Here is a 119,266-nt window from a genome sequence, read left to right on the forward strand (position 1 = left end):
CCCTCCCTGCCACCCCCTCAGCCCTGTCCCTCCCCTCTAGGTCAGTCACAAAGCACCGAGTTGAGCTTCCTATGCTATCCAGCAGCTTCCCACTAGCTATCTATTTTGCTGCTAATTTAAATCTATTTTGAGGGTTCCTATTCTGACTTAGTACCTCCCTAGTTTTTCAAACATCCCCCTCTTTCTTAAAACTCAAGAGCATGTGGGCACTTGCAAAGATGTCTTGAGGGAACTTGTCCAAGAAAGATGATGCCAAATAGGGAATTCCACTGCAAAATAGGACTGAGTCTGAAAAAACATTACGATAAGTTTGCTGTAAACTACACCACTTGCCTTAGGGATCAACTGGTGTGGAGGTGGGGGGGGCGGGGGGGGGCGGGGGTCAAAATTAACTTTCCAGAAAATTCTCTGGCAGTCCAGTGGTTGGGACTCCAAAGATTTCAATGCAGGGGACATAGATTTGATCCCTGGTTGGGGAATGGAGATCCCAAGCACTGCATGCTGCGGCCAAATAAATAAACAAGAAGAATCTTCTAATAACTGAGGAGACAGCGTTTAGACTCATGCCCTTCCCTGGTGGCTCAGACGGTAAAAGCGTCTGCCTATAATGCGAGAGACCTGGGTTCAATCCCTGAATCAGGAAGATCCCCTGGAGAAGGAAACAGTAACCCTCTCCAGTACTCTTGCCTGGAAATCCCATGGACGGAGCAGGTGGTAGGCTAAAGCCCATGGGGTCGCAAAGAGCCGGACACAACTGCGTGACTTCACTTTCTTTCACTTCATGAAATCTTAACATTTAGCCAGTATGAGCCAAAGAAGAAAGAGCCCCAGCTAAAGAAAACGGGTTCTCCTTTTCCCTCTAACCCCCATTTTCGTTGCTTAGACCCTGAACTAACCATAAGTGGGGGTTTTAGGCACGTGAAGGAACAATTACTACTAGTCTTTGAGCCCCAGATCTGGCTGGACTATGAGGAGAGGAAACAATGATTAAGACTCCAAGCTTCCAACACAGGAGGCATGAATTTGATCCCTGGTCAGGGAACTAAGATCCCACATACTGCACCACGCAGCCAAAAAACAAACAAACAAACAAACAAAAAAATTCAATTTAAAAACGAGAAAAAAAAAAAGAAGGAGAAACTTTGAATTGGGTATGAGATTAAAACGTCAATGTAATCTGGGTTGGATATATTTTTAGTATTAATATTTTACTTAGTATATATATTGTTAGTATACTACTTTGAAAAAAAGAAAATCCTCAAAGCTGAAATTTACTAAAGGTTATAGGATCTTCCCTCCTAGCTCAGTTGGTAAAGAATCTGCCTGCAATGATGAAGACCCAGGTTCGATTCCTGGGTCTGAGTAGATCCCCTGGAGAAGGAAATGGCAACCCACTCCAGTATTCTTGCCTAGAAAATCCCATGGACAGAGGAACCTGGTGGGCTACAGTCCATGGGGTCACAAGAGTCAGACACGATTTAATGACTAAACCATCACAGGATCTTCCAGAGCTGTCATCCAGGGGCAGCGAGATGTGTGGTGGAGCATTTTTGAAACTGGGGGAATGTGGGGAGGAGGGTAGAGGATAGTTGTTTCTTACTTTGTACACCTCTAAGCCCAGGCCATTTAGCAAACAGGTTACAGTTAGAATAAACCTTCAATCACTACTGTAAACTGTTTCTTCATCCTGTGAAAGAGCCCAAACAAAACAATTTAGGTATTTTCATTTATACTGTCAATTGTGAAATAAATAAGGACACATATATCTTGTTATAGCTTATCTTCCTTTTTTTAAACATCAAATTCTAAAGCAGTGAAAGATTATTATTGTTATTACATTTTTTGGAGGTGAGGCAGACAAAATAAATTCTAATTTTATTTTTTAAATGATAGAAAGCAATAAGTATAAAAACAGTAAGTAAAAAAACCACAGGTATTCTTAGAGCTCATATATTCCTTATTCAGAAGCTTATCAGAGAACAGGTTTGTGTGCTTTCTATAAATAAGCACTTACTTCACAGTAAACAAATACTTTTGTGTTAATTTATCTAGATGAAAGTGTGACTTGACAAAAAAGTTTTTGTTAAGGAAATTTGTTTACTAAAATTACACATATTTTCAGTAACTTGAACTGAATTTTTAGTTCTTGTCTTCCATAGCCAACGGAAAAAATTATTTCCTGCACCAACATCAGGCTGTGTCTCATCATGTATTATCAAGGGGATGAAATCTACAGTCTATATACTCAGACATGCAAGTGTATGATTTTCTGTATTTTAAATTACTTACCTCATCTTGGCTCTCGAGCTGCCTCTCCAACTTTGCCAACTAAATGTACCCTGGTGGTTTTATTTGAAAATTGTCTATTTAGAGTAATTACTCATTTCCAGATTTGTGCTTTTCCTGGAAGAGATTTCCAGATTTCTTCTCAACACAGTCTCTAGGCAAGAGGAGAAGGGGATGACAGAGGATAAGATGGTTGGATGGCATCACCGACTCGATGGAGATGAGTTTGGGTAAACACCAGGAGCTGGTGATGGACGGGGAAGCCTGGCGTACTGCAGTGCATGGGGTCGCAGAGAGTCGGACACAACTGAGCTACTAAACAGAGGTATAAGAGAAACTTAAATTTCCAGTCAGCAAAGGGTAGGACATGTCTCGTCCTTATGATTTTCTCTGACTGGACAACTCATCCCATTTGGTGAAAGCACTGACCCCTGTTCTCACTGTATCTGTTAAGATATAACTGGTCTGTCTGGTCACTGCTTACCCTAACTTAGCATCCACAGGGATGTAGTTGCTCCCACTTGATCTGTTTAGAATTAGGCTCATGTGCTGCTGAGAAAACCATAGAACTTTGCCTTGCCTCCTGAAACGCCACATACTCTATGGCCTCGTTATCCCAACATCAGGCTTCTTATGACTGATTCTCTCAACACTCCTTTCCCATCCTCAGCCTCTATTTCAATATGCAAGGTTCCTTGTTGTAAACAACAGAAGTAGATTTTCCCTGAATAGGGCAGTGTAGGTGAAGGAGAACAGCTAAAGAATATTTTGCATGACTTGAAGAAACACTGAAATGATTATAAGCCAGACTTGAATCTGGGCTTCTAGAAACAGAATCCAAACCATGCCATAGAACTTCTACTTCTGAGGAGAATATACTAGGGATGCAGCAGGTCAACATTCCCATTGAGGCAGCTGAAAAAATAAATAAATGAATGAACAAGAATTATACTCTTAGGGGGGCGGTCCTAAGATGGCAGAGGAATAGGACGGGGAGACCACTTTCTCCACTACAAATTCATCAAAAGAACTTTTGAACGCTGAGTAAATGCCACAAAACAACTTCTGAATGCTGGCAGAGGACATCAAGCACCCAGAAAAGCAGCCCATTGTCTTCAAAAGGAGGTAGGAAAATATATAAAAGATAAAAAGAGAGACAAAAGAGGTAGGGATGGAGATCCATCCTGGGAAGGGAGTCTTTAAAAAGAGAGAAGTTTCCAAACACCAGGAAACATTCTCACTGGTGAGTCTGTGGCGAGCCTTGGAACCTCAGAGGGCAACACAACTGGGAGGAAAAATAAATAAATAATTAAAGCCCACAGATTACGTGCCCAATGGTAACTCCCAGCAGAGAAGCAGCGCAGACGCCCGCATCTGCCACTAGCAAGCGGGGGCCAGGCAGGGAGGCACGGGCTGCATTGCTTACAGTAAGGACCAGGCCTAAATGCCACGAGGGCAATCTGAGGGAACTAACTTGAGATAGCAAACCAGACTGGGATAGCTATCCCACAAAAAGCCATAACCTAAGGACTCTTGCAAGTCCCTTGGACTGCAAAGAGATCCAACCAGTCCATCCTAAAGGGGACCAGTCCTGGGTGTTCATTGGAAGGACTGATGCTGAGGCTGAAACTCCAGTACTTTGGCCACCTCATGCGAAGAGTTGACTCATTGGAAAAGACTTTAATGCTGGGAGGGATTAGGGGCAGGAGGAGAAGGGGATGACAGAGGATGAGATGGCTGGATGGCATCACTGACTCGATGAACGTGAGTCTGAGTGAATTCTGGGAGTTGGTGATGGACAGGGAGGCCTGGTGTGCTGCGATTCATGGGGCTGCAAAGAGTCGTACACGATGGAGCGACTGAACTGAACTGACTGAAGACACTGCCAGGTCTGCTCACAGAACAAAGGACTGAGCAGAGCTAGCCGGCTGCAGACCAGCCCATCCCCTGCCAGAGACAGGCAGTCAAGGGCAGCCAGAGCCGGAAGGGAGCAACCGCGGCCCCAAAGAGGCATCATCTACAAAACTGCAAGCAGGCTTCATTGCTAACCAAGACTTCTTGGGATTCTGGATGGTCGACATCCATCGGGAAGGTCACAGCCAGAGATCAGCTCCCCAGAAGAGACACATGGCACACCTGAGAAGGTGCGCCAGTTATATACCCAGAAAACCGAGTGGCAGGAATGGGGGAGGCAATAAGTCGCAGCGACTGCGCTCACCAAGCACCTAGTCACCTGAGCTGCTCAGACCTGGGAAGGGCACAAAACGCAGACCCAACCGTGTCTGTGCCTTTGTGGAGTACCCGAGTACCTGAACCTGAACGGCTTAGACCTGGGAAGTGCATACAACCCAGGGCCGGACTCAGACAGTTCCCGGCAGAGCAACATAGAGACTAAGCAGTGTATACAGGGAAAGCACACACACCATGAGCAGGGGCAAACCCAGTGTGGCCAAGACACTGCGAGCACATGCCAGTGTTATTGGTTTGCAGTGTTTCTCACTTCCCACAGCACGACTGAACAAGTGAGCCTAAAAAAAAGTGTCCACCACCACGCCCTTGTGTCAGGGTGGAAATTAGACACTGAAGAGACCAGCAAACAGAAGAAGCTGCAAACAACAGAGGGAACCACCTTGGAAGTGACAGGTGCAATAGATTAAAACCCTGTAGTTAGTACCAACTACATAGGAAGGGGCCTATAGATCTTGAAAAGTATAAGCCAGATCAAGGAACTATCTGAAAACGAACTGACCCCACATTGTCCACAACAGTACCAGAGAAAGTCCTAGATATATTTTTACTATTATTATTTTTTAAATTGTTTAAAAAAAATTTTTTAAGTCTTCTATTACTCCTTTAATTTTCATTTTTATAACCTACTATTCAGGCCAGGAAGCAACATTAGAACTGGACATGGAACAACAGACTGGTTCCAAATAGGAAAAGGAGTACGTCAAGGCTGTATATTGTCACCCTCCTTATTTAACTTATATGCAGACTACATAATGAGAAATGCTGGACTGGAAGAAACACAAGCTGGAATCAAGATTGCCGGGAGATATATCAATAACCTCAGATATCCAGATGACACCACCCTTACGGCAGAAAGTGAAGAAGAACTAAAAAGCCTCTTGATGAAAGTAAAAGAGGAGAGTGAAAAAGTTGGCTTAAAGCTCAACATTCAGAAAACGAAGATCATGGCATCTGGTCCCATCACTCCATGGGAAATAGATGGGGAAACAGTAGAAACAGTGTCAGACTTTATATTTTTGGGCTCCAAAATCACTGCAGATGGTGATTGCAGCCATGAAATTAAAAGACGCTTACTCCTTGGAAGAAAAGTTATGACCAACCTAGACAGCATATTCAAAAGCAGAGACATTACTTTGCCGACTAAGGTCCGTCTAGTCAAGGCTATGGTTTTTCCAGTAGTCAGGTATGGATGTGAGAGTTGGGCTGTGTAGAAGGCTGAGCACTGAAGAATTGATGCTTTTGAACTGTGGTGTTGGAAAAGACTCTTGAGAGTCCCTTGGACTGCAAGGAGATCCAACCAGTCCATTCTGAAGGAGATCAACCCTGGGATTTCTTTGGAATGAATGATGCTAAAGCTGAAACTCCAGTACTTTGGCCACCTCATGCGAAGAGTTGACTTGTTGGAAAAGACTCTGATGCTGGGAGGGATTGGGGGCAGGAGAAGGGGATGACAGAGGATGAGATGGCTGGATGGCATCATGGACTCGATGGACGTGAGTGAACTCCGGGAGTCGGTGATGGACAGGGAGGCCTGGCATGCTGCCATTCATGGGGCTGCAAAGAGTCGGACACGACTGAGTGACTGAACTGAACTGATCACTGTGCCAAAAAAAATCCTATTTTTTAAAGCAAACCTCATATATATATATATATATATATATTATAATTTTTGTTACTTTGTTTTTTTCTTTAATATTGTATTTTTGAGAATCCAACTTCTACTCTAGATTTTTAATCTTTGCTTTTTGGTATTTGTTATCAATTTTGTACCTTTAAGAACCCAATCTTCAGTCCCCATTTTTACCTGGGAGTGAGATTACTGACTTGACTCCTCTCTCCCCCTTTGGACTCTCCTTTTTCTCCACCAGGTCGCCTCTATCTCCTCCCACCCCCTTCTCTTCTCTACCCAACTCTGTGAATCTCTTTGTGTTTTCCAGGCTGTGGAGAACACATAGGGAACTGATTACTGGCTGGATCTGTCTCTCTCCTTTTTATTCCCCGCTTTATCCTCCTGGCCACCTCTGTCTCCTTCTTCCCTCTTCTCTTCTCTGTGTAACTCTGTGAACATCTGTGAGTGGTCCAGACTGTGGAGCGCACATAAGGAAGTGATTACTGGCTAGCTTGCTCTCTCCTCTTTTGATTCCCCCTCTTCTCCTACTGGTCACCTCTAGCTCCCTCCTCCCTCTTCTCTTCTCCATGTAACTCTGTGAACCTCTCTGGGTGTACCTCACTGTGGAGAAACTTTTCATCTTTAACCTAGATGTTTTATCATCAGTGCTGTATAGATGGAGAAGACTTGAGGCTACTGTAAGAATAAGACTGAAAGCCAGAGACAGGAGGCTTAAGTCCAAATCCTGAGTACATCAGGGAACTCATTACTACAGGGAACATTAATCGATAGGAGCTCATCAAACACCTCCATACCTACACTGAAACCAAGCACCACCCAAGGGCCAACAAGTTCCAGAGCAAGACATACCACACAAATTTTCCAGCAACACAGGAATATAGCCCTGAGCTTCAATATACAGGGTGCCCAAAGTCACACCAAACCCATTGACATCTCATAACTCATTACTGGACACTTCATTGCACTCCAGAGAGAAGAAATCCAGCTCCACCCATGAGAGCACCAACACAAGCTTCCCTAACCAGGAAACCTCGACAAGCCACCTGTCCAACCCCACCCAGTGAGGAAACTGGAAACTCCACAATAAAGAGAACTCCACAAACTGCCAGAATACGGAAAGGCCACCCCAAACACAGCAATATAAACAAGATGAAAAGGCAGAGAAATATCCAGCAGGTAAAGGAACAGGATAAATGCCCATCAAACTGAACAAAAGAGGAAGAGATAGGGACTCTACCTGATAAAGAATTCTGAATAATGATAGTGAAAATGATCCAAAATCTTGAAAACAAAATGGAATTACAGATAAATAGCCTGGAGACAAGGATTGAGAAGATGCAAGAAAGGTTTAACAAGGACCTAGAAGAAATAAAAAAAGAGTCAATATATAATGAATAATGCAATAAATGAGATCAAAAACACTCTGGAGGGAACCAACAGTAGAATAGTGGAGGCAGAAGATAGGATAAGTGAGGTAGAAGATAGAATGGTAGAAATAAATGAAACAGAGAGGGAAAAAGAAAAACAAACTAAAAGAAATGAGGACAATCTCAGAGACCTCTGGGACAATGTTAAATGCCCCAACATTCAAATCATAGGAGTCCCAGAAGAAGAACACAAAAAGAAAGACCATGATAAAATACTTTGAGGAGATAATAGTTGAAAACTTCCCTAAAATGGGGAAGGAAATAATCACCTAAGTCCAAGAAACCCAGAGAATCCCAGACAAGATAAACCCAAGCTAAACACCCCAAGACACATATTAATCAAATTAACAAAGATCAAACACAAAGAACAAATATTAAAAGCAGCAAGGGAAAAACAACAAATAACACACAAGGGAATTCCCATAAAAATAACAGCTGATCTTTCAATAGAAACTCTTCAGGCCAGGAGGGAATGGCAGGACATACCTAAAGTGATGAAAGAAAATAATCTAAGGCCCAGATTACTGTACCCAGCAAGGATCTCATTCAAATATGAAGGAGAAATCAAAAGCTTTACAGAAAAGCAAAAGCTGAGAGAATTCAGCACCACCAAACTAGCTCTCCAACAAATGCTAAAGGATCTTCTCTAGACAGGAAACACAGAAAGGGTGTATAAACCCGAACCCAAAACAATAAAGTAAATGGCAACGGGAGCATACTTATCAATAATTACCTTAAATGTAAATGGGTTGAATGAAAAAGACTGGCTGAATAGATACAAAAACAAGACTCATATATATTGTCTACAAAAGACTCACCTCAAAACAAAGGACACATACAGACTGAAAGTGAAGGGCTGGAAAAAAATATACCACGCAAATGGAGACCAAAAGAAAGCAGGAATAGCAATACTCATATCAGATAAAATAGACTTTAAAACAAAGGCTGTGAAAAGAGGAAAAGAAGGACGCTACATAATGATTAAAGGATAAATCCAAGAAGAAGATATAATAATTATAAATATATATACACCCAACATAGGAACACCACAATATGTAAGACAAATGCTAACAAGTATGAAAGGGGAAATTAACAATAACACAATAATAGTGGGAAACTTTAATACCCCACTCACATGGATAGATCAACTAAATAGAAAATTAACAAGGAAACATAAAATTTAAGTAATACAATAGACCAGTTAGACCTAATTGATATCTATAGAACATTTCACCCCCAAAACAACGAATTTCACCTTTTTCTCAAGTGCACACGGAATCTTCTCCAGGATAGATCACATCCTGTGCCATAAATCTAGCCTTGGTACATTCAAAAAAAATTGAAATCATTTCAAGCATCTTTTCTGACCACAATGCAGTAAGATTAGATCTCAATTACAGGAAAAAAACTATTAAAAATTCCAACATATGGAGGCTGAACAACACACTGAACAACAACAATAACCAACAAATCACAGAAGAAATCAAAAAAGAAATCAAAATATGCATAAAAATGAATGAAAATGAAAACACAACAACCCAAAACCTGTGAGACACTGTCAAAGCAGTGCTAAGGGGAAGGTTCATAGCAATACAGGCATACCTCAAGAAACAAGAAAAAAGTCAAATAAATAACCTAACTCTACACCTAAAGCAACTAGAAAAGGAAGAAATGAAGAACCCCGGGGTTACTAGAAGGAAAAAAATCTTAAAAATTAGGGCAGAAATAAATGCACAAGAAACAAAAGAGACCATAGCAAAAATCAACAAAGCCAAAAGCTGGTTCTTTGAAAGGATAAATAAAATTGACAAACCATTAGCCAGACTCATCAAGAAACAAAGGGAGGAAAATCAAATCAATAAAATTAGAAATAAAAATGGAGAGATCACAACAGACAACATAGAAATACAAAGCATCATAAGAGACTACTATCAGCAATTATATGCCAATAAAATGGACAACGTGGAAGAAATGGACAAATTCTTAGAAAAGGATATCTTTCCAAAACTGAACCAGGAAGAAATAGAAAATCTTCACAGACCCATCACAAGCATGGAAATTGAAACTGTAATCAGAAATCTTCCAGCAAACAAAAGCCCAGGACCAGATGGCTTCACAGGTAAATTCTACCAAAAATTTAGAGAAGAGCTAACACTTATCCTACTCAGAAAATTGCAGAGGAAGGTAAACTTCCAAACTCATTCTATGAGGCCACCATCACCCTAATACCAAAACCTGACAAAGATGCCACAAAAAAAGAAAACTAAAGGCCAATATCACTGATGAACATAGATGCAAAAAGCCTTAACAAAATTCTAGCAAACAGAATCCAAAAACACATTAAAAAGATCATACATCATGACCAAGTGGGCTTTATCCCTGGGATGCAAGGATTCTTCAATATCCACAAATCAATCAGTGTAATACACGACAGTAACAAATTGAAAAATAAAAACCATATGATTATTTCAATAGATGCAGAGAAAGCCTTTGACAGAATTCAACATCCATTTGAGATAAAAACCCTCCAGAAAGCAGGAATAGAAGGAACATATCTCAACATAATAAAAGCTATATAAGACAAACTCACAGCAAACATTATTCTCAATGGTGAAAAATTCAAAGCATTTCCCCTAAAGTCAGAAACAAGACAAGGGTGCCCACTCTCATCACTACTATTCAACATGGTTTTGGAAGTTTTTACCACAGCAATCAGAGCAGAAAAAGAAATAAAAAGAATCCAAATTGGAAAAGAAGAAGTAAAACTCTCACTGTTTGCAGATGACATGATCCTCTACCTAGAAAACCCTAAAGACTCCACCAGAAAATTACTAGAGCTAATCAATGAATATAGTAAATTTGCAGGATATAAAATCAACACACAGAAATCCCTTGCATTCCTAATAATGAGAAAATAGAGAAATTAAGGAAACAATTCCATTCACCATTGCAATGAAAAGAATAAAACACTTAGGAATATATCTTTTGCCTTCTCTGAAAGAAACAAAAGACCTATACATAGAAAACTATAAAACACTGGTGAAAGAAATCAAAGAGGACACTAATCAGTTCAGGTCAGGTCAGTTCAGTCGCTCAGTAGTGTCCGACTCTTTGCGACTCCATGAACCGCAGCACGCCAGGCCTCCCTGTCCATCACCAGCTCCCGGAGTTCACTCAGACTCACGACCATCGAGTCAGTGATGCCATCCAGCCATCTCATCCTCGGTCGTCCCCTTCTTCTCCTGCCCCCAATCCCTCCCAGCATCAAAGTCTTTTCCAATGAGTCAGCTCTTCTCATGAGGTGGCCAAAGTACTGGAGTTCCAGCTTTAGCATCATTCCTTCCAAAGAAATCCCAGGGTTGATCTCCTTTAATAGATGGAGAAATATACCATGTTCATGGGTTGGAAGAATCAATATAGTGAAAACGAGTATGCAACCCAAAGCAATCTATAGATTCAATGCAATCCCTATCAAGCTACCAATGGTGTTTTTCACAGAGCTAGAACAAATAATTTCACAATTTGTATGGAAACACAAAAAAACCTCGAAAAGCCAAAGCAATCTTGAGAAATAAGAATGGAACTGGAGCAATCAACCTGCCTGACTTCAGGCTCTACTACAAAGCCACAGTCATCAAGACAGTATGGTACTGACACAAAGACAGAAATATAGATCAATGGAACAAAATAGAAAGCCCAGAGATAAGTCCATGCACCTATGGACACCTTATCTTTGACAAAGGAGGCAAGAATAAACAATGGATTAAAGACAATCTCTTTAACAAGTGGTGCTGGGAAAACTGGTCAACCACTTGTAAAAGAATGAAACGAACACTTTCTAACACCATACACAAAAATATACTAAAAATGGATTAAAGATCTAAACGTGAGACCAGAAACTATACAACTCCTAAAGGAGAACATAGGCAAAATACTCTCCGACATAAATCACAGCAGGAATCTCTATGATCCACCTCCCAGAATACTGGGAATAAAAGCAAAAATAAACAAATGGGATCTAATTAAAATTAAAAGCTTCTGCACAACAAAGGAAAATATAAGCAAGGTGAAAAGACAGCCTTCAGAATGGGAGAAAATAATAGCAAATGAACCAACTGACAAACAACTAATCTCAAAAATATACAAGCAACTCCTAGAGCTCAATTCCAGAAAAATAAATGACCCAATCAAAAAATGGGCCAAAGAACTAAATAGATATTTCTCCAAAGAAGACATACAGATGGCTAACAAACACATGAAAAGATGCTCAACATCACTCATTATTAGAGAAATGCAAATCAAAAAACCACAATGAGGTACCATTTCATACCAGTCAGAATGGCTGCAATCCAAAAGTCTACAAGCAATAAATGCTGGAGTAGGTGTGGAGAAAAGGGAACCTTCTTACACTGTTGATGGGAATGCAAACTAGTCCAGCCACTATGGAGAACAGTGTGGATATTCCTTAAAAAACTGGAAATAGAACTGCCATACGACCCAGCAATCCCACTTCTGGGCATACACACCAAGGAAACCAGAATTGAAAGAGACACGTGTACCCCAGTGTTCATCACAGCTCTGTTCACAATATCCAGGACATGGAAGCAACCTAGATGTCCATCAGCAGATTAATGGATAAGAAAGCTGTGGTACATATACACAATGGAGTATTACTCAGCCATTAAAAAAAATACATTTGTATCAGTTCTAATGAGGTGGGTGAAACTGGAGCCTATTATACAGAGTGAAGTAAGCCAGAAAGAAAAACCCCAATACAGTATGCTGCTGCTGCTGCTGCTAAGTTGCTTCAGTCACGTCCAACTCTGTGCGACCCCATAGACAGCAGCCCACCAGGCTCCCCTGTCCCTGGGATTGTCCAGGCAAGAATACTGGAGTAGGTTGCCATTTTCTTCTCCAATGCATGAAAGTGAAAAGTGAAAGTGAAATTGCTCAGTCATGTCCGACTCTTTGCTATCCCAAGGACTGCAGCCTACCAGGCTTCTCTGTCCATGGGATTTTCCAGGCAAGAGTACTGGAGTGGGGTGCCACCGCCTTCTCCGCCAATACAGTATAATAACACATATTATGGAATTTAGAAAGATGGTAATGATAACCCTGTATGTGAGACAGCAAAAGAGACACAGATGTACAGAACAGTCTTTTGGACTCTGTGGGAGAGGGTGAGGGTGGGATGATTTGGGGAAATGGAATTGAAACATGTATATTATCATATGTGAAACGAATCGCCAGTCCAGGTTCGATGCATGATACAGGATGCTCAGGGCTGGTGCACTGGGATGACCCAGAGAGATGGGATGGGGAGGGAGGTGGGTGGGGGGTTCAGGATGGGGAACACATGTACACACGTGGCAGATTCATGTCAATGTATGGCAAAACCAATACAATATTGTAAAGTAGCCGCTTATTAAAATAAATAAATTTATATTAAAAAAAAAGAATTATACTCTTAAAAACATTGTAGAGGTATGAAAACAAAGAGCACTAGAAGGACTAAAAGTCTAGTCCTTCCCAACTGAGCTGATAATCATTTTGTCCCTGGAGGAATCTGTTGATTTTTAAAAACAGTCCTGAGGATCCAGCTTGGATGAGGTAGAGGTATTCTACTGTGGAAAAGAAATATACTAAGCCTTTGAAGTTCACATGGACTAGGATGATATAACAGACGACTAGAGTTGAAATCATGATCTGTTTCACCCCAAAGGATAATTCTTGAGTTCTGGAGTAGCAAAAAAGCCAGACATTCTAGACTGGAAACAAAATATAAGTCTACTAGAGAAAGAAAGCCTGCCTCAAACACTCCACTGGTCTCCCCCTCAGGATCTTTGCCTGATTTTGAAACTTGTGATAGGAAATCAAAGAATCAGGCTCAAAAAAATCTGAAAGGCACAACTTAATCTCTAAGTTTCTCAGGGCTGAAAATATAGAGATTTTCCAGATTCTCAGTCACAAACTTTGAGGGCAATGCCCAAGGAAGAAGGTCAAAACAAATTGGATAGGTCTTCCTAAAACTGCAACCCAAACCAACCAACTGCAATCCTGGGCTGGATTGATATAATGGTTTATCCTATTATCTGCCTAACAGAGTAAAGGAGATACTATCTCTGGAAGAAATAACATCACTGAATGGACATTCTGGATCTAAAATATATCATATCAGAAATTAAGATCTAGTGAGAAGTGCTTAACAGCAAAGTAGACACAGCAAAAGGTAGGATTACTGAACTCAAAGGTAGGTCAATAGAAAATATGCAATTTGAGAGACAGAGTGAGAGACCAAAAACCAAAACAAACAAATCTAAAGGGCATAAGAAACATGTAAGACACTCAAAACCTCTAATGTACATGTAAACTGAAGTTTAAAAATAGAGGGATTGGATAAATTGAGTCAGAAGTAATATTTAAGAAGTAATAGCCAAAACTTCTGCAAAATGCATAAAAGATAGCCACAGAAAGATCTAAGAAGCCAGCAAGCCTACAGCAAAATAAGCACAAACACTTCATGGCTCAAAACAAACTGCTGAAATTCCAAGGCAGAAAAAAACTTAAAAGCAAGCAGAGAAAGAAAAAACACACACACACACACATTATTTCCCAAAGAGCAACAGCGAGACTAACAGCTAACTTTCCAATGACACTATGGAATCTAGAAGATAATGAAGTGGCATTTTGTAAATGATGGAAGATTTAAAAAAAGAAAAAAAAGGCTAATTTACAATTCAGTATCCAGCAGAAATATCCTCAAAAAATGAAAACCAAAATACAGATATTTTCTATAAAAAATAAGAGAATTTTTCACCAAAAGACCCACCCTAAAAAGAAATACTATTATTAAAATAACCTTTTTTTCACTTTGCAGTTTGCTAGGAAATCTTTACATTTTTGAATTTATGTTACAAAAGCAGGATCTGAGTTTTATTTTGCCATCAAATACTTCATAGGTTCACAGGATAATTTCCCTTCTTGGGTCACTATCACATCTTTCGACAAAGATATTGAGTAAATGCTACTTTAAAAAAAAAAAAAAGCTGATATAATGACAACAATTAATTTTGTACTTTGTGTACTGTTGTTCTTGTTTAGCCACTAAGTCATTTCCATCTTTTTTGAGATTCCATAGGCTATAGCCCATCAGGCTCCTCTGTCCTGGGAGTTCCCAGGCAAGAATACTGTGATGGGTTGCCATTTCCTTCTCCAGGGGGTCTTCCCAACCCAGGGATCAAACCCATGTCTCCGACATTATAGGCAGATTCTTTACCGCTGAGGCACTGGGGAAGCCCCTAGTAGGCATGCAATAAATAAATACAGAAATGTATGAGAATTTCTTAGTTTTCAGCCCAGAGGCATTGAAGCAGAAATTAAAGAAAATGCCAAGATCTATTTTTAATTGCTTTTTGAGTGAGTGAAGTTGCTCAGTCATTTCCGACTCTTTGTGACCCCATGGACTGTAGCCTACCAGGCTCCTCTGCCCATGGGATTTTCCAGGCAATAGTACTGGAGTGGATTGCCATTTCCTTCTCCAGGGGATCTTCCTGACCCAGGGGTCGAACCCAGGTCTCCCACATTGTAGACAGACGCTTTACCATCTGAGCCACCAGGGAAGTCCTTAGAGTTTAAAAATAATTTTCACATACATGATGTATTTAATGCTTACAAACTTCTAGATAAATTAAGAGTATTCAAATATTATATATAAGAAAAGTGCATCTCCAATGAGTTAAACAACATGTTGAGTAAAAGTGCATCTTTTCTCAAGCTGGGTGGCAGAAAGTTTGAGAAGAACAAAATAAAGCTAAGCCTCAAAGAGATGAAGTACTCAGCTTTCTTTAACTAAAATAATCAGTTCTGTCTACTATATGAAGCTGCTGCTGCTGCTGCTAAGTCGCTTCAGTCGTGTCTGACTCTGTGCAACCCCACAAACGGTAGCCCACCAGGCTCCCCCGGCCCTGGGATTCTCTAGGCAAGACCACTGGAGTAGGTTGCTATTTCCTTCTCCAATGCATGAAAGTGAAAAGTGGAAGTGAAATTGCTCAGTCGTGTCCGACCCTCAGCTACCCCATGGACTGCAGCCTTCCAGGCTCCTCCATCCATGGGATTTTCCAGGCAAGAGTACTGGAGTGGGGTGCCATTGCCTTCTCCGAAGCAAACAACATATATATGCATATATGATATGTATATCAGTATATGTATTTTTAAACATAAAAATATAAATATTTATATTCTAAAATCACTATGTATTTAACAAATGCAATCTTTCAATTAGAGAATAGATAAAAGCAAAACCATAAGAATAAAATTTTAACTGTCTAGACGGAGAAGGCAATGGCACCCCACTCCAGTACTGTTCCCTGGAGAATCCCATGGACAGAGGATCCTGGTGGGCTACAATCCATGGGGTCTCTAAGAGTCAGGCACGGCTAAGCTACTTCACTTTCACTTTTCACTTTCATGCATTGGAGAAGGAAATGGCAACCCACTCCAGTGTTCTTGCCTGGAGAATCCCAGGGACAGGGGAACCTGGTGGGCTGCCGTCTATGGGGTCACACAGAGTCGGACACAACTGAAGTGACTAGCAGCAGCAGCAGCAGGAATAGACAGACATTTGAGTTATTTTAATAATGAAGCTAATGCTTCTCCATTAATTTAAAGTACCTAGGAGATCAACCCTGGGATTTCTTTGGAAGGAATGATGCTGAAGCTGAAACTCCAGTACTTTGGCCACCCCATGCGAAGAGTTGAGTCATTGGAAAAGACTCTGATGCTGGGAGGGATTGGGGGCAGTAGGAGAAGGGGACGACCGAGGATGCAATGGCTGGATGGCATCACGGACTCGATGGACATGAGTCTGAGTGAACTCCAGGAGATGGTGATGGACAGGGAGGCCTGGTGTGCTGCGATTCATGGGGTCGCAAAGAGTCGGACACGACTGAGCGAATGAACTGAACTGAACTGAAAGCAAATTTTTCCTCAATTTCAAATTTGAGGTATTTGAAATAGAAAAGTAACACAACAGACATCTGTGTACCCACAATCAAGTTTAAACAGATATTAAAGTTTTATCATTTCTCTTATTTCTTTTTATTTTAAAGAAAAAATAATTCCCCCATGACTCTCATTTCCTCCCCTAAATTAGCCAATATTCTGAAGTTGATATATTTTATACATTGACTGTATATACATGGATCTATGAACAACTAATCCTAGTGTTTTTAAACTTTATATAAAAATAAGCTTTGTGACATATTTAAAACACAGTATGTTCGGTATTTATCCATGTTGCCGGCATGTGAAAGTGAAAGTCACTCAGTCATGTACTCCTCTTTATGACCCCATGGACTATACAGTCCATGGAATTCTCCAGGCCAGAATACTGAAGTGGATAGCCTTTCCCTTCTCCAGGGAATCTTCCCAACCAAGGGATTGAACCAGGTATCTCGCATTGCAGGCCGATTCTTTACCACAAGCTGAGCCACAAGGGAAGGCCATGTAGATTTTGTTTCAGTTTCAGTTCAGTCGCTCAGTCTTGTCCGACTCTTTGCGACCCCATGAATCGCAGCACGCCAGGCCTCCCTGTCCATCACCAACTCCCGGAGTTCACTCACACTCACGTCCATTCAGTCAGTGATGCCATCCAGCCATCCCATCCTCGGTCGTCCCCTTCTCCTCCTGTCCCCAATCCCTCTTAGCAGCAGGGTCTTTTCCAATGAGTCAACTCTTTGCATGAGGTGGCCAAAGTACTGGAGTTTCAGCTTTAGATCTTGTTTACTAGCTTCATTTTTTGTGTCGTGTTCCACTATAATAATAAACTACAATTTACTTAGTTCTTAGACTGATGAACAATTAGATTATTTCCATCTTCTGCTATTGCAAAAGCCTTGTATGAATATTTTTGGCATGTCTCTTTTTGCCACATTTGAGAGTTCTCCAGGGTAGATATACCTGGGGAGATGCCCTTGCTGAATGGAAGGTATGTTCATCTTTAATTTTATTAGATATTGATTAATGGCTCTCCAATTGTGTTATATTAATCCATACTCTCAGTTGTAATGTTAACCAAGCCCCTTTCTTACATCCTCAACAACTCCTAGGGTTACCTGACAATATAATATTTACCATTCTGTGTGCATGCTAAGTCATTTCAGTTTTGCCTGACTCTTTGTGACCCTTTGGACTGTAGCCCACCAGGCTCTTCTGTCCATCAGATTCTCCGGGTAAGAATACTGGAATGGGTAGCCATGCCCTCCTCCAGGGCATCTTCCCAACCCAGGTATTGTACCCGGGTCTCTTATTCTTCTGCATTGGCAGGCAGGTTCTTTACCACTAGCACCACCCCCAGGAAGCCATTTACCATTCTAGAGGATGTGAAAGATAATCTCACTCTTCTTACAGTTTTAATAGATTTGTTTGTGTCTCCTTGTCTGTAAATTGTCCCTATATGCCCTTAGGTCATTTTTCCTTTAGGTTGTTGGCCTTTTCTTTATTGATACGTAGAAATTCTTCTAGAGAATTAATCTATAATTAATCTAGAAAATGGTCCTTTTTATTTGTACTATGAACATTTTCTCCCAATCAGAATAAATAAATAATATGCTACAGGTCTGGGCCAATGAGAAAAACTTTACCTTCCACTAAGCAATAGATCCTACAATTTTCACTGCTCTAATTTCTGTGCCAGGAATACAGCTGTATTCCACGTGCTAATATGACCAGCACCCTCATATTAGAAATTTAACCTGAGAATCATTCCTAATGTCTCTTTTGAGAAAAAGAAAGAGTTACTCCTCTCTTTGCCCTCTACATCCCTTGGTGTAGCCATCCTTTGATGGCTTTTGTGTCGTGATGAAGCTACAAAATAAACTGAATATCTAGCATTTTCAGCTTTTTCTAGGCAAGATCATCTTTATTCCACTCAAAAAGAGAAGGCTCTCCCAAGCAGAAAATAGTTTAGATGCTGTATGGACTAAACAAGTAACAAAGTTCCACTTCATTGTCCTTTATTAGCATTAATACTTAAAAGTATCCTACAAGCAAGTGAAACCGATTCTAGCCCTGCTTTCTTGGAGTTTTTGATCTAGAATAATTATTCTTTTTATTGCAGCAAAGATAAATAAAATAATTTTCTATGTTTACAATGAATCTTCCAAAGAGAAGAGATAAGGTCTTCATATTCCACTAAGATGAGCTATAGATCATCCATAAACTTATAACTACAATAAATTTCTCAGAGTACACTAAGGACCAAACACAGCACAGAGTTAACCATTCTTTACATAAATAAGACACACTGATAGATTCCCTCTTAGCATCGACCGTCTACTAATCATATCCTTGTATTTCTGACTCACAAAGCCCAATAAAGAAGGAAATAGAACTTCTAAAAATAAGAAACATTGATTAAACACAAACCTCAGTTTAAATCTCACTTAATTTTTATTGGCTCTGACTCTGGAAAAAATGGTTTAATCACTCCAATCTTTCATTCTTTATATTAAAATAAGATTATGAATGTGTACATTGCAGTGTATTTTAAAGATTCAAAATTACACATCCTAAGATGCCAATTATATTTTTTTAAAAAGCTTTTAAAATGCAACATTAAGGAGCTAAAATATCTTCAATGAAATTTAGAAAGCTACATTTTTTTTCCTTGGAGAGTGGAAGGAAATACAGGTTAATAAATTCCATCATGGAATTATGCATACCTAGAAAAAAACACAAAGAGATGTTTCTTTCTTCTCAGTAATTCCACAGACAATTTGAAAACACGTTAAGAATACTAACGCATATATATGGAATTTAGAAATGTGGTAACGATAACCCTGTATGCAAGACAGCAAAAGAGACACAGATGTATAGAACAGTCTTTTGGATTCTGTGGGAGAGGGAGAGGGTGGGATGACTTGGGAGAATGTCATTGAAACATGTATAATATCATATAAGAAATGAATCGCCAGTCTAGGTTCGATGCAGGATACAGGATGCTTGGGGCTGGTGCACTGGGATGACCCAGAGGGATGGTAAGGGGAGGGAGGAGGGAGGGGGGTTCAGGATAGGGAACACGTGTACACCCGCGGCAGATTCATGTTGATGTATGGCAAAACAAATACAATATTGTAAAGTAATTAGCCTCCAATTAAAATAAATTTACTTTAAAAAAAAGAATCTAATGAATTCAACTTTTAGAACAAGAAACTAAACAAAAAGAAAATAAATGACTTGTTTGATTTCTTATAGTTAGACAATAAAGACTAGATCTTAGAAATATTTCTTTCATGTTTGTATAAAATGTATTTGGGATTCATTAAAAAATATTCTCTACCCCTCTGCCTCTGCCCAAGCCTGCCCTGGCCCAGCCCCAGGATGCCTCACGCCCGAGCAGTCCCCAGGCGACCACCCCCAACCCTGTCCCCAGCAGCACCGAGGCCCAGGGGGTGTCTGGTCCAGCAGCTGAGATCCCAGGGATTGGTGGCCATGGGACCAAGAGCAAGGACAGTGGTGAGCTCAGCTCCTTCCCGCTGGGCCTGGCAGCACTGGACACCCGGCCGCTGCAGTCCTCTGCCCTGTTGGACAGCAGCAGCAGCAGCAACAGTAGTTCATCTGGACCCAACCCTTCTACCTCCTTTGAGTCCATCACAGCAGACCCCACTGGTGTTTTGGAACTTCCCAAAGAGCTGTCGAAGAATTGATGCTTTTGAACTGTGGTGTTGGAGAAGACTCTTGAGAGTTCCTTGGACTGCAAGGAGATCCAACCAGTTCATCCTAAAGGAGATCAGTCCTGAGTGTTCATTGGAAGGACTGATGTTGAAGCTGTAACTCCAATACTTTGGCCAATTCATGCGAAGAGTTGACTCCTTGAAAAAGACTCTGATGCTGGGAGGGATTGGGGGCAGGAGGAGAAGGGGATGACAGAGGATGAGATGGCTGGATGGCATCTCCGACTCGATGGACGTGAGTCTGAGTGAACTCTGGGAGTTGGTGATGGACAGGGAGGCCTGGCGTGCTGCAAGTCCATGGGGTCACAAAGAGTTGGACACGACTGAGCGACTGAACTGAACTGAACTGAAAGAGCTGTCAGAAATCTTTGATCCCCCTCAAGAATGCATGAGCTCAGAGCTCTTGGAGGAGCTGATGTCCTCAGAAGTGTTTGCACCCCTCTGCTGCCTTTCTCCACCCCCTGGAGACCACGATTACATCTACAACCTGGTCGAGAATGAAGGTGTCTGTAGCCTCTTAGAAGCACCTGTTCTCAACCTCTGACTGACAGGGGCATGCCTTTCTGGCTGGGACACAGACTCTCTGACCTGGGGGCTGTCTAGGGACCTCTCCCCGCCCCACTCCCCCATAGCTTGAGAGCCGCAGAACCCTGGCTTCCCCCAGCCTTTCCTCACTGCACACTTCTGGCCGCAAGTCCCGCTTTTGCACCAATACCTGTTCTTACTGGGAGAGCCAGGGAAAGAGGTGTAGCCCCCTCTACCATGGAGCCAAGTGTTTGCCTCTCCTTTTGGGGGGGGCCTTACCCTACCTCCTCGAGCCCTCCCAGAGTGCAGGTTCAGCTGCCACCCAGTGGCACAGAAACAAGGACCCTCCATCACCCTCACAGGGCCATTTGTCCAGCCCCATTCCCCTGTACCTGCCAGCCCCTCTCCCTTCCAGGAGGAAGTCTAGGGTGGGGATGGGCCCATGCCAGCACCACCTGTGGCCTCCTTAACTTCTCCCCATGCCCGATCACACACCTTCTCTTGTGTGCCCCCTCTTCTGCTGGGCCCTTGGCCCTGGGAACGTGTTGAGGCGGGGGTGCTAACAGGAAGGAATGGAGATTTCTAGCTAAGAATCTGGGCTGCTGAGTCCCTAAGGATTGCCCCAGCCTCCCTCTGCCCCATAGCCCCCCTCCTATTTATTCATTTACCCTCATTTAGAGCCATTTGCAGATTTCAAAAGATTTGCAGTAACGGATGGATTACTATATAAATATTACTTTTATACTTTTTGCAACAAAAGGAAAATTGTAATATTTATACAGTGTCCAAATGAATAAAGATCATGCCTAAGGCTAATATATATATATATATATATATATATATATATATATATATATATATTCAAGTATCTTCAGGAATCAATAGAGTCCACTCTAAAAACCATATTTTCTGGGAAAAAAAGTGGCCTGATTAAGAGCAATTATTTTTAATGTGAAAACAGCTTCCATGTCCCTATCTGTTTCAGGTACTTCCCAGTTGAAGACAATTGACTGAGCAACGTAGCACACACACACACAGATTTGAATCTCACCTGTAACATTACAACATGTAGGCAACTGAAAACATTTTAAGAAATTGACTTCACCAGGAAGCCATGATTTGTAAGTACAGTTAAGTATGAGACAGACACATCTGACTACTTTATGTGTTCACAGAGGCCAAAATACACTTCAATTTCTTTATTCTTAAGCATCACGAAGCAAGAGTAAAATGTGTCTTTCCTGTAGATAACATTATGAGGCATTTGGTCAGTAAGAAATGAAAAAAATTCAAAAAGCAAAATGGAAAAGTATGTAAATATAAAATTTCAAAGTGCCTAAGCTTTCTACCTTCTACATTTGTACACGTATATATTTATAAACTATACTAGCAAGAAAACAAGAAGCAGCAGTTGAAGGACTTGAGGAACTGTCTAGTTTTCTAAGACACATTTTTCTTTTTGCTTCAGCAATATGAGTCATATTCAAGTGTTCCCTTAAATCCCTAGAAACAGGAAATTATTTTACAGTATCAATTAAACTTTTTATACTATTAAAAACTTCTGGGAAATACTTTCTACACACACATTGAAATTTCTTTAACATAGAACATATACTTAAAACTCTCGAAAAAAATTTACCACTTTTATAACAAAGGTGATTGTACCCAAAAATTGACTAAAACAGAACTTTAAAAAATACATTTTTCCCTCTAGTTCTTTATGGAGTATTTTGCCATCACAAATCCAGAAAGAATGGAATTGGTTACTTAAGCTATTAAGGAATATTTTTCATCTATCATCTAATTAACCAATGGGAAAATGAAAGGATGAGTGACCTGATCAGGACTGAGTGGCAGAAATGAACCCAAGTTAGAAGCTGATAGCCTCCTGGCATCAGCTGGCAGCCTGACGCTGTTACATCTACGAAACACTCCCTCCCAGTGGCTGGAAAAGTGGCAAGGAACAGCTGCATACTTTCATATGTCATGATTCCCAGTCAGCAGCAGAATGATACACTAGATTTTGGTAATAAGTCTCACGTTCATTTATTCAAAGGTATTTTCAATATCTTCCCTATGCCAGGTACTATGATAGGCATTGCATATATATATTACATATAATAGTTGTCATCATTACTCAGTCACCAAGTCGTGTTCAATTCTTTTGCAACCCCATGGATTGTAGTCTGCCAAGTTTCCATTCCCCACGCCCTTTCCCACTCAGATTGTTTACCAGGTCCTCTGCCTGGAGTGCTTTTGCTTTCTCTGCCTTTCTCTTTTCTATTGGGCTTCCCTGGTGGCTCAGGGGTTAAAGCGTCTGCCCGCAATGCAGGAGACCTGGGTTCGATCCCTGGGTCAGGGAAGATCCCCTGGAGAAGGAAATGGCAACCCACTCCAACATTCTTGCTTGGAGAATCCCATGGACGGAGAATCCAATGGACAGAGGAGCCACTATTTTCATCTCTATAGTATCCAATAAGTATCTCCTAGCCATCACCTCTGGGCTTCCCAGGTGCCTCAGTGATAAAGAATCTGCCTGCCAATACAGGAGATACATCCCTGGATCCCTGGATTGGGAAGATCTCCTGGAGGAGGAAAAGGCAACTCACTCCTGTGTTCTTGCCTAGAGAATCTCATGGACAAAGGAGCCTGGCAAGCTACAGTCCACAGGCTCGCAAAGACTCGGGCACAACTGAGCAACGAAGCATGCATTCAGGCACGCACAACCATCATTTGTATGATGTCTCACAATCATTTCTGTGCAAGCCAGGGTCCTTCCTTCTATGTTCTGTTCTTACAGCCCCAGGAAACAGCACATTTTAACTCATAGGGAATGTTTAATGTTTGTTGAATAAATAGATGAGTGAATGGATGTTATATAAGTCCAGCTCTGATGGTTCTGATTTGTTGCTTGTGTTCCTAAAATTCAAGGAAAGTATTCAGGGGCATCTGCTTTTACATTAATGATTTAACAGAGCCAGATGTAAGATATGAAATAGACCTTTTTCCTCTAAATTCAATTATTCCTGTAAATGGCCAAAGCAAACTTCGCCCACAGCAGGCATAGCGCTGTACAGAGCTGCAAAGTCAAGTTTCCACTGCCTGTTTATCAACTTCACTCAGTCCCTCCGAAACTGGACTTGTGTTCCTCTGTCTGAGAGGAAGAAAATGGCAAGGGCAATGTGATCCATGCCTCTAAAGACTCAGTGAGCCCCCAGGGTTTCTCCTAGAAAGGAGGTTCTCCCCACACATGACCTGTGTTCCTGATAGGGGCCCTGCCCCGGCAGGCCACAAAGTTAGTTCTGACACATCATCAGTCTCACCACTACACAGCCGTATGGACATGTTATTAAAAGGCAAAAGCAGAATCACAGCAAAGACAGTTTCTGCCATAAGAAAAGGGCTTTTTCAGACTAAAGTGCCTGTCATCTTGCTGACGCTTCAGAGCACATCTCCCAGCAAGTGGTTCGTCTTTTAATAATTTTATCTATTTACTTATTTTTGGCTGCGCTGTGTCTTGGTTGCTGCATGGGCTTTTCTCTAGTCGCAGAGAGCAGGGCTGCTCTCTAGTTGCAGTGAGCAGGCTTCTCTTGCTGTGAAGCACAGGCTCTAGGGCACATGGGCTCAGTGGTTGCGCTTCCCAGGCTCTGAAGCACAAGCTCAATAGTTACAGCGCATCAGCTTAGTTGTTACACGCAGGTGGAATCTTCCCAACCTGGAATAGAACCCATGTCTCCTTCACTGGATTCCTTTCACTGAGCCTCCAGGGAAGCCACGTTATCTTTTACACCGTCTCTACTTCCATGCTGGGATGGGAGGGTGGAAGTGGGAGATCAACTCAGTCAACAAAATGCAAACATGGCATATAAAAGGAACTTCAAAATATGCCTAAAGATTGATTTTCTCCAGTGCTCTGACTGGGTATAAATACCTATTGACTTATGTATTCACCTTTAATTCAGTCATATTGTTGTTTTTCTGTTTTCTGAGGCTTCACTTGTCACAAAAGTAGAAGGCACTATAATGTGGTGCCCATCCCCTCACTGGAGGGAGAGATGGATCTACCAACTTCTTTGGGAGGAGACTGCAAAGTTATTTCCTAAATATCACCATCACACTATTGTTCACTTACACTGGATACAAACAGAAGTTAACGGTAATAGTCGACTGAATGACCTGCAGCTGCCCCAATGTGGCCCTGACTCCACGAAGCAGCAGTGCCTCCATCCCCAGTCTTGGGTTGTCCCTCCCATTCCCTCCCACTCCTAGTCTGTTTGATCATCATGAGTTGAAAGAGGCTGTATTGGGGAAGTATAAGAGTTTGGACCCATAAACCCACCCATAAACCTCTGATATCTGAGCCACATTTGGGAGGGGCGGGGGCATGAGGAATTGCTGTGAGTTCTGAAATTCAAGTCTCATTTCAGTTCAGTGGGTCCTGTTGAGACCTAACAGGATCAGGTGGTCAGATTCAACAGGAATCTGCTTTTACGCACTCCTCCTGCCCCGGCATCCTCAAAACATCTAGTGAAAGAACCACGCGTAAGTCAAGAAGAGCACAACAGAAGTTAGAACTATTAATATTTTCATCTTGTGCATTCGTTACAAGCTGACGGAAAGTTAAGCATGTGCATTAATTCACCCTTCCTGATTCCCGCTTTCTCCCATGCAACATTATTTTCTCCTTCATGTAGGTTCTTGGAGCTCTTTGTCTTCATTCCAATATTTACTGATCACATCCAAGTGAGGTTGGTTGTACATGACTTTCTTTCTAGCTAGATTATGATTCTTTGAAAGACAAGAAATAAGTATTGTTTTTCTTGGTATTCTCAAGGCAAATCCCAGGTTAGCATGCAGTAAATAGACTACGAATGGGTTCAGAATGGATGCGGAAATCAATTCTTTCAGCCCAGGAGCAACTTGGTAAATTATTAAAGCCAATAATTTGGACCAGAGAGCTGACATCAGACATTACTTTAATTTCTCCCTTGATTCCACTATTTGCACAGATCAGCCAGATCCCTGGTCTGACATTTAGGTATCCATGAGATATCAGAGTTCTAATCAGTCAAATAGGCATTCTTTATATCAAAGTACCCAAGTTCAATCCCTGGGTCAGAAAGATCCCATGGAGAAGGGCATGGCAACACACTCCAGTATTCTTGTCTGGAGAACTCCATGGACAGAGGAGCCTAGAGGGCTACAGCCAATGGGGTTGCAAAGAGTCAGACATGAATAAGTGACTGACACTTTCACTTTCACTTCAGTTACAAATGCCTACTTGATTATCAATGTTGGTGAAAAAGCCTGGACTGTGTAAAAATCTCAAGGCTAACCCTCCTGGTACTCTCTTACAACCCAGGCCAATCCAGGCTGTAGGAGGCATTTTTATGCAAAGCAGCAAATACCTATCGAGGGTCTTCTATTAGCTCTCAGGCTCATCCTGACCCTTACCCTCTTTTCTCAACCTCAAGTCCTTCAGTTCTCCAAAGATGTAGGCCTTTCTCAAGCAAAGATATTTCTGGTCCTAAATTTTACCCTCAGGAAAAGAAATAAAAAAATAAATAAGAGAATAACTTCTGTTTCACCTTTACATTTCTCTCACTGTAACCATTTACTCCTATCACTGGACATTCCTGGTGGTTCAGATGGTAAAGAATCTGCCTGCAATGCAGGAGACTTGGGTTTAATCCCTGGATCAGGAAGATCCCCTGGAGAAGAGATTGTCTACCCACTCCAGTATTCTTGCCTGGACAAGAATCCATGGACAGAGGAACCTGGAGAGCTACAGTCCATGGGGTTGCAAAGAGTCAAACACGACTGAGCAACTCTCTCTCACACACACACACACACACACACACACACACACACACACACTCCTAACACTAAGGCTCTATTGCTGGGCCTGAGAATTGCAATAATGATTTCTCTTTGACATGACCTTCTCTTACTTGGGGTGGAATGAAGGACTTAAATTATAGATCCAAATAAAATCAGAAGCAAATACCATAGTGATGTTTTAGAAATGAACTAAATACTTTAAGTTTTATAATGATATCACTTATAATGATACTTTAATTCCTATAAATTTTTCATGCACTTTTTAGGAATACTGAGCACTTACTGTATGTCTGGCACTGTTCAAACAATGGAGGATACAGCAATGAACAAGAGTCTACTGATTTCATGTCCACAGTCTAGTAGCCAGTGACCGAAAAGATAATCAAATTTTATAAGAAAAGATACTTTATAAAAATGTGACTAATTATTGTGGACTCTGAGGTGGCAATTTAAAACAATACATAAGATTTAACTGAACATTGCAGCTTGGCCATACCACATTGCACTAGAAATTCTTAAAAGAAATGTCTGTATTACTTTTGATTCTTATGGTAAAATATAAAGCTTATTTTCAATGTTTTTGTTATAGGAAAGACTGGAATCATGGGTTGGAATGAATTTCTATTTCTGGCTCATTATTCCAATAAAAGCATATGGTTTTATACAGAATAAGAAGAGGACCCTTGCTGTTTGAAAACTAATTGATGACAGGATTATAAAAAGTTTTGTCTGAGAATGGTTTTCAGTAATTTGGTGAGGAATTTCCTGTAAAGTCTGGAGTAGAAAGACTGGGATGATACCCTGGTCTTCACAGGCAAGGTATCCTTTTGCTATTACTAAAAAATACTCCTGCTTTATATAAACAGTGTATAATGTTCCTATTATAATATGTTTTATTATATATATAAGTATTTAAGTAGTCTATGCAAATAGGAATTAATAGCTAGGTATCAGAGGCAGAGATTTACATTAGTGTATCAATGAATCTTTGTGTTGTCAGCCCAACATCTATACTCTAAACACAGCAATCACTCTTGTGACCTCAGTTAACATGTCCATACAGTGATCTCCCATGAGTCATGCTTGTACACTGACCACTGTTGGTTAGAGCTGGCTTGTCCACCTGATCCAATCTGGGACAATTAGTTAAGATAGGGGCTGAGAGAAAGAAGCTAGCCCTTCTTGTAACTGGACCACAAACAAGAGAAGCTTGGGTTCTGTGGTTTGGCATCTTCTACATTGCTCAAGCAAAGCACGAAATCCATTCTTCAAAGAGAGAGAAAGGACAAAGGAACAAATCAAAATTGATTCTAGGCTGTTGCTCATCCAGTGTCACATTCCTTCTGTGTGGTCTGGTCCAATCTATAGAAAACACGTGGCTAAATAGAGATGCATGATGTCTCTTTCCTCTGTATCTTCTGAGCATTCTCTCTCCATTCTATGCCTCATGAATTTTAAGGTCTCTTCTGTAAAACTTTACTTAGGTTTCTAGCTGCCACTATAACTCATGACGGCACTTCCCCAATGGCTCAAGTGGTATAGAATCTGCCTGCAATGCAGGAGACCCAGGAGACACGGGTTTGATCCTGTATCGGGAAGATTGCCAGGAGAAGAAAATGGCAACCCACTCCAGTATTCTTGCCTGGAAAATCCCATGGGGAGATGAGCCTGGCAGGATACAGTCCATGGGGTCACAAAGAGTCAGACATGACTGAGCATGCATGCACATGCACGTAGCTCATGACAGGTACATTTCTTTGTAACACCAGCAAAGGACTTGATACACTGTACAATGCAGTCTGTACAGACCTCTTCCTGGTCTTTATAGAAGCCCCTAGAGGCCAAAGACAATACATTATGTTCAGATCTCTAATGTCTAGAAATATCTCTTCAAATACTAAATACATTCTTACTACTAAATCAAATTATTAAGTAGTCAGTCTGCAAGTTAAAAAATGTCACTTCTATTTACCATGACTTCCATGGAAATAGTTCCATTTTTAAAGTAACAAGCCAACAAAGTCACTTATTCATCCATTCACTCAATAAATGATTCATTCTACTCCTCAAACACATCTTATTTTGTAATTCAGTTGTGCAGAAGTATCTTCAAAGTCCTTAATATAATGATTTTTATTTAAATACTGAACAAAAGTTCCAGAGTTGGCAGTAGTCGACAGTCCTAGGCAAATATTCCTATTCAAATTGATATTGCAGTATAATAAGCAAAATAACAATTCTGATAGTTTTTAAATAGTTGCATTTTATTTTAAAATACACAGATTTCATAAACAAACCAGAAATTAAATGTCCGATACATTTAAAATCCAAAAAAGTATTAGCCTATTACAGAGCATAAAATGCAAACATAAATTTATTTTAAAATGCTTATTATTAGATAAAATTTTTAAATTCTTACTCAAAATATGATAAGCACTACATTAAGATAAAGAAAAATCAATCATAAAATTTTTGCTATCAAGTAGTCTAAAAAGTTATAATATTCGTATTATAAACAAATGATACAGCATAGTCTAGAAAAAATCAAAACAGTGAAAAAGGCTAATTCCAAAATAATTCTCTTTTCTAAAGAGAGGGGTGCAAGACTGAGGGGAAAACCTAAGACAATAGATTTTATACCCAAATGATTTTCCACTTGGAGAAATTTCACCTGCTCCAATTTTGTGATTTGTTGTGTTCTTCCAGTTGCCTCGTAGGTCCAAGCTGTCTGGAATAATATTCTGAATGTTAGCACTTGTATGAAGTTAGTGTAGCTTTAATGTTTCTGCCAAATGTCATTACCTCATTTCTCAAACTGAACTGTGGAAATAACTGGAATCATCTCATACAGACCTTTGATGAGTTGAAATGAAAAAATGAGAAAAGCAAGGACACAATAGCTAGTGAAACTCTTCTATGCTTTGTGATTCAAATTGCATCAATATGACTTACCAACTCTACCAATATTTTCTTAATTTGAGATGTAAGGCTAGACCACAGAAAAGTAAATGATTAGATGTTTATATGATTCAGATTCTGTGCCTGTTAGCCAATGGATTGATTCATTTTGATCCACAAAAAGTCAACCAGCCACATAGACAAGGTCAAGAACATAAGCCAAAGATCTAAAAACAATCAAAGAATCTCGCTAGCTTCCAATTTAGGACAGAGTGAAAAAAGGTCAGAGACAATGTCTGGTACCTTACTGATACCCCCTTTCCCCTCAGTTCTGCCCCTCCAAGAATGGCATATGATTGTATGTGTGGGTATGTGTGCAATTATATTCTCATACATTCAAATCTCACTCTTCACAGGTTCCATAATTGTGAATTCAGCTACTTTCTAAAATTTATAATCCCCAAATCAGTATCACACTAAAAATCACTTTTGTGATAATTCATGAACATGCTCAGAGCAGGGGGAAAAAAATTGAGCTATCCAAAGTATTCGTTTCCAGCTGCGGTTAGGCAAGGAGACGCTCTGGTTTCTTGCTTCACTGTAACACAGACACGACCAGAGGATGGAGATCACGGGCGCAGTGGTGAAGCGCCAGCAATGGGGTCAGCGGGTTTGAATTCTAACTCTGCCACCTATTAGTGCGGCAGCCCCAAGCAAATCACTTAACATTCCTGAACTTTATTTTCTCTTTTGTAAAATAAAGAGAATAGAATTTACTAGGGTGAGTTGTTTTTAGCATTGAAAATTATACACTACGTAAGATATGCGAACCCCCAGAAGCTGATCTGATGGTTACCACAACTTTATAGAACATGTAGCTTCTATGAATATCAAGAATCCACTGTATCTAGACACCAGTGATAAGATTCTGAGGCATCACAGAGACTTACATTTGCACTCTAAAATGCCTGGAAGATAGCATTCTTACCCCAGACCTTATGTTCCCTTATTTTTACATACACCTCAGTGTACTCTTGCCTGGAAAATCCCATGGACAAAGGAGCCTGGTAGGCTGCAATCCATGGGGTCTCGAAGAGTCGGACACGACTGAGCAACTTCACTTTTCACTTTTCACTTTCATGCATTGGAGAAGGAAATGGCAACCCACTCCAGTGTTCTTGCCTGGAGAATCCCAGGGATGGGGAAGCCTGGTGGGCTGCCGTCTGTGGGGTCGCACAGAGTCAGACATGACTGAAGCAACTTAGCAGCAGCAGCAGTGTTATTACATTGCTCACCAATTTAACTACAGGAATTTATGTGCTATCTAGCTTTCTACAATCAATCTTTGCTATATGAGACTGTATAGCAAATAAAAGGAGAGTGCTATTTTTAAGCTGGTAAATGACAGAAAACATGTTCTATTAACTAACGCACATGTGCTAAGTCACTTCAGTCATATTCAATTCCTTGTGACCCCATGGACTGTAGCCTGCCAGCCTCCTCTGTCAATGGGATTCTCCTGGTGAGAATACTGGAGTGGGTTGCCATGCCCTCCTCCAGGGGATTTTCCTGACCCAGGGATTGAATCCGTGTCTCTTATGTCTCCTGCATTGGCAGGCGGCTTCTTTACCATTAATATCACCTGAGAAGCTCCCTATTAACTAACGGCTAATACTTAAAGCAGTCTTATAAGGTATAGAATTGTGTGCTTATATTTAGCCTGAAATATCTTCCTAGGAGGTATTATGCTGCTTATCTTTTCAGTTACTAAATCAGTTCAGTTCAGTAGCTCAGTCATGTCCAACTCTTTGCGACCCCATGGACTGCAGCACGCCAGGCTTCCCTGTCTATCACCAACTCCTGGAGCTTACTCAAACTCATGTCCATTGAGTCAGTGATGCCATCCAACTATCTCATCCTCTGTTGTCCCCTTCTCCTCCCGCCTTCAGTCTTTCCCAGCGTCAGAGTCTTTTCCAATGAGTCAGTTCTTCGCATCAGGTGACCAAAGTATTGGAGTTTCAGCTTTAGCACCAGTCCTTGCAATGACAGGACTCATTTCCTTTAGGATGGACTGGTTGGATCTCCTTGCAGTCCAAGGGACTCTCAAGAGTCTCCTCCAACACCACAGTTCAAAAGCATCAATTCTTCAGTGCTCAGCTTTCTTTATAGTCCAACTCTCACATTCATACATGACTACTGGAAAAATCATAGCTTTGACTAGATTCACCTTTGTCAGCAAAGTAATATCTCTGCTTTTTAACATGCTGTCTATGTTGGTCATAGCTTTTCTTCCAAGGAGCAAGCGTCTTTTCATTTCATGGCTTCAGTTACCATCTGCAGTGATTTGGGAGCCCATAAAAATAAAGTCTCTCACTGTTTTCATTGTTTCCCCATCTATTTGCCATGAAGTGGTGGGACCAGATGCCATGATCTTAGTTTTCTGAATGTTGAGTTTTAAGTCAAATTTTTCACTCTCCTGTTTCATCAAGAGGCTTTTTAGTTCATCTTCACTTTCTGCCATAAGGGTGTTGTCATCTGCGTATCTGAGGTTATTGATATTTCTCCCAGCAGTCTTGATTTCATCTTGTGCTTCATCCAGCCTGGCATTTTGCATGATGTACTCTGCATAGAAGTTAAATAAGCAGGGTGACAACATACAGCTGTGACATACTCCTTTCCTGATTTGGAACCAGTCTGTTGTTCCATGTTCAACTGGCCAAGTGCAAAGTGTGTGGGGCTGTAACCTGGGCTTGCAACTTGCCTAGTGGTCCTTACCCTGCTTCTCCTTCCTAGATCCTTTTTTTTTTTTTTGTCACCCAGCAAGGCTTATGGGCTCTTAGTTCCCCGACCACAAATGGACTACAACCTTGTCTAACTCAATGAACTACGAACCATGCCATGTAGTGCCACCCCAGACAGATGGGTCATGGTGGAGAGTTCTGACAAAACATGGTCCACTGGAGAAGGGAATGGCAAACCACTTCAGTATTCTTGCCTTGTGAACCCCATGAACAGTTCCTAAATACCTAGTTTTATCAAACAGTGACCTGTAACTTCAGAGTACACTATCAGCCCACATCTTTCTTCCTCCTGGTCGTGATTCATTTATAAAGGCTTCTCTAACCTCCATCTCCACCTAAAACTCATCTTTCTATCCTCTGAAACCTTCCAGAAAAATTCAGAACACAGGAAAAACCAACTAGGATGGGATACAACACCTGAATTAATTACCTAAACACAAAAATAGAAAATCTTGAACCCCATGTGTAGGAAGACAGATTCCTCCTATTCTCCTCTGACAATGTGGTCCTCCATGGATCAGTATTACAGACCATATCGTATGCTTCTTAAAATGGCAGAGCAAAAAAACATTTACTGAAATCTACAAGGTGCCTGTGTTGTCATAGAAACTATAAAATGTAGTTGCCCATTTTGCCTGTTCTACCACAAAAATGGGAAAGAACTAAGAAACTCTCTTCAAGAACGGACCTACTAGATACCAAGACAAACATTTAACTTGTTATTAAAAACACTGCTGCTGCTGCTGCTGCTAAGTCACTTCAGTCGTGTCCGAATCTGTGCGACCCCATAGACGGCAGCCCACCAGGCTCCCCTGTCCCTGGGATTCTCCAGGCAAGAACACTGAAGTGGGTTGCCATTTCCTTTTCCAATGCATGAAAGTGAAAAGTGAAAGTGAAGTCGCTCACTTCGCTGAGAGTTGTATCTGACTCTTAGCGACCCCGTGGACTGCAGCCTACCAGGCTCCTCCGTCCGTGGGATTTTCCAGGCAAGAGTACTGGAGTGGGATGCCATTAAATCTAAACTTTCACAAGTTTAGGAACTCTTGATATCATTCTGAATTTAATTTTAGGAAATTCATGGCCCTCATAAGATCAGCAAACAATATGCATTTTCAAGGAGCCTCTGATTACAAGGGTTTAATTTGGCTAGGCTCAAGTTTAGAAGGGAAAAACTGAGTCACAATTTTTTTTCCTATAACTATATACTTCAACTAGACCACTCTTTCAATGGCCAAGTACAAGTTGCATTTGGAGTCACTCAAAGGGGGAAATACAGCCCTGCATGCGTCATTTGAGTTTGGTGCTTCTTCACCACCCTGCTGTGCGTCTGTATGCCTGCAACCATATCACCCCACAAACCTGACAGCTCTATTTGTCAGGGAGGTCTTGTTGCAGCAGCTTTTATGCTTGTAACATTTGGTTTCCATCCATTCTGTATGTGGTTTTAGGACTAATATTCCAGAGTCCCAATTAGTTAGGTAATAGAAAATGGTAACCACACTTGAAATAATTTAGCAAGAGTTACAAAAAAGCTAAAGCACTGGGTCCAGAGGTTTCATCAGACCACACTTTCAAGCGAGATTTCTGGAACTGTACCTCCTGTTTATTCCGAGTCAGAACTATTGGGAAGCTCTCCATTTTTGTGGTAACAGTACTTGAGATTCAATAGTAACTAAAAACCAGAAACTGTGACATAATCTGTGATCACTCTGAGTTGGGAGAAAGCTACTGTTTCTTTCCATTTCTTCCATTGAATTTCTGCATTTTTTAAAATAACAATCAGAAAATATATCTGACCCATTTAAATTATCTTACAGCTATTTCATTTAACTCTAAAACATGCAGAGAGTACAGTCTAGTACTCTGTGATAGTGTTACTTGCTCCTTCGTGTTCAACTCTTTGTGACCCTATGGACTGTAGCCCATCAAACTCCTCTGTCCATGGAATTCTCCAAGCAAGAATACTGGAGTGGGTTGCCCTTCTCTAGGGGATCCCCCCAACCCAGGAAGCGAACCCAGTCTCCTGCACTACAGGCAGATTCTTTACCATCTGAGCCACCAGAGAAATCCACAGTCTAGTAGTAGAAGAGACAATACATAAACATCAAAGTTCAAAATACCACCCAACATATCATATGACATATAAATAACAAAATACATTTTTAACTACAAATGTACTTAAGTGTAATTGGTAGCAGAGGACAAGGGTCACTCCTGAGTGAGGTAGAGGACAGGGTGCTTAAGAAAGTGTTCCAAGATGATCAGATGTTTTATGCTGAAGACCTTTGGTTAAATGGGGGAGGAGGGAACGCACGGCGGGGTTAAAGAAAACAATGTAAATAGGACTATGCAGACCAAAAATCCAGTGTATACATATGAGAATTATGAATAAGACAGATGAGCCATTACCCCGGTTTCATGTTAGATATTTGTGGAAGTTAAAAGAAGATGAAGGTCAGAGAGTTGAGTTAGTAAGAGAAAGCCAAGTTAATGAGTCTGAGCGTCACTCAGTCACTTGAACAAAAGGCATTCCAGTGTGTGATTAAGAGCCTAGGCACTGTTCTCTCTTCCCCACACGTCCAACCACATCCACATCTGGGGTTTGACTCTTGACCTTGGGTCTTGCAAGTTATCTGATCTTCCGTGAGCTGCTGAACTCTTTGAGCTGTTAAACAATAATACTAGTCATCTCAAAGGATTCTTGTGTCGATTAATTAAGTCTACCCACATAACTACTTAGAACTATGCCTACCACAAAGTGAACTCCCCAGTATTGCTATTATAATTGAGCTTAAAATATTATAAATCAAAGATTTAGGAAAGTGTCCAAATACTCTGGAGAAGCGTGACTCTAAGAAATGAGAGCAATGAAGAGAATACCACCAATTTCTTAAATATGTGGTGATTAAGGGCTAATAAGGTAGTAGCAGTGGGAAAATACAGAAGGTAAAAGATATCAGAAATATTCCAAAGGAAAATTTGTCAGGATTTAGAGACTGGTTATCTTTCAGTTCAGTTCAGTTCAGTTCAGTCGCTCAGTTGTGTCCGACTCTTTGCGACCCCATGAATCGCAGCACGCCAGGCCTCCCTGTCCATCACCATCTCCCGGAGTTCACTCAGACTCACGTCCATCGAGTCCATGATGCCATCCAGCCATCTCATTCTGGGTCGTCTCCTTCTCCTCATGCCCCCAATCTCTCCCAGCATCAGTCTTTTCCAATGAGTCAACTCTTCGCATGAAGTGTCCAAAGTACTGGAGTTTCAGCTTTAGCATCATTCCTTCCAAAGAAATCCCAGGGTTGATCTCCTTTAGAATGGACTGGTTGGATCTCCTTGCAGTCCAAGGGACCCTCAAGAGTCTTCTCCAACACCACAGTTTGGGAGGTGCTAAAAAGGAATGAATTGAGGAGGCTCCAAGATTTTGTTACTCTTCCTTTATAAAAATTAGGAAATAAATTAAGACAGTGAGAGAAAATTTGAATGAAAAGATCATGAATTCTGCCTTAATTATGATGAGTCTGAAGTGCTTATAAGACATCCAGGTGGAGATATCCGTGAGACCCCTGACCAAGTAGAACTAGAGTTTATGAGAGAGAGGTCCGGAGGGAAGTGAAAAACATCAGCTAAAGGTAATAAAATAGAATCTGGATGAAAAAGAAAAGAGAGGAACAAAGATATTACTTTGGAGAACACCAATTGCAGGGAGGAGAAAGAGTAACTAAGATTTTTAAAGAAGAAACAATCTGATATAAGAGATTATTACATCTGGAAGATGGCCCATTTTCAGAGGCCAAAGAATGAAGATTTCTAAAAAGTTTGAATTAGTTATCAAGGTGTAATGCTACGGAAGTAAAAGAAGTTCATTACTAACAAAAAGTTGTTACATTTATCCCCAGGAAGCTCATTAGTGATTCTTGAGAACAGATTCAAAAAATGGAGAAGAGGGAAGGCAGACTGCAAGGGCAAAAGAAATAAGTCATGGAGGCATCAAGTGTAGACCATACTTTGAAAACCAACTCTTTTGTGGTTGGACACAAAAGATATTGGACAGTAGTCTTAGAAATAAACAGAAAGTTCAAGAGGTGATTAATTTTTGTATGAATTTTTGATTATATGTTTTAAAAGAGGTAAAGGGGTAACATGCTAAGGTGCCTCCCAGTGGGAATAGAAGCTTCACCAATCAGAGGAGATGCTGGCTGGCAGGTCACACCAGTGCAGAAAAGTTGAATGAGTCCAGTTCTATAGGAGGAAGAGAAAGAGGCAGAGAGACGTTCACATCAGAGACAGAGGAGGTCATTCACTGATGAATATTATGGAAAGTGTTTAAAAACCGAGGCCTAAAGAGTACACGTGACAATCAAGCAATGGAAAAAGAAGAAAAGCATTTTCCCCTAAAGCAGAGAGTAAGAGAGGTGAAGATAAAGAGGCATTATGAGATTATCAGGAAAGAGTGACAATACAAACATCTGAGGTCAAGGGGAGTCAAGTTGCCGGGGGTCATCTGATGACACGTCCAAGAGGAGCAAGGGTCATCTCTTAGAGTAAGGGAGATGTCAGAGGATTGGAAGCTGAAACGTGTAGAAAATCGAAAACAGCTGCCGTGAGGAATGCAATAAGAATTTAACATGCATTCTTTATTGACAAGAAGCATTAAAAGCCCAAATGAGGTTACATAGCATGAATTTGCAGTGAACAAAGTCTGCACAGCTTCGTGACTTTCTGTAACATCAAACGGGTTACCTCATCTTATCGCCTCATCAGTTGTTCCTCAACGAATACTCTCCTTTTCAATTTTTCCAGTATACTTTTAAATGAACCCAGAAATGAGTTAAAAATCCACAATATTTGATGAAAATCTATATACCATAATACAAGAAAGACAAAGTTAGATTTAATACAGCAGCAGCAGCATGTTCAATTTGCCTTTAACTACAATTCTTATCCTCACAATATTATGTTAGTGAATGATTAAATATTCTTGCCTTAGTCACGTAATATTATACAAAATATGTTCTTATAATTACCACAGTAAATCAAAATTAATATCCAGTTGTTAATATTTTATTCCAAGGATTGGCAACTATAAACTGCAAGCTAAATCCAGCCCACCATCTGTTTTTGTACATCCTATGAGCTAAGAATGATTTTTACATTCATAAATGGTTGAAAAATTTAAAAAGAGTGTTTTATGATATGAAAAATGATATGTTATTAAAATTTCAGTGTTCATAAATAATTGCATTGGAACAGAGCCATGCTCATTATTTATATATTGTCTGTGGCTGCTTCCGCACAAGAGCAGCACTGAGTAGCTGCAACAGACTCCTGTGGCCCACAAAATCTAAGTCATTCACTATCTGGCCCTCCGCAGGAAAAGTTTGAGGATTCTCTTTCTATTCATATGTTTAAAACAATATTTATTGAGCACTTATTAAGTATTGGGCTTTGGTGGTGAAACAGTGGTAAAGAATCTGCCTGCCAATGCAGGAAGCAAGAGAGGCTTTTGATTCCTGCATCGGAAGGATGCCCTGGAGGAGGAAATGACAACCCACTCCAGTATTCTTGCCTGGGAAATCCCTTGGACAGAGGAACCTGGATGGCGTCCATCTGTGGGGTCTCAAGAGTTGGACACGACTAAGCACATACATATGGTGATAAATTAATGTTACCTGAATGGTGTTTGAAGGATATCAAGCCTGGTTAATGCTGCACACACTGGATCGCTGCACACTGCATCACCCCCATGTATTTTTCAGAAGAGAAAACTAGAGTTTCACATGCATAAGTGGCCTCATAAGTAATAAAGTGGAAGCCAGAGCTCAAGCCTTGTGATCTTCGCCCATTGCACCACCTCACATCCCTCATACCAGTGAAAATGGGGATGATTATTAAATCATAAGGTCTATGTGAGAACTGATTATGTGAATAAGCTTTTAAATGTGTTAACTTTTAAAGCTATCAAAACTATGCAAATGCTAGAAAGCATTATCATTACAAAGTAATGGGAAGAAGGATATATAAGCAATGAATAAAAGATAGAATGTGAAAAGTGTCACCACAGAATACAAATAAATTGCTACAGTGGTTCATTTCAGTAAATGCCAAGGTTCAATGAGGGTATCAAGGAAGACTTCATGAAGAGGACAGCACTTATGCTCTGCCCAGAGGTATGAGCTAGCAAGGCTTCAATCAAGGATAGGGCTTCTTCGGTGGCTCAGACAGTGAAGAATCTGCCTGCAATGCGGGAGATCCAGGTTCAATCCCTGGGTCAGGAAGATCTACTAGAGAAAGGAATGGCAATCCATGCCAGTATTCTTGCTTGGAGAATTCCATGGACAGAGGAGCCTGGCGGGGCTACACTCCATGGGGTTACAGAGTCAGACACCCTCAATAAGGGATAATGAAAATGATCAATATTGTGCTTACAATTTCATTTATCAAAATACTGCAGTTATTCATTCATCAAAATCATTCTCCTCACTCTGGTTGGTTGGGTTTACCTAAGAATCATACCAAAATTAAAATATGTGCACCTGCAGGCCATCTCTGTTAATACTGAGGGGTCAGAGGAAACAGGCTGACATTCTGTCCCCTGACACACAGTAGCCACTAATCACTTGATTCCAGTACTTTTTCCTACTGGCCTGGAAATCATTCTCCTCACAACTCTTTAAGCAGTACCACATAAGTTCAAACCTGTCTGAAATTAAGTGGTTAACACCATATTGGATTTCAGAAGATTTTGCTGAAAAAAAATTACTGAATTCAATTGCTCTGGGGAATGTACTAATTTGGTATATTTTGATCTATTTATAAGAGGTGGAATTATTTCCAACTGAATACATGTACTCCTAACTAGAAGTGAAACTTATAATTATTCAGATATTAAGGCATTATCTGAGAGCAACTTCATGTATATGCAGACTTGGAACATATTACATGATTATAACTACTCTGTATCTGAAGATAAATTTAGAGAACTGCTTATCATTCTTCTCTGAGACCATCCTTGGGCTTATTGCTCCTTTCCATGTCTTCATCAGTCATTGGTATTTTTAAAACTAATCAGGTTATTTTGACTCTTTTTGACTTGGATCCTATTGAAGTAGCACATTCCTTATTTGTCTAACCCTATGTGACTAAGTAGAGTAGGAGAAAGAGTCCAGATTTAGGAATGACTCATTATTACCAACCTAATAAAAATGAGAATGATGCTATGATCTAAAAGCTTAACAAGTTCAGGGACTCCCCTGGTGGTCCAGTGGCTAAGACTCCATGCTCCCAATAGAGGGGCTCCAGTTTGATCCCTGGTCAGGAAACCAGACCCCACATCCTGCAATTCAAGAACCCATGTGAGACAACTAAGACCTGGCAAAGCTCGTAAAATAAATATATAAATTTTTTTTTAAGAGTGGTAAACCATATTTTTCAAAAAAATTGTTTTTATAAGTTCAAATATTCCATAGACTCTTTCCTTTACCCCTAAAAAGAAGTAAATTCTAGTGACAGATCATACTTTCTTTAGCATCATGAAATATTTAATAAAATAACTGAAAATGAAGATTCAAGTTCAGTGCAAGTATATCTCTATTATCAATTTATAATCTAATTCGAGATTGCTGGTACTGGGTGTCAGAGTTACTTAATTGCTGAAGAAAATACCAGTCTTCTCAAGTCTTACCTTTTGCTGCACACACCTCATGTGCAGTGAACATTTTTTTTTAATTTTGTCACTAAATAAAATCTACACTTTTGCAAATAATAAAGATAAGTCTGTTTTCTCTCAAGTTCCAAAAGTTATATGACATGTTACCCAACAAACATTAAAATTCTTTTAGTAAGTTACTATGATACTTATTCTATTATCTGGAATACTCACCACATATCTACTCAAGTTTATTAAGTAATGGATAAGTCTACAGCAACATTCCTTCCTTTTAACACATTCTTCCTATGTTCTGTGCTCTTCTGGAATCAAAGCAGTGTGTGAGGTCCCTATTTGATTGCCTGGGATGTAAATGTATAATATAAAAGTTTAAATGCCAGTGGTATTGGAGAAGATTCTTGAGAGTCCCTCGGACTGCAAGGAGATCCAACCAGTCCATCCTAAAGGAGATCAGTCCTGAGTGTTCACTGGAAGGACTGATGTTGAAGCTGAAACTCCAGTACTTTGGCCACCTGATGCAAAGAGTTGACCCATTGGAAAAGACCCTGATGCTGGGAAAGATGGAAAGCAGGAGGAGAAGGGGATGACAGAGGATGAGACGGTTTAGATGGCATCACCGACTCAATGGAGATGAGTTTGGGTAAACTCCGGGAGATGGTGATGGACAGAAAGGCCTGGCGTGCTGCAGTCCATGGGGTCGTAAAGAGTCGGATACAACTGAGTGACTGAACTGAACTGAATCAATCAATATTAATAATAATGAGCAGAGATCCTGAGACTTGCTTTTTTAAAAGGGAAAGTGAGGCACTCGGACCACCTTAAGAAAAACGGAATTTATCATAAACATATATATGATCTAGAACTGCTGCTACTGCTAAGTCGCTTCAGTCGTGTCCGACTCTGTGCGACCCCATAAACTGACAAGCAGTTGGAACTGATAAATCTCTAGAAAGCAATATCTCTCTCTCTCAGGTTCTCTCTCCTCTGGCTTTCAGTTTGCTGAGTTCTCTCCCACTAGACCAATGGCTTATCCTTTCCTTCATTTTGTATTCTTTTTACTACTTCATAGGTCCATTTTTTTTTTCAACATCCCTGTCATTGTGATATCTTTGACCTTAAACCTCTCTGTATCTTATGGATGAATAGATGATGATGAAGGTGGTGGTGAAGAAGAGAAAGAGAAGGAAGCAATGAAGAGGAGGAGGAGAAGGAAGGAAAGGAAGAAGAAGGAAATGAGGAGAAGAAGGAAAAGAAGAAAGACATTTGATAATAGATACACACATAGACAGGTACATAGATACCTATCTAATTCTAGATAGATATCACAGATTTTCATTCATTTTTACATTTTCCATGTCCTTCAATTGAGTTTTAAGATTTTTCTTTTGTTCATTCTTTCTTAGGTTATTCCTACATAATATAGAATTGCTTTCTTTTCACAAATAACATTCTATTCTATTGTATTTCTTGTTGGTTTTTGTTAGTCTAGAAAGAGAATATTGACTTTTATAAGTTGAAGTGAATTTTTATTTCTGAGCTAATCCTTATTGTGTTCCCCTGGATAATTCCTCTTATAAGACATATTCTCTGTCTCCATTCTGTATTGTTTTGTTCCTCTTTTATTGCAGTCTTTATGCTAGTTCACTTTATATTATCATTTCTCTCTGAAAGTGGTCAGACACTGGAAAAAAGAAAAATAGAGAGGCTTCATTCGAGTTTTCTGCTAACCAAATATGCTTTTTGCTTAGCACAAATATTTGGTATTAAAAAGTTTTATGTGACTCGCAGGATTGTTGATAAGTCCCAACTCTGTGCTGTGATCCGCACCCTCTCTTTCCTTACTTGACCTCTGGAAATCTTACTCATCTAGGCAAAAGTATTGTAGATAATCCAAAATGTCATGTCATTGAACTTCTAGGCAAAATGGTTATCTAAACAGATACAATCTCCCTCCCAGCATCATCTGACAACTAGAAATCTGGAGTCAATGTGTTTTAATTCAAATTACATGCATCTTTTCTGATACAGTATTCTAATTTTACATCATAAGTGTGATTTTGTTTAGGAACAAAAACAGTGCCAAGAAATCAAATTTTTTCTTGTTAGGCTTATTGTTAGCCAGCTTCATATTACAGTTTGTAATTATTCTCTGTATATTGATCAAATAAAATATAAGTAATTATATAAGGTTTTAGGAACTGTCTTATTTTAAATTGTCCCAGAAGCAGGGCTTGAGACAGGAATTCAAGTGAGAGCCATTGTAAAGTGCAAGTAACACCAGTGATGAATGGGAAATTAATATGGGGAAAAGAAGAAATCCCATAATGGCTATGCTACTACACCACCTACAACAGTAAGCAACTAAAGTTTAATCCCCTAAGAGTTTTATAGTTTCTGGTCTTACGTTTAAAGCTTTAATCCATTTTGAGTTTATTTTTGTGTATGGTGTTAGAAAGTGTTCTAGTTTCATTCTTTTACAAGTGGTTGACCAGTTTTCCCAGCACCACTTGTTAAAGAGATTGTCTTTTCTCCATTGTATATTCTTGCCTCCTTTGGCAAAGATAAGGTGTCCATAGGTGCATGGATTTATCTCTGGGCTTTCTATTTTGTTCCATTGATCTATATTTCTGTCTTTGTGCCAGTACCATACTGTCTTGATGACTGTGGCTTTGTAGTAGAGCCTGAAGTCAGGCAGGTTGATTCCTCCAGTTCCATTCTTCTTTCTCAAGATTGCTTTGGCTTTTCAAGGTTTTTTTGTCTTTCCATACAAATTGTGAAATTATTTGTTCAGCTCTGTGAAAAATACCATTGGTAACTGGATAGGGATTGCATTGAATCTATAGATTGCTTTGGGTTGTATACTCATTTTCACTATATTGATTCTTCCAACCCATGAACATGGTATATTTCTCCATCTATTAGTGTCCTCTTTGATTTCTTTCACCAGTGTTTTATAGTTTTCTATATATAGGTCTTTTGTTTCTTTAGATAGATATATTCCTAAGTACTTTATTCTTTTCGTTGCAATGGTGAATGGAATTGTCTCCTTAATTTCTCTTTCTATTTTCTCATTATTAGTGTATAGGAATGCAAGGGATTTCTGTGTGTTGATTTTATATCCTGCAACTTTGCTATATTCATTGATTAGCTCTAGTAATTTTCTGGTGGAGTCTTTAGGGTTTTCTATGTAGAGGATCATGGCATCTGCAAACAGTGAGAGTTTTACTTAAAAATGTAAACATAAGACCAGAAACTATAAAACTCTTAGAGGAGAACATAGGCAAAACACTCTCTGACATAAATCACAGCAGGATCTTCTAAGGCCCATCTCCCAGAATATTCAAAATAAAAGCAAAAATAAACAAATGGGATCTAATTAAAATTAAAGCTTCTGCACAACAAAGGAAAATATAAGCAAGGTGAAAAGACAGCCTTCAGAATGGGAGAAAATAATAGCAAATGAACCAACTGACAAACAACTAATCTCAAAAATATACAAGCAACTCCTAGAGCTCAATTCCAGAAAAATAAATGACCCAATCAAAAAATGGGCCAAAGAACTAAACAGACATTTCTCCAAAGAAGACATACAGATGGCTAACAAACACAGGAAAAGATGCTCAACATCACTCATTATCAGAGAAATGCAAATCAAAACCACAATGAGGTACCATTTCACGCCAGTCAGAATGGCTGCAATCCAAAAGTCTATAAGCAATAAATGCTGGAGTAGGTGTGGAGAAAAGGGAACCTTCTTACACTGTTGGTGGGAATGCAAACTAGTCCAGCCACTATGGAGAACAGTGTGGATATTCCTTAAAAAACTGGAAATAGAACTGCCTTATGACCCAGCAATCCCACTTCTGGGCATACACACCGAGGAAACCAGAATTGAAAGAGACACGTGTACCCCAGTGTTCATCACAGTACTGTTTATAACAGCCAGGACATGGAAGCAACCTAGATGTCCATCAGCAGATTAATGGATAAGAAAGCTGTGGTACATATACACAATGGAGTATTACTCAGCCATTAAAAAGAATACAGTTGAATCAGTTCTACTGAGGTGGGTGAAACTGGAGCCTATTATACAGAGTGAAGTAAGCCAGAAAGAAAAACACCAATACAGTATACTAATGCATATATATGGAATTTAGAAAGATGGTAACAATAACCCTGTATGTGAGACAGCAAGAGAGACACAGATGTATTGAACAGTCTTTTGGACTCTATGGGAGATGGAGAGGATGGGACGATTTGGGGGAATGAAACATGGATATTATCATATAAGAAATTAATATATATCATATTATCATATAAGAAACATGTATATTATCATATAAGAAATGAATCGCCAGTCCAGGTTCAATAAAGGATGCTTGGGGTTGGTGCACTGGGATGACTCGGAGGGATGGTACAGAGAGGGAGGTGGGAGGGGGGTTCAGGATGGGGAACATGCATACGCCCATGGCAGATTCATGTTGATGAGTGGCAGAACCAATACAATATTGTAAAGTAAAAAAAATTAAAAATAAATAAATAAAGTTTAATCCCACAGAGGAATTTTGTGGATGCATGCAAAATATATATCTCAGAATTGTCCAACACCTGCTTACAAGAGTCATTGACTGAGGGTTGCCCTCCAGGGACTGTGGGTTCACTGGTATTTTCAGTCTGTCACGTGTACAGGCAGTTCTCCATAGTTGCAGGAAAAAGAGCCCTAGTCACAGATGCAGACACCAGCAGTTGTCAATGAGCAGGATTTCCCACAGTTATGAATAGGTAACTGACCGTATTCGCCAGTTTATCCCTTGCACCAGTTCTGTCACCATACTAACTTGTATCTTTTTTTTTTAATTGAGGTAAAACTGACATGCTTCCCTGGTGGCTTAGTAGTAAAGGCCAATGCAGGAGACGGGTTTGATCTCTGGTTTCAATCCATGGCTTACAGTCTATGGGGTCGCAAAAGAGTCAGACATGATTTAGTGACTAAACAAAAACAAATAATTAACATATAACATTATGTTAGTTTCAGGTGTACAGCATAATGCTGCAATATTTACATATATTGCAAAATGATCACCCTCATAAGTCTAGCTAACAGTCATCACCATACATATTAATATTATAGTTACAAAAGATTTTTTATGATAATTTCACTTCATCTAGTTACTGTTTCTGGTAGCCAGTCACAATTTTGATTAAAAAAGAAAACTGCTGCTGCTGCTAAGTCGCTTCAGTCATTTCCGACTCTGTGCGACCCCAGAGATGGCAGCCCACCAGGCTCCTCCATCCCTGGGATTCTCCAGGCAAGAATACTGGAGTGGGTTGCCATTTCCTTCTCCAATGCATCAAGTGAAAAGTGAAAGTGAAGTCGCTCAGTCATGTCTGACTCTTAGCGACCCCATGGACTGCAGCCTACCAGGCTCCTCTGTACATGGGATTTTCCAGGCAAGAGTACTGAAGTGGGTTGCCATTGCCTTCTCCAAAAAAAAGAAAACTACTTGGATATAATTACTTAATTGGTATAACTACTTAATATTAGTGTATAGTTACCCTGGCAAGCAGCCATATACCTCTTCAGGAAAAGATTGTGGACATTACTACTGCCTGTGCTTGCTGAGGCTGCAAAGTTCCTCTCGGGATGGCCCGTCTTTCTCTTGGATCAATTCTGGGTCTGAGAACTGCTTCAGATCTGGACACTGGATAAGGGATCATGATTTTTGTTTGTTGTTGTTGGCACCTGACTTCAATACCTGTTCTTGACCTTTGCACTTGCAGAGGTACAACAAAACTCTCACTAGGTGCCCCTCTACTTCTCTGTCTTTATAAAAACACTGGGAATTGAAGTGTTTTATTTCTTTGTTTTAAAAAAAATAATCCCTACTGGGCTTCCCTGGTGGCTCCGTGGTAAAGAATCTCAGCCTGCCAATGCAGAAGACAGGGATTCCATCCCTGATCCAGGAAGATCTCACCAAAAAAAAAGAAAAAGATTAAAAAAATAACCTATCAAGAATAGCTTGAACAGTGCTTGCCTTTATCTTTCTGTCTATAACTTAGGATACAAATCAAGGATCTTTTCATGCCTTGGCAAATTGTCATACAACGTTTGAATCTGCTTCCAGTATTTTATCCTTCCCACTTTCAGTGTGGTGAAATATCTCTGAGCATTCCATGAATGTGAAGTTTTTCACTGGCATCCCTTTCTCTGAGATATCTTCAACCTGTCACGACAATTTTTCTCATTTATGCTGATAAGACTGCCCTCACTGAGTTCCTCTGATCACATGTCTGGCATCTCTTAGAGGCAGTGTCCACATTTCCATGGTCAGCTATTTCTTCTTTAACCTCATTTATATTTGATCAGCTCTAGCATTGTCATTTTCTTTTCTCTAATTGATTTTTGATAGCCAATTCCTTCTTTCAATTATCCATTTCAGTAAAAGGTTACATGGCTTTGTCCCTGGGTGATAAACAGACAATGCAGCTCTACTCTTCCATCCGTGTGGGAACTGAGTAACAGATGTGCAGTGATCAATTACCCACCCACTTCGAAAAAAGTGACACAACTGGTCACTGATCATAATGTGCCTCTGTTATTCACATAGTAATTTCTGCATTGAAGAGCTAGCAGCAAAGGTTATGCTTTATGCAATTACTTATGCAGTTACTAAGATATAGTAACTGCAATTTGAACTATGTTGTTGGAGCACTGGTAGTTTTTAACTGAACTGCAGCAACTAAAACCCATGTATATCAGAACCATGCAAAGCAAGGACTGCAAATCTATTCTAACAGACTCACCTCTCTGAGCCTTTTGACTCCTTCAGTCTCTGCCATGGTAGTTTCAGCATCTCCACCATTCAAGCAGAATATTATAACTGAATCCTGGTGTCCTCATCAGGATACTAAATTCTGAGTCAAGTGAGAGTATTCCTATCAGTCAACTCTCCTTTACCTAGCCTTATTTTGTAATTTCTCATACAGCACTCTCAAAATTTATTTCTAGGCACATTTTTCTGGTTCCTGACAATACATTTTAGCCTGGTCCTGCAACTTATCTGGTGAATGATTCCTTTCCTCCCAAAGCAGAGATAGTACTTCCCCCAAGGTTATGCTGAGGTTGATCTTAGATGTCATAGGGGCAGTTGGAGCAAATCTAGAGGTAAGTATACTTGCAAGCGTTGTTGTTGCTGTTGTTTAGTCACTAAGTCATGTCTGACTCTTTTGTGACCCCATGGACTGTAGCCCACCAGGCTCCTCTGTGCATGGGATTTCCCAGGCAAGAATATCGGAGTGGGTTGCCATTTCCTTCTTCAGGGGATCTTCCCAGCTCAGGGATCAAACCTGAATCTCCTTGTCTCCTGCATTGGCAAGTGGATTCTTTACCATTGGGCCCACTTAGGAAGATACTTGTAAGCATGTTATCCAGCAACACATCTGTGTCAGGTAAGGACTGTCTCTCAGTGATGTCCAGGCAAAGAAGGACTGAGAAAGGTAAAGGACTAGGCAATTTCTGCAGGCCCAGGAATTTAAGGAGGTTTAGGGGGAATTCAGTAGGTTACCTTTATAAGTTCAAGAGTTCACAGAGCTCTTGAAAGAGTTTAAGATTCTCAAGTCAATCCATTCTAGATAGCAGGGTCCCACTCTTTTTAGTTCCCTAATTTTTAGAAGGAGACTTGCCAGAGCTGTTATTCAGCCTTTTTTGTAATTCTGCTACTCTCACAACCAGATACTGGACTTAATTTTCAACACAACCTGTCCTCCACCTTTAGAAGACTGGAGCTTCCTCAAATATTGTCAAAGTGATTGTCTGGCTTTCACACAGTTCCCATGGTTCATGACTGTCTAGTTTGAGCGTGTGGTTTTCTTCCTTTCTTCATGTTAAATGACATGCTAAGTGAAACAAGTCAGACAGAGAAAGTCAAATATCATATGATCTCATTTTTATATGGAATCTTAAAAAAAGAAAAAAACTCACAGATACAGAGAATAGAATGGGGGTTGCCAGAGCAAGGGGTGAGGTTTGGGTGAAAGGGTGAAGGTGGTCAAAAGTTACAAATAACTTCCAGTTATAAGAAAGTCTGGGGTTTAAATGTACAACATGGTGACAATAGTTAATGACACTGTAGTATACATTTAAAAGTTGCTAAGAGAGTAAATCTCAAAAGTTGTCATCACAAGAAAAAAAATTATGTTATATAACTGACACTAATATTATTTGTCAATTATATCTAATCAAAAATTTAAATAAAAATTTTAAAATAAAATGTATACATTAAAAGAAATTAGCACACAATAAGGAGAGAGAGAAAAATTTCAGAATGGCAAGAGAAAATACAGAAAAGTACAGGCAAGAGAAAGTACAGGAAGTTGGGAACTGGTTCAGAAATCACTCTCCAAACTATATATACCCCAGGACAGTTCTCTTCTGATGGTCTAACATGGTTTCCCCAGTCTGAGGAGGAACTTCAAAGAGTAAAGTCTTTACAGAAGGGATGGACTCTCAGTGAAGATAACTTCACCTACTTCATATCTTGCCCCAGGGCCTGTGTTAATCAATGAGTAATGTTCTAATTTTCACAAATTCTGTTATTCTAGGTCTTAAAGATAAACACCTAGAATTAGATTCCAAATTAAACTTATGAAGTACAAAAAGATTTATACATGCAAGTCACACACATATACACACACACAGAGCATACTGGAGTGGGTTGCCATTTTCTTCTCCAGGGAATTTTCCCGACCCAGAGATCGAACCCAGGTCTCCCGCATTGTAGACAGACACTTTACCATCTGAGCCACTAGGGAAGACCATATATGAGACTAAGAACCATTATATCAATCACCAATATATGTGTAGCGAATAGTCTTAAGAAAATAAAATTCTGGCCAGTACTATGAGTTATGATCACTTAGGATTTAGAAACAGAGTTATTTTTTCCATAGCATCTCTCTGTTTTTTCTAAAAATCTGAAGTATTATCTAAGCACAAATATGAAATGTCTGATGAAAAAAAAAAAGGCTTTGACTATTCAAAATGCCTTCTGGAGCACAGACTGATTTTTCTGATCCATCAAAGATTGAAACAGATGAACCTGCTGATAGTACTTTTCCTTTAATAACATGCTCCAAGGTTATATATGTTTTCCCAACTTGAGCTCTAAGCAAACATTCCTTTTCACAGTTACTCTTCCAAAAACAATCCATTCGAAACTTTTACATTATAAAGATCCAGTCTACATCTTAACTTTATAAATCATATTCATGCACACACATATTAAATTTTATCAACAGATAAATTATAATGGCAAAGGAAGAACTGTCATTATTTGGGATGAAAATTTAAAACTGAGGCTATCTATTACTTATATGGACATCAAGGGCCCCTGATGATTTTTTTAATAATAGATGTTTATTCTTATTTCTATTTATTGCCAGAATTTTTTGCAACTAACCATTAAACTAGGGGCCAGCTTATTTCCCCAGAGATATGATTACATTAGTCACTCAGTAAACCTTGAATCAATTTAGTTCCAAGGTTTTCTACGGAACTCATTAGGTAATCTCTGGATCTAGGGAAATTAGTCACAGGGCCTAAAGGAATTCACCTTCGCTGAACCAAAAGGAAAAAAAAATCAGTAGCAGCAAACATGCTGAGAAAATCTTACCCAAAAGGCTCCCCAATTCTTAACAAGTATGAGTTCATCATACATTGAGTATTTTTATTATAAAGTAAATAATCGAAACCTATATTTATAGCATCAAATGGTCTGTAAATGTCAAGATCTGGTGTAAAGTGGTGATTTAGTTGAGCTTCCCTGGTGGCTCAGAGGGTAAAGCGTCTGCCCTCAATGCAGGAGACCTGGGTTTGATCCCTGGGTCAGGAAGATCCCCTGGAGAGGAAAAAGGCAACCCACTCCAGTGATTTAGTTGCAGCAGCAGAGTTCTAGGTCTAGCAGCTGTTGGAGTGGTTCTTCAAAAAGGGACAGTTTAATAAATGCACAGACTTGAACTAATGTTCTGAGGTGTCACTGACAAATCTCTACGCTGCTGGAAATATCGTTTTTCAAGGACTGGATGGAATTGTAGTTCTCTCAGCAACACCCTGCATTCACCCTTTTCTCCCATTACGTTTGAATCACATTGAGGAGGTAAGTAGAGCCACGTTGTCAAATATTCAATTAGCTTCATCCCAGCCAGCCCTCTCAGTGGCACTCTCTCTAGATTACTTGCCCCAGAGAGCACACTGGCAGGAAAAGCAAATAAGCTATAATTAGACTCCAATCCACAGAAATACATTGTCCCTACCCACCCCCCTATTAGGTGTATGATGCTAGAAATTACATCTAGCATCATACATTGAGTAGCTCTAGAACCATTTCACTCACTGCATTTCCAGATCGATTTTCTATCACATAACTTTTCTTTCATAAAATTCCAAAACCGCCTTAAAAGGAAGGTACCAATTACTTCCTTCCTATAACTGCCTTGAAATAAACTCCAAACATCATAAAAACAAAACTTTGTTTCACAAATAAACAAGACTCATCCTGTCCACAGTTTTTATATTTATCTGCAGCAAGTTGAGAACAAAAGGTACCATGGGAAATTAAAGTGCTATTAAAGGCAAGTCAAAGCAAGTATCAAAAACTTCACTCTTAAGTCATGTTACTAATTAGCAGTAAAGAGTCAATGGAATTCAGAAAATCCTTGTAACTGTGGGCTCTTTTCATCACTGTGCTATGTAAGAGAAGGTTGCTTTTCACTGAGTTATGTCCTCACTAGAATTTAATTTCTTCCAGCAGTGGTAAGTGACAATCAAACTCTAAACCCTGCCTCTGAGGCTTCTTAATGGCCAGTTTTCACTGGAATATAATAATCTTATGAAATAAAGTGTATTACAGTGAATAAAGTGTATTCCAGCTGGCCTTGGTCACCTTAAAAACCAGAACAGCTGTGTGAACCCCTTCATAAATTTGCCCCTTCAGTGAAAGGAGAGGTTACAGGCTACAATAAACAATGGAGGGGTGCTGGGGTGGCCAGAGGAATTCTGCTCCATGCAGGAAACACCCAGGCCCAGATGCTCAGTTGCCCATAACCTGTAAGCTCTCACGTATTCCATTTTTACAAAGACTTTGCTGTTACAGTCTATATCCATCTTGAAAACAAACATATGAGAAAAAAAAAGAAGGATAAATGGAACGGGAAGAAGAAGGGAGGAGAAGGATCTTTTCAAGACTGATCCTTTTCAAGATTTGAGGGCTTGATAACTAAGGGCAATTTGCCCAAAGAGCAAAAACATCTTTGTATTTATGCTATGGAATAACATATTTAGATAATTAGGGAATGAATAAAATGCTAGGACCATAATTTTTTTTTCCGTGGAAAAATATAAAGTCTGTTTTTATAGCCCAACTGTTGCCCTTTCTCATATCTTTTCAAGCATTTTGCTTACAATGAGTTTTCCCCAAAGAATTACTTATCTAAGCAAAGCATCTGAATTCCGTGAGTCAGGCCGGCCCCAGCAAAGATCAGTTCTGATATCAGTGAGTTGCTATGAAGCAAAGGGAATAAAATTCACCATCACCCACCAAAACATAATATACATCCATTACATATTGTTTAAATTGAGCACTGCAAGAGAAGTTTAAAGAGTAACATTTTATGAGAAATATAGTCTGTTAGTCCACTTTTTAATCTTCTGAAGCATATATATTACAGGAGATTCAATGGAGAAATAAACAACTGACAAATAAAATTTCCATTCCTGGCATTTATAGATCTATAAATTAAAACTGGTTATCAAAAGTTTCTTTTTCAGTTCAGTTCAGTTCAGTCTCTCAGTCGTGTCCGACTCTTTGCAACCCCATGAATCGCAGCACGCCAGGCCTCCCTGTCCATCACCATCTCCCAGAGTTCACTCAGACTCACGTCCATCAACCTATGTAGAATTTATCTGTCTGATAATTTATGAACACTTGTTACTTGGATTTTAAGGTTCTTTCTGAATCAACAGCAGATTTACAACAACCAAATGCCTCTGTGAACTTTTTTTTCTCAATATTCTACACTAGATGTTCACAAATTTTGACCCCCCTCTCCAGCCCACTTTTATAAATAAAGTTTTATTGGAACACAGCCATGCTTATTCATTTACATATTTTTCTATGGCTGCTTTGGAGCAGAATTCAAAAGTTGAAGCAGAGAGTCTGTATGGTCCACAAAGCCTGAATTTTGTGGTATTCTAACAAAAATGGCATTGTATCAAAACATTTTCTGAACAGTGCTCATTACCTCCATCTGCCTATCTTTACTTTCCCAATTTTACTCTCTTTCCAACTGAAATACACATCTCTAATTCCTAATTTACTATAAACCTTAAGGATCATTCATCATACTTTCAGTATTTGGCTTGAAAAACACTTTTGGTAAAATGTAGTTCTTTCCAAGGAAATAAGAATTGCTGTCACCTTTCATAACATAAGCCCTACTCTTTATCCACTGCTTGTTCTACATTTACTGGCCGCACACTTACCAGGCAGGCCACATGCAGTTGTACAGGTTGCTCACTACACAAAAGAGCCCAGCAATGGGGATGAGCTGAGGCTGGACGCAACCCACACACCCCTTTTCTAGCCATAAACCTTGACACAATGCTATATCCTTCCAGAAGAAAGATCAGCTTTATTCTAAATTGCATGAAATTCTCTTCTGCTCATGAAGCTTTGCACCTATGTGGTTAATTATGCCAATGTGCACAAAGGCATCAACTGATCCAGCAGAACATATGTTCTCTTGTTCTTTTTTAGCAGATCTCTAACAGGACCATGGAAAATGCAGGTAAAATCCCTAAGTAACATTCTGAATGTCCCAATTTTTGCATAGCCTAGCTTTGGCATTATGCACAGATATTCAGCAATTTATAGTGATGAAGTAGAAACTGGAAGTTGAGAGAGAAAATAAAGGTAGGCTGATAAACAGCATGTATTTATCATTTATGTTGACGGAGTGAGAGGAAAGAGGCTTTACTTGTGTAAGTTACATCTTGGCCCAATTTCTGTGTGGAATTCATACATTTCTAGAGTTACGCAATTATTTCATTAAAAAAAAAAAACGAGAGAGAGAGGTGAAGAAAGAGATTACTTTGGCGGGGTGGGGGGGGAGGTGGGCAGTAGTGATGGAAAAAAAATGGTCTATGACAGAAGAGGTTGAAAAGTAGGTAAAGTAATGGTTAAAAGAAGGAAGCAAGATTCTCATGGAAAATTTGGATGAGGAAAGGTCAAGGATGAGAATTAAAAGGGAAAAGATGACTGGACATGAAGAGAAGGGTCTGAGTTTGGAGCGTGAGAAGAGGTTCTGAGATAAAGAATCTGAGTTACAGAGAGAAGAAAAAGAAGAACCACGGCTGCGACTCTAATCTTCTAGCTAATAAGTAATTTTAAAAGATCATTGATCTATTTTACCTTAATACAATATGCAATTATCCTAAAAATATAATGCATGATGGACTTCTCTGGTAGCTCAGAGGGTAAAGAATCTACCTGCAATGCAGGAGACCTGGGTTTGATCTCTGGATTACCAGCTACTTAGTTTCCCCTGGAGAAGGAAATGGCAACCCACTCCAGTATTCTTGCCTGGAGAATTCCATGGACAGAGGAGCCTGGCGGGCTACAGTCCATGGGGTCGCAAAGAGTCAGGCATGACTGAGTGACTAACACTTTCACTTTCATATAATGCATGATAGTAGAGCTGAAAAAGTTTCTGAAGAGATCAGTGTTAGAATTTCAAGGAATTAAATACTCAAACATTTTATACTAGGGAAAGAAGTAAAGAACAATGCATAACGTTAGATTTGCATTTTTATATTTTTCTCAAGAAGTTTCTAACTTCACACCTTTGGATTCTTTATTCAGTCTAACTCTCTTGAAATAAATATATTATAATTCTGATTATTCAAACTATTATATTGAACTTGTGAAAAGCTTCTGAAGATGATGTATGGCTTACCAGTTAGAAAGAGAATTATTTCTCAAAAAAAGCATTAGCCCTCAGCCACTCTAAACTGAAGATTACAGTGTGATCATCTGAGTCACATACTTGAGTTTGAAATATTATCAAATTCTGAACAAACAAATCAGATGACTATTCTAAACTCCATATTCATAGATAGATTGATGATAAAAAAATGGTGACCCAAATATACCTATACACCTTCAGAAAGTTTATGGGGAAAATACACTTTTAAACTTGTTCCTAGACTTTACAAGGATTGAAGTGGACCTCTCCAGAAGAAACCACCTTTCCATTTTGAGAGGTCTTCTTTCAGCTGCATCACCTCACCATTGAGATCTTACCTTTCTGTATGTGACCTGAATAGAGCAATGGCACCACAAGACCAATTTCAGCACAATATCACATCCAAAACAAACAAAGAAACAAAAATTGGATAAAAGTTGTTTTGTTTTCCTTTTTATCTTAGTTTCCTTTTCTCTGTTTGTTGCACAACAAAGTACCACAAATTTACCACAAAGTACCACAAAAAACAAAAATTCTAAATTCACTCACAATTCCGTAACTCTGACACCCAGCGTGGTATGACTGGGTCCTCAACTCAGCACATCATGAGGCAGAAATGAAGGTGTCAGCTGAGCTGAGTTTTCATCTGGAGGTTCTGAAAAAGAAAATCCACTTCTAAGCTCATTCTATTGTTGATATAATTTAGTTCCTGAAGGTTTTATGACTGAAATCCCTGTTTCCTTGTTGGCTACAGACCAGGGCGTCTGTAACTTGTAGAGGCCTCTCACTATTCCCTGGCAAGTGGCCCTTTCTGTAGCAAGGCACTGGTTTATTTAAGACCAGCAGAAGTATGTCTCTATTGCTTTGAAACTCTGTGTTCTGAAACCAGCTGGAGAAAACTCTCCGCTCTTAAAGGGCTTCCCTGATTAGTCCAGGCCCACCCAAGATCATCTTTCTTTTGCCATACGTATACTCACCTCATCATGTTCACAGGTGCACCCTTACCCCCAGGGGAGGGTATTACATATGGGTGAGGGTCATTGAGAATAATCTTAGAAATCTACCTGCCAGTTTTGTTTTAATTTTATTCACACTACAGAGTTGGTGATGCCGTCATAACACATGCACTGTCATATGGCCAAAAACTAGCCTCTCAGAAACTCCTCAACATAATAATCCTCTATCAAACATGGCAGTAATTGTCCTGAAAACACAGTAGCTGGCAAGACATCAGCTGGTAAAATCAGGATCTTACAAAAGAAAGGAGATTGGGGGAACTATGAAAAAGTCATTAAGTGTGTTAGGGTCAGTGTATTCTTTATTAAGGCATTTGCTTCCTAAACAAACTATGTTAGTTGACATTAAGGTGTTTGAATAAACAGTTGTTCTGACTCATCTTTGATTATTCAGGGAACAAGTCTGCATACATCATGATTTGCTAAGATCTGTAAACTTTTGTTGGTTTAATTTGCTTATAAAATTTTATGCTTTTATAAAGTTTTTAAAATCAACATTTGTAATCTTATAAATCTAGTACCTTTGGAACTTGCAGTTTCCTTTACATATTTTCACAAGTTACAACAAAGTGCTTGTGTTGCTCCCTAGCTTAACACATTTTTTTTTGGTCTGGAACTAATCTTGTATCAATATCACTGCTTGTTGAAAGACTGACTGAATGAATGAATGAATACTGAGAGGGCACAGCATAAAGAGATCTCTCTACACTTTCCTAAATCTAAAGGAGAGGGGAAAAATAATTATCACACTCTTTGTTTTAAAAGAGTTGGACTGAACTGTTTATACCTATATAAAAACAGATTATGAATTTTTAACTTGGGGCATATTTTTGTTTATTTCAGAACAGCATCTAACAGTAGTGAAACTTCTCAGGTATAAATGAAGAAGGGGACATGTGATGTTAACTTTTTGTGTCAACTTTGCTGGGCCACACTGCCCAGATATTTGGTCAAGGGTGTTTCTGATGAGCTTGACATTCGCATCAGTGGACTATGAGTAAAGGAGATTGCCCTCCACAATGTGGGTGGGTTTCATCCAATTAGATGAAGATCTGAATAGAACAATATCTGACCTCCCCTGAGCAAGAGAGAATTCTGCCAGCTCTCCCCTGGGTCTCTACCCCAACAGCCCACCCTGCAGATTTTAGACTTGCCAGCCTCCGTGATCACACAGGCCGATTCCTTAAAATAAATCTATCTCCATTTCTGCATGCACACATACACGCATACCCCTATTGGTTCTGTCTCTCCAGAGAACCCTGGCTACCACAAGAAGTCTCAAGGAGGCACACCCACACTCTCAAAGTGGGAGCCTGCTTCTGTTCTCTAGGAACCCTGCCTCCCTGACAGCAGCTGGGGCTGTGCTGATGACCCATAGTCACCATCTAGGCTGGACTGTCCCTTTGTCAACTTGACATCACAGCCATCCTCTCCGGAAGTCTCTTCTGCATCCACAGAAGAGAAACTGGGAACGGGAACATAGTCCATTTCCAGAATCCACTTCCTTGTATAATTACAAGTTAAGAGTCTACCAGAGACGGGCATTAGCATGCGCTCTGGGGGACAGAAGAGATGGAGAGGCTGTTACCCTCTGGAGGCAGCTACAGATAGACACGTGAGCTGATATGAAGATCAAAGTCACTTGAGCTTCTTTCAGAATCATGGAAATCACATCTGCGGGATGAGATCATCTGTACAGCTTTCCTGCCCTTTGCCCTCACAGTGCTTCAACAGTTACATAAGCTTCTATTTCCCTGTATTGAAACCCTTCCTATTCAGAACGCATACAATGACTCTGTGTTCTGACCAGACCCAGACTCCATCACTGACACATTCTTTGGAATTAGAAGGGGAGGAAGCTCTTCATTGTCCCATTGTCCTAATGTATCAGATGGGGTATAATCACACTGAACTCCAGGAACAATCATAACACTCTTCTACCCAGAAATTCCCATGACCCCTATAAAAGTGGGTCAATCCTCATCCTCCTGTCTAAATCCATAGACCTGAGATCTCTGGGCAGGAGCAGCAGAGCAAGAATGAGGTGATTCCCCTGGAAACAGATTTTCCATTACACATCCCTTGGAACAGCAGGTTTCAATGTGTCTTCTATGATCGTGATTGAGACACTAAAACAGTTCTTCCCAGAATGAAGAAGATGAACTCATAGTTCCACCTTTAAAAATAAAATTTCTGACAAGATTAGAACAGTTTATCCTTCTTAAATCTCTGTATGCATTGTGTCTGATTTCTTCAGTTCCACCTCACAGGCATCCTCTTAGGACAGGATAAACGTTAAACTCTTAACCTAACTATGACAACTCAGTCCATCCTGCCTCTGCATGCCATCTCAAACTTCTTTCACTCGTTCTGAATTCAGGCCTCATTAGCCTCTTTAAAAGCCAATCCCATTCCTTTTGGTCTTAGGGCCTTTGTACATTCCATTCTCTCTGCCTGAAAAAATTCCCATGGAGTCATAACCTCACACCCTCTGTCTCCATAATTTCTACTCACTCTCCAGATCTCCTTTTAAATGGCAGGGTTTAAAAGGGAAGGAAGGCATCACTTGAACAGGCAGGGTACCTCATCCTGTTATTTACACATGTATTATCCACTTTGCAGTGCTTGCTACAACTACAATTCACTAATATTAAAATCTTTCCTCCCTTCTAGACTAGAGCTTCCTTGTGTGGTGTTTTCACCACGGTATCCTTGGCACCTGATGTGTGTTAAGCAAATAGACCTTAAATATGTGTTGAATAAAAGAAAAAAGAAAGAGAGGGAGAGAACAAGTAAGAAAGAACAAACGAAGGAAAGGAAGAAGACGTGATGGTTATAATGAAATTCACCATAAATCAGTGACATTTCTGGTAGAACTGTAGAAAAAGGAATCTATGGGTTGACTCAGTTCAGTTCAGTCACTCAGTCGTCGTGTCTGACTCTTTGCGACCCCATGAACCACAGCATGCCAAGCCTCCCTGTCCATCACCAACTCCCGGAGTCCACCCAAACCCATGTCCGTTGAGTCGGTGATGCCATCCAACTATCTCATCCTCTGTTGTCCTCTTTTCTTCCTGCCCTCAATCTTTCCCAAGATCAGGGTTTTTCCCAATGAGTCAGCTCTTTGCATCAGGTGGCCAAAGTATTGGAGTTTCAGCTTCAACATCAGTTCTTCCAATGAACACCCAGGACTGATCTCCTTTAGGATGGACTGGCTGGATCTCCTTGCAGTCCAAGGGACCCTCAAGAGTCTTCTCCAACATCAGTTTGAAAGCATCAATTCTTCGGCTCTCAGCTTTCTTTAGAGTCCAGCTCTCACATCCATACACGACTACTGGAAAAACTATAGCCTTGACTAGATGGACCTTAGTCGGCAAAGTAATGTCTCTGCTTTTTAATATGCTATCTAGGTTAGTCATAACTTTCCTTCCAAGGAGAAAGTGTCTTTTAATTTCATGGCTGCAATCACCATCTGCAGTGATTTTGGAGCCCAAAAACATAAAGTCTGACACTCTTTCCACTGTTTCCCCATCTATTTGCCATGAAGTGATGGGACCGGATGCCATGATCTTCATTTTCTGAATGTTGAGCTTTAAGCCAACTTCTTCACTCTCCTCTTTCACTTTCATCAAAAGTCTCTTTAGTTCTTCCTCAGTTTCTGCCATAAGGGTGGTGTTATCTGCATATCTCAAGTTATTGATATTTCTCCCAGCAATCTTGATTCCAGCTTGTGCTTCTTCCAGCCCAGCATTTCTCATGATGTACTCTGCATATAAGTTAAATAAGGAGGGTGACAATATAACAGCCTTGACGGACTCCTTTTCCTATTTGGAACCAGTCTGTTGTTCCATGTCCAGTTCTAACTGTTGCTTCCTGACCTGCATATGGATTGACTGGAGAGGAAAAAAGATCTTCACAGAAGGATACAGAGTGTTCTTTCTGGCAAAAAAATTAATGCCATGCTGGATCACTGAAAGAAACGATGTTCTTTTTAAGATGGTGATGATGACACAAACTGGACAGGGTTCTGTGTTCCGTTTGCAGTTTGGGGAAGGTAACTAAGTGTTTAAGGAAAGTAGGTGGACATGGTGGGCCAGCGGAAACTGCCCTACCTCCATTTGTGGAAGCATTTGGCTGCAACTGTTCCCAACGGAACTCCGGAACTCCGTGGACTGTGTCAGTGCACAATGGCTCCAGGCTTTTCTGGTTCCTGGCAATATAAAATAAGCCTGAATCAAAGGACAGGAAACAAAACAGACGTGGACTGTTTGTTCTCCCTTGTGCACCAAAGTAGCCACTTGCTGCATGAAAAGGAAAGAAATGGATACATTATGATGCCCACCCAGAATATGTATGATGATATAATGAGAGGAGCTCCTCATTTGAATCAGTTTGTTCAGCAACATCTCCTGAAGTCCTATACAGTTCCTCTCCAACTTCTTTATTCTACCTTTATAACCACCCTCCTCCCCAACTAAGAGTCAACAGAGTAACTTTTCCCAGGGATTTGTGTGCATGTGTGTGCGGTGGGACACACATACAGGCAGAACAGTCAGGATTAGATAAAGTCAAATGAGGTCAAAGAGAAAGGTCAGGTCAAGAGGAAATGGGAGATACACAGTGAAGGGTTCATTCCTTTGGAACTAGATTTATGGATGTTTGCCAGTGCGGCACAACTGCTTATTGTGGGGAGGAAAGGCAAAATACGACAGCAAGAAATTTCCACATGCAAGACAATAAGAGAGTCTCTCTCTTTGAGGGCTTAATGCACTGAAAAATAAAAACAAATTCGGTTTTATAGCTTTAAATTATAGAGAAGACAACTGAGTGAAAAAAGAGAAAAAGTTTAAAAATGATGTGTACTGAGGAAAAAGCATCCAATCCATACTACATAGAACAAAGGTGCCGCACCCAAGGCATGTAATGTTCTTAAGTGCAAAGTTTTTAAATCTCTCCAGTTCTCTGGAGATGAAAGAATCAAACATACACATATGGATACACAAATACACATTGATTTTTGTTGTTGTTGTTCATCATGAACTTTTTTGCATCAATCTTTATTTTTAGTTATTTCTTGGCCACAACCCCAGGCATGTGGGACCTTAGTTCCTCGATCAGGGATAAAACCCATGTTCCCTGCAGTGCAGGCAGAGTCTTATCCACTCTACCACCAGGGAAGTCTCACAAATACACTTTGATGTCACAAGAAAAATACGGGGAAACTCCGCTTCATGAGGATTTTTATGAGAATTCTTGACCATCAGACTACATTTCAGCTTTCAGAACTGTATTCTCAAATTGATTGCTCTTTCCTACTTTTCTTACATGACTCTGTGTTAATTCAGGGCATCACCTGAGTCTTGATCACCTTCTTTCCTAAATCTGCACAAGCTTCCAAGATATTTTCTCTGCTAGGAACCATTTTCCTTTCTTCATAGTAACTGCCAATATCTAATCTACTTCTTTATATATTTCATTTCCCTAATATCCCCCAAGCCATGATAAGTCATTTTTCAGAAAGACTAGGGGAAAAAAGCATTTTAAAATTTTCTTTAAATATATATTTATTCCATGTTTGGAAATTTTGTCCAGAAGTCCCACTTATAATAATTATTCTTTTTTTTCCCCCTCAAACCATAAAGTCTGGCTTTGTCTGTAGTTCAGTGTGCTGTTGCCTCTGATGCAATATTGTGCAGATTGATTAGGCAGAATGATTGATCCTTTCCTAATTTTTACCCATTGTAATAAATAACTTTTCAGTTTCAGTCAGTGGGCTAGTAGAAATCCATAGAGGAAATATAACTGCACATTTTTTTCTATAGATCACAGCTTTTCCCATGTTTTTGGTAACAGATGATTTTGAAAAACGGACACTGAAACACACTGTTCCCAACCTCTGGTGCAACTTTGTACTATTCTTTTAAAAAGCCCTGGAGGAATTATTCAAAGAATTAATGTGTCACTGTATGTTAATAGCAGTTGCTCAATAAATATGAATAAACATGTCATGAACAGATTAATAAATTAAGATAGAGAGAGAGAGAGAGAGTGTGTGTGTGTGTGCATGTGTCTTTGTCTGTTTGGCAGCTATAACAAAATACTATAAGCTGGGAAGCTTATGAACAACAAACATTTTTTTCTTATGGTTGTGGAAACTGAAAAGCCCAAAGTCATGGTGCCTGCAGATTTAGCATCTGTTCAGAGCTCATTTCCTAGATGATCATCTTTTTGCAATAAACTTACAGAACAGGAAAGGGACAGCAAAGCTTCCTAATGCCGATTTTAAGAGCACTAATTCCATTCTTGAGGGCTCTGCTTTCATGACTGTATCAACTTCCAAAGGCCCCTACCCAATACCATCACCTTCTTGAGTTAGGATTTCAACACATGAATTCGGGGTGAGGTAGGGGGGACACAAACTTTTGATCTAAGGTAGACAGATAGATTAATTAGACAGACAAAGAGCTACATAACAGATGATAGATATGTAGGTAGATAGGATTTGCTAAAAATCCAAATGCCTGGGACAAACTTATGGAAATAGTGATTAGGTAGGTGAACCTGAGAATCCACTGATTCTGATGACCCTTCTGGTCAAAGATAAATAGATATAGGGAGGGAACCACTCTCTTTGGTAAAGTCTCTGAACACACACATCTAACTTAAAGGGCAGAAGAACCATGAAAGTGAAAGTCACTCGGTCGTGTCCAACTCTTTACGACTCCGTGGACTATATAGTCCATGGAATTCTCCAGGCCAGAATACTGGAGTGGGTAGCCTTTCCCTTCTCCAGGGGATCTTCCCAACCCAGGGATCGAACCCAGGTCTCCCACATTGCAGGCAGATTCTTTACCAGCTGAGCCATGGGGGAAGCCCAAGAATACTGGAGTGGGTAGCTGATCCCTTCTCCAGCAGATCTTCCAGACCCATGAATTGAACCAGGGTCTCCTGCATTGCAGGTGGATTCTTTACCAACTGAGCTATTGGGGAAGCCCCAAAAGAACCATAAGCAGTAAGAAAAAGTGGCTTCTCACAGAATACATTCAGTTCAGTTCAGTTCAGTCTCTCAGTCGTGTCCAGCTCTTTGCGACCCCATGGACTGCAGCACACCAGGCCTCCCTGTCAATCACCAACTCCCAGAGTTTACTCAAACTCATGTCCATTGAGTCAGTGAAGCAACCCAACCATCTCATCCTCTGTCATCCCATTCTCCTGCCTTCAATCTTTCCCAGCATCAGGGGCTTTTCAAATGAGTCAGTTCTTCTGATCAGTTGGCCAAAGTATTGGAGTTTCAGCTTCAACATCAGTCCTTCCAATGAATATTCAGGACTGATTTCCTTTAGGATGGACTAGTTGGATCTCTTTGCAATCCAAGGGACTCGCAAGAGTCTCCTCCAACACCATAGTTCAAAAGCATCAATTGTTCAGCGCTCAGCTTTCTTTATAGTGAAACTCTCACATCCATGCATGACTATTGGAAAAACCATAGCCTAGATTAGACAGAACTTTGTTGGCAAAGTAATCTCTCTGCTTTTAATATGCTAGGTCTAGGTTGGCCATAGCTTTTCTCCCAGGGAGCAAGCATCTTTTAATTTCATGGCTGCAGTCACCATCTGCAGTGATTTTGAGCCCCAAAAAATAAAGTCTGACACTCTTTCCACTATCTCCCCGTCTATTTGCCATGAAGTGATGGGATCAGATGCCATGATCTTAGTTTTCTGAATGCTGAGCTTTAAGCCATCTTTTTCACTCTCCTCTTTCACTTTCATCAAGAGGCTCTTTAGTTCTTCTTCGCTTTCTGCCGTAAGGATGGTATCATCTGCATATCTGAGGTTATTGATATTTCTCCCAGAAATCTTGATTCCAGCTTGTGCTTAATCCAGCCCAGCATTTCTCATGATATACTCTGCATGTAAGTTAAATAAGCAGGGTGACAATATACAGCCTTGACAAACTCCTTTCCCAATTTGGAATCAGTCTATTGTTCCATTGCAGTTCTAACTGTTGCTTCCTGATCTGCATACAGATTTCTCAAGAGGCAGGTCAGGTGGTCTGGTATTCCCATCTCTTTCAGAATTTGCCACAGTTTGTGGTGATTCACACAGTCAAAGGCTTTGGCATAGTCAATAAGGCAAAAATAGATGTTGTTCTAGAACTCTTGCTTTTTCCATGATCCAGCGGATGTTGGCAATTTGATCTCTGGTTCCTCTGCCTTTTCTAAAACCAGCTTGAACATCTGGAAGTTCACGGTTCATGTATTGAACTGGTTCATGTATTCATCGATGAAGCCTGGCTTGGAGAATTTTGAGCATTACTTTACTAGTGTGTGAGATCACTTGGTATCACTCATTTTCTTGAAGAGATCTCTATTCTTTCCCATTCTATTGTTTTCCTCTATTTCTTTGCACTGATTACTGAGGAAGGCTTTCTTATCTCTCGTATTCTTTGGAACTCTGCATTCAAATGGGTATACCTTTCCTTTTCTCCTTTGCTTTTCACTTCTCTTCTTTTTACAACTATTTGTAAGGCCTCCTCAGACAGCCATTTTGCTTTTTATTTGCATTTCTTTTTCTTGGGGATGGTCTTGCTCCTTTTCTCCTGTACAGTGTCGCAAATCTCCATCCATAGTTCATCATTCACTCTGTCTATCAGATCTAGTCCCTTAAATCTATTTCTCACTTCCACTGTATAATCATAAGGGATTTGATTTAGGTCATACCTGAATGGTCTACTGGTTTTCCCTACTTTCTTCAATTTAAGTCTGAATTTGGCAATAAGGAGTTCATGATCTGAGCCACAGTCAGCTCCTGGTCTTGTTTCTGCTAATAGTATAGAGCTTCTCCATCTTTGGCTGCAAAGAATACAGTCAATCTGATTTCGATATTGACCATCTGGTGATGTCCATGTGTAGAGTCTTCTCTTGTGTTGTTGGAAGAGAGCATTTGCTATGACCAGTGTGTTCTCTTGGAAAAACTCTATTAGCCTTTTCCCTGCTTCATTCTGTACTCCAAGGCCAAATTTGCCTGTTAACCTAGGTGTTTCCTGACTTCCTACTTTTGCATCCAGTCCCCTATAATGAAAATGACATCTTTTTTGGGTGTTAGTTCTAGAAGGTCTTGTATATTGGGGGCCTAAGAAAATCAGCTCTATGAGCCCTCCAGCAGATCCTAATACAAAAGGAGAGAGAGTCCTTCAGTCTCATTGCCCATTTCAGCATGAATCATCTCACCCCAAGAGCTCTGGGCCATGGTCTATGGAAAAAAACTAGACCCAGGAGCACATTCTGCCTGGAGTGAGGAAATCACTGCCAAGTCAGTGGGGTTTGGGGAACAGCCCCAGCAGCCACCACATTCACCAAGGACAGATTTAGGTACGCAGTGGAGTGGCACAAGGTTGTAAAACATTGGCCAGCTCCTGGAAACACTCCCTGGGGAGTCACAGGAAGGCTTAGGAGGCCTGTCCTGGGGCTTGAGTACCTCTTCTGAGCAGAGAGGGGATATGACTGGAGTGATAAATTATATACATGCTCAAGAAAAGAATATGTGAAATATTTCTCTGAAGAAAGTCCTTACTTTTACTCCTATCCCATACATAAGAAAATCACAGTTTTTAGAAGTAGTATGTCAGAGTCAGATAGATAACCCATCTTTGCATTAGGATCATGCAAAAATAGCTCCTCTCCATTTTATAAAAGACATTTTTCATCTGGATAATAAATAAGACAAATAAAAGACTTTTCAAGTAAAATGTAAAGTAGCATGTCAGACAAGATTTTCTTAGTTAAAAACAAGATGAACCTATGACTCACAGGTCTGAATAATTCAAGAGGAAAGTTATCTTATATTTATCTCCTTTTCAATTTCAGTTTTATAATCTGATATAAGTTGTCCACAAGCCAACTCTTTCGGTTATGTTTGCTTTTAATAAAGGACTAACATTCATTTGTCATTTCTCTAATGTTTCAGAATATAGTTCACACCACTTAAAGGTGAAGGGGGATATTTAAAGCATTGATGTGGGGGGTGCTATGTCTAGTTCTCTTTCTCACACTCAGGCCCACCGTTTCAACACAACCTTGCTCCACTCCAGTTAGTCCGTATATCTGGCCTCACCTTCAAAGCTACAATTCTTGAAAGCATTGTGAACATTATCGCCTTCATTTCCTCACCCTTCATTCACTCCTCAACCCACTCCAGTCCAGTTTCTCCTACCAAAACCACCCTCCCAAAGATCATCAATTATCTCCATCTCCGATGACACCACTTCTCTGAAGAATTTTAGAATGCTGACCCACGCTGACCCCTTCTCTCTCTCCTGCTTGTATGACTCCACCCTTTTTCCTCCCCAGCCACTCCTTTCCTACCTCAGCTCCAGAGTTCCCATCTACCAGCCTTTATATGTTGGACTTCCTCCAGTTTTTAGTCATATGTCCCTTCCTGCTCCCACCCTACACCAGTGACTGCACTCCCAGATGCCTCAAGAGTGAGGCAGGTAACGGAATCCAGTGAAACAGACCAGGAAAAGCCCTCCAGTGAAGGAAAACTCTACCATCTGAAAGGGAAACCCAGCCCCAGTTTATCATAGACTTGCAGGAATGTGATGGAAATGTGGCTTCCTAGCTTCAGTTACTATATAAACATCAACTCCTAATTACTTATCACTAGTGTAGACTTCCTTTCCAAACTCTAGCACCAGAGATAGTCACTCAGTCTTGCCCAACTCTTTGCAATACCATGGGCTGTAGCCCACCAGGCTGCTTTGTCCATGGAACTTCCCAGCAAGAATACTGGAATGGGTTACCATTTCCTTCTCCACAAAACTCTAGATATATACATTCAAACACATACCGACTGTTTTCTTCCAGATGTCTCAAAAGGGTTTCATACACAACACATCCAAAACAGAATTCATGATCTCCCAATGCAGTTCTCTTGAACAGCAGACTCGTTTTACCCTCTACAATAATTGGCATCATTATGGTTACTAAAAGCTAGATGCTGAGTACAGTGGGACATCATTGAGCCAATTGTTAACAACATATTCTCAGATCACTCAAATATATGTTTTCAGAATATATCTATATATTATATATGTACATGAATATGTGCATAAATTTAAATTTGAGCCTTGCATGTATGTTATTAATTATCAATGTATTACATGTATTAACATTTATATTAATGATTATATTAATATATTGATAATTAATGGTATATTCAGTTCAATTCAATTCAGTCCCTCAGTCTTGTCCGACTCTTTGCGACCCCATGAACAGCACGCCAGGCCTCCCTGTCCATCACCAACTCCTGGAGTTCACTCAAACTCATGTCCATCGAGTTGGTGATGCCATCCAGCCATCTCATCCTCTGTTGTCCCCTTCTCCTCCTGCCCTCAATCCCTCCCAGCATCAGGGTCTTTTCCAATGAGTCAACTCTTCCCATGAGGTGGCCAAAGTACTGGAGTTTCAGGTTTAGCATCAGTCCTTCCAATGAACACCCAGGACTGATCTCCTTTAGGATGGACTGGTTGGATCTCCTTGCAGTCCAAGGGACTCTCAAGAGTCTTTTCTAACACCACAGTTCAAAGGCATCAATTCTTCGGCGCTCAGCTTTCTTCACAGTCCAACTCTCACATCCCTATATGACCATTGGAAAAACCATGGTTAATAATAAATTAATACTGTAAATATATCAATATATTGATGGTTATAACTTATCAAATAATATTAGTGTGTTATTAATATAATGATTGATATATTAATATATAACACATTTATAAATAGCTTATATATGTAAAATATATGCATCAGTATTACAGAACAAGTGCTTCCAGAATATAGTAAAAAATTATGTAAGAAAATATTGGTAAGACTTGGCATTGACTCTGAGGAGAGTAACTTACACAAAAGTCACAGTGAGAAAGGTTTCCACCCAATAGAGGGCTGAATGTTTTACCTATAGGGCTCATCTGATAGAAGCAGTGATGCCCAGGTGCCCCTTGGCGAAGGAAAGACTACCCTTAGTTGCAGGAGTAGATAACCTTCAGTTTTTAACTCTTTTTGAGGACTGCCTCAGTCTAAAAAGACTGCCTCACCCAAGATCCAGTGATTGGTCAGTACAAGAACATAAAAGTCCAGCCCTCTGGCCCAAACTCGTGACCACTCTGGTGGCCCACTGCAGCCCGAGCTGGCCCTGGGTTGCTGTGAAGCTGTCACAGGGACTGTGTGACAGCTTGACTTCTCCCTCTGCCCAGTCCTGCCTCGCCTCCTTCCTTCCTCAGGTACTGGTGTGAAGAGCACCCTCTGATAAATGACCGTCTGAGTTTGACCGTCTAATTCCTTCTCTGAGTTTGCTCATGAGGAACCTGACCTGCCACACATGCCAAAAACAGAATGACCTGCTTCCTAAAGAATATGGGCCCATTGCCGGAAATGTCCAAAAATGGGACAATTATTTTTAAATGCTACAGAAAAGGTGCATCGAGTGGATGTTGTCTATACATAATTTTATCTTCTAAGTTTTGCACATTAGAAATCATACAGCTAATATACTTTGTATGTAGAGTATTTTACGGCTTGTATATTACTTCATTCAAGCACAAAAACCAGATAAAGTAGGGAGAGTATCAGCTCCATTTTACAGAAGAAGAAACTGAGGTTCAGAAATATTATTTGCCCCAAGGTCATATATTCATCAAATCAATGATCTAGTGCTTGAACTGCGTTTTTCTCAGTTCTCAACTTACAACAAAGGTTTCTTCCACTGTGTTAATTATGAGAAAGAACTATGGGTTTTCATAAAAAGCAAACCAAAATTATCTTAACCAAAAATTATATTAACTTTTTAATTTGCTCTGCTATTGCCAGTATTTTAATGAGCATTTTTTTTTAATCATTGAAAATGCAGCTGTGTTTCTACTTGCCAGGTATAAGTAATTCCTTCCAAGAATTTTGATGGGATCTTTGAGACTTATAGGAGTCCTTTATTATTTCATTTGGTTCCACATGAGAGCCTGCTTTTCTGCCCAGTTGTATAGGCATGTCCTATGACATACCTGGCAGCACACATTGCACAGCCTCCAGACTGCCAGGACCAAAGCCAGAGGTCTTGGAGCAAAATTTTGGATGTTCATAAGAACATTACAATAGCAGATGAGGGAAACTTTGTACAAAATATTTCTGAAATTAAAAGTTAGCATATAGACTCTATCATAGCATCCTCCACATTGGACAAAGAAAAGACTAGCCCTTTGGGTTGTTGGAACTTAACACTGCATGGTAGAAAGACAGTTGAACAAAGGCTGGCAAAGGCCACAGTCATCTTGAGAGTTACATTACAGCCCCAGAATGGTCAAAGCATTGGACTGCACTCTGAAGAGAGGCAATAACATCTTTCTCTAGCTTCAAATTATGTCCTTTGAAACAATGGTATAGTCCAAATTAATCTGTGGCCATGCATGATGTTGCTTCAGTCATGTCTCTTTGCGACCCCGTGGACTGCAGCCTGCCAGGCTCCTCTGTCCATGGGATTCTCCAAGCAAGAATACTGGAGTGGGTTGCCATGCCTCCTCCAGGGGAGCTTCCCAATCCAGGGATAGAACCTGCATCTCTTATGTCTCCTGCATTGGCAGGTCGGTTCTTTACCACTAGCATCACCCCCAGGAAGCCATTTACCATTCTAGAGGATGTGAAAGATAATCTCACTATTCTTACAGTTTTAATAGATTTGTTTGTGTCTTCTTGTCTGTAAATTGTCTCTATATGCCCTTAGGTCATTAATAGGGTGATGGTGGTGATGATATAATGACAAAACCCACTGGTGGGATTTGGAGCAGGCACTCTCAGCTGAAGTGGACTAATTCATTCAGCATGTATTGTCTCAATGTCCACTCTACGCCAAGCTAGTTACAGTCGCTGGACGTGAGTGTAACAAGGTACTATAAACTCTATGAGTAAAACAAACAAATGAAAACTATATGGGGTGCTTTTGGGGTACAGAGGGTGGTTAGTAGTATATCCAGAGAGGAGGAAGAAGCTTTATAATCCAAGTGTATATTTATAGTCAAAGTATACATTGCTACAGTTTAAGCCAAGTTAAGGGCTTTGCAGGCATTATTTCAATTATCCTAGCTGAAATTTTGTCTGGTAGTATTACCTCCTCTATCCAAATGAAAAAAATGAAGTTCATTTTTTTTAGGATCACTTGGCTTTTAGGTGTCAGAGCCAGTACTTGAGCTTCTAGACCCAGAATCTGAGCTCTTAAATGATGCTTGACCTGCTTTTTCTAAGATCTGTAAAATGAAAAACATTCCATTGGAAGTTATCTGACAGCTTCACAAATTGTACAAAAACTAATCTGTGAACTATGAAAACGGAGCAAACCTCATCTAGCATAGCAGCAATAACTCTAGCTGAAAAGAATTGGAGGATTCTTACAATGTACTATGTATATGGCAACTTGCGCTATAGAGGAGAGGGACTGTGTCTGAAACTTTACCCTAGAGTGGGCTTGCCTACTAAGGAGTCAAAGGAGATAACCTCATTGACTATAATTTTGAGTTTCCTTGAAGAGCAAAAGAGAGTAACAGTTTAAGGGGCCAAGAATCATAACTGCTAAAGAAGTTGTGATGATAGTCAAAATGCACATTTTCCAAACACACCAGAGTCCAGAGGCTTAGGAAAATAAGCAAGTCAAACATTAGTAATCAACATTATTCTAAATTCATTTAATGCAAACGATTTGTCAAATAAAGTGAAAATAGTCTAGCTGTGCATAGCTTACAATCTCTTGAGGAAACCAGAGAAAGAAAGCCAGGAAGACTTTCCCAGAAATAAATCAAAGCTTTAGCAATGATATTCACTACTGAAATATGGGACAGAAGTACGAGGCCAAAGAAGAGACAGAACTATTAAATGGTTTCTGTCAGGAGCCAGAGTTATTGTAAATAGATTTGAAACAGAGAATTAAAAGGCTATTACAGAAACATATGGCTTATAATACCACATGCTATTCAAGGGAAATAGAAATAAATAAAGCAGTTCAATGCTTTGTGCAATATAAAATATTTCTGTAGGTGGAGTAAAAGAATGAGGTATGATTATACTACTAATTCCTTCCAGTTCCATAAGCTACTCCACCTCTATTGCAAACCACCAGACAGAGGCTGCAGTAATTACAACTGCTTTTCAGTTATCTACCTACCCCCCAGAGTCACTGAAAACCATGACATGACTAGAAACACAATTTTTTAACAAGTGCTGATATATGAGAGAAAATGTTATATATGAAAGATGAACCCAGATCTTTAGAATAGTGGAGCTATTCTGTATGAAACTATCATGGGGCATACATGTCATTATACATTTGTCAAAACCCATATATATAATATACAGCACTAAGTTGTTGCTCAGTCACTCAGCCATGTCCAAGTCTTCACGACACTTGGACTGCAGTGCACAGGCTCCTCTGTAGGGTTTTTCAGGCAGGCAAGAATACTGGAGAGGGTTGCCATTTCCTCTTCCAGTGGATCTTTCTGACCCGGGGATCAAACCTGAGTCTCCTGTGTTTCCTGCAACGGCAGGGGGATTCTTTACCTGGTGAACCATCAGAGGGGGATGGGGTGAAGCTCATACAACTTTGCAGGTTCATCAGTTGTAACAAGTGAAACAGTCTGGTGGAGGATGTCCCTAGTGGGTGAGGTTGTGCGCACAATGTAGGAGCAGGGGTTATATTCAGTTGGCCAAAAAGTTCATTCAGGTTTTTCCATAGGATATTATGGGAAAAAACCAAAAGAACTTCTTGGCCAATCCAATATATGGGAACTCTCTATACTTGCCACTCGGCTTTTCTGCAGTGAATCTAAAACTGCTACAAAAATTAGCCTTAAAAAAATTTAAGAAGAAGGCTAACTCACTGGTCACTGATGGACGTGCAGAGTCCATAGACAACACCTTAAAGAAAAAGGAGGATGAACCAAACAAATTCTGCAGCTCCTCCCTACTGCGCTGGAGTTGTCTGTTCTGTTATGCCAAAATAGTGAAATACTCCACCTGCCTGCTCCTTCTACTCCTCATGCTATTTGCACTGAGTTATTTGTTTTTGAAAATATATCATCAGTGTGTTCATTTCAAAAGGAAATATTAACAAGTTAGTAAAAGCCATTATTGAAAAAGTTTAATTACCAGTTTAAAACTTATCAGTGTTTACCCTACCAAAGTCAGTCTATAATTACGTCCCTCTTGTAGTGAAGATGAGTATGGCAAGCAGAAATTTTAGCATTCATAGAAAACACTCAAAGCCGTGTGATGGGGACATACATGAAGGATCATGATATTATTATCTACTTTTGTATCTGTCTGAAAGTCGCCTTAATATAAAGTGTTTTTGTAAAGGTTCAACTAGAAAATTAAAATATATAGCTGCTTAATGGACCAATAACTCTACATAGGGCCATTTGATTGCTATCAGATTGCATTATTATAGCTGCAGAAAAAATATTTTATATTATATAGCATCAACATTTGGAAATTTAGCCTAGTGTTTAAGGATATGAATCCAAAAATGAGATTGTCTTCAGGTGCATTCCACCTGTTCTGCTGCTTAGCTGTTGTAACCTTGGAAAAGGAATGTATTCTACTTAAATTCCAATCTCCCCATTCAGAAATGGGGATAATACTACCATGGGTGATTGCAGAATTAAATGACATTAAAAAGTACCGAGTCGGCACAGCATCGAGCTGATAATAGGTGCTCAATTACCTATTATTAACATTCCAAAGTTCTCTATTGATATTAATGATATCTAAAACTGACAGAAACACTAAAGGTAATTAAGAATTCTATTTTGTAGGTGGGGAAAGAGATATCAGAGATTCATAACTCAGATTAAAAAACTCTTCCCTAGTCTAGTGTATCTTTAGGTTAAATATTTAGAAATTACAGAATTTGCAGACATAGAAGACATTATATAATCCTATCTTGGCCTTTAACCCTAATTAAATAACCTAAAGAAAGTTTTGCCACTGGATTAATCAATCAGTTTTCAAGACCTCCCTGGCTTTTACCTCCCGCCATGCCTTCTGCACTGGAGAAGGAAATGACAGCGCACTCCAGTATTCTTGCCTGGACAAGTCCACAAACAGAGGAACCTGACAGGTTACAGCCCATGAGGTCGCAGAGTCGGACGGGACTGAGTTGACGATCACTCACACCCACTCAGGCCTTCTGCACAGGTGTATGGTCTCACATGTAGCCAGGGATATATGGATCTAGGGGGCTTCTCCAGTCTCTCCTGAGTGGATACGTGGAGAGGTTTTCAAGACCCTCTGTGGCTATCTCATTTCCCAGATCTCCCAGTTAAATTCCAGGCTAGTCCGCCAGTCCACCAATTTGTTCCAAGCTGTGCTACAGCCTTAGTCTGCCTGAGCCATTGGTCTCCCCGATTCCTTTGCCTCCGAAATTAAGACTTCACTGACAACACTCCTGGATGTGAGGTTTCCCACCTCCAGCTCCCCCTCTGGCAAAGAAGCTTCTGGTGTTCTGGTTCTGCAGAGCCCTCTTCATTTCTGCTGAGATTCACCTGTGGGAAGAGTCAATGAGAGAAGCCCCATGCAAGAATGCCAGAGACTCCCACCATTCATAGCTGACATATGATATTTTTGTCATGAATAAATTGCATCTCAATTTGTTGTATGCCTTCAGTCAATTTCAAGAGCCCCGAAATGGTGATTTTTTATCATTTTGTCCAGTTTTATTGTTGTATAATGCTTTATCAGAAAACACAATCAGAATATACCTTGTTTTATCACAAAAAGTAAATAGCAGGGAGTGACCTAAATTGTCTAGCTGGTAACGATCATTATTCGCATTTTGTTTTGGGGATCACAAAAAATATATTGAAAATAAAATGTTCATCTAATCTCAATAAAATATTTGCCCTTTTTTATATAAAGTTTATAATGTTTATATTTTTTCTATAGAAAGTATATGAGGGTCCATGTCTATATAATATTTCTATTTAATACCTATATTTTTATGTTTCCATATTATCTTTATGATTCAATAAAATGTTAATGTTCACCTAATCTCAAGTAAAAAATTAGCCCTTTCTTATATAATATTTATATTCCCTAATAGTTAAATTATTTCAGCTCTTAAAAAAGGAAGGATTCTAAAAGCTGGAAATGAACAATAATCCATTTTTCTGAAATTCTCTTTCATCTAAAGACAAGTCCTTTCTAAAGGATGATTAGAATCTGTTTTTTAAGGAGGATTTTAGAAATGTACTTTAAGTGAGAGTGGGTAAGATGAAAAGTCTCTATTAACATAATGATATTATTACATTATAATAACCAGGTTGAGACTCCAAAAACAGGTATACTTGACTACAGAACCCATAAATATCAAAGTTACTTGTGGTCTGCAAGAGACACTCTCCTAAACAATAGTGTTAACTGAACTATAGTTTGACCAGTTCTCTTATTTTCTGTGCCATTATCCTTCCTGACCATAGTCAAACCAATAGCAAGATGAATCCATAGAATAATTAAGGCAGGCTTAATTAACGTCACCTGTACTCAACCCCATACCTTTTGAACATCTGACATAGCTATCATCTACAACTTTTCTTCTCTTTTAATTATGGGAAATAACTTTGTTAGAACTTGAGCACAATTAGCTGAAAGGCAACTGAAAGATATGTGTGATATTATATTATGAACTCTTGCCATGCAATTTTTCTCATCTGTGAATAAAGTAAAATAAGTTGCCTGAAGGTGTTTTCATAATAATCTGCCAACAAATTGAATGGTCTTAATAAAAACAGTAACAGCCTTAAAGAAAAAGCAAAAGAGAGTATACAATTCTTCACAGCTTGTGGATGGAAGTGAAGAAAGATGTCAAAATTTCAACCTCTTCACAGGAACCAAGAAGAAACATGATGGTTTTTAGGGCTTAAATTGCACCCTACATTCCCAATATAGTAAAATTGGTATTAAAATTTTTTTTTTCACATAAACATACTGCAAGTTTCAAAATGAGAACAGATGCAGAGCAATGGAGAGAAAAATTCTTTCATGAAGAAAGAAAAATCTAGCACATTGCAATGAGGCCCTCTGCTGCCATTTTTTTAATACTACACTAAAAAGCCTAATTTCCAGTGTTACCTCATTGTCTTTGCAGGAGCCAACACTTCAACAAAGCTTGAAGGAAAAAATGACTTAAATTCTTCAGCAAAGCTTAGTCATTCCCAAGATTTTTTAAAATGAAAGTGACAATTCTAGGTAATGCTATTCTGAACATAGTGTCAGCCACATAAACCTCAGCTAAATCCCTTAGTGACAACATTATTTACTTAAGAACCAATTTTCATTACTTCTTTTCTATTCTGTTTAAACATTTCCAAAATAAAATTATGTTCATGCCAAATGGCTTCCATGAAGACAGTAGTCTAATCAATGCTATGGCCAAAAAATTTTTTTTATAATTTTAAAGAAATCTTTGTATTTGAAAAGGCTATTCCCCAGTAAAATATTTCCATTTGTTGAGAAAAAGTACCAAGAAGTCTAAAAATTAACTCAAAAACTCATATGAGACTAAAATCAATTGCATTTGACTGCAGTTTTTGAATTGCCAGGACCAGAAGTGGACTTACAGGAAACGAACAAAGCCTCGTGTGTAGGGTCACTGTGAGTGTTGGGTGAGGCCAGGAGCTATGAAGCACCCTGGGTGATTGGGGAGGAAAAGCCCAGTGATCAGGTGGCAATAAGGAAGCATGTTGTAAGCATTTCTGGTACACTGCCTCAGATAGATTAGAAAAACAGGAAGTTGAACCTCCAACACTCAAGTAAATTATCGTGATTTCTTTTCCTACACTAAATATGTCATGCTTATTTTTATGTTTATACTTTTATCTTCATTTTCTTAAAGAAAGCCAAAAAGTTCTGTAAGCTCAGGACCCAAAAAACCTGAATCTACCCTAGGCAGTACAATTTATTCAATACAGTCCACCCAGAAAATGTTAGTTCACTTTTAATGGGATCATCTTGGATTCTTATAGACCAAAAAAAAAAAAAAAAAAAGGTTTTAATGACAATTTTTAAACTAAGACTAATAGGAGTTTAAAAAGGCATTGGTGAAACACTTCATACAATTTTTTAAGGAAAAGAAATAAAATTAATAGCTGCTCAACAGTGAAGTCACCTAGCATTCAGGAACCTCTAGCTATAGATATCTATATAATGATTAAGTGTACTGGTTGTAGAGTCAGGCAGTTCTGGATTTCAACCCTGAATCAGTCGGTCTATATAGCCATGTCACCTTTGGCAAGTCAATTGTGTCTTGCAATGAAAGGCGTTGAATAATTACTTGTTGAAGAAACAAGAACACACATCAACTCCATACACTGTTCAGAAGACTTTCAATTTAGCAAATGTAACAATTTTTAAAACTATCTGTTGCACATCTTTTAGAGCAAAGGTATTGGGCAAAAGAGTCAGTTCAGTTCAGTTCAATTCTTTAGTCATTGAGCGACTGAACTGAACTGAACTGAACTGACCCTTTGCGAACCCCATGGACTGCAGAACATCAAGATTTCCTGTCCATCATCAACTCCCAGAGCTTGCTCAAACTCACGTCCATCGAGTCGGTGATGCCATCCAACCATCTCATCCTCTGTCGTCCCCCTTTTATCCTGCCTGTAATCTTTCCCAGCATCAGGGTCTTTTCCATTCTTTGCATCAGGTGGCCAAAGTATTGGAGTTTCAGCTTCAGCATCAGTCCTTCCAATGAATATTTAGGACTGATTTCCTTTAGGATGGACTGGTTTGATCTCCTTGCAATCCAAGGGATTCTCAAGAGTCTTCTCCAACACCACAGTTCAAAAGCATCAATTCTATGGTGCTTAGCTTTCTTTATAGTCCAACTCTGACATCCATACATGACTACTGGAAAAACCATAGATTTAACTAGACAGAACTTTGTGGGCAAAGTAATATCTCTGCATTTTAATATGCTGTCTAGGTTTGTCATAGTTTAGTAAGAAGGAATACTGGAGTTTACGCAAAGCATTTTTTGGATTTTTTTTAACTGGGATGTGTACTTGTATTTGATGAGATCGGGAAAGTCCTGCCTGGAGCAGAAAGCATTTAAGGAGAGAGCCTGAAAAATTATCAAGATTAGACCTGGGTGATAAAGAAAGTGGAGCAGGCTGGAAGCATTTCAGGCTGAGGGAACAATAGACTAAGCCAAGACACAGAGACAAGAAAATGCAGAATCTAAGGCTTCTGGGATAAGTCAGCAGCCCTGATGCCTTAAGGTTTAGAGAACTCGTGGGAGGCTGGAAACAATTCAGGGTCATATCACCACTTTCATTAACAAAGCACCTCAATCTGGAGATGCTTACAAAATTCCTATTCAATAAAAATCCACACAACCATCACTATAAATTATATTTGGCTTTAACTGATACAATGTCTTTAATTGATGCAAAGAAATTTGAGATTTAGGATTGCTAAAGGAAAATTAAGTTAATCTAGTTTCAGTGTTGAAAAGGGATTTTATTTTTTAATTTAAGCTTTCATCCAAGAATGGACTGTCGGTAACTTACAAAATACTTCTCTCACGTGGAACACATCTGCATTTCAAAGCCGTTTATTGGAGAATTGAAAGGGAAGGAAGCGTAATGGGCACTGGGTTAACTACTTTTCTAGGAAGTCATTATGAGGAAAACTATTCTCAAAACAGCAACAAAGACGGATGAGTAATGAAGCTGCCATTTTTGTTGGTATAATACAAATAAAGTAATGGCCTTGGGTCAAATTCCAAGTTGGCTTCTGCCAGTTGTCAGTGGTGTGAACTTGGGCAGTTTAACCTCTCTAAGCACTGGTTTCCACCTCTGTAAAATAAGAAGCACAATCACAATAATAAAACTTTCCATTGGTGTGCGGCATTATTATTGTACACTTTCAACGCGGGCTTTCCTGAATAGCTCAGTTGGTAAAGAATCTGCCTGTAATGCCAGACCCTGTTTCAATTCCTGGGTCAGAAAGATCTGCTGGAGAAGGAACAGGCCATCCACTCCAGTATTCTTGGGCTTCCCTTGTGGCTCAGCTGGTAAAGAATCTGCCTGCAATGTGGGAGACCTAGGTTCAATCCCTGGGTTGGGAAGATCCCCTGGAGAAGGAAACAGCTACCCACTCCAGTATTCTGGCCTGGAGAATACCATGGACTGTGTGTAGTCTGTGTGGTCACAGAGAGTCAGACATGACTTAATGACTTTCACTTTCACTTTCTGTCACTTTCAACCCACTGTCTTTGGATCTGATCATATGGTGTGTCCACTGGAATGTGACGCTTGTCCCATCTCTTTGTTATTATAACAGTGTGCCTATAAGGAAGCTGCTCTTTCAGCTGGAATTCTAAAATGACAAGGACACGGGAAGCAGAGATGCAGCTGATCTACCGCCTATGCTAAATGTAAATGTTAAATCAACTTTGTTGCTGTAAGTCACTCAGATTTGAGGGTAAGCCAAGTAATATGCTGTGCTACCCACTTCACACACATGTTATCAAGATTGAATAAAATAATATATTTTAAAGCACCTTGTAACTTTCTATGCCCACTCTTACCTCAAACTATCTCCTTCTCTCCGCTCAGGTTGTTGCAGATTAGAAACTTGTGATGTGACAGAATGAGGAAGAATGGGACACCAGCTGTCAAAGCTGCACCTCCCTCTCCTGCCTCTCTGCCACTGCCTCCTCAAATTCAATGCTATTGTCCCATTAGCAGTATACTCAAATCCTGTCCCATCTGCTTAGCATACCTCATAAAACAAAAGAATCTTGGGGGGTTTTTTTAGTTAGTTTTGATGTGAATTCCCATGAGAATAATAAAGCAGGGATATCTTTCAAATGATATAGCCTTTCATGCTAGTGCTTGCCCCAATTCTTCTGAGAAAATGTTCAGAATCACTTAAGTCTGGTTTCCCTTTGAATTTTGGTGAAATCTTACTCATTTCCTTGTTTAGCCAGAGTTTTATCAGAACTTCTCTTTAGAATCCTATTTAACTTGAAGGATCCCATGGGGGGAGTGTCGGGGGCAGGCACGGGAGGCATTTAAAAGACAGCTTTTAAAAAAAAAGACATTTCAATTTCAAGTTAACTAGCATTAAAAAAAAAAAAAACTTTGAGTAAATTCAAAAAGGAATAATAAAAGAGATGGCAGAGGAAAAACCCAAGAGATGGTACCATGATTCTCAATAAACCAGGAAAAGATGAGGGCTAGGGAAGTAGGTGAGTTCATGCCTGGCCAAGAAAACAAGAAAATCTTTTTTTTTTTCCCCAAGCCTCTGGGACTCCCATTTCTGTGTGAGGAAGTTGAAGGAACACAAAGTTCAGAGTTACACAAGCCTTGGAGCTTTGAATACCAGCTCAGTCACAAGCTCTGTACAACCTTAGGCTTATGCAATTTGAGACTTACCCTCCTTATCCAGGCCCAGATAATCACGATGGTGTAATCACTCATCTAGAGCCAGACATCCTGGAATGTGAAGTCAAGTGGGCCTTAGAAAGCATCACCACGAACAAAGCTAGTGGAGGTGATGGAACTCCAGTTGAGCTATTTCAAATCCTGAAAGATGATGCTGTAAAAGTGCTGCACTCAATATGCCAGCAAATTTGGAAAACTCAGCAGTGGCCACAGGACTGGAAAAGGTCAGTTTTCATTCCAATCCCAAAGAAAGGCAATGCCAAAGAATGCTCAAACTACCTCATTTCACATGCTAGTAAAGTAATGCTCAAAATTCTCCAAGCCAGGCTTCAGCAATACATGAACCGTGAACTTCCTGATGTTCAAGCTGATTTTAGAAAAGGCAGAGAAACCAGAGATCAAATTGCCAACATCCGCTGGATCATCAAAAAAGCAAGAGAGTTCCAGAAAAAACATCTATTTCTGCTTTATTGACTATGCCAAAGCCTTTGACTGTGTGGATCACAAGAAACTGTGGAAAACTCTGAAAGAGATGGGAATACCAGACCACCTGACCTGCCTCGAGAAATCTGTATGCAGGTCAGGAAGCAACAGTTAGAACCGGACATGGAACAACAGAGTGGTTTCAAATAGGAGAAGGAGTACGTCAAGGCTCTATATTGTCACCCTGCTTATTTAACTTCTATGCAGAGTACATCATGAGAAATGCTGGACTGGAAGAAACACAAGCTGGAATCAAGATTGCCAGGAGAAATATCAATCACCTCACATATGCAGATGACATCACCCTTATGGCAGAAAGTGAAGAGGAACTAAAAAGCCTCTTGATGAAAGTGAAAGAGGAGAGTGAAAAAGTTGGCTTAAAGCTCAACATTCAGAAAACGAAGATCATGGCATCCGGTCCCATCACTTCATGGGAAATAGATGAGGAAACAGTGGAAACAGTGTCAAATTTTATTTTTGGGGGCTCCAAAATCACTGCAGACGGTGATTGCAGCCATGAAATTAAAAGACGCTTACTCCTTGGAAGAAAAGTTATGACCAACCTAGATAGCATATTCAAAAGCAGAGACATTACTTTGCTGATTAAAGTCCGTCCAGTCAAGGCTATGGTTTTTCCAGTGGTCATGTATGGATGTGAGAGTTGGACTATGAAGAAGGCTGAGTGCCAAAAAATTGATGCTTTTGAACTGTGGTGTTGGAGAAGACTCTTGAGAGTCCCTTGGACTGCAAGGAGATCCAGCCAGTCCATTCTGAAGGAGATCAGCCCTGGGATTTCTTTGGAAGAAATGATGCTAAAGCTGAAAGTCCAGTACTTTGGCCACCTCATGTGAAGAGTTGACTCATTGGAAAAGACTCTGATGCTGGGAGGGATTGGGGGCAGGAGGAGAAGGGGACGACGGAGGATGAGATGGCTGGATGGCATCACTGACTGTATGGACGTGAGTCTGAGTGAACTCTGGGAGTTGGTGATGGACAGGGAGGCCCAGCGTGCTGTGATTCATGGGGTCGCAAAGAGTCGGACACGACTGAGCGACTGAACTGAACTGAACTGAAGGAAATAAGAGTTACCGGATAAGATTGCTGTTAAGTAATAAATGGATTAAGGTGAGTGGAGCACTAAAAGAGCATTTGAATAGTAACAGCTTCTCAAAAAATTCCCATTCTTGGCTCTTTGACATTAACTCTTCTCTCCATACCCTGAATCAATCTTCAACAGTCTATTATAGAGTACTAAGCGAAAGTTGCTCAGTCGTGTCCAACTCTTTGCGATCCCATGGACTATATAGTCCATGGAATTCTCCCGGCCAGAATACTGGAATGGGTAGCCTTTCCCTTCTCCAACAGAGTAGTAAAAATGACTTTAATCTACCACATAAAGATGGATGATAATGAAACATTTCATGTTTTAAAGTTCACAGCATTTTTTTAAGTATGCACACATTTATATGTAAATATATTTCTTAACATATTGATACCTTTACATGGGTCACCAAAAAAGCACTTATCCAAAATACGTAGAAATAAAATTACACATTTTCCAAAGGCATATCATCAGTTGTCTGTTTATTTGACTTTCATCTCTGAAATCCCCAGGAACTAGAAAAGCAAGAGAAGGAGCCCCCACCCATCAAGAGGTCATACTGAGTGATTCCAAGGAACAGCAGAAAACCTATACTGAATCCAAGTTTTTAACTGCCAGGTTTTTAACTCCTGGCTACAGTTCCCAAGTATGACATAATTTAGAAACTTGGCGTAGGCACAGGAGAATCATGGAATTTAGAAGTGTCCCTCAACATGTAAAATTTTAATGAAAAACCCAGAAAAGTCATAAATTATCATAAAGAAATTCAGAAACAAACAAAAAATTTGCAAAATGCTAGGGGGAACTTTTTAAACCAAAAAAAGAGGGGAAAAGGAAGGATAGCTGTTTTATTCATGTGTAAGTGGAGTGGAGGGCTTCCCAGGTGGCTCAGTGGTAAAGAACTCACCTGCTAATGCAGGAGACATTAGTTCAATCCCTGGGTTGGGAAGATTCTCTGGAGTAGGAAATGGCAACCCATTCCAATATGCTTGCCTGAGAAATCCCATGAACAAAGGAGACTGGCAGGCTACAGTCCAGGGGACCGTAAAATAGTTGGACACGACTTAGCGACTAAACAACATGTTGAATGGAATCTTCCTAATCCCTTCACCCTCTTCCTGTTCTTGAGGCATCTTCTGCACCAGTGATTGCCGAGGGCCATTATGCCACCTACTATGAAGATGGAACAGCCAAAAATGGTGCTACATTTCCAACCCAAGTTGATCACAGAAGTTTGAAAATACACATTTTTCACCCCAATCCTACAGTATAAGCATGACTACCCACAACAGTTGTACACTTAAGGACTTGTTCATATAAACCCTGGGGAAAAAAATCCCAAAGGCTTCCTGTTGCATTTCTTTGAACCCATTTGTTGACTCTTAGTCTGATATTTGACTTGAAAATTGTAGCTAAAATTAATTTTTACTGTAAGTCTCATATTTACCCCTCAAATCCCTTATGGTCAATCTCATTAATCCCTGTCACAGAAAGGAGAATGCACACAGGAGAATCTATCAATTCAGACAAAATAGTTTTCCTCTGCCCCTATTAACATTTAACCTTAGACATATTCTGATAGACAAACACCTATCTGGGCATGAGTGTTTTTCTCCATGGTCAGGGAAATAGTTCCAGAATTAAACAGTGGAGAGAAGAGGACACAGTCATGTTCCAGCACAGTTCATTCACATCTTCATTTATTCATTCAGTATTCATTTATTGAGTATCCACCACAGGCCAAATAATGTTCTGGTTGCTGGGGTTGTATCAGTGAACAAAAAGACAAAATCCCCTACTGTCACAGAATCTGTACTCTAGTGGCAAATAAATAAAAGAAACAAGTAAATTACTTATAATTGTGATGAAAAATAACATAGTGGAGGGGATAAGGAGTATTGTACACAGTTACAGACATAAATAGGGCAGTCATGAATACCTCAGTTAGAAAATTCCATTTGAGCAAAGACATGGAGCTGAAGGAGCATTTCAATAAGCACGAAATTTCTGAAGCAAGCACAGGCTAACAGTTTCTGCGAAATGGCAGGGCTTCCCAGGTGGTGTTAGTGGTAAAGAATCCACCTGCCAATGCAGGGGATGCAAGAGACACAGGTTGGATCCCCAGGTTGGGAAGATCCCCTGGAATAGGCACCCCACTCCAATATTCTTGTCTGGAAAATTCCATGGGCAGAGGAGCCTGGCAGGCTACAGTCCATAAGCCACAGAGTCAAACACAACAGAGCAACTGAGCACAAGAAGGCTAGAAGGTAGAGCAACAGGGGATGAGGTCAGAGAACTGGAAGTAGAGGAGACAAGGTGAAGAATGAGAAGAAGGTTGCAGGGTTTTAGGCAGAGGAGTGGCATGACCTGATGAAGGGTTAATGGAATCAGTTTGGTGTGTGGAAAAGAGCTTGAAGGAAGGATGACAAGCTTGGAAGCAGAAATCCCATTCAGTTTCTACCACAAAATCTAGGTACTCAGGTGACCATGGTTAGGATCAGGCTGAGAAAGAATAAGAAGTTACTGGATACTGGAGGTACTTAAAAAGTAGAGCCAATGGTGTTCTTTATCCATATGGGGAAAAAAAAAGACAAAGATGACTTATTGATGTTTGGACTGAGTAACTAGCAGAAGACAGTTACTGTAAACTAAGATAGAGAAGACCTTGCAGGGTGTATTAGGGTCAGGGCAAGATCGGGAATTCAGTTTTGTGTGTTGTTATATGTTTGAGATCACTGTGAGATATAGATACCTAATGAAGGCTACCGACTGCTAATACCTACGGGGATACCTAACAGGCAGCAGTCAATATGGCTGACTCTTCCTCTACAACGATGTAGCTTTTCTACCTCCAGGGGTCCTTGATGGTCTCTCTAAATACTTTTACATTTTCTCACTTAGGGGATTGAGACAGCACAGAATTTTTCATTGCTGATTCCATCCGTGAGTCAAGATTTCCTTTATGCTTTGCTTAGGCAATACTGTGAAAGATAAAACACAGTAAGGGACAAGCAGGAAAATCTTGAAGAGACTCAATTATCCTGGAAATAAGTCAGAATTCTATAATCACATGCAAAAAAAAAAAAAAACCTAAAAGTACATTGAGAAACAAGCTATGGCTGAAACACGGCAACCATTAAGGCCACTGTTCAGTGTGAGATATTTGCATAACTGATACTTTATAAGATCAAACTTTTCCCTGCCTTTATTATTAAATTAATGCATTTCAGCTGCTGTGTCCTGTGGTTTACAAATCACCAGGAGCTTGGAAAATTCATGGTTGTATGAAGAGCCAAAAAACATGACATTTCTCAAATTAAAAACTGATCTTAATAGGAACAAACATAAATATGGTGAGCAAAGAAGCAAACCACAAACACAGGTTTGCTGCAGATCTGTAAACTTTCCACTAGGGCCAAGTTCCAACAGGGGTGATGGTCTAAATTAGATGACAATTCTAACATTTGAGTGGGTAAAGATTTGTTCTAACACTGAGTATTTAAAGACACAGTGTGCCATTGTTAACTGACTATATTCCAATGCAAAATTTTAAAAAATTTAATAGAAAAAAAAAGATACACAGTGTGAACCCTGCCTGCTAGTAGAGTACATTCTAAATCTTAAGAGTAAAGACATATATATAAGATATATATAAGTATATATATATCTTATATAATATATATTTTGTTGTTCAGTCACTCAGTTGTATCTGACCCTTTGCGACCACACAGACGGCCGCACACCAGGCTTCTCTGTCCTTCATAATCTCCCGGAGTTTGCTCAAACTCATGTCCATTGAGTCGATGATGCCATCCAACTATCTCATCCTCTATCGTCCCCTTCTCCTCCTGCCTTCAATCTTTTCCAGCATCAGGGTCTTTTCCAATGAGTCAGCTCTTTACATCAGGTGGCTGAAGTATTGGAGCTTCAGCTTTAGCATCAGTCCTTCCAATGAATATTCAGGGTTGATTTCCTTTAGGACTGATATATAACATGTATATCACATATAATATATATCATATGTATAACACATATATCATATATAGCAATATATATAGAGAGAGAACTCTTGAGCACTGTCATTCTATCTCAAGATAAGCAAAAGTCCACCTTTCCCATACCTATTAACACTTCTCAGTAAGTGATACAGAGCTACTTCCATTCAGGTTTCAAGTAGATTCTTTCCATTCCTTTGTTCGTTTATTTGAAGAAACTCCCATCTGAACAAGATTACTCACTCTTTCCATTGTGCAGCTATATTACTTAAGACAGAACTAATTACAGGTTAATGTAAGCAGTTTTTACAATTAGCCTCACGTCTGAAAAGGCAAATCTTGGAGTCTGAGCAATTTGTTGCAGATTCCCAGACGATTATTATCTCCAGACAACCTCACTACTTGTGGTTAATGAGTCTGTTTTATTCACTTCAAAATAAATGTGGATCACAATTGCCATTTTAATAGCTCTACAGAAGCTAAGAGTTCAATCTCTGAGGCAGTAGCCCCATTCCAGGCCCAGTTCTGACTCTTCTGAGCTAGGAGACATTTGACAAAGTTACTTAACATCTCTGTGTTTCAAGTTTTATTGCGTGTAAACTGAGGTCAGCAATAAAGTGAAGTCGCTCAGTCGTGCCCAACTCTTTGCAACCCCATGGATAGTAGCCTGCACCAAGCTCCTCTGTCCATGGGATTTTCAAGGCAGGAAGTACTGGAGTGGGTTGTCATTTCCTTCTCCAGGGAATCTTCCCAACCCAGGGTTGGAACCCAGGTCTCTCACATTGTAGACAGATGCTTTACCATCTGAGCCACCAGGGAGGTCAGCAATAGGACCTATCAATTGGCTAGTAGGTGGATCATATGACAAACGACACTTGGCACTGTGACAGGCAAATAAATGCTTGGTAAAAAGCCCACCCGTAATATCTGTGGATGTGAGAGTTAGACCATAAAGAAGGCTGAGTGCTAAAGAATTGATGCTTTCAAATTGTGGTGCTGGAGAACACTCTTGAGAATCCCTTGGATTTCAAGGAGATCAAACCAGTCAATCCTGAAGGAAATCAACTCTGAATATTCATTGGAAGGACTGATGTTGAAGCTGAAGCTCCACTACTTTGGCCACCTGATATCAAGAGCCGACTTACTGGAAAAGACTCTGATGCTGGGAAAGACAGAAGGCAAAAGGAGAATAGGGAGGCAGAGGATGAGATGGTTGGATGGCATCACCGACTTCAATGGACATGAACTTGAGCAAACTCTGGGACATAGTCAAGGACAGGGAAACCTGGCATGCTGCAGCCCATGGGGTCACAAACAGTTGGACGTGACTTAGTGACTGAGCAACAACAAGATCTGTGGAGTCTGGAGAGGACTATAAATGAAGATTCTTAAAACTGTCAAAGAGACCTGAAGCCAAATACTGATCAAGTTGGTGAAGTAGGATTTTATTCAGAAACTATTATAATTGAGGAAAAGGAGACTTCACTATAGTATAAGAAGGATATGCAGTAATTTATAGCCAAAGAACAAGATGAAGAGGTCAGTCGATGAAAGTTACTATGAGGAAACAGACATCAAGAGTAGGGGGATTCTTGTTAAATCTATATAACAGGATTCTTGCTGAAGGCAAGCCAGGGAGATCATATATCAAAGGCTATAAACTGACTTAGAAAGATTCTTCTTGTCTTTGTGTGCCTAGCTTATTTTACTGAACATAATGCCTTCCAGATTCAACTGTGTTGTCCCAAATAGCAGGATTTCCTTCTTTTTTAAGGTCAAATGTATACCACATTGGGATATATTTCCATTGTGTTTACATATATCACATTTTCTTATTCATTCATTCATCAATGGACACTCAGCCTGTTTACATGCCTTTGCTATTGTGAATCGGAGAAGGCGATGGCACCCCACTCCAGTACTCTTGCCTGGAAAATCCCATGGACGGAGGAGCCTGGCAGGCTGCAGTCCATGGGGTCGCTAAGAATCAGACATGGCTGAGCAACTTCACTTTCACTTTTCACTTTCATGCATTGGAGAAGGAAATGGCAACCCACTCCAGTGTTCTTGCCTGGAGAATCCCAAGGACGGGGGAGCCTGGTTGGCTTCCATCTATGGGATCGCACAGAGTCGGACATGACTGAAGCGACTTAGCAGCTATTGTGAATAAGGCTGCAATGCACATGGGAATGCAGAAGGAACGAAAATTTAGAATCCTCCTATATTGCCATCATGGTGATGTCTTTTCTAAAATATTGGTAGTTGCCCAAGTTAGAATTAAGTAGGATTATTCATTCCCGCCTCCTCAACCTTACTACCAGGTAGCATGTTACAATGAAAACAAGTCCCCGGGTGAATTTAACCATCCTCTCCAGATTCAAAATTGATCAAGAAATATAGAAAAAATATAGAAATTAAAATATAATCTTTATTATTATTGGAAAAACAAGATTAGGACCTCAAGCAGTACTGTGCAAGAATGAGGTTTGACATTTTATTTTAACTCGACAACCAGCAGGAACAAATATCTAGGCAAAGAGTTTCAAATATATTCCTATCTAAAGAGAATTTATAAAGTTTAAATATGGAGAGGGTCAATTTTATTAAGATCAATGAGGTCACAGTCAGTGGGTTAATTATCACAAAGCTGGTGAGCAAATTCAATTTCCTAGGACAAACATAGCTTACAACTCTAGTGAGTGAACACAATTTCCTATAGCAAACATCTGAATAAGCTTTGAGATTAACATGGTCTTAACATTATAGGTTCAACATGAGATCAACAACAAAATTCTGTCCTTCCTTAATCATTCTTCTCTGAAATGAAACAGTAAACATTGTAAATGAATTCTTGAAGCGCTTCTGTCAACAATGTTTATTCTGATGCTGTTTCTTCCATAGCAAACAAAGTTGAATTTACCTGCTCAATTTGGACCATCTCAGGCTTGTCTAATATGCTTACTTTAAAGAAAAGAATATCACAGAAGACTTGGAAACAGAAGGTGAAAAGAAGAGGAATGGGTAAGAAGGAAAGAGACAGAGAAACAGAAAGAGAGAGAACTCTAGCAATCCGAAAGCTACGTTTACACACAGAGTCCCCTTTTCCCAATGTCATCAAAAAGTAAAGTCATTTCCACTTCTAGGCATAAAAGTAGATTGGAGGTATGGAGAAGATGGAAGCTTGCTTCCAAATGAGTGCTTCTATGTGTGTGAAAGTGTGGGTGGAAGTTTCTGTTTATGACCCAAAGGAACTTTGGGAAAGGAAAGAATAGTTTTTCTGGTGATAATATTTCTCAGGCAGAGTATGGTGAATGGGAAGAGGAAACCCATGGTGGAATCTCAGGGAAAATAAAGAATAGAGAAGCAGCAAAGTTAAGGGGCAGCCAGAAAGACAAATCGAGAAGTGAGAGTGGTGTCCCAGAAATGTAAATCAGACAAGTATGGACTAGAAAGTTTGGACAAGGAGAAAAAAATGTCCAAGCTACCCATAAAGACCATGTGTTGTGAGTCCCTATGTGTTAGGCACAGTGGGACATGTGCACCTCAGCCAATCCTCCAAATAAGAGGTCGTCCTACTTCACAGGGAAGAAAAGTAAGGTTAAGAAGTAAGCCAGAAAGAAAAACACCAATACAGTATACCAACACATATATATGGAATTTAGAAAGATGGCAATGATGACCCTGAATGCAAGACAGCAAAAAAGACACAGATATGTATAGCAGACTTTCAGACTCAGAGGGAGAGGGAGAGGGTGGGATGATTTGGGAGAATGGCATTGAAACATGTATACTATCATGTAAGAATCGAATCGCCAGTCTATGTCCAATGCAGGATACAGCATGCTTGGGGCTGGTGCACGGGGATGACCCAGAGGGATGTTGTGGGGAGGGAGGTGGGAGGGGGGTTCATGTTTGGGATCGCATGTACACCCATGGTGGATTCATGTCAATGTATGGCAAAACCAATACAGTATTGTAAAGTAAAATAAAGTAAAAATAAAAATTAAAGAAAAAGAAAGAAAGAAAAAAGAAGACAACTTCAGTAACTCTTAACAAAGTTGGGCTTTGAACTTCTTTCTGACCATGGGGTCTATTGGGCCTTCACCATGTTGTAAAGCCTCTAAGAATGGGGAATCTGGCAAATTCATCACCTTCATCTTATGCGCCTCCTTGCGGGGTCCATTGAGGCCGTTACTAGACTCTCTAGTGCTTGCTCCTTCCCAGTTATCCCACAGCTGCTCCTTGCATGACCTGGCCTATCAACTCCACTGGGCTTCCCATTAGTCCCACTGCCTGGGGTTGATGTGTTGCTTGCCCAGCATACTGGCTATTTATTGCCGCACAGAGAATAGCTTTTAATTTTATAGTTTCTGTGGGTCAGGAGTCTGGGCTTTCTCTGGCTTCAGAACTCTCCAAGGGTTGAAATTAAGGTGTTGAGTTTTTCTTAAATTCCTCTGTGATTGATGAGCATTTATTGGGTGTCTCTCCTCCCCCCATCTCCCAGACACCTTTTTTTTTTTTTTTTTTTTTTGCTTTAATGTTTCTATCCTACCAATAACTTTAAGCCCACCTGAGGTTGCTTTCAGCCTCTCATCATTTCCTCTCAGGAGCCCCACTTCTTCCATTCCATAGGATGTCATGGGGGCTGCTAATCATCAGACATCACCTCTCTCATCCCGGGAACATGGACAAGATCCAGACCTGTCAATCAGAGACACTCCTGCTCCCTAAGACTCAGTGACTGGTGTACTTAACTTCAGGGAAGATCACTTGGGGCCTTCTTTATCGTTAAGGGACTGATTTGTTGTTGTTCACTCAGTCATGTCCGACTCTGTGACCCCATGGACTGTAGCACACCAGGCTTCCCTGTCCTCACTATCTCCCAGAATTTTCTCATGTCCACTGAGTTGGTGATGCTATCTAACCATCTCATCCTCTGCCACCCTCTTCTCCTTTGGGCTTCAATCTTTCCCAGCCTGAGGGAATGAGTCGGTTCTTCCATCAGGTGGTCAAATGGACTCATACAAAGTAGAATACTCCAGGGTAGAGTTATAAGGGCTATTTTGATCCAAATATATGTGAAACCATCTTTCCTATCATTTGAAAGAGAACCTGACACAGAAATACAGCCAACAGAAAGAAAATAGAGCCAAGAGATGTAAAAAATAAACAGACGCCTGACAACATTATTTAAGTAACTGGGGACTGTCATGTCTGAAGAAGTGAATCCCTGAACTTTTCAAGTTATACGAACCAATAAATTATCTTCTTTTCCCTAAGATGGTTCAAGTTAGATTTCTGTCACTTGTAAGAAAAACAACTGAACCAATTTATCTCCATTTCCAAAGAGCAACTCCACAGTCACTTTTAGGGAAGCGAAAATACTTTATCGCCATTACGTGGCTCAGTGGTAAAAGAATCTGCCTGCTAATGTAGGAAACGTGGGACATGCGAGTTTGATCCCTAGGTTGGGAAGATCTCCTGGAGGAGGAAATGGCAACCCACTCCAGTCTCCTTGCCTGGAAAATCCCCTAGACAGAGAAGCCTGGCGGGCTGCAGTCCACAGGGTCACAAAGAGTCGGACACGACTGAGCGCACACACCACCATGTATTTTACAGTGTCACAGAAACTATGTTCTTTCTTTCTGAACCTCAACCAGCTAAATAACTGTGACGAGCTTCCCAATTAGTCAATATTTAATAGGCCTATTTTATTTTTAAACCTACACTGCCTTCAAGTATGTGTGGAGAGGTGTGGTCACAGAGGTGCAGAGCGACTGGCTTGTTCCCAGCACAGAGGTAAGCCCACCTTCTATCTGTCAGCACGGCCATTCTCACTCTTTCATGGTTAGGCCGTGACACGCACACAAAACCTGGGTATTAGCGGCCTGAAACTTAGAGGAAAACAACACGCCACCAATCTCAACTAATAATCATCCCTTCCCAGTTTCTTCATTCCTATCAAAGTTACCCTTTCTCCTTTGCCAGCTACCTATGATCTACGATGGTTTGTTGCTTCTTTTTTCATGAGGCCTCTCAGGTGTGATGCTGTCTTTTTATATTCACAGTCACATCCTTTTAGGGTCTGGTTATAAGCACCCTCAGTCACCCTTCATCGCGTGGGTCCTGGGAATGTGTTACAATGTGTTCCCAAATCCACTGCCACTGTGTTCCATCCAGGCTCCTCACCACTCAGCACTTCCTCCTCCTCTCACCTACTTCCCAATCTCTCACCTCCATTCTCTTTTTTGATCCTCTTCTATTTTTAAAATATCCATTTATATCACTACTCTATGTGGAGTCTTCCCTGTCACAATCTGTGTTTTAATTTTTCAAAAAGAAAATCGTGTTTAGAAAATGCGGATGTTATATTAACTACACAATTCCTAAGAGCAATTTTACGCTGAGTGAAAAGGAAAAAACTGTGTAGTTTGATATTTTAACTTGATAAAAAAAAATGCTTTCTAGGTTTCACTGTTCCAATGTATTAGTTAAATAATACACTAAGTGCTTCCATATGACAATGACCTCATTTCTGTGAACAAATAAACTGACCTAAATACATGCCAAGAGAGCTTGCTCAACTAATCCATGAATGTTGGATCACAAAATATAATGAAACTCTAGCCAAGAAGACTAGATGCTGACAATATAAAATACTGTGTATAGTTCAAATATAAATGTGGTTTATTATTTCTAAATCCTCTTTAAACAGTTAAAAAATAGAAAAAACAGGAGCGAGCTCCTGAGAGAGTCAATCAAATGAAAGGTGTTTTTCCCACGTTTTGAAGTTCATTGCCCTTCAAGTTCATTCTATCTGAAGAAGTAGTTGTTTTGAACAGATCCTGAGATTCTGATTTTACAGTCTTCTTACGAACTTATTTTAAATGGCATCTCCCCATTGAAACCAAAACAGAATACTGAATTAACTGCAAAGGCTAAATTTCAGACTGTGAACAATTTACAAGGTCAACAATATGACTTGCAAGGTAATCACCAAGCAAATAATTTGATTTCACAGTCTACACAGTTAAGATTATTGAGGTTCATTTTATTAACTCAAACCAGATCTGAACATGAGGATATTTACAGTCTTTTTGTTATTTACCCACTTATTGTGAAATATTAATGGGGAGTACTACCTCAATGAAGAGGAAAGATGCTAAGTTCTAAAACAATCTGGCTCCAAGGGTTCTGGAAGAGGAATGAGGACCTATCCCTTTATTCTGAAATACTGGAAAAGTTGATCCTGTTTCTCCATTGTGTGTAGAGTTTAGAAACTAGATTTAACATCAGTATCTTCAACAGAAAATTCCTTAAGTGATGAGATTAGCCATTTTCTCACCTCGCTTATTACCAAATATTATTTATTACTGACCAGCTTCTCTAAAAAGAGCACTGTTCCAGGCACTGAGGTAACAAAGAGGGAAAAGACATGATCCCAGATGCTTACAAACTAGTTGGGGAGTTGTGGGATATGCTTTTTTTTTTTTTAATCCATCAAATCTGTAAGTAAATTCTTTAGGATTTCCAAGGAAAAAATGGTCACCCAAGCCTTTAATCTCCTGGGGACTCTATGAAAGAAGTGAGATTCATGCTGGAGCTGGAAGGATACATAAGAATTACTCAAATGGAAAAGAGAAAGTGCATTCCAAAATAAGAGAAATGGTATAAACACAAGAAATTGGAATGTGCAGGGCCAGTTCTGAGAACAATGAGATGACCAATTTAGGTAGAATGGAAGAGATAGGGGATTTACTTAATACTTTTCTTTTTTTTTTTTTTTGCCAGTGCTCAACTAGAAACTTGATATACAACTGATAAATAAGACAGTGTCTATGCTCTGGAAGAGCTATAATATAGAAAAATCTACATAAAAAATTTGTCCTAATATTTTATACATTTGTTATGATAGTGTGACATGACCATACACAGAAAGAAATAATCAAATCTTTGTAGATGGCTAAGGAAAGGCTTCTTAGTGATGGTACTGATTGAATTGGGTCATAGAAAATATACTAGGATAACCACATGTGCAAAGTCGGAGGCTGTTCTAAAACTTTCTTAACTTAAATGGATCTATGTTGTAAGTTTAAAGCTCTAAAAACACAAAAATTCTGCAACTTTTTTTGATAACCCATTCTAGCATTCTATAGCCTTACAATATTCTTGCTTAGAAAATTCTTTTTGCTCACCATGTTGACGCCTCTCCTCTGATACAGCTCAACCTGGAGTATTTTATAACTTCTGGTTTATGTGTCTCCCATTCACAGTAACCTTTTCTATATGGGACAGTTAAGCGGAAAGATATATTGCTTAAAGCCCAAGACAGACAACATTAAGTCTGTGACTCTGATACAGAAAAATATTTGATTTAGCATCAAAATGCTGGAAATCTACCTTTGTTTGGATTCCATGGGCTGCTATACAAATATGGAGAACATTACTGCTTTGGGAAATAGGATTAACTAAAATTCAGGTGCTTACATACTCCCCAGTGCAAATATAAACAGCCAGAGGAGTTGTTTATCCACCAATCATTCCAAGCACTCTTCACAGGCTATTTTATGTCCCACTTTAGTTTACTCTGTGTAATCCCTTCTGAACATACTCACACACCCCACTAAACAATAACAAAGATTTTTCTCTTTCTGGTAGATGGAATCTCTCTCTTTCCATTGATAGACTACAAACATACACAAATCCCTTTAAATTTTAAGATAATCTTATTGCTTAAGAGTCAACCTCCCCCAACCATCTTCTTAATAGACTTGGTGTATTTTTTTTTAATACTTGGTCCATGAGCCCCTAATTTTCTTACAGTAATCACACTCCTGGTTTTCATGTACTCAGAGAAAGAACATTCCCATATTTTCCAAAGAAAACATCTTCTTTTTTGTTCACATCCCCACATGAATGGATCCATTCTACCATATATATTTAGAATTTTATCACAGTTGATTCTTCAAAACAGAAGATCCCCTTTTCATTATTATGCTTACAGCACAACTTCTGGTACATAATAGTTCTGTCTAAATAGAAATTAATGAATTGACATTGTTATGTGTAACACTATTTTAAACCTATGGTGCAAATATGAAAGGCTCAATATTTTATAAATTTCAAAATCATTAACAAAATAAACTATATCTAGAATTTTGAGCTTTTTTTGTGAAAAAGTTACTTGAAAGAGAAAATACCAGTTTAGTTTTACTTTCTGGGAACTAGGAACCCTGCAAAAATGGCTGGGGGTGGGGGGCGGGGGGAGTCTATTTGTGCACGTTGAGTGATCTGGTATCTCCCTACCTTCAGTGTTCCAGGAGCTGTTTTTATCTTAAAACCAAACAACTTTTTTGACAAATTTATAACTATTAGCTCATCTGTCACTAATCAAAATGTGCCAAGGAGGGGCGGTCCTAAAATGGCAGAGGAATTGGACGGGAAGACCACTTTCTCCCTCACAAATTCCTCAAAAGAACATTTCAACGCTGAGCAAACTCCACAAAACAACTTCTGTTGGCTGGCAGAGGACATCAGGCAACCAGAGAAGCAGACCATTGTCTTCAAAAACTGGTAGGAAAAAATATAAAAGACGAAAAAGAAGACAAAGGAGGTGGGGAGGGAGCTCCGTCCCGGGAAGGGAAGCCCATCCCGGGAAGGGAATTTTAAGAAGAGAGGTTTCCAAACACCAGGAAACACTCTCCCTGCCGAGTCTGTGGCGAGCCTTGGAAACACAGAGGGCAACATAACAGGAAGGAAAAATAAATAAATAATTAAAACCAACAGATTACAAGCCCAACAGTAACTCCCCCAGCGGAAAAGCAGCACAGACGCCTGCATCCGCCACTAGCAAGTGGGGGCAGGGCAGGGAAGCGCGGGAGGCGCGGGCTGCAGTGCTTTGTAAGAATTGGGCAGGAACGGCCCACGCGCAACCAGAACGATCTAACTTGGGCTAGCAAACCAGACTGTGGGATAGCTACCACGCGAAAAGCTCGAACATAAAACACCACCAGGACCACGCACAGAACAAAGGACAGAACAGAAAAAGCTGGCTGCAGACCATCCCCTGCTGGGGACAGGCAGCCAGAGCTGTAACGGCTGGAAAGGGGCAATTGCAGACCCAGAGAGACTTCACTTACCAAACTGCAAACAGGCTTCTTTGCTAAGACTTCTGGGGGTGCTGGACAGTCACCATCTGCCTCACAAGGGGCGCCAGTGGTCCACCCAGAAAACTGAGCAGCAGAGGCAGAAAAGGCGACAAGTCGCAGCGATCGCGCTCACCAAAGTCCTGAGCTACTCGGACCCGGGAAGGGCACAAAACGCAGTCCCAACCGAATCTGTGCCTCTGAGGGCTACCTGAGGCCCGAACCTGAGCGGCTTAGACCGGGGAAGTGCACGCAGCCTAGGGCCGGCCTCAGGCGGTTCCTGGCTGAGCATCCTAGAGCCGGAGCGGTTTGTGCGCCGTGAGAAGGGCCAGGTCCAGCGGGGCTGAGACACTGTGTGCACACGACAGCGCTATTTGTTTGCAGCATCCCCCCTCCCCACAGCACGACTGAACTAGTGAACCCAAAAAACCAGCAAACAGAAGAAGTTAAACAGAGGGAACCGCCTTGGAAGTGACCCCACACTGCCCACAACATCAGAGAAGGGCCAGATATATTTTTACTATTTTTAAAATCATTCCTTTTTTTTTTCTTGTTTTTCTAACTTTTTTTTAAATTGTTAAGTCTTCTATTTTTCCTCTAATTTTTATTTCTATAACCTACTATTACTATTCAAAAAAAAAAGACTCTTTATTTTATTTTATTTTTTAAGGCAAATACCATATATAGTCTTTGGGTGGTTGGTGTTGGTGTTTTTTTTTAATAATTCTTGTGGCTTTTTTTTTCTTTTTTCCTTTTTCCTTCTGCTTCTTTTCTTTAATATTGTATTTTTGAAAATCCAACCTCTACTCTAGATTTTTAATCTTTGCTTTTTGTTTTTTGTTGTCAATTTTGTACATTTAAAAACCCCAACTTCACTACCCAATTTTACCTGAGAGCAAGATTACTGGCTTGACCACTCTCTCCTCCTGTGGACTCTCCTTTTTTTCCACCAGGTGGCCTCTGTCTCTTTCCTTCCCCATCTCTTCTCTATCCAACTCTGTGAATCTCTGTGTGTTCCAGAAAGTGGAGAACACCTAAGGAACTGGTTATTGGCAGGATTTCTCTCTCTCCTTCTCATTCCTCTCTCTTATCCTCCTGGCCACCTCTGTCTACTTCCTCCCTCTCCTCTTCCCTGTATAACCCCGTAAATACCTCTGAGCAGTCCAGACTATGGAGCGCACATAAGGAAGTGACTACTGGCTAGCTTGCTCTCTCCTCTTTTGATCTCACCGCATCTCATTCCAGTCACCTCTAACTACCCCCTCCCTCTTCTCTTCTCCTTGTAACTCAGTGAACCTCTCTGGGTGTCCCTCAATGTGGAGAAACTTTTCATCTTTAACCTAGATGTTTTATCATCGGTGCTATATAGATGGAGAAGTCTAGAGGCTACTGTAAAAATAAAACTGAAAACGAGAAGCAGGAGGCTTAAGTCCAAAGCCTGAAAACATCAGAGAACTCCTGAATTCAGGGAACATTAAGCAATAGGAGCTCATCAAATGCCTCCATACCTACACTGAAACCAAGCTCCACCCAAGGGCCCATAAGTTCCAGAACAAGACATACCACGCAAATTCTCCAGCAACACAGGAACACACCCCTGAGCTTCAATATACAGGCAGCTCAAAGTTACTCCAAAACCTTTGACGTCTCATAACCCATTACTGGTCACTCCACTGCACTCCAGAGAGAAGAAACCCAGCTCCACCCACCAGAACTCCAACACAAGCCTCCCTAACCAGGAAACCTAGACAAGCCACTGATACAACTCCACCCACAGTGAGGAAGCTCCATAATAAAGAGAACTCCACAAATTACAAGAATATAAAAAGGCCACCCCAAACACAGCAATATAACCAAGATGAAGAGACAGAGGAATACTCAGCAGGTAAAGGAACAGGAGAGTTGCCCACCAAACCAAACAAAAGAGGAAGAGGTAGGGAATCTACCTGAGAAAGAATTCCGAATATTGATAGTGAAAATGATCCAAAATCTTGAAATCAAAATGGAATCACAGATAAATAGCCTAGAGACAGGGATTGAGGAGATGCAAGAAAGGTTTAACAAGGACCTAGAAGAAATAAAAAAGAGTCAATATATAATGAATAACGCAATAAATGAGATCAGAAACACTCAGGAGGCAACAAATAGTAGAATAACGGAGGCAAAAGATAGGATTAGTGAAATAGAAGATAGAATGGTAGAAATAAATGAATCAGAGAGGAAAAAAGAAAAAGGAATTAAAAGAAATGAGGACAATCTCAGAGTCCTCCAGGACAATATGAAATGCTCCAACATTCAAATTATAGGAGTCCCAGAAGAAGAAGACAAAAAGAAAGACCATGAGAAAATCCTTGAGGAGATAATAGTTGAAAACTTCCCTAAAATGGGGAAGGAAATAATCACCCAAGTCCAAGAAACACAGAGAGTTCCAAATAGGATAAACCCAAGGTGAAACACCCCAAGACACATATTAATCAAATTAACAAAGATCAAACACAAAGAACAAATATTAAAAGCAGCAAGGGAAAAACAACAAATAACACACAAGGGGATTCCCATAAGGATAACAGCTGATCTTTCAATAGAAACTCTTCAGGCCAGGAGGGAATGGCAAGACATACTTAAAGTGATGAAAGAAAATAACCTACAGCCCAGATTACTGTACCCAGCAAGGATCTCATTCAAATATGAAGGAGAAATCAAAAGCTTTACAGACAAGCAAAAGCTGAGAGAATTCAGCACCACCAAACCAGCTCTCCAACAAATTCTAAAGGATATTCTCTAGACAGGAAACACAAAAAGGGTGTATAAACCCGAACCCAAAACAATAAAGTAAATGGTAATGAGATCATACTTATCAATAATTACCTTAAATGTAAATGGGTTGAATGCTCCAACCAAAAGGCAAAAACTGGCCGAATGGATACAAAAACAAGACCCCTCTATATGCTGCTTACAAGAGACCCACCTCAAAACAAGGGACACATACAGACTGAAAGTGAAGGGCTGGAAAAAGATATACCATGCAAATAGAGACCAAAAGAAAGCAGGAATGGCAATACTCATATCCGATAAAATAGACTTTAAAACAAAGGCTGTGAAAAGAGACAAAGAAGGCCACTACATAATGATCAAAGGATCAATCCAAGAAGAAGATATAACAATTATAAATATATAGGCACCCAATATAGGAGGACCGCAATATGTAAGACAAATGCTAACAAGTATGAAAGGGGAAATTAACAATAACACAATAATAGCGGGAGACTTTAATACCCCACTCACACCTATGGATAGATCAACTAAACAGAAAATTAACAAAGAAACGCAAACTTTAAATGATACATTAGACCAGTTAGACCTAATTGATATCTATAGGACATTTCACCCCAAAACAATGAATTTCACTTTTTTCTCAAGTGCTCATGGAACCTTCTCCAGGATAGATCACATCCTGGGCCATAAATCTAAACTTGATAAATTCAAAAAAATCGAAATCATTCCAAGCATCTTTTCTGACCATAATGCATTAAGATTAGATCTCAATTACAGGAGAAAAACTATTAAAAATTCCAACATATGGAGGTTGAACAACACACTTCTGAATAACCAACAAATCACAGAAGAAATTAAAAAGGAAATCAAAATACGCATAGAAACTAATGAAAATGAAAACACAACAACCCAAAACCTGTGGGACACTATAAAAGCAGTGCTAAGAGGAAAGTTCATAGCAATACAGGCATACCTCAAGAAATAAGAGAAAAGTCAAATAAATAACCTAACTCTACACCTAAGGCAACTAGAAAAGGAAGAATTGGAGAACCCCAGAGTTAGTAGAAGGAAAGAAATCTTAAAAATTAGGGCAGAAATAAATGCAAAAGAAACAAAAGAGACCATAGCAAAAATCAACAAAGCCAAAAGCTGGTTCTTTGAAAGGATAAATAAAATTGACAAACCATTAGCCAGACTCATCAAGAAGCAAAGAGAGAAAAATCAAATCAATAAAATTAGAAACGAAAATGGAGAGATCACAACAGACAACACAGAAATACAAAGGATCATAAGAGACTACTATCAGCAATTGTATGCCAATAAAATGGACAACGTGGAAGAAATGGACAAATTCTTAGAAAAGTACAATTTTCCAAAACTGAACCAGGAAGAAATAGAAAATCTTAACATACCCATCACAAGCATGGAAATTGAAACTGTAATCAGAAATCTTCCAGCAAAAACAAAGCCCAGGTCCAGATGGCTTCACCAGCTGAATTCTACCAAAAATTTCGAGAAGAGCTAACACCTATCCTCCTCAAACTCTTCCAGAAAATTGCAGAGGAAGGTAAACTTCCAAACGCATTCTATGAGGCCACCATCACCCTAATACCAAAACCTGACAAAGATACTACAAAAAAAGAAAACTACAGGCCAATATCACTGATGAACATAGATGCAAAAATCCTCAACAAAATTCTAGCAATCAGAATCCAACAACACATTAAAAAGATCATACACCATGACCAAGTGGGCTTTATCCCAGGGATGCAAGGATTCTTCAATATCCGCAAATCAATCAATGTAATTCACCACATTAACAGATTGAAAAATAAAAAACATATGAGTATCTCAATAGATGCAGAGAAGGCCTTTGACAAAATTCAACATCCATTTATGATAAAAACTCTCCAGAAAGCAGGAATAGAAGGAACATACCTCAACATAATAAAAGCTATATATGACAAACCCACAGCAAACATTATCCTCAATGGTGAAAAATTGAAAGCATTTCCCCTAAAGTCAGGAACAAGACAAGGGTGCCCACTTTCACTGCTACTATTCAACATAGTTCTGGAAGTTTTGGCCACAGCAATCAGAGCAGAAAAAGAAGTAAAAGGAATCCAAATTGGAAAAGAAGAAGTAAAACTTTCACTGTTTGCAAATGACATGATCCTCTACCTAGAAAACCCTAAAGACTCCACCAGAAAATTACTAGAGCTAATCAATGAATATAGTAAAATTGCAGGATATAAAATCAACATTCAAAAATCCCTTGCATTCCTATACACTAATAATGAGAAAGTAGAAAAAGAAATTAAGGAAACAATTCCATTCACCATTGCAATGAAAAGAATAAAATACTTAGGAATATATCTACCTAAGGAAACTAAAGACCTATATATAGAAAACTATAAAACACTGATGAAAGAAATCAAAGAGGACACTAATAGATGGAGAAATATACCATGTTCATGGATCAGAAGAATCAATATAGTGAAAATGAGTATACTACCCAAAGCAATTTACAAATTCAATGCAATCCCTATCAAGCTACCAGCCATATTTTTCACAGAACTAGAACAAATAATTTCAAGATTTGTATGGAAATACAAAAAACCTCGAATAGCCAAAGCAATCTTGAGAAAGAAGAATGGAACTGGAGGAATCAACTTGCCTGACTTCAGGCTCTACTACAAAGCCACAGTCATCAAAACAGTATGGTACTGGCACAAAGACAGAAATATAGATCAATGGAACAAAATAGAAAGCCCAGAGATAAATCCACACACATATGGACACCTTATCTTTGACAAAGGAGGCAAGAATATACAATGGAGTAAAGACAATCTCTTTAACAAGTGGTGCTGGGAAAACTGGTCAACCACTTGTAAAAGAATGAAACTAGATCACTTTCTAACACTGCACATGAAAACAAACTCAAAATGGATTAAAGATCTAAATGTAAGACCAGAAACTATAAAACTCCTAGAGGAGAACATAGGCAAAACACTCTCCGACATAAATCACAGCAGGATCCTCTATGATCCACCTCCCAGAATTCTGGAAATAAAAGCAAAAATAAACAAATGGGATCTAATTAAAATTAAAAGCTTCTGCACAACAAAGGAAACTACAAGCAAGGTGAAAAGACAGCCTTCTGAATGGGAGAAAATAATAGCAAATAAAGCAACTGACAAACAACTAATCTCAAAAATATACAAGCAACTTATGCAGCTCAATTCCAGAAAAATAAACGACCCAATCAAAAAATGGGCCAAAGAACTAAACAGACATTTCTCCAAAGAAGACATACGGATGGCTAACAAACACATGAAAAGATGCTCAACATCACTCATTATTAGAGAAATGCAAATCAAAACCACAATGAGGTACCACTTCACACCAGTCAGAATGGCTGTGATCCAAAAATCTGCAAGCAATAAATGCTGGAGAGGGTGTGGAGAAAAGGGAACCCTCCTACACTGTTGGTGGGAATGCAAACTAGTACAGCCACTATGGAGAACAGTGTGGAGATTCCTTAAAAAATTGCAAATAGAACTGCCTTATGACCCAGCAATCCCACTGCTGGGCATACACACCGAGGAAACCAGAATTGAAAGAGACACATGTACCCCAATGTTCATCGCAGCACTATTTATAATAGCCAGGACATGGAAACCATCTAGATGTCCATCAGCAGATGAATGGATAAGAAAGCTGTGGTACATATACACAATGGAGTATTACTCAGCCATTAAAAAGAATACATTTGAATCAGTTCTGATGAGATGGATGAAACTGGAGCCAATTATACAGAGTGAAGTAAGCCAGAAAGAAAAACACCAATACAGTATACTAACACATATATATGGAATTCAGAAAGATGGCAATGACGACCCTGTATGCAAGACAGCAAAAAGACACAGATGTGTATAATGGACTTTTGGACTCAGAGGGAGAGGGAGAGGGTGGGATGATTTGGGAGAATGGCATTGAAACATGTATACTATCACGTAAGAATCCAATCGCCAGTCTATGTCTGATGCAGGATACAGCATGTTTGGGGCTGGTGCATTGGGATGACCCAGAGAGATGTTATGGGGAGGGAGGTGGGAGGGGGTTCATGTTTGGGAACGCATGTACACCCGTGGTGGATTCATGTCAATGTATGGCAAAACCAATAAATTATATTTATTTTTTTAAAAAAAATGTGCCAAGGAGTATGGATAAGATGTTTTGGGGCAGAGCTGCTTTCCCAAGAGACCTGGCAAGAAGGATGGTACTGACGAATCTGTCTGCAAGGCAGCAATGGAGATGAGACATACAGAACGGGCTTGTGGCCGCAGTAGGGGGAGGAGGGGGTGGGACGATAAGAGAGAGTAGCCCGGAAACATACCCGTCACCATGTGTAAAACGGATAGCCATTAGGAATGTGCTGTGTGACGCAGCGAACTCGAATCCTGTGCTCTGTGACAACCTAGAAGGGTGGGATGGGTGGGAGGTGGGAGGGAGGTTCAAGAGGGAGGGGACATATATATTCCTATGGCTGAATCATGTTAATATATGACAAAAACCAACACAATACTGTAAAGCAACCACCCTCCAACTAAAAATAAATAAATTTAAATTAAGAAAAAAATTTTAAACAGAGGAGCCGCAGGGCAGTTTTCTGTGCTGCTAATCCTTCCTACTTCTAGAAGCCAACTCTAGAAATGCTATTTTCTTCCCAGCATTTACAACTCCTGCACTGGATCCACAGTTTCTGACTCAGGTTCATTTCATTATTTTCCTAGGAGTTAGGTACACTCAGTAACTTAGGTTTCTGCCACCCAGATTATTGTCTATTTTAGTTCATTATGTGTGCTCTGCTCAGTCCCTCAGTGGTGTCTAACTCTTTTCGACACCACGGACTGTCTGTGGTCTGCCAGGTTCCTCTGTCCACGGGGATTCTCCAGGCAAGAACACTGGAGTGGGTTGCCATGCCCCACCCCAGGGGCTCTTCCCAACCCAGGGATCGAACCCAGGTCTCCCGCACTGCAGGCAGGGTCTTTACCATCTGAGCCACCCCCTGCTTCTAATCTGGTGGAGCCATGTACCGTGCTGTGGTTGAAATTGCTCTATGGGAGTAGAATGCAAATTTAGGTTAGTTAAGAGAACTCAGTATGACTGATTCCTTCCAGAACTGACAATAACATATTTTCCGAGAACTTTACTGTTAACAAAGTGTTTTCAGAAACAGATACCTAATTCAATGCTTTTTCTTTAGAGATATGCCTTCAGCATGTCTTTCCAAAGATCTATTTATTTTTCAGAAAAATAGCTTTTCCTACTCATTATTTTATGCATTACACGATACCTAACTAAATTATATCACTGCTATCACAAATTCGAAGACAAAAAAGACTGCTTCACGGTAAGAGCATCACTTGTCTTAGTCACCTTGTGAAGTGAAATTTGCTCAGTTGTGTACAGCTCTTTGCAACCCCATGGACCATACAGTCCATGGAATTCTCCAGGCCAGAATACTGGAGTGGGTAGCCTTTCCCTTCTCCAGGGGATCTTCTCAACCCAGGGATCAAACCCAGGTCTCCTGCACTGCAGGCAGATTCTTTACCAGCTGAGCCACAAGGGAAGCATTAGTCACCTTGGGATGCCATAAAAATACCACAGATTCAGTGGTTTAAACAATAGAAATTAAAAATAGACTTTTAAAAGGCAACAGAAGTCTATTTTCTCACAGTTCTGGATGCTAGGAAGTCCAAGATGAAGGTACAGCCGATTCAGTTTCTGGTTACAGCTCTCCTCTGACTTACAGAGGGACGACTTCTCCCTGGGTCTTCACAGGTAAGAGGAAAGATGAAGGGAGAGCTCCGTGGTGATGCCTCTTATAAGAACATAATTCCTATCAGATCAGGGCTCCACCACAGCCTCACTTAACCTTAATTACTGCCTCACTCCAAATCTAGCCACGATGAGGGGGCTTCAACATATGAATCTGGCATTCCCTAAAGAATCTGCCCACAGTGTGGGAGACCTAGGTTTGATTCCTGGGTGGGGAAGATCCCTTGGAGAAGGGAATGGCAACCCACTCCAGTATTCTTGCTTGGAGAACTCCATAGACCGGGGAGCCTGGTGGGCTACAGTTCCTTCAGTCTCGATGAGTCAACACGACTGAATGACTAACACTTACTTACTTAAAGAGGTTAAATACAGAGTTATCAAATGACTTAATAATCTTATCACTGGATGAATTCCCAAGGGGGGAAAAATAAAAACATGTGCACCATAAAACTTATACAGAAGTGTTTATAACAACATTTATCAGAATAACCAAAACATGAAAACAAACCAAATTACCCTGAACTGGTTAATAAATAAATGTAATAGATCCATGAGATGGAATATTTAACAATAAAAAGAAACGAGGGAACTTCCCTGGCAGTCCAGTGATTAAGACTCTGCGCTTCCACTGCAGGAAGCACTAAGATCCCCCATGTGGTGTGACCACAAAAAAGAAAGAAATGAGGCACGGGAAATTGAACAGAAGCAACCAATGAAATAAGACAAAAACCCAGTCCTTGCAACCACCCAGGCAGCTCTAGGTCTCATTGGTCCTGCTTTATATACAGGTAAACAGAAGCTCCACGTGGTGGCGGTACAAGATGACATAATAAAGAAGAGCCAGAATCTAAACCCTGAGCTCTCCAGGTTAGTCCATGCTTTTCTACCCCTGTAAGATTGCTCATTGGAGAAAAGATGTGATTCTAACAATGTACTGCTATTATCATACTCATCTATTGTTTGGGTGTAAGTTTGGGGCCAGTAATTTATCATAACAGTTCCACCGCTGAGTTAAATTTCTCCCACTCGTGAAGAACACAGATAATGCATAGCAGCAACCCCAAACCAAACTCTTAAAATGATTAAACTGAGGAACTTCTTTGGACCCACAAGGCTACCCATAGCAGGGCATGTTTGATACATAGTGCTGGGGATAGCACCGGGAAGCAGCCTGTCCCAGAGAGGAAGCAGCCTTGGGCTGCCACTGCAGCCACGGATAACATATTTACTTCTTCCTCTCCTTCACTGCTCAGCGCTTTCTATCCCATGTTTGGTTTCACCAGTATTTTCCCTTCTGTCCTATATTTCCTGTTTTTCCATTTTACCCAGAGTACTATATTGAGTTAAAGCAGCATATAAAGTGACTTGAACTTCTAGGGTAAAGGAGTACTTAAATCTAAGAAACAAAATTTTAGCTTAGTAATAATGGTTAAACATAGAAAAATTATATTGCAAAAAAAATGTATTCAACCTTTCAAAGTGACATTTATATTTCAGTCAAGAAAATTTACCCATAAATTCCTAAAGATGACACCTTATAAACATAATTTTTTTTACTCTTTTATAAAACTTAAGTCTAGATCCTTTGTGAAGCACTTATTTTTAATATAAAGTCCTGACCTCTAGTGGCTAAACTGAATTAATTCAATATCCAAATCTCCTGAACAATCTTGACATCAAGAAGAGAGACAGCCGGACCCTCTCATTAATGTAATGTAATAGGCAAAATACAAACACATCCATGAAATGGTGAAAAAACTCAAACTTGACTCTGATCTAGACTCAGATCTAATCTAATTGCCAGGCTAGGGGAAATAAACAGAAGATAAACAGGTTAAACAATATAATTCTACCTCGCAAAAGGCCCGATCTGTTTTCTTTTTTTAAAACAAAGAACATGAAAAAACAGAGACAGAACTTCATAGATTAAAAGTATCTTAAGAGACATAATTGGAAGTGGTCAAACAAGAGATGGCAAGAGTGAACGCTGACATTCTAGGAATCAGCGAACTAAAATGGACTGGAATGGGTGAATTTAACTCAGATGACCATTATATCTACTACTGCGGGCAGGAATCCCTCAGAAGAAATGGAGTAGCCATCATGGTCAACAAAAGACTTCAAAATGCAGTACTTGGATGCAATCTCAAAAATGACAGAATGATCTCTGTTTGTCTCCAAGGCAAACCATTCAATATCACAGTTATCCAAGTCTATGCCCCAACCAGTAACGCAGAAGAAGCTGAAGTTGAACGGTTCTATGAAGACCTACAAGACCTCTTAGAACTAACACCCAAAAAAGATCTCCTTTTCATAATAGGGGACTGGAATGCAAAAGTAGGAAGTCACGAAACACCTGGAGTAACAGGCAAATTTGGCCTTGGAATGCGGAATGAAGCAGGGCAAAGACTAATATTAGAGTTTTGCCAAGAAAATGCACTGGTCATAGCAAACACCCTCTTCCAACAACACAAGAGAAGACTCTACACATGGACATCACCAGATGGTCAATACCAAAATCAGACTGATTATAATCTTTGCAGCCAAAGATGGAGAAGCTCTATACAGTCAACAAAAACAAGACCAGGAGCTGACTGTGGCTCAGATCATGAACTCCTTATTACCAAATTCAGACTCAAATTGAAGAAAGTACGGAAAACTCCTAGACCATTCAGGTCTAGACCTAAATCAAATCCCTTATGATTATACAGTGGAAGTGAGAAATAGATTTCAGGGCCTAGATCTGATAGATAGAGTGCCTGATGAACTATGGAATGAGGTTCATGACATTGTACAGGAGACAGGGATCAAGACCATCCCCATGGAAAAGAAATGCAAAAAAGCAAAATGGCTGTCTGGGGAGGCCTAATAGCTGTGAAAAGAAGAGAAGCGAAAAGCAAAGGAGAGAAGGAAAGATATAAGCATCTGAATGCAGAGTTCCAAAGAATAGCAAGAAGAGATAAGAAAGCCTTCTTCAGCGATCAATGCAAAGAAATAGAGGAAAACAACAGAATGGGAAAGACTAGAGATCTCTTCAAGAAAATTAGAGATAACAAGGGAACATTTCATGCAAAGATGGGCTCAATAAAGGACAGAAATGGGATGGACCTAACAGAAGCAGATGATATTAAGAAGAGGTGGCAAGAATACACAGAAGAACTGTACAAAAAAGATCTTCACGACCCGGATAATCACGATGGTGTGATCACTCATCTAGAGCCAGACATCCTGGAATGTGAAGTCAAGTGGGCCTTAGGAAGCATCACTATGAACAAAGCTAATGGAGGTGATGGAATTCCAGTTGAGCTATTTCAAATCCTGAAAGATGATGCTGTCAAAGTGCTGCACTCAATATGCCAGCAAATTTGGAAACCTCAGCAGTGGCCACAGGACTGGAAAAGGTCAGTTTTCATTCCAGTCCCAAAAAAAGGCAATGCCAAAGAATGCTCAAACTACCACACAATTGCACTCATCTCACATGCTAGTAAAGTAATGCTCAAAATTCTCCAAGCCAGGCTTCAGCAATATGTGAACCATGAACTTCCTGATGTTCAATCTGGTTTTAAAAAAGGCAGAGAAACCAGAGATCAAATTGCCAACATCCGCTGGATCATCAAAAAAGCAAGAGAGTTCCAGAAAAACATCTATTTCTGCTTTATTGACTATGCCAAAGCCTTTGACTGTGTGGATCACAATCAACTGTGGAAGATTCTGAGAGAGATGGGAATACCAGACCACCTGACCTGCCTCTTGAGAAATCTGTATGCAGGTCAGGAAGCAACAGTTAGAACTGGACATGGAACAACAGACTGGTTCCAAATAGGAAAAGGAGTACGTCAAGGCTGTATATTGTCACCTGCTTATTTAACTTATATGCAGAGTACATCATGAGAAATGCTGGGCTAGAAGAAACACAAGCTGGAATCAAGATTGCTGGGAGAAATATCAATAACCTCAGATATGCAAATGACACCACCCTTATGGCAGAAAGTGAAGAGGAACTAAAAAGCCTCTTGATGAAAGTGAAAGAGGAGAGTGAAAAAGTTGGCTTAAAGCTCAACATTCAGAAAACGAAGATCATGGCATCTGGTCCCATCACTTCATGGGAAATAGATGGGGAAACAGTGGAAACAGTGTCAGATTTTTACTTGGGGGGGCTCCAAAATCACTGCAGATGGTGACTGCAGCCATGAAATTAAAAGACGCTTACTCCTTGGAAGAAAAGTTATGACCAACCTAGATAGTATATTCAAAAGCAGAGACATTACTTTGCCGACTAAGGTCCGTCTAGTCAAGGCTATGGTTTTTCCAGTAGTCATGTATGGATGTGAGAGTTGGACTGTGAAGAAGGCTGAGCGCCAAAAAATTGATGCTTTAGAACTGTGGTGTTGGAGAAGACTCTTGAGAGTCCCTTGGACTGCAAGGAGATCCAACCAGTCCATTCTGAAGGAGATCAGCCCTGGCGTTTCTTTGGAAGGAATGATGCTAAAGCTGAAACTCCAGTACTTTGGCCACCTCATGCGAAGAGTTGACTCATTGGAAAAGACTCTGATGCTGGGAGGGATTGGGGGCAAGAGGAGAAGGGGACGACAGAGGATGAGATGGCTGGATGGCATCACCGACTTGATGGACGTGAGTCTGAGTGAACTCCGGGAGTTGGTGATGGACAGGGAGGCCTGGCATGCTGCAATTCATGGGGTCGCAAAGAGTTGGACACGTCCGAGCGACTGAACTGAACTGAACTTGCGGGGGACTGCCCGTGAAGGGTTAAGTCTTGGGAGCTGCTCGGCAGATATGCAGAGCCTTAGGCATGTTCCTAAGCTCCCTGTCCCGCCACCCTCAAGAATTTTTATAGCCCTTAAGGCCCCAAGATGTCTTGTTTCTGCAACATGTAAGATAGATAATCTTATAGTGCTCTGTACACAATGGTAAGGGTCTGGTGATTGTATCCTGAGGTTAAAAAATAATCCTGTGCATGTCTTAAGTCACGTATTTTAGCCTATAAATATTGTAGCCTAATAAAAAAAGGCATCAGCCATTTGTGGTCTGATCCTCTCAACCCCATCTTTTGTCTCTATCTCTTATTTTTCTTAGCGGGGACACTCCATTCTCTCCCTGTGCAGGTGCAACTCTTGCTTGTGCTGGCCGCGGCAGGTGGCGCCCAACGTGGGGCAGCTCGACAGTTTTCCTCGCCACTACTCTTATTAAGCTGAAAAGAGTGAGTATATAAGTATACAAGTGATTTAAATTAAGGAGGAGTAGTAAGGTATATAGTTGAGAGTATAAATATGGGACAGACGCATAGTCGTCAATTGTTTGCACATATGTTATCTGTAATGTTAAAACACCGGGGAATTACTATTTCCAAACCTAAATTAATCAATTTTCTTTCATTTATTGAAGAAGTTTGCCCTTGGTTCCCCAGAGAAGGCACAGTAAGTTTAGAGACGTGGAAGAAGGTAGGGGAACAAATTCGGACTCATTATACTTTACATGGCCCTGAAAAGGTTCCTGTAGAAACTTTATCTTTTTGGACACTAATTCGTGATTGCTTGGACTTTGATAATGATGAATTAAAACGTTTAGGAAATTTTTTAAAACAGGAAGAAAATCCTCTTCATGTTCCTGATTCGGAGCCCAAGTATGCTGTTCCCGAGGGAATTGAAGGTGACCCTCCATTTTGTAACTTATCGCGTCCTTCGGATAATGATGATTCACTTTCCTCCACAGATGAGGCGGAATTAGACGAAGGGGCTGCTAAATACCATCAAGAAGACTGGGGTTTTTTGGCACAAGAAAAAGGGGGGTTAACATCTAAAGATGAATTGGTTGAATGTTTAAAAAATCTCACTGTTGCTTTACAGAACTCAGGAATTAAGTTTCCTAATAACAATTTAAAATCCCCTTCTGCTCCGCCTCTTCCCCCTGCCTATGCTCCTTCCGTCGTTGCTGGCCTCGATCCCCCTCCGGGGCCTCCTCCTCCTCCGCCATCTGAAATTGTGTCTCCGCTACAAAAGGCATTAAGACAAGCACAACGACTTGGTGAGGTTGTCTCCGATTTTTCTCTTGCTTTTCCTGTCTTTGAACATAACAACCAGCGTTTCTATGAAGCACTGCCTTTCAAACAATTAAAAGAGTTAAAGATTGCTTGCTCACAATACGGTCCTACCGCTCCATTCACTGTTGCTATGATAGAAAATTTGGGTACTCAGAATCTACCCCCAAATGATTAAAAACAAATAGCTAGAGCTTGTCTTTCGGGGGGAGATTATTTATTATGGAAATCTGAAAATGTTAAACAGTGTGCTCATATAGCCGATGTTAATCGGCAGCAAGGTATACAACCCCCAGTGACACCTACAAATATATTGATCATGTTATTATTATTGTTACAGCAGATACAAAACGGAGAGGCTACGGCTTTTTGGGCATACATTCCTGACCCGCCTATGATTCAATCATTAGGATGGGATAAAGAAATAGTACCTGTCTATGTCAACGACACAAGTCTTTTAGGAGGAAAATCAGACACTCATATTTCCCCTCAGCAAGCCAATATCTCCTTTTATGGTCTTGCTACGCAATATCCTATGTGCTTTTCTTATCAATTACAACATCCTCACTGTATACAGGTGTCAGCTGATATATCCTATCCTCGAGTGACTATTTCTGGCATTGATAAAAAAACCGGAAAAAGATCGCACCGTGACGGAACTGGACCTCTCGACATTCCGTTTTGTGACAAACGTCTAAGCATCCGCATAGGAATAGACACTCCTTGGACTTTATGTCGAGCCCGGGTTGCGTCGGTGTACAACATCAACAATGCAAATACCACCTTTTTGTGGGATTGGGCACCTGGGGGAAAACCTGATTTTCCTGAAAATCGAGGACAGCATCCACCCATTCTCTCTGTAAACACTGCTAATGTATATCAAAGAGAACTGTGGAAACTTTTGGCTGCCTTTGGTCATGGTAATAGTCTATATTTGCAACCCAATATCAGTGGGAGTAAATATGGTAATGTAGGAGTTACAGGGTTTTTATATCCCCGAGCTTGTGTCCCTTACCCATTCATGTTGATACAAGGCCATATAGAAATAACATTGTCATTGAATATTTATCATTTAAATTGTTCTAATTGCATACTTACCAATTGCATAAGAGGTGTTAAAAAAGGAGAACAAGTTATAATAGTAAAACAACCTGCTTTTGTAATGTTACCAGTTAAAATAACTGAAGCTTGGTATGACGAGACTGCTTTAGAATTGCTACAACGCATTAACACGGCTCTTAGCCGCACTGAAAGAAGTGTAAGCCTGATTGTTCTGGGTATAGTATCTTTAATCACCCTTATAGCAACTGCTGTTACCGCTTCTGTATCTCTAGCACAATCCATTCAAGCTGCTCATACTGTAGATTCCTTGTCATATAACGTTACTAAAGTAATGGGAACACAAGAAGATATAGATAAAAAAATAGAAGATAGATTATCAGCTTTATATGATGTGGTTAAAGTTCTAGGGAAACAAGTTCAGAGCATTAACTTTCGCATGAAAATTCAATGTCATGCTAATTATAAATAGATTTGTGTTACTAAAAAGGCCTATAATGCATCTGACTTTCCGTGGGATAAGGTGAAGAAACATCTACAAGGAATTTGGTTTAATACTAATGTTTCTCTAGATCTATTGCAATTACATAATGAAATCCTTAATATTGAAAATTCTCCTAAGGCTACTTTAAATATAGCTGATACTGTCAACAATTTTTTACAAAATTTATTTTCTAACTTCCCTAGCCTGCATTCACTGTGGCAAAGCATAATTGCTGTGGGCGTGGTTTTGACTGTTGTACTTATCGTGATTTGTTTGGCTCCTTGTTTTATTCGTAGTATTGTTAAAGAATTTTTACATGTAAAAATTCTGATACATAAAAACATGTTGCAACACCGACATCTTATGGAGCTTTTAAATAATAAAGAGAGGGGAGCTGCGGGGGACTGCCCGTGAAGGGTTAAGTCTTGGGAGCTGCTCGGCAGATATGCAGAGCCTTAGGCATGTTCCTAAGCTCCCTGTCCCGCCACCCTCAAGAATTTTTATAGCCCTTAAGGCCCCAAGATGTCTTGTTTCTGCAACATGTAAGATAGATAATCTTATAGTGCTCTGTACACAATGGTAAGGGTCTGGTGATTGTATCCTGAGGTTAAAAAATAATCCTGTGCATGTCTTAAGTCATGTATTTTAGCCTATAAATATTGTAGCCTAATAAAAAAAGGCATCAGCCATTTGTGGTCTGATCCTCTCAACCCCATCTTTTGTCTCTATCTCTTATTTTTCTTAGCGGGGACACTCCGTTCTCTCCCTGTGCAGGTGCAACTCTTGCTTGTGCTGGCCGCGGCAGAACTGAAGAGACATATTGAGTTTTTCAGGTGGTGGTAGTGGTAAAGAATCCACCTGCCAATGCAGGAGACTTATGAGACATGGGATTGATCCCTGGGTAGGGAAGATCCCCTCGAGGAAGGCATGGCAACCCACTCCAGTATTCTAGCCTGGAGAATTCCACAGACTGAGGAGCATAGAAAGCTGCAGTCAATGGGATTACAAAGAGTCAGACATGACTGAATGACCAGCACACACACACAACATCGGCAGCCGCTAGAACCTTGCTTGGTAGATTACCGGCTCTCGGTAAATACTTCTTGAATGAATGACCAGTAAGCACTCAGATTTCAAGAGGCATTAGAGTTGCAAGTATGAACCACATCAAGTCCTTGAGATGTTCAGAGTTAGACTGGTTCAAATATGCTTGCCTGAGGAAAGGAAGAGAGGGGCAGAGACAGAAAGTCAAATTCTACAGTGGGGACTGCTGTATAACTCTTCTTTCCATTCTTGCTCCCCGCCACCCCCCCCCCCCTTGGCTTTCTTTCCTTATCAGGGTCATCCTTGGGAGAAAGTCAGACACACTCTTCTCAGTGCCAGGTAAAAAAAACTATGGCTTTTCCTGCGCCAATGAGAACTGAACATGCTATGCAATCTTCATGCAAAATCTATAAAGTGTAGTCTTTGTGGCCTCACTGAGATAATAATTCAAGAATGAGAGTCATTCATTGCAATTTAGAAACCCTTCTAATGCTTCTTAAGTTTCATGGCATGTAAGAATCCACTGAGGAGTTAGAAAAGGAGACTACTTTTAATCCAAACAAAATTTACCAAGTTTATAGTAAAATAAATACCTTGAGTTTAAAGGCCTAAAAGATCTAAGTTGAATATTCATTAAAACATTGGCAACAATAAATCGCTTTTTCAAGCACAAAATCTTCCCTCAAGACAGTTAGCAAGCCTTGTGCCTCTGCAGCCAACACACATACTTCTCTTTTTCCTTGGTTTCAACTATCACCTTTATGTCAATTATTAATAAATTAATCATTATTACTTAGGGACTCTTAAAAATGTGATGACTTTCCCGACCTGGTTGGGGCTGTGAAACTGTTCTAGGTAGGCTCCAGCCATGGAACAAAAGCATCCTTTAGCAATACCATTATCCTTTTACCCCAAATGCACAATGCTTATTTGAGGTAAACTTTTAAAAAGATATATAAGATCCAGATTTTTTAAAAGAGAACAATTTGTTTGAGAAAAATACTGATAGAGTATTCACAATTCCATTTGGTGCCACAAGATGTCATCTGTATACAAGAAAACTCTCCATGTACAACAGAAACAATTTAAATTGTATTCAGAAAAATATTTTGAGGCTCTAATTTGTAAGGACACCAGAATGTGCCTTCTGGATGATGAAAATATAAACACAGCATGTTTCCCGATCTCAAGGGGCTTAAAATGCCACATAGAAACAGATGTGTGCTCAAACAACTATACAAAATGCACGGAACATACAAGTCAATGCCAGAACTACACACTGTCAAAGCAAAAACTGCCCGCAACAAAGTTTAAAAGGTTAGGAAGACTTTATTCAAGGCTGTCTAAATAGTTACAAGAGATCAGAACACAGTCTGAACTCATCTCTACTGTAACAAAGAATCGGAGTTATTTTGGTGGTTTTTAAACATTTTTCATTATAGTAAAATACACATAACATTTACTACTGTAACCTATTTTAAATATATAATTCAGTGGCACTGAGTACATTCACAGTTATTGCGCATCAGAATTATCTATTTCTAGAACATTTTCATCCTCCAGAATGAAACTCAATACCCATTAAACAATAATTTCTCATTCCTTCCATCCCACAGTCCCTGATAAACTGTTTTATTTTCTGTCTCTATACATAGTTAAATAGAACTTAACTACTTTAGGTATCTCATTAGAAGGAATCATACAATTATTGTCATTTTGTGTTTAGCTTATTTCACTTTGTATAATGTTATCAAGGTTCATCCACCTTATAGTGTGTGTCAAAATTTTATTCCTTTCTAAAGCTGAAAAATATTCTGTTGAATATAAACACCACGGTTTATGAATTTATCTGTTGATGGACCTTGGGTTGTTTTCACCTTTTGAATGCTGTGAATAATATTACTATAAACACTTGTGTACAAGTATCTCTTCCAGGCTCTGCTTTCAGTTCTTTGGGGAATATACCTAGAAGTGAAATTGCTGGATCACATGATTCTATGTTGAACTTTTTTACTAACCACAATACTGTTTTTTGGGCTTCCCTGATGGTTCAGCAGTAAAGAATCAACCTGCAATGAAGGAGATGCAGGAGACACAGGTTCAATCCCTGGGTCGGGAAGATCCCCTAGAGGAAGAAATGGCAACTCACTCCAGTATTCTTGCCTGGAAATTCCAATGGACAGAGGAGCCTGGAGGGCTACAGTCCATAGGGTTGCAAATAGTCAGATGCAACTGAGCTTGCAATATTGTTTTCCAGCACATCTGCACCATTTCACATGCCCACTCTCAAAGTCCAGGGCTTCTGATTTCTTTACATCCTTACCAGTACTTACAATAATTTTGATTTGGGGAGGGGGAGGTGATAGCCATCCCAAGGAATGTGAAGGTGGTATTTCCCTAATGATTAGTGATGTTGAACATCTGCTGAATATCTTTGGAGAAATATCTATTCAAGTCCTTTGCCCATTTTTTTTCAAGTTTCTTATTGCAATTTGAGTTATAGAACAGAAATTGAAGTGGCTATCTAATTGCTTTGAATACAAATCTCATATTATTTCACTGGATTGGTATTTACATAAGATGATTGATCCTCTTAACAGTTGAAAGAAGCTATCAACACTAAAGAAACAATTAACAATATATTTCTGATCCTCTGAGGCACACGCTAGTAAAACTACTCCCTCTTGGGAGGAAAGTACTTGTCCATATTAGGTAAACTGTCTAAAGGAGCCAAATAATGATTTCAAAAGGTCAAGTAATAATTCAATGATAAATAAAATTTTTCCATAGCAAGTATGAGTTTGGAGTGTTTATAAATTCCCTATATATATATATATATATATATATATATATATATATATATATATTGTATAGCAAATGGCCAATAATTTGCTATTTTCTAAACCTAAATGAATTTACCTAACATGTAGCTGGTTATTAGAGCTCACAGCAGTATTTATGACATGAGTGTTGGCTCTGTAGGGGTATATACCAATATAGTCTTTATGACATCATTGAAAACTTTAAAATTTAGTATATCAGGATATGAACTATTGAGTAACATACACATTCAGAGTAACAGCTGAATAATTACAGGTTACACACATCTATTCCCTCTTAAGGATATAGCTAAAAATCAGTCAGAAATGTTGCCACTTGTCATAAAATGTTTTCCTTTGTTTTCTATCATGGAACTAGCCACAGTAGATGCTGAGGTCAGTGATAACAGAAGTATATTTGTTTTCAGTGTTTCCTCCAGTTTCTTCTTTATCATTAGCAGGTCTTTCAAATAAATGTACAGATCTCTATAGGGTTGACAGACAATTACGTCCATGGGCAGCAGGTACCTCACATGGTGGGAGGCAGTATGATTTCTCTGCCAAGATGTGCTTAGTTCCAGTACAGTCAATAAAAGAGTAAACATGGCTGAGTCTTCAATACAACATAAGACGGGCTTCCTTCAATATTACACTGATGGAAGTACAAAGGTGCAAGGCCAAAATAGCTAAACATACAGGGGAAAACAATAGTACATGTTCTTAAGTAATGAAAAAATACTTCAATCACATGATTTTTTTCTGCATTTGACTTTCAGTTTTTATAAAAACAGAAATAAAGTGCAGATATCTTTAAAGGCAATTTAAGAAACTATTGCAAACTCATCTTAGGCACTAGTCCTGCCATCGCCTTCATTTTATTTTCTCATTCTCTCCAAACAGCATTCTCTTGTATTTCCCCCACACACAGACCAAAAAAAAAAATCCCTTACATAGTTTATAAGCTCTCATAATTCCAAATGCCCTTTGAAACAATCTCTTACTTGTTAAAATGACACAAATGACGATCCAGAAGAACAAGAGTATAGGGATCAAGAGAAAGATCCTTTACCCGTTTACTGTGAAGGATATTGTAAAGGATACAGAATAGCCAGATGAAGAGGTACACAAGGATGGAGGGCAGAAGGGTTTTAGGCCCAGGAGCTTCTGTCCCCAAGGAATCAAGGTGGCCACACCCTCCTGGAATGTGGATGCATTCACCAAAACCAGAAGCTCCTCCTTTGGCCATTTTGCAATTAAATTGTTTGGGGTTTTTTGTTGTTAAGTTGTAGGAGTTCATAACATGTTCCAGATATTAACACCACATCAGATATGTGATCTGCAATAGTTTCTTCCAGTCCATGATTGCCTTTTCACTCTATTGACTGTTGATTCTTTTCAGTGCTTTGAAATATGGAAGTTTACGGCAGGAAAGGTTTCAAGAGCTGGGGTGAGGACTTTGTTGATCACTTGCGTTAACTGGCCTTACCCAAAGGAAGAGAACATCTTCTTTTATCTTATTTTACAACCTGGAGCTAGGCAGCCTTGCTAACTCTCCCAGCAGCCACCATCCTACTCTCCCAGCAGACAATGGGAGATGGGATCGTATCTTCCTTGATGACTGCATTTCAAATGGATGGCTGAGGGAGTGAGGAGGTTAAAGCCTTTTTTAAAATGTGTATTTTTGCAGGTTCCTTAAAAAATAAAATAGAGTCACCATATGATCCAGCAATCCCACTTCTGAACATATATTCAGAAAAGATGAAAACTCTAATTCAAAAAGATACATGCACCCCAATAATCTTAACATGGTGAAAATCTGATCCTACCAGTCCTTCTGCATTTATTAGCCTTCATACTTCTTTAAAAGGAAATGTCCGCTCATAAATTAATCAGATCCCTTGAGGTACAACGAATTATAAAAATAGGATAAATGCTTAATTCTATTTATTTACCAGTTTTCATTAGTATTAGTAACAGGAGATATAAGCATTTCTCTATATTTATTACTTTTTTTTTGATGTCGACAATTTTTAAAGTCTTTATTGAGTTTGTTACAATATTCCTTCTGTGGTATGTTTTTTTGGGTTTTTTTGGTCACAAGGCATGTGGGATCTCAGCTCTGTGACCAGGGATCAAAAGCACACCCTCTACACTGGAAAGTGAAGTCTCAACCACTGCACCACCAGGGAAGTCCCCTATATCTATTATATTGTATATGTTAAATAGCAGAATTAAGCAAAAAACTAAAACATAATGGTTACCAATTGAGGGAAGGACAAACAAAATGAAAAACTGGAATGGAAACTGAAATTTCTGACTTTAATTTTATTTTGTAGATCTGATTTGAAACTATATGATTATTTTAAATACTTATAAAAAATAAACTATAAAATAATTCCTGAGAACCAAAAAACTTTCAATTTCTGAAAGCAAAAATAAATACCTCTGTGTATCAAGTTGCTGATAGAGACAACCAGAGAGAAATTATTTTAAACAACTTTAAAAACTCATAATTTGTATATATATTCCTAGTAGTATACAATCTAAGGTCAAAAACCCTTCAATAAAAATCTTTAAATGTCCCAGAGATCATACTGTTGATGGTAAGCATTTCTGTTGTCATTCTAAGATGGCAGCAAATGTTGCGTGGGATAAAACAATCATGATTTTGATGCAGTTGGGGACCAATATTTTCAGTGTGAGAAAAAGGCTATCAGATCTAGGAGCTAGAGGTTAAATAAAAATCTTATAGTACCAAATTTTTTATGTGACAAATCTTGTTTTATTACTTTCCTACCTTATTAATGTTTTTATTTAATTAAGCCTAAAAGATTAATAATAATTTTAAGGCACTGTTCCAGACAACCATTTATCTACCAAGCTTAAACTCTGAAATACATTTTTTGGACATATTAAACATTTAGTATAGGTTTGAAGTTGCCTCCTTTTTTTTCAAGAAATATAAAATATACAGATAATTGGGTTTGTGTATAAACAGATTATACTTGGCCTATTAATGCAAAAAGGATTTAAAATTCCAACAGAATTTTACTTTCTCCTTTTCTTTTATTTACTTACTTACTTGTAAATGCTACATTTTGTATCTCTAATAAATAAAATCCATTTTTTCTTATTCTCATAACGAAAAAACCCCTGTTCCACCTAATGCCACTGTGTTACTTTGCCACAGCTGCCACAACAACATACTGCAGGCTAGGAGATTTAAACAACAGGAGTTAATTTTTTCAGCATTTGGAGGCTGAAATCCAAGATCAAGGGGAGAGCAGGTCTGGCTTCGCCACAGCTGCCACAACAACATACTGCAGGCTAGGAGATTTAAACAACAGGAGTTAATTTTTTCAGCATTTGGAGGCTGAAATCCAAGATCAAGGGGAGAGCAGGTCTGGCTTCCTCTCTGGCCTCTCTGATTGGCTTGCAAATAGCCCCTTATCGATGTACCCTCAGAAGGTCTATTCTCTGTGTGCTGGCAGTCATACTGGACTGGGGACCGCCCTAACAACCCCATTTAATTTAAAGGCCCTATCTTCACAATGTGATTGTGAGGTACCAGGCATTAGAGCTTCGATATATTAATTTGGGGGATGGCATAATTCAGCCTGTAACAGTTAACAGTAGTCCCTTAGTATTAATATTACATAGCCAATTCACATCCAATTTTCCTACAGTTTACTACATGATGCATTGGGCAGATTGTATTATCATGCTGTCACTTTAAGCTGTTACCCTGTGACCCTTTTTTCTAGTATACTGATAATTAGACCTAGGGGATTGATTCAGTTCAGTTTCAATTGCTCTTTTTGTGAAGACACTTCATAAACAGTAATAGCATGAAGTACCCTACGTCAAGAGGCATATAATACTTGACCATCTCACTTTTTGTATTGCAAAGATTGATCAAGTGTTGTCAGCCTGATCCATTCCTTATAAAGTTCCCTTTCACACTTCCACTAATGGAAACCATTAGTTATTATTTCCTCGGTCATATCCAGTCTATTAATACGTCCATCAAAGGAATGCTTCATCTCTGTTGCATTTTGTTTTTATCTCTACCATTTCTTTTTAGTTCTTTCTTAGGATTTTCATCTCTCTGCACACATTGCCTATCAGATCTTGCATGTTGTCTATCCCTTACAGTTCTTAGCATATAAATCATAATTTTATTTATGAAGTATAGTTTATGTGTTGTCCATTATATTAGTCACAGGTGTACAATACAGTGATTCACTATTTTTTAAGGTTATACTTCATTTATAGTTATTATAAAATATTGGCTATATTCCCAGTGTTGTACAAAATGTTCTTGTAGCTGATTTTGTCCATAACAGTTTGTACCTCATTAATCATAGTTTTACATTGCCAGTCTGATAATCCCAACATCCATGCCACATCTGATTGTGATACTTGTTCTATTTCTTTAAACTGTATTTTTGGCCTTTCAGTATGCCTTGTAATTTTTCCTGATAGCCAGAAATGATGTAGTGGATAAAAGGAACTACTGTAAATAAGCCGTTAGTTATGTGGTGATGGGACTTCCCTGGTGGCTCAGACGGTAAAGCATCTGCCTACAATGCGGGAGACCCGGGTTCAATCCTTGGGTTGGGAAGGTCTCCTGGAGAAGGAAATGGCAACCCACTTGAGTATTCTCGCCTGGAAAATCCCATAGACGGAGGAGCCTGGTAGGCCACAGTCCATGGGGTCACCAAGAGTCGGACGTGACTGAGAGACTTCACTTAGCACTTATGTAGTGGTGAGGTGTGGGGAGGAGAAGCAGTCTTACAGCCCTTTGATTAGGTCCCAGTCGTTTAGCGAGTCTGTGTCCCTGAAGTGTTTTTCAGGCTTCCCAAGTGTTTCCAGACTCCCCTGCCC

General features: G+C 39.7%; 1 protein-coding gene across 1 annotated transcript; it reads left to right on the forward strand.

The window, feature by feature from the left end:
- Positions 1–25,020: 25,020 nt before the first annotated feature.
- On the forward strand, positions 25,021–110,930 carry LOC128057881 (uncharacterized). The gene is given in 2 exon segments (XM_052650365.1): positions 25,021–25,149; positions 109,221–110,930. Coding segments are annotated over 2 exon segments (1,839 nt in total).
- The last annotated feature ends 8,336 nt before the right edge of the window (positions 110,931–119,266 follow it).

Source organism: Budorcas taxicolor, chromosome 12 (genome assembly GCF_023091745.1).
Source record: "Budorcas taxicolor isolate Tak-1 chromosome 12, Takin1.1, whole genome shotgun sequence".
NCBI lineage: Eukaryota > Metazoa > Chordata > Mammalia > Artiodactyla > Bovidae > Budorcas > Budorcas taxicolor.